At 47.0% G+C, this 144,179-nt stretch overlaps 1 protein-coding gene, 1 long non-coding RNA gene and 2 other non-coding genes across 12 annotated transcripts in view; 2 read left to right on the forward strand and 2 right to left on the reverse strand.

Annotated features, from left to right (window-relative positions):
* Positions 1-500: 500 nt before the first annotated feature.
* Positions 501-79,880, reverse strand: LOC128880950 (ras-related protein Rab-37-like). Of its 9 annotated transcripts, XM_054131546.1 has the most exons (8): positions 77,784-79,879; positions 69,706-69,821; positions 63,745-64,008; positions 52,989-53,099; positions 4,397-4,505; positions 2,426-2,536; positions 1,764-1,905; positions 501-1,268 (listed from the first exon to the last, which is right to left on the reverse strand). In XM_054131546.1, exons 2-8 carry the CDS (start codon positions 69,766-69,768, stop codon positions 1,151-1,153), a joined length of 918 nt encoding a protein of 305 aa, XP_053987521.1. In that variant the 5' UTR covers positions 69,769-69,821; positions 77,784-79,879; the 3' UTR covers positions 501-1,150. The 9 variants fall into 9 exon arrangements, with proteins under 9 accessions (XP_053987521.1, XP_053987530.1, XP_053987523.1 ...); XM_054131555.1 differs by lacking the exon at positions 69,706-69,821 and having other exon boundaries at positions 77,784-79,880; XM_054131548.1 differs by lacking the exons at positions 63,745-64,008; positions 69,706-69,821; positions 77,784-79,879 and adding exons at positions 4,675-4,785; positions 5,841-6,554.
* A 15,858-nt stretch (positions 79,881-95,738) lies between these two features.
* On the forward strand, positions 95,739-95,811 carry Trnav-aac (transfer RNA valine (anticodon AAC)). Its single transcript has one exon. It is a non-coding gene; the product is annotated as a tRNA-Val (tRNA).
* Positions 95,812-96,083: 272 nt separating this feature from the next.
* Trnav-aac (transfer RNA valine (anticodon AAC)) lies at positions 96,084-96,156 on the forward strand. The gene has a single exon. It is a non-coding gene; the product is annotated as a tRNA-Val (tRNA).
* A 17,289-nt stretch (positions 96,157-113,445) lies between these two features.
* Positions 113,446-144,179, reverse strand: part of LOC128881419 (uncharacterized) — a 55,345-nt gene continuing 24,611 nt past the window's right edge. Inside the window, exon 3 of the long non-coding RNA XR_008458066.1 lies at positions 113,446-113,530. This is a non-coding gene — a long non-coding RNA (uncharacterized LOC128881419). The remainder of the gene's footprint in view (positions 113,531-144,179) is intronic.

Below are 144,179 nucleotides of genomic sequence, written 5' to 3' on the forward strand. Positions count from 1 at the left end.
CATTTTCGACGTGTTGTAAGTACGGCAGCTATGGAATATTCTCGGAAAGCTCTTCTACGCGGGGATTTCTCTAAAACCACCGTTCTACTTGGTACACGATGAGCTTTCGCACCTCGTTAAATTCTCGGTGTCTAATCAAATACACATGTCTTTTTTTTTTTTTTGCTTAACACTGTAGGGATCGTATACAGTGCGAGTTAGAACCATCGAGACATTTCCTACGACTATCTGGGGACTCTCTGTCCCGTCAAGCTATTCACATTAATGTACAGTATAGGATTAACCATCTATATATATTTATATACTTATACAGGATGAGGCATATAAAACAGATCACCCAAATAACTTGCCTATATTTGGAAAAAATGAAGAATGCACCAAGCTATTCTTGACTGGTCTTAAGTGGGACGTAATGTAATGTCGTTAGTTTTGTGTAGGTTAGAGCTAGATCAATTCGTTTTTGTTCTTACTTTCTAATAGAAAGACTTTCTAATATTTTAATGAGACAAATTATTCAGAAGGCCTGTTTGAAGTGCCTCATCCTGCGCATTTCTATACATGTATCGTCAACAAACATTGCGTGCCAGTCGCTTTAAAAAATATCGACATTCTTCCCGCGCTTTTTTTTTCATCTTGTGCTTCAACGATCTGTAACAGTAATGGACCAAACCAACGTCCTTTTGCATCAAGGTTTATTACGTACTCGAAAATGTAGCGTTAATCTCTCTATTTCATTAGCGTTATCTCTATTTCGACTATCTTATCAATGGACTACAATATTGTGTTAGCTCTACAAATAAATTCTCAGCCCCTGTAGAAAATCACTTATAGCATTCCTTCGTCTAAGCGATACCGTTGAACTGGTAGTGGAACGTTATATCGTGAAGCATCGTTGATTACTTTGACTCTAATGGGAATTACTTCGATAATTAAATTTGAATTTGACCGATAAATTGTGCAAATTTATATTTTCGTCGAAGCTTCTGCAACGATATAGACAATCGACGATTCCTGCGCTCGATCCCGATTACGAACAATCGAATAGCTACGACCACTTGGCGCCATTCTCGCGGCCAACGAGTTCCGGTTCGCTTTTCATCGTTCGCTTTATCTATCGTACGGAAACGTGTGCGCAGGGCTGTTGCGCAATTCAAGTCGTCAGGCAATTGGAACTGAAACAGGAACTCCGCTGAGACTGTTGACGAACGTAGTCTTGGACGTTGAATTTGGTGTCGTCAGGGTCGTTGCTCTTCCGGGCCATCAACTCCCTGAAAAATACACAAAACGACGTAGGTCAATCTTTTTTTCAAGAAAAAAAAAAAGGGAACGCATTCAAATCGTGCCTGTCTCTGCGTGGATATCCTAACGTCGTCTACCTCAACGATAGTCTGAAGAGTAATCTCTAAATATAGGACGATCCGCTAACTCGCCCACCCGCATTGTCTTTGCTTTTATAGTCACGAATGGTAGAGATATAATCTCATAGTTTTTCTTAGACTTTCGAAAGATGTTGGTTACGAAATTAAGATCAACGGTTTCTAAAGCGAAATTTATAACGATCAATTCACGTTGTGCAAACTGCGATTACGAGAACCTCTTTGCAATGCTTAAGAGGCTTATTGGATCGAGTTGGCCATGATTTAAACGTAAGACTCATTGAAGCAGATCAAACGCAACGTGTAACGCTGCAGTTTCATCGGGTTAACGTCTTGCTCCTTTTTTCATCGAGCCGCTCGGCAATTAAATCAACGTTTTTCAGATACCTAGCAACGGCCAAGAAGGCCAATTCGACGTTCAGGCCGGTTTTAGCAGAGGTTTCCATAAAGGGGACTTTGTACTCTTGCGCCAACCGCTCGCCGTCTTCTTTCTTCACGATTCGTTCCTGTCCGCAGTCCGATTTGTTACCTGAAATTATTTTATTTCAACTCGTTACCCAGTTAAATCAACACTTGGCAATATAGAACGGGGATTCCTCGACAGTGATTCTAAGTTTATCGTAAACGATCGCGAAAGGTCATCTAAATTTCATCTAACACTTCGTGTCCTCCTATTCCACCTACTCAAACTGTTTCCTCGTTCGCCTGTGAACCGAGCGCTATTTCACTCTTCCTAGACCGTTCTCTTGGACTTTCTACGAAAGCAAGAAACTAATCGAAACCGCAAGAACCAGTTGCCCCGTCCATCGACTTATCGATCATTGGCAACTTTCTCGGAAACTGGACGATAAAGAAAGCTAACTTCTCTCCTTTCCGTTCCTTCTTTAAAATTCACGAGCGAAATGGTCTGCGCGTGCTGATGGAAGATTAGGAGCATTTTCAGCGTCCCTAAATGGTAAACAACCTCTAAACTCGCCCAGCAACATTTGCTCTTTCAAGATTGGGAGCGTTTTTCAACGTCTCCAGGTGTAAATAATCTCTAAACTCACCCAGCAGCATGATGACGACGTCCTCGTTCGCGTGCTCGCGGATCTCGCTCAGCCAGGCCCTGATGTTGTCGTAACTCGTCTTGTTCGTCACGTCGTAAAGCAATAAAAGAGCTGAAACCAATAATGAACGTTATGCGTTGCGCAACCTGCCGTGATCCTGGTAATTGGTTGCCCCGGAAACAAAAGCTTTTACGCGGCGTTGTCCGCGTTATTGCGCGTCCAGTCACTCGTCCTCTTTTTGCGCCGCCAGGAAAATTGCTCTAGCGCTCGTTTCGTCATGCAATTCTCTGACCAACGACGGGACAGAACAATGTTTCGCGCACGCAAATTAACTGTTCAGAAATAGATTTCAACGAGGCCAGGAGAACGGAGGACATCCTCGACTGCGAAGAACTTGGATCGCTTCTTGATACGAGCCGTTCACTGCACGAATCGATCCCCACTTTTTGAAAAATCTTCAATTCACGTGTCAAAACACTTGGTACAGTCATCATTTTTTATATTTATAATAATTTCCTCGAATAATAATATTTAATATCCTCCGTTATCGCAGTTTCTCCAGTGTTTCGTTAGTCTGAGTTCCCAGTTTAAAAGGATTCGTTTGAGTTGGGAAACGAAGAAGTTAAGTTTGAGGCGAAGATTCATCTTCGTTTAATGCTTCTTGAAGTTTCGAGTAACCAAGTTCTCAATAGTTCCTAAAACCGGCATTCTCTGTTTTCATCATTCGAAGAGATAAATACGCCGCGCTTTAGAACTTTTCCACTCCGATCCCCGTCGGTGGGTTCTTCCCGCTGGGAAGCTTGTTTTTCCAGAACGCTCCGCGGGTTAAAGCCCAGGCCAAAAGCACCATCGCCCGTGTAATAGAAATGGAGACACCCATTGTCGAAGTGTCTCCGTCGCGTAATTGTTACCAAGCCTTTGAAACGTCTAACTATTGTCGCGACAACGTCTCCGTTCAAAGAGGGTTTCTTCGCGCAAACAATGGCGGTACCCCCTACGGCGGATGCAGCGTTTCCTTCGCCGCCCCTCTCGCTTCGAATTCAGTTAAGTAGTTCTCCAAAATTAACGCCATCGTTGAATTTAGGATCATTCCGCGACCTGGTTCGACGGGGCCAGGTCGCTTGCTGGAGATGGGTTAGGAGAATGTTTTCCTTAGGAGAACCTGGACTGAAATTCATTTTCTTTGATCGATGCAGAAGTAGCTTCCGAGGACGTTTTTCCTATGTGGCAAAATAAAAGAGAAAAATTCTCGACGTTTTTACGAAACGTCTCGTATGAAATTCCAATGATTCCTTCGACCTCCTGCATTCCAAGATACGTCCACTCTTGCAGATTAGCATTGGGCAGTCTATGCGTGCGAAAGAGGTGAATTTTCAACGCGCAGCTTACCTAGGAAGAAACCATCTCTGAACACTCGGGATCTAGAGCATGGTATTGCATTGGGTAGCAGCGATTTACATAATGCTAGGCTGTGCAAAGTTCTCCACTTTTTTATCTCGTGCATACCAGTTTTAGGTGAAAAAGTTCATAAGCAATTCGATCGTCGGGCAAACAGACTTTTTCATGCTCATTCCGCTTACTCGTTCATAATTATCACCAAATTACTAGAAGCCGGATGATACACGGATCAGGAAACTTGTTTGATTGAAATCAGTAACGTTCATTGCAATCGTAGCTAGCCATTTCATTTAATAACCTAGATTAATATCGCCAAAATGGCGGGACTCCTTCCGAACGCAAAGTGTTTCGTAATATCTTTTAAGTGCCGCGTTTAAATTACCGTATGCCTCGACCGATTACCTCGACACTCGAGTGTCTCTCTCTCTCTCTCTCTCTTATCTCTCTGTTTCTTTGCACGAGAACAAACATTTTAAAAGTTATTGGAAAAGTTAATTACGTTTCTTTATCAAACGAAATCCATACCCTCCAATCGAGATTCTCGGCACAAAGGTAAAATAAATATACAATTACCGTGAGCGTCTCTGTAGTACGCGTGCGTGACGCTTCGAAATCTTTCCTGGCCAGCCGTGTCCCATATTTGAAGCTTCACAGACGTGTCGTCGACGACGACCACCTTGTTCTGAAAAATAGAAGAAAACCACTCATGCTTTCCATTCGGACCGGTTCCCTCGCGCGCGTCTACTTTGACAATATCACGGTTCTCTACCAATGCGAGCAATGCATTTCGTCGCGGGTCAATTCTCTGAAAGCCGCGTCATGGATACCCTGGAATGGAATTAGAGTCTCACCCTAAAATCAATGCCCACGGTGGTTATGTAGTTCCCAGACAGGAATCGGCCGTCCCTGAATCGCGTTAGAAGGCAGGTCTTCCCGACACCGCTGTCGCCCAATAGCATCACCTGCGTTACGTGAAAATTCACCTGTGAAAATAGTCGCGAAACCGCAGAGGAAGCTCCGATTTCGCGAAACCAGATACTCTCGAACGCACGTGATCGCGATTCTCATTTTTTTTTTCGAGGTGGTTCGATCCTTCATGAATGGGATTCTCCCTCGGGAAGTTAATTTTATTGTCGCTTGGGAGCTAATGCGACTATCCGATAAAAAGTTTCTTAAGAGGACGAGTACGTATCCACGACTACTAATTTACATAATACTGGACCTGTTCCCGACCTCGTTCAACTCGTTTAAACGCTCTGTCCTCGCGGTTATCTTAAATAATTTGAAACGGTATTCTTTATTCGTTGCTCGATTAATTCCGTTCTTGACAAACTCAATGGCGCTACCCTCGGTTAGTAAGTTATTTAGTTACCACCGATCGACCTCGTCGATCCTAACAAGAGGAGACAGCCCCAGCGATATTAATCTCTACTCGTTTGTAGTCCGCATTGTATCACCGATACGGCGTGTACTAATTTATAATTGCTTTACCGTCGAACATCAAGAACAAACACGAGTAAAGGAAATAAAGAAGGAGGGTTTACATTAAAGAATGATTGTATCTATGAATAAATTAATATAGTCACTTATTTGAGATAACCGAGAGGACAGAACCCTTGAACGAGTTTAACGAGCTCGAGAACAAGTTCACGTTATCGCGTGAATTATTAGCTGCGATACGCATTCGTTGTCAGTCTCACCGTTTGAAAGGTTAATTTTCAAAAGGCGGCTTATAAATAGAGGTGCGCAGCGAAGGAATTCGCGGGATTGAAATTAATCGATTGGACAAGAATAGAAGACACGATCTATCAACAAAGTAATCAATTACATTCAACTAAATCGAGGTGTTATCCCATGTACGCGAAATCAACTTTCACGCGATTCTTTTACTCTGTCCTTGTAAAGGTAACGCGAAAAGGTTACGTCAAAAGTTACACATCACGCGATAAGATCCGGATTGATTAGTTGCTATTAATCGATACGGCGGAAGCTAGTGTATCAGGAGAGAGGGCAGGACCTTGAAAAGGAGCTCGCCGTGATCGGGTGGGGCCTGTTGGCCCGTCGAGTCCACGCTGTCCCGCGAGGACTGCCGCCTGGTAGGGCCCATCGACTCCTGGGACCTGTTGAAAGCGGAGGTGCTGGCCTGGGGACTGGAGGAGGCAGGCTGGGTTGGGCCCCTAGCCCCACCAGATGATCCTGGGCCGCTCGACCAATCGCCGCCTGGTGACCCGCTTTTACGTGAGCCGTGTCTGCTACGCTTCGTCACGCTACGCAGCTTCGCCTCCACGGTGCTCATGGGCCCCTGCTGCCGGGAGCACCAATTCTTCTTCTTCTCGGCCACTCCTCGTCGCGCACGTCTTTGTCGTCGTCGTCGTCGTCGTCTTCGTCGTCGTCGATTGTCGTTTCGCTTCTTCTGCTTCTCCCGAGCACGAGCACCCGACGATCAGGCTGTACCTTCTGTCTCGCTCGAGGTCAATCAACTTTGGACCAAAGAAAGAGAGGGACGGAGCAGTCTTTCACTTTGCGCCTCTTCTGGCTTCTCCTTCGCCCGTTTCTTCGCCCGAGTCGCGGCCGATCAACGAGCACCGGAGTGAAAGTCTGCGGGCTCGGTACTATACGCGCCGCAGCATGAGGACTCTTCGATCCGGCGTCTTCGCCTCGATGCTTCACTCTTTATCACGGCTACGTGCCAGGACTTCCAACCTCTATCGCGCGTAGGCTCGGGTAACACCTACAGGAGGGGAACCTGTTGATTAGCAGCCTGGAACCGGCGTCCCTTTCGCAGGATAATTCGCGAAGGGCGATAGATATACGTTGAGAAAAGGAACCGGGTAAAACGACTTCGGGAAATACGGATACAAATAGAAGACTTTGCCCATCTCTAATCGACTCTGAATTGCTGACGCGAGAACGTTCTTCGTCGGCAACGCGATCCTCGACTTCGAAGCTTCACGATCGTTCCGCTTGTTGCGCATCGGATTGCGTAACGGGGTAACACCTATGTTGATTCGGCGCATACACCGTGCCCGCTTGCATAAACGGTAAGCATGTTTTAATTAATCCGCGAAATGCAGCCTATTCCCATTGATTTCCGCGCGATACAACCGCGATGTACGGTTTAACGTTCGTCGCAACTGTTTGCACGGGTAAATTCCATACCGTGCACGCGATCCGCCATTGCATTGGGAATACCGTTTTATCCTAGTCAACAGTCAATAATTGGTAACGTCGATAATTGCCGCGAATGTTGACGCAGCCGAACAATGTTGGCCGATCAATCCTGTATCTGAATAGGCTTTGACGCAAGTTAACTTCCGTCGTCCTGTGCCGTTTGCGTTATCATCGCTCGAATTGTCATACGTTTCGCGAAGAACTTTGTTCAGGTTTATAACTATTTCGATCGACCAAATTCACATTTAACAAGTCGACCGCTCGTTAAGTGAATCAACGTTGTTCGGAACCGCGACGGCCGCAGAAGGCGCGCGTTCGTTGTGGCGATCGCAAAAATCGACATTTCCGTCCGAGCAAATTAAACCCGAGCAATTACTATCTTGTCATGACGCAACGACCGCGTCAAGGCTGGCTGTGCATGGTAACGAGTTGTCTTGCACAGCGTTCGACGTTGATTTTGTTTACGAATATTTCGCGAAATACACCGCGGATTAAGACCTTCGCGCAAACGATCTCAGCGCGATATTAAATTCCCCCACGGATCGAACCAAAGTTTGATCTAATTTGAATTAATTTGATCATTGAACAAATGATTTCATTTTATTTCGTTGATTCCCGTTTTTGTAGAAAATTTAATAGGGACCACCCTGCACGGAAACAGAATGGCGTTTTCGGTTTTGAAGGGAAATAACGAAGGATCTCCGGTACTCGTTTATCTGTCCGTTCTTTCCGCTTTTGAAGCCGATTCCTTCCCCCGAGGCCGTGGATAAAATCTTTTGCGAAAATTCGCGCTCACGTGTAGCATTTTACCGCGTTTACCGGCGATTCCAGCTCGCCGGACGATGGGCGGAATTGGCTTCGAATAATACATGAAAAATGCAATCACCGTATACCGATTTATTCCCAACGTTTATTTTATCGAGCAGTTATCGTGATATATTCCCATTCAACGTGAAACGTTATTTCATTTTATTATACTCGATAATTCATATCGAACGAACGTCGAATCGGATCGTATCTATTTGTATAAATAAAACTACAAGTGATGTCCGCGAGTGGAAAACGTGTAGCGACTCGCATTTTCGCGGGAAATCGCGCATTCCGACCATTTAATAGGCTGGTACCTCGTTTCCCCCCTCTTCTTTCGCGAACGTCGTTTATTGGAGCGATGCGCCGTTAAAACTCGTTCGCACGCTTCGATTGCTTCCCGTTTCATCGAGTGCAGAATGTCGAAGAGCGATTGCATCCGGAGTTTGAGATCCCGGATGAAATTGGGCGAATTCGATAATCGGCTAACGATTATCCCTTCGTTAGATATGTAGGTTAAGAACTCGAAAAGAAGAAAGAACTTGGAGTAGCTTTTTGCTCGATCGTCGTTGTACAAACGGAAACGAAGTTTTCATGGTGAAGGAAGCAGATTAGCTGACATTAACGACTACTTGATCATCGTTCGTTTATATTAATACTCGAGGGTCTTGTTTACAGTTTCATCTCATCAGATTTACTATAAACGAAGGAGGAATGTTCGATTCTAACGATCGCGTTAACGAGTATCTACACGGCTGAGACGTATGCAGGTGCTTACTTACTTTTGCGAGAAAGTGCCACCTGCGGTTGTCAACCGTATACGTACACATAGATAAGATAATACAGAGAATCTTTTGTGGCAAAAGTAAGTAACCACCTGCGCACGCCAGTCGTTCGTGTGCACAAGGTAATTCCAGAAAATGGAACGAGCCGTAGCTCGTTTTTAGTACCGAACGGCAATACGAACAATTGATGACGTGAATAGTCCCCATTGTTGCGCACTCGTGATACATGGTCTTAGAAACGAAGAAGCGTCAGATTAATAGGTTGGATCTGGGTAGAAGTGGCTAGATCCGAACGATTCGTAGTCGAGAATTTAGTTCTAATTAATCCACAGAAATTCGTGTCGTGTCACTCATTGCTTCCCTCTTTTGCAGACGTGCTGGACAAAGATGCAACACGACGTCGAGGGAACTCGGATTAATGAATCGGATCCGATTAAAAGCAGATGGATCCAAACAATTTCCTCGCGACATATTACACATAATTAATTCCCTTCTACGGTGTGTAGATGGAAGACGAATTTGCAACGCGTATGCCGAGTTAAAGAGGAGTGCACGAATGGGAATTCAAAATAAAGGCGAAAGGAGTTACATTAATTAGTTTAATTTGGACAGATGCGACTGAACGACATGCTTCTCATTAATTTCACCGAGTAGTTGAAAGACGGATTCAAAGCGGATTCTCAGTGTCAAAGGGAGGTACGAGGATGGAGGAGATTTCTGACGCGGATTTGGCGGCAAAAACCGAACCGTGATGCAGATACGACGCTGGTTAGTCCAACCTACCGCTTTGGGCCCACCCACGCCGTACCTGGCGTCAAAAAAGCCCTCGGGGTTCCAACAAAACAGGCCCTCTGGTCGTCAGACTCGACCCGACTGGTGGCGCCCTTCGCGATGCCATACTTGGAGTAGTCGAGCAAACCACAGTATACAGCGGCCTGGGAGATTCTCTACAGTATGTTTCTCTCGAGATGAATCATCGTTGGAAAGGTACGTATTCCTAGTTTAGTGACTCATAAGAAAAGACAAAATTTCATTTAACAAAGAATACGTGACGTAAAAGTAGCCTTAGAGACCTCTGGAGGACAATACCTCGTTTAGAAATTCACAATTAAGCGTCGCATGTTAAGCGTCAAATGGACATTTCAGAAATAATTGCTGTCTTCTTACACGACACGAAATTGCATAACAAATTGTCGCTAACAGCTGTTGCCATAATTGTCAACGGCGTATCCGTGGATTCCGCCGCGAATTCGACAAATTGATTACTTAATTGCCGACCAATTAGCAGCGACGATGGATCGGTAAGATTCATCACCCTCGAGTCGAACACCGATCGGTGGCTTTTGAACATCGAATGCGCGATGCTTGCTGGATGCACAAGCCGCAAACGTACAGTGCATCTGCGTTGCGTCGCTTAATAACTCGTACTCGGATTAATGATTGATCGAGCGTGAGCGACGATCAATAATTAATCACGCGTACAGGTGAGCGTGCTGGCATTCGGTCTTTCGACTCTGCACACGTGTGCTGTAATCATCGCGTAGCCAACGCGGAATGAAAATCGCCGTGCTTCTTTCGTTTGGATTAATGGATATCATTTGGATTACTATGCGGCAGGTGCTTGAATATTCCATTGTCGTCGAGTTTAAATCGAAGGTGGAGACGCGTTTATTCTCGCTTTGGTTACTGCAATTGTTAGGTAGTTAAATCGTAAGCTCGACCTTCGCGACGATAGAGATTGTAGGCTACGGCTACTCCGAAAAAGGACGATGATCTTTTAGTTGGGCCTTTTTGGAGCGAGCTGTCTCGACGAGCAACGCGATTAAAGAAACCTGATCATCGCGTTTCGGAGTCCTGGTCGAACACTGACAGTTCTCTATCCGTCGCACGTAGGAAAGGAAGCGCACGCGCAGCCGGATGTCTTTATGTAATCGGGACAAAAACCTCAGGCGCAGGTGAGAGAAGGACATTCAACCCGGCCGATTTTGGTCGCGTCGCGCAATTCAGGGACCCTCGTGGCCCACGTGATTTGCACGGTCCTTTCGACGTGTGCGCGTCCGCCTTAACGAGGACGCGGCGCTGAGAACCGTGAAAAAGGATTACGTCCGCGGTGTTGTTTCGTACAACGACCCAGGACGAGCCGTGGATTCTGCCAGACGATTTAGGGTCTTGCAGGCGACGGCCATTTTCGGGAAAAGATCGAAGGAAAACTGCACAAAAGTTTAAGTCAACTTGGGAATCTCATCGATCGATCTTGAAATCCTACACCTAAATTATCATCTTTTATTTGTCGTGCTTTGTCGTCACCTTGTCGTTGACATCTGATAATTAAAGAACGAAGAGGTGGACGAAATTGCTATCTGGGTGAAAATGTCAAATAACAAATAAAAGACACACTTGCTCCACTGAGACAATTGTGGAACGCCGAAAGATGTTCGAGGACGAAGATTGCAGAGTGGAGGAACAAGGTGAAGTGGCAGCCTCGTTATCACAAAGAAACTCTGCCCTTGTTATTCCCTTTGATTCCGCGTCGCATGCTTCCCAGCAACGAAATATCAATCGACTATCATACCGCCGGTACTAACGAGGCTAATAAAACCTGGCACACTTCTGTCTTTCAAGCGGGTCACGGTTGTTAGGGGAAAGACTTTCAGGAGGGTCGAAAGACACCCCTGAGAGCTGCTATGGCGGAAAATAATAGCGTTTTCGCGTGCTCGCGCGAGAGAACGACTGTCAGTCACCTAGTCGTTCGAACAATGCCTCTAATAATACTCGACTACAACAAACATTGAACTCACCGAACGATAAATCTACGAAGAAAGAACGAAAATTATTACGTATGAACTTAAAAAAAAAGAAAGCATTTGTTCACACTCAGAGTAACTATGACTGCAAGTTAATTCATCGCCCCGACGAGATCCCCACAAGGAGGTTCGATCGACCGAAACTCTGTAAACTTTTTGAATATCATCACCGCATGAACAAATGTTGCTTCCATCTTTAAATTACTTTTGGCGAAAATTGTGTACTGTTAAAATTTTTGCCAAAGCAGAAAACAATTTTAAACACGATAAAACTATTCGTGGAAGCACTGGGATTCGAACCTACGACTGTCCGCGGGCTCGGCATCCATAGTCTGCTGCGTTAGCGACTTCGCCAAAGCAGCTACTAAACGAAGGATGTTTTTTTTCGTATACCAGATACAAATTTAACTTGAAGTATAATATATCGCGTATGTTTGTGTTTATTGGAATGTGTCCTATGTCCTGCTTTTAATATATTCGTAACATACTTCTTAATAACTTATATACAGCTGGGCGTAGTATGTTTAGTCGCTTTCTGCACCACAAGATGGCAGCGCTAAGCGTTTACGAGGCGAAAGACTTTGAGGTTAGCGACGATGCTGTTATTACGGCATTTTAGTTACGGTATATAAAAACTTCCTTTCGATTAAATAATGAAAATATAATTAACTGCCACAGGAAATACAATAGACTCGATCAAAGGAACTTCCGACGCAATTTCTCTTTCCGAAGGAATTAAAACAATTTCCTTCGGGTCCAGGAATGAAAATATAACAAACTGCAATAACGAGATTAATTAACCTTCGATAAAATGAATTTCAAGCGAAATATCGTAAGTCCTAAACGAACGTTTCAGTCCTTCGGAAACGTTATCTCCGATTCGGAATTTTTTGAAACAATTTCCTTGCAACAATTGCCATTTTTATTTGGCCCGCGCGGAGGGGAAATGTACAATAGTTCGTCAAAGTAGAAGCGTATACGTAATGTACATTTCACGGTTGGTTTTCATTTCCGGAATTCGATTATAGCGAGGCTGTATGACAGCAATTCCGTCGTTTCCATCCAAGCCCTGCAACTTCCTGGAATTGAAATCCCGCGAAATTGATCAAAGGCGCTTCCGTCGCAACTCCTCCGCGGGCAGCTTCATTTTTCTGTAACGCTTTTTGCGCGTCGGTATCGGGAACCAGAGCTTGATTAAATTTCAACTGCGAACACTCGTATATTGTCTGTTTCAGCCACGCTTCGGGCTACCATCTAATTTGCCCTCGCCGTGGCACTCCTCTGTCCTTCGTAATTAAGTAAAGTGTGCCCTCGAGGTGGAAGAACGCGCGACGAGAAAACGCGGCGAATAAATTTCGTTGTCGTGAAAAACGTATCGTCTCTATCGTTATCGTTCGCAGTGTTGATCTTCAAACTTCGTCGGAGTTATCTTACTTTCAGATTTCGGAGAAAAATCGAGGCATTTGTCCTAGATGAAAGTTCCGCCATCACGGGTCGTAAATTTGACGCGGCGAGTTTGAAAATTTCACGCTTGATTCACGGTTTTATTATCAAATTTGGAGCGCAGAATTTTTTTCGACAACATTGATATTTAATACTGGTCCTGGCACGACGAGTAAGGGGAGAAAAATGTTGGAGTTATGTCTGGTAATTGAAACGAATTGAAATCAGAGCGAGAAAGTATCCAGGCCGCGGAGGAAATGGAAAAAACACGAGTCGCGTCGTGAATATTAATTGAGACGCTGGAACAAATATGGTTGGGGTGCGTTAACGCTGACACCGTTTTTGTTTTTCCTCATAAAATACGCGATTCGTCCGACAAATACGCGATTGGCTCATCTGTACGTGACGCGAATATTTTCCCGTTGTTGAGTCGGGATCGTGATTTCGTCGAGTACCAAATTATTGTTTCCTGAAAATTAATGATGACGTATTCCTCGTTAACGCTGCAACATTACTCTCTGCGAGCTGAGCTTCCATAAAGCTTTTCCCGTACTTTCTGCACAGAAAGCTATACATATACGATTCCTTTGTAATTCCTCGAATCATTAATCGTTCATGGATATTACAACGAGCGCTAATTATTTTTAAAGAAGCGACTGTTAGCGGTTACACTACTTTTCATCGCTTTACTGTGTAAAAGTCGGACTGCCCTCACATAATTGATGTTATCTTATTTCGCGACATATTCACCTGGTACAAAACCAGTCGTGAATTTTCCAGAAAAATCACTAGAAAATTTAAAATTATTTCACGCTCGGTTTAACATTTGAATTGAATTTCTCGATAAAGTGTCGTGTTAAAGTACTTCATTATTTTATTAATGTTGTCGTGTATTGTGCAATAAAGTCAACGTCAATCGATGGAAACACGTTGGAAATATTCACTTTCAAAGTGATTGACGTTCTCGAATGTTTACGTTACGCTCTGTTTCATAGTTTAATCGAATACCTTCAACATAATATTTTCACGGCAATTCGTTTCAAATAAATAATAAATTTTAATGAAATTCTTTCGCAAAAATGTTCCGTGTATGGAAAGAATATTAGCGAAATTAAAATTTGTTCGTACGAATTTCAATCAAATCCTTTTGAAAGGAATAGTTGAATTGGGATTTTATCGAGATTCTCGATTTTTGTAAAAGAACCCGTGATATATGGTTTTCATGGTATCCTCGAACGAATTTTGCTCGTATCGAAACTGGCAAACAGTAGTCATTGTCCTCGCGCCAGCGTTTTTATTGACATTTCTCTGAAATAACTTCATTCTTTGCCTTAATTTACAATACATCGTGAATTTTGAAATTTTTGCAACGCGTCAATCCATAGACCTCATTCATATTCGCTTTCAAAGGAATCGACATGTCCGAATATTCGTTCCACGCTCGATTTGATATCGTAATTGAGCTCCTTCCATATAATATTCTATTGAATAACATCATTGCTTCGTTAATGCGTCATCCATCGCGAAATTTGCAATTTGTTCGTCGTCCATTTGCGTAAATGAGTTACTAATATTAATTTCAAAAGGAATCCGGACATGTCCGAGTGTTCGTTTTACGCTCGATTTGGTATTTCAAACGGCTTCCTTCGACGTAATATTTCATTTCATCGAATAACATAGCTGCTTCGCTAACGTGGCGTCCATTCTGCGACATAGGTAGCCGATGCGAAACGGTGGAAACTCATTAATATTCGCTTTCAAAGTGATCGAGGTATTCGAATGTTTAATGCCCGCTCGAAAAATAATTTTCCATTCGCGGTATCACTATTCTCAGCGAGTGCGTAATTACTCCGACATTTCTCTTTCCTTCGTCGTTGATAATGAGCCAGTGATACGTCAGCCGTGCATCGCGGTTAATTGGTAAATATACGGTTTGGAATGTTGAAGGGAATTTCTAGATAAATGTACCGTTCTCGAGCCTCGGTTTCGGCCTTTGAAAATTATTTCACGTTTCGAGCGTCGTCTCCTGTTCCGTCCCCTTAATTTTCCACTCGCCATTTAGAGAGTTTCGGTTCGATCAAAGGTTTCCATTCGAGCTCTTTTTTTTTTGCATCCGATCGCGCATTTTTCTCGGCGTTTTCGTTATTTATCTTCCAAGTGTTTTTATTATACCGAATGGAAATGGTGTACGGATCTGGGAGCTCGTGTTCATGGAAAAGAGAACCCGAGAGCTCGCGCCGCTGGCTCAAATGAAATATCGCTGGCACAGATATCGCATCGAGTGGCGAATAAACAGCCGGATTTTCCGGTGAAATCGTCGGTTCGTTTTCACGCGGAAAAAATAAAATTTTAATCCAGAAACGGTCCATCGCCCCAGCGGCAGTCGATGCGTATAATCTCCGTAAAATATAGCGATCGAAATATCAAGATTACGTTGAGCTGCCTTAAAAGCGCTCCCGTCTAAGTCGCCGCCGACGAGGATCGTCGAGTGGCCAGTTCGCGGGCTATTCGATCGGCCCCCATACGGCATAATTATCGCGGTAAATCATTGTTAATACGACTGGGTACTCGCAAACTCGGGAGGACTGGTTCTGGAAGACTTTTTGCGATCCTTCGTCTCTCGTTCTTTCTCTAGATCTCATCCTCGTCGCGCTTTCCATCGTCTTACGATCGGGCTCTCGTTGCGCTTTTTGCAACGCTATAGAAATTATCTCTCGCCGCTGAACAGTAGCCGCTCGCTCGTGCATATTTTCAACGATAACGCGACAGTTAGGCCGGTCGATATCGCATAATTAAATTCCTGACGGTTTCGCCTGGCGATTTCGCGCGCAAACAAACGCGAATCGTGAATTATTTGAGGACACCCGGACTTGTCTTATCGGAGATACTATTGCTTATCGCGTTCATTTGCAGTTTTGCCACTCGCGCGCTGGTCGGTGCATGGTTTCACGCCCGCTGGAAATTAAATCGAGTTGAAAGAAAAGTCCACCACTCTGATGCGCGTCGTTTGTTTTTTATGTTTATTTTTATTCTAATTCGATATTCGTAATCCTAATGCGCGCGACCAAAACACCCGTCATGTACGTAACCGTGTAATGGGATAATGCGATAACCTGTGGCGGCGCGAGACTCCGCAGGAGTAGGTGTCCGCATTAGCAGATTGCCACTACGTTTCGTCGCCTTTCCAAGGATTTGTCGCATAATTTGCGAGAAATTGAAGCCTGACGTCCTGAAGATTACGCAAACGATGCTAAGTTTCTCCAATAACAGGTTTTATTCAATTTACAGACTGGAACGTCTACGAGTAACATTCTGAAAACAGACAAAAATAGCGTATCTGCTTTTTGCTCTTTGCTTGGTTCGCAGTAGTCGACGTTCGCTTTAATAAAAAATTTAATTACAGAAATGGAAAACACATTTTTCCAGAGGGGGACATTCGAGCGACAAAAATTTGCAATTTACATTCTTCGAAATGCCTAAAAAAATGACTTCCGAAAGAAGCTGTAGCGATTCAACGACTCTCAAAACGTCCAAGGAACGTAAATGGTCTTTTAAGGAGGGAAAAGAAGAACAAAATTGTATCACTCGAAACACGAGCTTCGAGTTTGGAGCACTCTATCGAGCAATCTGTGTCTCGCGCGTCGCGAAATCCTCCAGGCGGTTACTGCCCGATGAATATTCAGGGGATTCCGTTACATTATGCTAATTCCCCGAGAAACGAGCAGTCGGAGATCCATAAGTAGCTTGTCGAACCGTTGTTCTACTGACGGAGGTACACGAAAACATGTGGAGCGGGTAGAAGCAATTTCTAATCGCAACTTTGTCCCCTCCCTAATTTATGGCATACATTACACGCACGACCGGTGAACGTTATTTCTACGAATTATGCTGTCTACCTGTGTTACGAACTCGGTGCTCGATACTGGTGGAATGTGTGATAAACAGTTTCGTAGCAGTTTCAATCGCCCTGGTACTCGTAACTTCAAGGTTATAAATTGAGATCTCTCGTGTAACGATTCAATTACATCGCCCACAGTCCTATCGCGAATATAATTTTATTTTGAATGTTATTTAGCGTGTACGCTCGAGCAGAAATCTCGACGATTACAGTTTTGATCGGCCATAAAATCACGAGCTCGTTACGATAACGATATTCGGTCGCTTCGCGGATATCGAGATCGATAAAATCGTCGGGTTTGCGATGCGAACGCACACATGAGCCACGAGAGTGCGAAAGTTCAAGGAACGCGCCTGCTTAGACACCTGCGCGTCGTTTCGACGTAATCGTAAATATCGATAGTGTGTCACGCAACGTCGACAGGCACCTCGTTGCAATTTCTAAGGGGCGACTATCACCCTCAAACTTGCCGACGAAGTACTTATTTAAATAAAGTTGAAATTTGCATGTTTCTGCAAAGGCACGACAAGTTTATGCTTTCATTGTCGTACTCCAACTTCTTAAACAATGTTTCGCTATCGAAAGTCAACGTTTTACCGGACGCAATGATCCCCGCAGTAATTTAATAGCATTTTACCACAAATTTATCTACTCCAACTTATCCAACCTCCAAATAACCCGATAAACGTATTTCTTCGAGGGTTAACGTTTTATCTCTCCCCCACGAGCTCCGATCGCGCCCATTGTGAGCCCTAATGTACACCTAGGGTGGTACACAGACCCGTGCTACACGATCTTGCGATTTAACCATAATCGTAAACCGGCAGGATGCCCGTAATGCGGCCTGCACACTTCGCGGATAGAGGAGGGACAGCCAACGCGCACTGTATGCCTCGCACAAACGCGCACCGACGCCGATACAAACGAGGAATAAAGAGGAACGAACGCTTGCCATGGGCACAGATCGAGAGACGCGTATTCGGAGAGCAGAGAAATATTCCGGACGAGTGAAAATAAGTGAAAAAAGTATTGCGAACGAGCGTTGGTCCACTGCGTCGGTCCAGAGAATGGTGGAGTCAAAGGTACTCTACGCGCCAGCGAGCGAAACACGATCTTTGTTATCCAATGTCTCGTAAACAATTGGCTGTACAAACGGCTGAATATGGCTGAAACATTTGTCGGTCCTCCGTACAGCTCCACTGGAAACGGCGAGCTATTTTTCGCATGGTACCAACATCGGCGATCGGAATAATTGCCAATTATTGGGCGCAATTATCGGAGTTTAATTAACGTTGGATCGATCGGGTTAAAGCGTTGCCGCGTAAACTTTCAATTACGGATTCGACATGTAACACGGCACCAGGTTTGGGATGAGAAAGTGTCGCGAACAACACAGTTCATAGGTACCCGAGTTTCTCTTGATTTCGCCGGCGACGGATTCGAGTGAGCTGAGAGCGCTCCCGCGGTGCCATTTCGCTGGTCGAGCGGCGGCGAACCGTGAGAAAGGAAGCAAAGTCGTTCCCCGCGAGCGGGCAGAATGGGAAAAACTCGTTAAGACCGACGAGAGCCCCGATGTTAAAAGGCTCCGATCGGCGGACTGTCAATTAAACGAGACCCCCGTCTGCGGCTTCCGCCGTCGCGCGGATCGGCCACGTTCGAACGGAGAAACGCGCCGCGTGGACCGCGAGATGTTCGCCTGGAGTCGCGATACGCACGCGAAAACCGCCCTGAAAGTATCTCCTACCTGGATCGATACTTGACAACAAATTCGAAAGATTGTCGAATCATTGAAACGTAAGAAAATATTTGTAAGCGATAGAAACACGAACGTCGCGGCCAGTAATTGGCTACCTGTTACGTGGCTCGTTATTAAAAGTTGCGATGGAAAGCGGCTCCGCGTGCCTGGGCACTCGCATTATGGTCGAACGAGGTTGTCTTCCTTCTTTTGAAGCGAGTGGTCAGCTTTGCGAAACGTGAAAGTACTAAATACACAAGGAATAATACTCTTTTTTTTGTATAGATACAACGTCGCGTCAACATCTTAAATGAGAAGTGATTAAATCTTGTTACCTAGCGATGAGTATTTAACGAAAGAGAGGACTTGGGATGTTTGTTCGGTACTGTGTTCTTGTAGATAATAGTAATTCGTTAAACTGTCGTTCTCGAATGCGAATTTACTATGCGGCAAGGTTCACCGGTTACGCGGTGTCACTGTTCGAAGTAAAGTTTTTTTCTCAGCAGTTCTTCATGACGCATTAAAAATTGCTGAAGGCAAGTGTTTCGCCAACGTAAAATTATGCAAGCAATATATTTCCCTGGATCCGACATAGTTGAACGTCGCCGTGGAAAATGATGCCAGGTCTGCCAATTTCGCGAATAATTTAGAAGCTATTCGCTGTCAATAGACATGACACGATGAAGAATGTGTCCCGGGGAACCGATAAGATTGATGGACGGTTAGACGCGAGGAGCTACTCCGGCGCTGAAATGCCTTATACGACGCCGTAATTGGCCATAAAAGCAAAGGGCAACTTTGTTCGAGGAATAATATTTTCTCGTGCGAGCGCGAGCCTCGTTTGGAACGCCTTGCTCCAACGGTTTCGTTGAAAATTACATGGAAAGAATTATTGTTCGACATCCTACTCCATTCTTTGGTATTTAACCGTAAAACGTTTCGCGAATTTTCCTCATTCTTCCTCTATTCTACGTGACGAAACATGGTGGTGCACCGCGTGCTCGAACCGACGCGAAACAATTATTTATTTAACGAAGTGGTTGGAGATATGGTGGAGACCACGGCGGATAAACAAATTGTTGTTGTAATTGGGTTGCGCGATACCACGTAGCCACGTGCTTTTGTTATTCTTACACGCGCGGTGAGTTTGAACAAGTGTTTGCGCTTCGTTGATGCGACCATTTGTTTCCCGTACACTAGGAACGCGGTAGAATAAAAATCTAGAATTTCGTCAACGCGTGAAATATTCGCATTTTCGACGGATCGTGGCTTCAGAGGAACGGAGAAGTTGATGTTCCGTTAAAGGGGATGAAAAGGGAACGGTTGTAAGTTGATGGATTGGAGCGTAACTGTCCGGGACGTTAATCGCATTAGCAAGATCCTGGACCGCTAGTGGCGATAGAACAGCAATGACTTCGCCAAGTCCGAGCGTAGTCGCGTCCATTTGTATTTACCTTCTGCTTAATTCCAAACAATAGTCTCCGCCATAATTGGCAAGCTGTGGCAGAGAGGAAAATCTACTAATGGTGCAACTCTTGGAAATGATCGATGCTCGTGTTTGTTAGTTGTTAGGTATTCTTAAGTTTTCAGTACAATCAAGAATTTTAACGTTTTCAAATGATCAATAACAACGTTCGGTTATATAACTATTATCATTGTTTCTATGCCAGGACAAAAGTTTCCTTTGGAAATATATAATTGTTACAACTGCGCGACAATCTAAATTTGAAGTACTATGTTTATCGCGTTTATGTCTCTCTAACAGGTTAACCTAACTTACTGTATAGGTTGTATACGAAGCTTCGACTCCGAAGAATTCCTAATCCGTGCTAAAAGTCCCGTCAGGATTTCCCAAACTTTAGCCGAAACGAATGTTCAATTTGCGACCTGGAAACTTGCAGCATTATTCACGAGAACCCTGGCTCCTCTTGGCAATCGTTCCGCGTGATTAGTATTCCGAACCCTATCCCTTTTTCTCTTCTCTAGATAAACACGAAGTTTATCTGTGCGCGCCGAGCCCCGATAAATTCAAGTCGAGTTGCTCTTTATCGTAGGCCGATTATCGCGAACTCGGGCAGGCACTTCCTCCTCCATATCGCGTGGCGTGTACGTGTGCGGTAAAGTTATGGCGGGAATTAACGGTGCAACACCCTTCGATGCGAAAACGCGGAGCAGATATTTGGTTTTGGGGTCTGTTAGATTCTTTATGCGGGATATTAATTTAGTTTATAATATACTTTCTAACGGAGGTCAGAACACGAACGAGAGATGCAGGACCTCGTAATCGTCGAATTACGGTACACTTAATAGTACTTGAAAGTAAATGTCGCGATTAGTGGTTTCTACAAGGCCACTGACCTTTTCAAATAGTTTGTCAAAGTTTGACATTCGGCAAATCTTGTTACGTAATAGTTGGAAGGACCTCGATTAATTATAAATCGTACAGTGTATCGAAGAACGCCTCTGCGCGGTCGGGGCATGACGTTAATGACGCAAAACACCCTTCGACGCAGCCGCTCAGGGGTGGGAACCGTTTTGATTCCATTTACGGTACATTAGTGCACGCTTCGTCTCAGTCACCGGAGGGTCATCGGATAGAAAAGACAGACAGCCTGCTTTTATTACTGGGAGCCTCGTAAAGAGGGTTTCCTCGAGGCGACCTAATCGCGTTCGGTTGTACAAGTAAAATAACAATACCTGGTCGTGTGGATGACTTCGAACTCCTTTCCAAAGTCAACGCAGAAACCCATTAGTGCATCTCATCTTGGACACAATTATCTCAAACCACGTTGACCGATTTCACTTCAATCTAACTCGTGGAATCGAGAACTCGCGCGACATTTAACGAACAACTAACCTTTCGACGAACTCCACTTTAAGGTCTTCGGTGAATTTCCACGAAACTTCTAAAGACGTGCGCCCGATTTCTTTCGTTTTTCTAGCGGATTCGTTTCGTCAAACCTCGTTCGAATGTTACGATCCGCCGAGTGACACTTGCAAGTGTCTCCAGAACTGTCGTCGAAGAGGAAACGCGCACACGGCTATCGACACGCTGGCAATCTTAGCATTTTCCCTCGCCACGCGTTACCTGTATTAACGAATCGCCGCTCGTCCACTATTTACAGCCGTGACAACGAAACGAGGACGACACCCGATGCAGTTTGCGCACGAGTGCACATCGCGCGGCGGTAAATCATCGGAAAAGAGGGGCAGGGGAGAAAGACGGCACGTTAAACCGTCGAACTTGGAATTTCAGATCAGGATTTCTTGTCAAAGCCATCCGGGACAGCCGAGGGGGCGGTAAATCATCGAATATCGTTTATTAAGCGTGCTGGAGCGTTCGCGACGCTGATCGAGTAAGCGTAAGATTGGTCCTTCGAGGGGATTCCTGCCATACGTCTTCCTCGTAATGTGTACATATCGACGGGATCGAGGACTGTGATTTATGTCCCTGAATGATCAATCATCGGGCAATTAAAGTCGAGAGTGACGTGGAATGTTGAATCGTGGAATACTGTATTTTTTCGAAAACGTTTCACACAGAATGCCTGAAGTCATAGCAGCCACGAATTGTTTTGCGGTGGATAGGAGCAACGTAAAATCGTTGGTAGGAGCGAAAGAGCTAATCGGCGCTCGATCAGAGCTCCAGCGTGGTTCCTGCGATTCGTCACTGTTGCAAATGAAGCCTTACTCGGAAACACGATGCTATCGTTGCGTTTCTAACACTCTAGGAATTCGTAGAGGTATTTGCCACGGTGAAAAAGTTCCATTCATTGTAGTGTCGCGTCAAATAACTCACTGCCGCGACGTGCATTCCAAACGCGACTGTATGTAAAAAAAATTTGTTCTTTTATTTCAAACGATCTAAACGTTAGCGTCACGATTAGGTCAAATTTTTACGACGTTCGAGTGGACTGTTTTGGCCTTTGCCAGCAACGTTAGACTCTATAGAAACCCACCGCAAAGCATCGGTAATTAAATTTAGTAATGAGTTTCGCTCAACTCCTAACTGCGTTATCACTCACTGTCACTGAACGTGTGCGGTAAATGTACCCAACAAAGCGCATGAAACCACATTGTTTCGCACAGAGTGCTACGAAATATTGCGATACAATGAGGCGACATTTGTTTCCTAAAGTGTCTTTCGTTCCTTTAAAATATCGAAGAGGACCTGGACCAGTGATCTAAACGCGTATTAATCGAAACAGCCTACTATATCGAAGCGTACTCACCGGGTCTCGTTGAATTTTTCATTTATCCCGAGTCTAGCAACAACTTTCTCCGTTAAAAGTTATAGAAAAATAGATTCCACGCACCCAGTGTTGATCAGTGCCGATCGTTAATTACGCGAACGTAAGACGAGCAACAGTCGGTCGGTGGATTACGAAGTTGTTCCTCGATTCGATAATTTTTCACTGAATTTCTATTAGACGGAAGCACGTGTCGCGATAACAGGCGGACGAAAGAAGCGCGGTTTGATAATCGCGCGGACACGGAGCACGGGGAATCGTTTTGTGGCGACTATTTCCAGAGGCAGCGAGGAGGTAGGACGCCGTGGGAGAAAGGGAAACCGACGGGATAGTGGAGAGAAGAGGGGTGGCGCATAGGGTAGCGTGCGCGTTTCAAAAAGGGTGAGGGAAAACGTATCGGCTTGGAAAATATGCTGGTCGCAGAACAACGCGTACCTTCGTCGCATTATTTACCCAGCCGCTATAATAAAAAGTGGGTGTTGCTACAGGTGCAAATTCCACCCTCTCTCCGCCCCCTACGTTTCGAGCTGGTCTGAGATCAAAGACTCAGAAATCCTAATAATGAAAACGTAAACAATATTCATTAAGTATGCCTCTCCGTACATTCTTCTGTGCTTTTAAGGTTATCGTAATTTGTGACAATCTTTCAACCCTTCTACCTCTCTCTCGTCTTCCCCGCCTCTTTCATCCCCCTATTTTTTACGAATGACGCCCGAAGCAAATCGCCAATTCCGCGAACACCCTTCGATTAAGATTCATACGGGGACTCCAGAGAGAAAGGGTGCCCAGCCCCTCGACGAGACTCTTTGGAAAAGTAATAGAGGGATGAAAGTGGCCGATGCACGGCTCTTGGAGGAGGTTGTTGGCTCTTCGGGCGTCAACGAACGTAATTGAGGCACTTGATTCGCTGAATGAAAAGATAATTTCATGGTGCAAACCAAGGGAAAAGTTACCCAGCAGTTTCAAATAACTACGCTACCTAACCCCCAATCTGGTCTTTCGACGTTTCTTCTTTTGCTTTTGTGTTAACCCTTTGCACTCGAGGCCATTTTGTTGCAGAATGTGCTAAGAGGAATCATGTTGTATTAAATAATGTAGCATAAAAAGACGTGCAATCTATCGTAATGCTGCTTTGATTTATTTGTTCGTGCTACTTGAATGGAAACCTCCACGGGAGTGTACGCCTTTGAAAATGTTGTACTCCAAGGAATTTATCTTATCTGATCTCTACCAAAGTTCTCTGGACTTCCAACGTCCCCTCAGAGGGGACATTCGAGTGCAAAGGATTAATAGTAATTCGTGGGTGAGTTAAAAATCTCCCTTCAAGTTTAACAAATTTTCGTGTTTTTCGTTGCCAGCACTTTTGATGTATATTCAAGAAGAGCCGCCGAGATCTAGAAAGTTAATTTGAATCACATATTTCAGACTACGCGCAGAGGATGCAACCTACGAGCACCGAGCTACGTATATAAGATTTATTCGTTGAAAAAGCTTCCGTTCTCGAGCATTTATCAAAAGATTCGCTGCATATGTATCACCCATAGCGGGGCTTGTTAAACGGCGTGTCGTGTGCCCTCTGGAGATCTCGTTACAATTCTTTGCGTAAAATATATTTTTCATTATTTCCAACCATCGATAGTGACGGAATTATCAGGAAAAAATGCTCTTTTGGTGCGTTGCTTTACAATTCAATTTCTCATCTTTTCCTTGCCGCATTCCTCTTGAACAGTCGTTGGAACGAAAACACATCCAGTTCATTCTCTCCTCGCGTTGAATGATACAATCCGTCTGTTTCGATTAACTCGAATTAAATGTTCGCGTTTCCCTTTCTGAGCTCTTTTGAAGCACATTTCAAAAAGGAACAAGAGCCACGAAAGTTAATTTAAATTACATGTGCATTTCGAATTCTGCGCAACTACGAGTACCGAGCATCACGTACCGTATTTATCCTCTGCAAAAGTTTGTCTTCCACCAGTATTTCGAACGATAGACATGTAATAAAACCAACGTACAAGGATTCGTGTAAAAAATGTTGCCAATCGTTAATTTGTCTCGCAAAAAATTGCAGCGTTAGCGATACCAAGAGAATATTCGCTAAACGAAGAAATTCTCCATGAAATATTTCTTGCTACGTTTCTTTCGAACAATCGTCGGAGTCGTTGGAACGGAAACCCATCGAGTTTGCTCTTTCCCCCTTTTTTTTCTCTTTGCGCGCCTTGACTGGTTGGAGTAATCCGCGTAATCGCGACGGGAAACGGAGCGAATAACGCTGAACATTAAACGTGTTTATACGTCGACGTGAAAACGATGCAGGCTGGATATAAGCGTTCGCGCGGAGCACACACGTACGCATCGCCGCGTTTCCCTTGTATTTACATCTGCTTTCATCGACACCCGTAGTATCGAATCGCCTGGCTCCTATTCACTTTGTAGCGAGGCACTTGACGCACATTTCACATTTCCTCGTTTCTACGAGCGCTCTGAACGGTATTTCAGCCACGCTAAAAATAAAATCGCGAAATCGTTTCACACTCGTACAGAGTAATTCCAAATTTATTTTGTATAGGACAATGCAGATCGATACGAGGAATTATTTATACGGAATATTAGGTTATCGGTGTTATTTTTGGAGAGCAAAGGACGATGTCGCAGTACCATTCGGCGATCGTTCGAGTATCAGTTATGTAAAAGGTTGCAGCACTTTACCCGCCCGAATTTCACAACTTTCTCGTCGCGCTTTACGCAATACTCGTCGGAACGTTACGCATTCGACGGCACATATATGGTGGTGGCTAGAAACGAAACGTGGATTTTCATTCATGTTCGCGCGAAATATTGATAAAAGAGCTCGTGACTGGCATCAGGGATAATCCGTGTTCGGTTTCGCTCATCGACGTTATTCTCTATCAATATCGGAGGTAACTATTTACCTGATGCCAGAAATCCCTGGAATTACTTTCACCGACCAAAATATGGAAAAAGCCCGGATTAAATCAGAGAAAAATCAAGGAAATTGTCGCCAAATATATTATCGTTGATTCGTAATAAACGATACTCCACGGTGCTCGATGTTCATTTGCGGAGAGTTCGCTCGACTTCGAAACAACCGTGTTCGAGTATGAAACTTCAAAAAGCTCGTGACCGAGAAAATGAAGGAGAAGAACGCGCAAAGCCAATATGATACTCGGCTCGTATGCAATTGACGATGGGAAGGGCAGTGGCACATGACGACTTTATGGCACATTTCCGCGCTAAAATAGCAGCCAAGCGACTATTTCTGGCACGGAAAGTCAATATAAAGCACGTGCACGATACAACGTGATACTGGCCGACAGGCGGTGCAGGTGACAGTGAGAAATATTAATTATATCGAACGTCGTTTTAGTTCCACGCTCCTACATGCTGACTCCCGGTTCCAGCCTAGTGCGAAAAGGACTTCTCTTAATAATATCCACGCCAAGAAATCTCGATTTTACTTAGTTTTTAGACCGACCAACTCCAACTAGAATTTCAGTTATTTTATACTGGACAACAATAATGAAATGTTTGAAAATCACTGATCTATAATTTCATCGAGGCTGGTTGCTTTCGCGCAGCCCGGTACGTGGCGTCGACGAATTAAAATCACCGAGGCGTAGCTATCGCGTCGGGATTCGCGAGGATACGCGATACGCCGAGTCGCTTTACGCTCGTTTCACTTTCTCCTTGCGTCCCAGGTTCCCTTCTGCGGCTGCACGCTGAATTTTAAACAACCACGTCGAGAGGAATTCGCGATAATCCAAGGAGAACTCCTCGAGATGAATGGACTGATCCGTGGAAATTGTTTTATTCGTCCCCGTGCAATTTTCATAGAATTTTTCTAAGCGTATAGAAACACTCGTCAAGTATTCGAAGTAACGCACAGACACGAGTACCAGCAAACGGTACATCGACGCGGTTAACGCACGGCGACGCTTTCCGCGCGGACGATATGCGGGTTTATTTATTAGCCAATCGATTCACGATCCCAGGATTCCCACTTTGAAGTAAACGAAACACGATTACAATAAAAGGAGTGTGCACGAATATTTTTTGAAGCTGGTTTCTGTTTGTAAAGGGAAGCGAAAAATGAATTCGATCCTCGTATTTAATTTATTATTTTGACGAAGGGTATTTAAATTGTTATGCCACGTTGTAACGTGTAAAATGTAATTGCGCTACCGCGTGGTGTACTAGGGGAAGCAATCGCCAAAGCATTCGGAAGACTAAATTAAATTTGCAACGACCACGCGCACGCTGATAAACCCAAAATGGCCGAGGCAGAAGCCACAAAGAACGCACGGTTCCGACAATGCCACGCAACGGGCATTAACGTCAGCAGGTCGGCTACGATCCTTTTTTAAATAGAGACTTTTTAAACTTAATCCGTCTGTCCGGTGCAGCGGAGCTCAACGTATGAAAAGGTTAATTAGCCGGGGCGGGTTTTCACGCAAAAATGGAAGCCCGCGTACAAAGCAGATAAAAATGAATTAACATCCGCCTTCGGCGGTAAATTTCGATCGGGAGAAAAATTCGCTCGGGCATGGTAATTTCACGTGAAAATTCATGGCCAACGTGGACCAGAAATGGCAGCTCGAATCGTAACCCTTTAGGTTCATTACGCGGCTAAGAATTTGTCGTCGAAAATTGAATTAAATTTCCTGGAGGATTCGAGGTGTTCGCCCCGTTCGTTCTTTTTTTTTTTTGCTTTGTTTATCATCCTGATACAAATTGAATTCGTTATTTCCAAATGTTCCTTCTGGCTGCTTGAATTATTTACTAATTGCAAGCAATTTGTTTCAGGTACGAAGCGTCTCGTTTTCAACTTTGGAATCCAAGTAATGAACCCTCCAGAGCATGAAATTCCATCACTGCGCTATCCTACCTCCCTGCAGATCTCGGTAAGCTCGATCCTTTTCAGCTTTTCCACCCACGCGCCGAACTAATTCGATTCGGTGTACTTTGCAACATTCTATAGATGTTTCCACGTTTCTCAGAATTTCATTAGGAATATTGTAATTCGTACTCCCAAAGATTGTTCTACGTCCCGGACAAAGCTTCCGCGGGAAGATTGGAGGGAAACTTGACAGGGAGCTTTTAAAAGGACACGAATATCGGAGACGTCTTAATAGGTCCTTCGAAATGAAAAGCCTCGGTAAACCCAATCCAGTTACTTAAGGGGGTGGTTTCGGGTAAAAGGCATTTATTCAGAGCGCGCAATCTTGCCGACGGGGTATAGTCATTGTTGTTTCACTCCCAGCGGAGCGTCCGAATTCACCGCGGGAATTTAGGTCGTGTCTCGGTTTCCATATCATTGAAATCTGATAAGACGGGAATACGAGGCCGTCGCGTCGAGGGAGTTCCTTTCACGCGGTTAATTCAAGCCGATTGGAACGAGCTCCGAACATTTTCGAACCACTCCCCGACGGTGAAATTTCCGAACCGTGACTCATCGGACGCTGGACAATTAAATCGCGAAGAGTTATTTAGGAACTCCGTTTCCACCTTAGTTTTCGCCTTCCCTTAGAAAACTTAAAACGCAATTCCCAGAATCTGATCGATCTATTTTCCCCGCGAAAGAACGCGCACGATGTCGTTTGTTCAACCCAAAGTCGACGACCCCGTTTTCGTGGCGCCTGGACTCCCAAATTCTATAGTCGATATCATCCCGACCGAGCTCAAGACTAGAACGCGACAAAAGTGGTCGCCAACGTGTCTAGCGATTCGCGTGGCTAACCTAACTCGAGCAATAAATTTGAGTTTGGCAGTGGGTCGATTCAGCTCCACGTTCGCCATTCCAATTTGTTTTTAAGCTCCGTTAGGAGAATAAACCTTCCCTAAAGGATCGCATCGCGATTCTAAGGCGGTTTTCAACGAGGATGCTAGTCGAGAAATGGACGCCCGTAGACGCAGAAATATCCCCGTTGCAGAGCTCTGACACGCGATGGACGCAGTCAACAAGGTCGACAACCCTGCACCCCTTGCTCACCCTTAGACTAACGCGCGGAAGCGAGATCGGAGCTCTTTCATCTTGGGGATGAAAAAGGACCGTACGGAAGTCGCCGCCCTCCGACCACTCGCGATCACTCCGACGCTGATCGCGTTCGATACGCGGAACGGGGATAAATCGATGATCGAATCGCTTGCGGGTATGCGATTTTTTTTCTCGGCAGGCTTGGCGCTCGAAGGGTGGCATAAATCGTCGTCGCGTAGAATGGGGGCTGATAAGTTTTTGTTCCGAGCATCGAGGTTTTTGTAATGGACGGTTAGGTGACGCATCCTTCCTCGAGGAAGGGAAACCAGGTGCTTTTTGAAAAGAAGTTTGTCAAAAATGAACGAAGTTGACGGAATTGAACAAGGACGAAGCCGATAAGTGAATGCAAAGCTTCTTTTAAAGCTTCAAACCGATTATAGTCCATAAGGAATTTTATGTCCATGCATTAAGTGGGGAACAATTTCCGCAAACGAATAGAATTAACGAAACGCTGGAATGATTTAAAGTTTGTCAACTGTCGAGTCTGCGAGTAAAAGCACTAGAGATGGGTGAATCCGCGTTTACGTTCCGAGTTTATCCCACATTTCTGCGTAAACTCTCCATACAACGTGTTTGCGACTGTTACATTAACTTTGGCGAGCGTAACGAGATTGCTTTTTGGGGAAACTGCGTCAAAAGTAATCGCTTAACTCTGGAATTGATTAAATATTGTACGCGCGCTGATAACAAACGGGGCACAGTATCCACTTATGCTTCGAGCAAATCGAGCAAAGCGTCGAGTAATTTTCTCCAAATTTTTTGCAAATCCAAAATCGGTCAACTACGACAACGTTTGGTACGGTTACTTTAAATTCGTTCCAAATCGCCAACGTTTTTCCAGCGTTTTTTTCGCGCGAGGTATATTCAAACGATATTGTATCGTATTTTCCGATACCTTTCGCCTCGTTTCAGCTACCACTGGATATTCGTGCTCCCCTCGCGTTCAAATACGGTTTTACGCCGGACGACCGTATAAAATTAAATGTGCATATTTAATGTATCGCATAAATACATACGTGAAAACAATCGCGCGCTGGGCTGCACGCGTCGCGAAACGAATTTCCGCCGTTTCAAACCAGAGCTCTGTTTGAGCCGCGCAAACAGGAGAACGTATGCGTCGATAAATGAAGCGTGCGTGTCCCTAACAAAATACTAAAATTTGTTGAGTGTTGCGACGCGATTAGAGGGGATAGAAACCGCGTTGGACGTTTAGCAAAGCGTTATCGTTTCAAACGTTTACAGAACGTCCAACCGAAGGGAAATTTATACGGCGAATTTTAGTAGCGTTTGTTTGGGATTCGCGTGGAAATCTTAAATCACTCGTCGTGTTCGAGACGAGCATTTTAATTTTCCTTTCTGGTCGATGCAGATCGCTTTCGAAGCCTTTAATGAAAGTTGTTTTATCGTCAAAGCAACCCACGCGCGTAAACGTCAGCAGCTGTGGTGCTCGGAGTTATTTCCTTCGGTTCAGGAGGAACTAGCCCAACCCTGCGAACTTCCTCAAATTTTGCCAGAAGTTTCCGCGGCGTACAAGTGGTCACAGCCAAACTAACTTCTCATAGTTCGACGATATTCCGAGGATATAACAAAACGCGATATTACTTTGGTTTCGTCGAGGAAAAAAATTCTTACTCGTTATTCATCCTCTTCCGGTAAAGTGCAGCTTCCCATAAAGAAGTAACGACAAGGACTTAAATCGTGGTTAAGCGTCACCTTAATCTCCAGCCGAGGACGGTTTTCCTGGGAAAAAGCTCGTGCTTCGCGGCAAAGTTTTCCGTCAGTTTGTCACCAGCTCCACACTAGCACTGTGAAAACGTGTCCGACAAGCGATTCTCGCGTGATACGGGACATTTTCTCTCATTCAGCTCAGCGAAATACAAAAGGAGGATGCAGATATATCCGCTGACGTTCGACTGTGACCTAGAGCTAGTCTTGATAGTATGGGTGCATAAAGCTTCGTACACAATAGGATATACCGCTCAGAACTTATCAAAATTGAAAGATTATAACTTTGCAGACAAGTTTCTGTTCGCACATGTTTCGTCTCTACTTTTAGCCATCTCAATGAGCAAAGCAATTCTTCTATTCCTAATCTTCTATTCAAAATTCATGTCTACTCTAGAATTTAGCGCATCTCCGCCGAGACATCTTCCTTTCGTTCTGCGTATGTAAGACTCTCCAAAGGCTCCTCTAAATACGAACTCCCGTTTCGTGTCTGTCCTTCTTTGTCATTCCTTTGAAACTACTTTGGCAACAAAATTGTCAGAGTTCGTCGCAAAATTTTCGCAAAAGAGAACAGTTTTCAGTTCACGGCTCGTCGTTCATTCGGCGTGAACGATGCTTTACGCGACAGCGAACCGAGCAGCAGGAAGTCCTTGCGATAAGAGGTCCCGAGGCGACTCCTTTTCCGTGTTCCGCTCCGATTTCGTGGCCCGGATACGCCGAGCTAAAAATGCAGGTTGCCGCGTAAAAGAGGATACCCGCTATCGGCCCTGTTAATTAAAGGCCGATTAAGGGCGGCGCCTTGACACCGCAGTTCAGAAACCGCCTCGACGCGTAAGGGCGTGATTAACTTTGCATAAATTAATTCCCGGCTGTGGGTGCCTTAATTAGACGCGTTGCGCAGTGTCGCGATCCAACCTTTCCAATGAGAAAACATGTATCTCTCTTCGAAGGTGTAGACATCATCCAGAACAATCAGGAGCAATTTCGCTCTGATAAACTATTTCCAAACCGAATTATATTGGAACGATAAACGAATCGATCGTAGGGTGGAATAATTTATAAATCTGGCCGAAGATAAACTCTTTTATAATAGAAGTTTCAATTATCCTTTAAGTGATTTCAAATCGTTTTAACGCTTGTCTTTTTTAAGAAAAGAAAAAAAGAAGTGTAATTTTTATTTAGTTAACAACCTGACGGATAAACGGTCCCAGCGGAGTTACAATGATTAAAGAAAAACCGTAAACAAAATGACTTTCGACGCGCAGAAGCAGCAGCCAGAAGCGCGACGATAATTATTTCAGCTAATTACTGGGAAATTAAGCTCGTTACAGGCGCCCGTGTTACGCGGAGCACATCGTTAAACGTGCACATCGAAATCGGTGAAAACACGCGAACTCTGTAACTCGATGATTTCCGTGAAAGTGTCCAACCGTATACCAGTCGATGCGCGCATCGAGTATATTCGCGGCAGTGACACGATTCGCTTTATTAATCGTCTTAGCGAGCAATATTTAATTGCCCGCCCAGCGACGAGTAGCGACGTTCCAGTAGTCTGAAAGCCACTTTCTAATCCAGGATTTATGTCGCTGCCCCGAAGAGCGATGTTAATTAACCGTCCCGCTTCGAATTAATTTGCCTGTATTAGGAATCGAGCGTAATCTCGGTAACGTTTCTATTTAGGTGACACTTACGTCGCTCCTCTGGTAGCATCGAAATCGAGATCGACGCGGGTCGGATATAAAAGAAAATATTACAACCGAAGAAATTGTTGGGAAATGTCGAGTTTGGGAAACCTTTACCTTGGAGAAGATTTCGAGCAGCCCCAGGCCTGATCGATACCAAGGGCTAATCACAAACGTGGTGCGCGTAAATCCACAGCGAAGCTCGAAGAAACGATAGAACTGGACATTCCGGTAGCGAGTATCTCCCCGACCGACACGATCTCAATTACATCCGAAGCGGTAATCCTGGCTCTCTCGAGCGGCTCTCAATAAGCAACCTTCCTCGTTTGAAGCCTCGCAACGGTCTATCCGGTCACGCGGGCCAGATCTATTCCGCCTAACTAATTAAGTCGCTAATGAAATGGTAATTGCTCGAAAGTGCAGTCGGTCTGCCGGCCACGGCCATTCTCGACGGCTCGCTGTCCCCGCCTCGTTTTGTCAATCGTCCGAGTTAATTAATTACAGACCGATTCGCTGATTGGCACCCGCGACACAATGGAGCACCGATTACAGAAGCGTCGTTTTATCAAACATCGACTCGACTTGTCGAACGTTACGAGGTTTCGCGTTGCGGATCGCGAGTCGTGCGAATTTTCGTATAACGTTACACGTATTTAAACGCTGCTCGATGTTTTCTTGTTGCCTCGCTGAGGTTGCTTCGCGAATCTATACACGCAGAATAGAGTGTTAACAAACTGACGCGGCACTTTGAACCCTTATCAACGCTCTTTGCACAAAGCGATGCTGTTAGAAGTAGGTACACCGAAAGCACACTTCGGAGAACTGATAGCTCGCTCGAAACTCTCCCTGAAGTTGATCCGACTTCGTCCTAATATCGGAGATCGATCAAACTATTAAACGCGTCACGTCTAACGCAGAATCTCGTTGAATATGTCTCGCCGAATAATTTAACCAAGAAGTTTTGAATTCGACTGTAAAGTCCAACATTTGTTGAAAGCTCCAAAGATCACTCGAAGGAATGAAATATCGAATAGCGTTTGCAGAGACCGACAAATGTCAGTCGCAATCACGTCTCGCGTCTTTTCAACGTCGACTCGCCGATGTCTGTTTGTATAATTATCATCGATCGTTCGAAGATCGACAGAGGTCGCGTGTCCAAGTGTCTGGCTAATTAGTAATTTACGAGCGAACCGATTCGTCGACTAACCTGACCCCGATGGAGCGATTGGATAATCGATACGACCTGTCTGTGAACTGGAAAGAATTGGGTCCGGGTTGCACTCGTGACTGAGGACAGCCGTGTGCACACGAGTGCATCAAGGGGTTGCTCGGCGTCAACCCTTTTGGCGGTACCTGTGCCGAGGCAAATTCGCGGCCAATTTCACGCTGAACGCCGCGCCGATTCTGGGAAAGTTTCGAGGAAAGTTCCAACGCCGATGCGGTATCGCTATCGTTCCCGGGGGTAACGATACCGAGCTGTGACACGAAACGTTTGGCAAAAAATAGCTTGGAAAACTTGGAAAACTTGGCGATATTTCTCGAAAGTTTGCACACCGCGACGCCAAGTTTGTTGGATGTATTACGTGCACCGCATAAGCATTTCAAAGCGGCGAGTGTTGAGCGTTGGTTTAGGTTCAGCTTATGTGCTTACACCACATGTATAACAGGCCATTAATCTCTTTAGGGACATCAGTGCGTACGGACGCGTTTAGTTTTCGAGTTATTTTAATCATTGCAACACGGGAGCTATACCTACATCTCAACGCGTGTAAAAGTACCGATGCTGTAAAATCTCTCCCAACGAGAGTGAGTCGTAATTGGTATATAAATCATAGCAGTCGGGACGTTCCTTAAGCGGTGCTCGAGAAGGCGTCGTCTTTCAATTAAGATAAAGGTACGCTGCGCGCATCGTATAAACATCTCGCGGGACAAAATGTTCAGCTGTGTTTTTCTTCCACGCCGCTTTATTTCCAGCGCTTGGCAATTCGGTCGCGTGAATTATTCGTCAGGTGAAAAAGTTGAGGCAGAATAACGCCGGTGTTTTGTGGAGTCGCGTAGATTAATTATTTTCTTTCCGTTGTCTCCGTTACGACCGATCCCTGTGTTTTCCCGTCGAATAAAAAATATTCGTATCTCTTTGCTTGCTTTCTTTCTCGGATCCATATAAAGGTGTTTGCTTCGACTATCTCTTAAGGCTCCGAGGCTCATAACTATCCAATCGTTACTTTTGCTAACTCGTTTCTCTGTGAAAGCGCGAGTAGCGATCGCATGCTCTGCATCTTGCGATCTCTTCGGTTGGCGATCCAGGAAACTCGAGCGATCCTCGCGGTACCGCGGACCATCAGCAATAAATCGCGAGACGCGATTTATCGACGATGAATTACAATCGCTGAACGTTGAAGCAGCAGTTTACATGATGCACGAAGAGCTTAGGGAACCGATGGCGATCGAGATAAAGATTAATCACCTCGAGGAAGTCGCTCGTTGAACGTTATCGTGAACGCCTGAGCCATCGGAAACAGGCCACCGATCGGGGTAATAATTAATCGCCGATGCTGCCTGGTCTTGCGATCCTCGATCCTCGACCGCTATCCCACCCAAGTTAACCGGAGTCACTCACGATCCCATTTCTCCGCGAAACGAGAAGATCGAACGCTGATAAGCTACCGAACAGATTTCCAAGATTAGGAGCTCGACGTTCGGCCGCGCGAAAACATCTTCGAGTCGTTGAAGCGACTTTAATCGACGGAAAAGAACGATTCGTAGTCGTCAGCGATATTATACTCGAGTATCCGTCGCGTAAAGTTTCCACATGGTGGGAAACATTCGAGGAAAATGTTTCCACCGAGACGAAAACACGGATGTTTTTCTGATCGAGCCGATAAAGAAGGGGAAAATGTTGCGAAGGGACAACGGATAAGCGTTTTATGGCAAGCCGAAACTCGGTCCACGTAGAAGACCTAACTTCATGGTTTCGATAGGAAAAATTCACCGTGGTCGAGGAAAACCTCGTCCTGCGACGTGGTGTGCGAAAAATGAAACTTACGGTAGAATATTTCTAGGCGTTCGGTTCGAACGATAACTGTGTAGGTTGTTCCGAGAGATCCGGAAATTCATATTAATTTGTTTTGATAGATTCTCGAACGCTATTTCGAAGGATTTGCGAGTTTCCTTATCCATTTTCCCTTGGTTGTACCGGTAACGAGCGTCGGATGTTCGAGAAGGAACCCTCGACGGATAGGAAGCCCGATTGGCTCCTGTCCGTCGGTGTTTTTGCCGTGAAATTATTAAAGAACGCGCACTGGAGTCTGAGGGCGACGTTTTCATCGTAATTTCCCGTAATATAACGCTCTCCGGTATGAAATTGTAGGAGATCTGATGTCGAGCGCAGGCTGCGTAATGAGACGCCCAGATATTTCCCTTGATCGCGAGGTTGATACATGTTGTCGAATAACCATCGTTAAAGTTTCGCGCATCGATTATGAGACCATTCCCCGGAAGCTGCGTCGATTCACCGTGGAAATGGAGAAATGGATTTTTCCAGTCGAGTACGAGCGTTCGTGATTCGATTAATCGAGTCGTCCACTGACTTTGATCGCATTGGCGTTTGATTCGATGATCGAACTTTCGAAAGAGTCGACGACTAATGTGATTAAGAATAATTCTGTTTCCTCTTTTTACTTTATTGAATGATCCAACTTTCCAAACATTTATGAAACCACCATTTTCTAGAGAATTTTACGAACTTGGCGTATCATTTGTTAAATATGAAGTTTCGATCAAATTTGTAGGACAACAAAAATATGTTTCTACGAACTTTTCGTGCTCCCTGTATGCCTCCTATTTGCAAATTTCGCAAAGCTACCATCATGCGATTCGAATCTCCACAATGCCTTTCCAGCGAGCCACATCAAAAGCGAAACAACATCGAAAGCGAATGTTTATAAAATAAACTGGAAACCGCTGCTTTGGAAAACTTTCGAAACTAAATCAGATTGCGTCGCGCCGCGCAAACATACAAAAGCGATTCAGTGAAAAACCGTTTGTTATCTGAATCCTCTTTTTCGTAACTGTAACTTTCCTGAGAATGATATGGATAATACGCTCGTTCGATAAGAATTTTCTTTGAAGTCTAGAGAAAAACCTGATGCTTTAAATTTTTCACAAGATGTCCCAAAATAGAATATCGAAGAGAATTTTAATAATCTTCTCCTCGAATCGAGGTCGACGATGCGATATTAGCGAGAACGACGCGAAATATGGGAAAGCTAAAAGCACAATTAGCCAGTACGAGGAATATTATTTAGAATAATACACAAGTTAAAGCGAGCCTGGTCGAGTCCAAAATTTGTCAGGTTATTCTAAAGTACAATTACTTTCTGACAGATACGGTAGAAAAGTAGTGAAATTAAAAAACCTTTCTTCTAAAACCAGATCACGTTTTCATCGCACTTCGAAACATACATGCATCATACAAAATGTAATTAATACACCGACAAAAATATTCTCGATGATAAGAGTACCAAGAACCAAGGCTCGATACGTTTGCTATTCTAAAACAAAATCTCGTACCAGCATTTTAATTTTTCTCCGAGCTCACTCCCTCGGAAAATGAAGGAAAAATAAGGAAAAACCATCGCGATTGTACACAGAGAACGTAATCACACAGAAAAACATCGATCCATCGTGAGACTCACGGGGGAACGAGGAGAAAATCGGTGGAGTCCGCGCGGCGTACGAGCGGAGCGCGCGAGATCGGTCCGACTTGGACAGTTCGGAGAAACTGTCTGCACTGTGACGCGCTACGAGGGGTTTTCTACCCCCTAGTGCCGCCACCTGAAGCCGCAGGGGGTCCTTCGGGGAGCGTTTCCGTGTGTGGGTAGCGCACACGCTCGCAGGAGCGCGGTTCTCCCGTCTCCGGAGGCCAGGAGCCTTCAGCGTTTCCATGGCGATTGGTGCGCGCGTGCCGTTCGTCCACGCTGGTGCATGCGCACCCTCCCTTTCGCTGTGGCAACAGGTTTTGCTTCGCAGGCCCCGGAACGCAGCTCCACACCGCTGGGATTCCCAGATCCGACCGATCGATCTCGATCACGCTTTTGGCCAGGGACGCGGAGTCGGGGCTGCCCGAAATGTTATTCAAATCGCCGCTGAAAAGCCACCACGAGTACATCTTCGAGCAAGTTGCCTCGAGTTGCGAGCTGTTTAGACCCCACGCGAGGCTTGTACGAGTATATTTTGCAACCGAGAGGAAAATTTCTCGTAGGATATGTTCATTACCCTCGTGTACATTTGCTTTCTCGACCCCTGAAAATATTTCTTTATCGCGCCGATGAAAAGAGCAAACGAGGAATCCACAATGTTCCCAGACGAAAAATCGTTTTTGCAGCTCGTTGAGGACTGTGGAACGAGGTTTGTGTCTTCGGCGGGATTTAGAGGATGAGAAACGCTTTGTCGGTGGATACCAGGGAACAAGCGACGCGTTTTCGAGTGGTTTTAGTCGATCGACACTGTGTTTGTCGGCGGGTGGAGAGTGTCTGGTCGTGTTTTTGGAGCGACTTAGGCGAGGAGACTCGTGTCGTTACGGATTTGGGGGAGATGCGATATGTCGCGTCAAGAATTTTGCGCAGCGAGTGTTTTTCGAGGACGGGAGAGGTTCTTCTACAATTATCCAGTTATTTACACTGTTTCGCAAAGAGATTCGTGGTTTCACGGGGATTTATTCGCGGATTACGACGTCACTTATTCGGAAATTGGTGAGATGCGTCAGGAAACGGTGGACTATCGTGTCATCGAAGAGACGTGACTTTATCCGTGGATCTTAGGAAGCACACGGTCTAGTTCAGATGGTTCTGTCGATTGGGATTAGTGCCATAGCTGGTCGGCAGGAAAGACTTTGTTAAGTCTTCCGGGAGATTTCGTTAAGGAGCTTTACGTTGCAACAGATTTCTCGATATGTGTAACTTGCGTCGACAAGGCGTGATTTTTTGGTCCTGTCTCTAACGAAAATACCGGTTGAGAAGACTCGCTTATCAGTTTTTTAGAAATCGTCGTCGTAAATTTCCTTTGAGGAGTGTTCGAGAAGATTTGACGGAGCTATAGTTGACCGTGGATTTTAGGGATTTCAAAGGATTTGTTAGATACGTCTGTGAATTGCTCTGTAGCTGGTCAGCCGACATGGAACCATTTCGAGTCCATCCTTCGGGAAGATTCGGAAGGAGACGTTCCATGACGTACATCCATGGATTTTGAGAATGTGTGAAATTTCTCAAGTGACTTTACTCGATATGAAATTGTGCAGCGAACCGCCGATCGTGTTTTTCTTAATAGTTGTTGTTCTCCATTAATCTATAATATTGTAGTAAAGCGATGGATCCTCCGTGCCCTTATTTTTCATTTAGACTTCAACAACATTCGTTACTTGCCAATAATTTTTCAAACATTGTACCTGCACGCGCGAAAAAAGTATGCTGTCCATCTTGACACGCGTCCATAAATGTTACTTGTTGAGCTACATCCGAGGAGGCGTCTCGACGATTGTGTCTCCAGGTAATAACGGGGTCAAGAAGTTCTCGGGATCAGCCTTCGCGCTCGAAGAACGTGCCCGTGCTTTTCGATAGTCGAGAGAAGTCGAAGGAGGCGATTCCTGGCCTCGTGACTTATCGCGGCGCGGATCGGTGCGACTTCGACCTCGTTATCACGGCGGCCGAGTTCATCTTCGTGCACGCGCCTCGATCCGCCCGATCGTTAAGAATAGACGTTACGTAAGAACGTTGCAGTCGACCGCGATGCAGAACGTCCTAAAAGACGTAGCCAGAATTGCAACCAGATGTTCGACAACAGTACATTTTAACGATTCAAACAAGATCCCTGGAGCCTGGGCTTGTATAAACGTCGCTCTTTGTCAGGCATGGGCCAACGGAGGCCACAGACATAACAATTTATCGTAGTCATTTGTGCGTACGGTCATTCGTACAACCACTCGTTGGTTAATTTTTATTGCCGGATAGGAGTACTACCTTCCTGAACTAGATAGCCGTATCGTCTGGTCTCATCTTCGCGATTCACTCCTCCACTCTCGAGCAACAACCTCGGAGGTCTTATTAAGCTTGCTGAGCTACATTTATTAGAGCGATATCGACGGTTTCGCGGTACAGAAGTTTAGGTATGTCTGTGAAATAACGCATCGGAAGTTTCGTATGGAACAGAGCTTGGAACGCTCGATTGTTTCTCAACTTTGGGCCGCATAGACTAAGCTGCTTAATAAAGATCAGAGTATTTCGCAAATTGTTGTTATTAATCCTCCAGAACCAGATAGTTCCCAACACAATGAAATGCTTCGCCAAAAACGGAATACCTAATTGCCTAATTAATTAATCCACATATATTTTTACTTTATAATGGCACGAGTTAGTTATTCGAACCGAGAAGCGTAACGCTCGCAGCCACGATTCATTAATGAAAACTAACCAAAGTAAATACGTCACGTTGAATTAAATATTCATACGCGCGAGATGAAGAGCTTAAGAGTTTACGTTCTCGCGATTTATGAAATTGTTACTGTAATCTGAAACAGTATCGCAATTAAATTCGTGCGTTTCGTACCACGGTAAATCGCGCAGCATTTCATAACAGTATTTCCCCGAGAGCCTTTAATAAACCTGTGACTTTAACTTCCCGTTGCATTATTTTGTACTAGTCGCGCAAAGCTGCATTTGGTTCTTATAAAAATTGTAAATACGTTCGATCGGAGCTTAAAGGCGAGCTTGCAAACAAGTGAATCGATAACGGGGCTATAAGAACGCCGTGACAAACGACAACCCGATAGAAGAGGAATCTGCTTCTGTTCGACATCCGTTCCGCAAATTGACAAATGGCCCGCGGCTGCTATGGAAATCCCGAGGATCTGGCACTATTTTATATCTTCTCGAATACTTCCCAGAAGTCTCCGTAGAAATCTGTTGCGGTTTATTAATCGCACGCGGACGCAAGAATTCCAGCGGAAGTTTCGCAGCAGCCGCTGGAAAAATGGTCGTCTCGTAACAATTTCTGGAATTCACGAGCCGCGACTTTCCGAAATTTTCCAGAAACACGCGGTACCCACGGTGAAATAATTCACTCGCGCGTTTTGCATACCTCGGGCTTCTCGTTGGCGTTTTATGCATGCGCCGTGCACGCGACTCGAAGCTCCGTCTGCAATTAATACGTAGCTGTTGGCCGCTATTCAGAAACCGGCGCGCATAAATTAGCGAGCATTCGTCGACAGTTTTTGTCATCTTCCTCGACTGTTGCTCGAAAGCTGGCCGTCCGAACGCGAGTACATTTGCGAGCTCGTAACGCCAGAGAGATTTTGCGTACTCTTAATTGGGTCGCACGTTCTGAGAATTAACGGGATATTCTAGTCGTTTACGGTATCCGAGGGAAACAAAGATTTCTCGTCCAGTCTCTGGAAAGGAAATCGTTCGAAAACAATCGAAAATGGTCCCTGGGAATCCTAATATTTGCGAAGCCCGGGAGGAGTATTGTTTTGCGTCGTCCAGGCGTTGAAATCTCTTATTGTGGTCAAATTTCGCGGTGCACGGTATCGCTCAAAAGTCTCGGGGATCTCTAGATAGTAAGCAAACTTTGACGAGTTTCTCGTTCGCCATCGCTCACCAAAATTGATGTTACACGGATGAGAATATTGTGCCACGCAGAGGTTCATTTAATCAAAAAGTTTGAGGCGAAGATGAGGCTACGTTGCGAGACCAAGGATTCGCTTCCTTGGAACTTTTATTATTAAAACTTCTTTTCCTATCCAGCGACTTTTGCGAGATACGTAAATGAATACTTAATGGGGAAACGATGCTGAGACCGGAGACTTCGATTAAACAGCGATGAACAATTAATCGGAAGAGGTCTTCGGAGAAGGTTCACGGATGCACGCGCATGAAACCGTGCATCTGGGTCTTCTGCTTATGGATAATATTTAAATTATTAGACGATCATGACATTTTGCAACTTATGAATATTCCACGACGTTGTCGATGTCCCGATTTGATTCGAGGGCTTCCTGTATCCATTATTCAGACGCATCCGCAAGATACCGAGATCGAATAATTCAAGGCGCGCGGGAAACTGACCGCAGAGCGATTTGGGATCGTTCGAACCACGAATGACGAGGGCTCGTTAACACTTGAATGGCGTTCCGAGGCTTTTCCGCTAAAACGTGCACTTGAGTGATTATTGCAGGTTTCGTATTTAAGAATCGCGCGGTGATTTTTAAACACTCGAGCGCTACTCGGTTAAATATCGATCGTCGATCAAGTCTGTTCCTTTCGTCCGGTGATACCGAGTAACCAGTTTCAATCTCCGAATGCAAATTGTTCCGAAAGCCAGGTTTTCGCGGAGATTGAACGCAACGTTTCTCGTCGCGCGACAGTTTAATTTCCACGACGGAGCGCGAGAACCGCATTTCGTAAATCGTTATAGGGACAAGTTATTCATCGAAGTAATTTGCCCCGTTCGAATATTCGCAGGGACGACGAACAGACGTCGAAGCAATTTCACGTAGCGGTGCAACGCCAAAGAAAAGAGACAACAAACGAATTTCAAATTCCATAGCTGCTGGCAATCTGCATCGCGCTGAAATTGTTGTCCCTTTGACACCGCGAGCGTCGAATAACGGCAAAAGGTAAACGCTCCAAGTCGAATAATGGAGAACAAAGGGAAAGCGTAATTCGGATACGCGGTGTGGCATCTCTACGCGTATCGGTACGCATGATTCAAATTTAACATATGTCAACGGATAACCTCCCCGAGCTGTTCTCCCGATTTGTTATTGTCGTCGAGTTCAGTTCCTCGAAAACCTTCAAGCAATGAAGGCGATACCGAGCGATCGAGCGTTAAATTGAAAGTCATCATAATATTATTTAATTTGTAATTTGCATTTACCGAGCGCCGAGTTCATTATTATTAGTATAATATACGTTTTTTGTTTTGTTTTTTATATCTAAACGAAGTGCTAGCGGCAACTGAAAATAAATTAGAATAATTAATTTCGAATTAATTTCAAATTTCATTATTTCCGTCCCGACGTCCGGACGTTATTGCGACGAACCAAAGCATTCAAGTGAGGGCAACGAGTTAGTTCAACTCTTAAATCAAACTGCGTTAAAAATATTTGTTTCCTGCGATCGGAACAATTCCTACGCGACGTCTGTATTGCAGGAACTTCTCGGTAATTTGGATAAGAAACGAGCTAAGAGCGGACTCTTTATTACGGTTGTCGTCGTTGTAAAAGTGAGTTCCACGTATGGCTACGTCGCAGGATACACCGTTTCCCGTTCTAAGTTCCCGCAGCGAATTCGACGACCATGCGCGTATGTACTCATTTTCCGGTTATCATATCTCGCTTATCGTTCCGTTTCGTCGGTACCCGCAGACTCTCGTCTTTCTTCTTCGTTTCCACCTACTTTGCGAGCGGTCTCTATCTTTGATCATCTCTCTCTGCCTCCCGGAACGTCTCCGCTTCCTCTTCGTTGCTCCAACGCGGTTCTTGTCTGGCTTTCGCGTTCGGTGTACGAATTATATCCGCACACAGAGAAGACAGAGTGGCCGAAGCCTGCTATCGGGCGTCCCACTGCGAGCGAGCCCCGGGGGCCGGAGTTTATTAGCTCAACCCCCGGTTAGCGATGGCTGCGACACTGCAAAGTGTCCCGGGAAAAGAACAAAACTTTTCTTTTCGAGGATACTCGTGCGACAAGGACGATAACGGCCCCGGAAAAGGAGCGAAACATTTCTTTCGAAATAGTTCTGAGCGATAAGGACAATCAAGTTGCCAAATCTCCTATGTTCCTATGTAAGCTGAACATAGAACCGAACTGAACGCTTCGAACGGAAATTTGTGAATGTTCCTCTACCGAGTGCGCCGATGCTCTCCGGGAAAGTAATGAATTACGTATAAAAGCTGCAGCTATATTTATACAGTTTCCGGAAAGGAACGAGAAGTTAATTGGTTCCCATCTAAATTGATAGTGGCTTCCGGTAGCCATGAAAAGGTGGATCTTTTAGGAACGGACTTTGAACGTTCGGTAGACACTCGGTGTGTACTGGTTTGCTTTCGGATGACATAATTAATTACAAAATGAAAGGTTGAAGTAGATGAATCGAGGCACCTGTATGCAAAGAGGAGAACTTTAAAACGAAGTACAGTCTTTGGAAGCCAAATATTTGATGGCATCAAAGAGCCCAACGTTTCTTCTCCGCCATTTATTCTCATTTTCAGGCAAAATATTCAGTTTTAAATAGAGATAAGAATCGACTTCTCTTTAAAAGAAGCAGTATACGCGAATCCCCTCGAAAGGAAAATATCATAGAAAGATCCTGCTGGACGAAATTAGCTTTATCTTTCTGAAAGGAGCCATTCTAATTCGAAAGCATCTTTCTAAAGGGTAATATAAAATTTTAACTCCTCCATACCGGAGAGGAATATCAAATACTAAATCCTCGCACCGACGAAAGTATCGCCAATTTTCCAGGAATATTCAAAATTAAATCCTGCCTTCTATACGAAAGTATTAAAATTTAAATCTTACTACCTAGATGGAAATATCTATTAAATTTTCCACGATAGAAGGAAGTGCCGGAAAGTACGGGATGTCTAGAAATAACGAAACGAAACTCTGTTAAAAACGGAGCAGAACTAGCAACGAGGAACTTGAAACGAAAATGGGACATTTATCGACGATGTATTCGGTGGTTTTCGGAGTGATATACTTTGAGAAAACGAGTACAATGAGTACTTTTTACAGAACGGACCTTATCAGTTGTTCGTTTCGCGGTCGTTTCGAGTCTCTCGCTATCGGCGGTTCGATCCTCCACCCTGAGGCGCCTCCACTCCCCCCGGAACACAAAACGCATGATACAGAAAACACGTAGGGACGCCTTCGGCCACAAGCCAGCGTCGTAGCGCACAAACGTGCTCCTCTCTGCCATTACGAGGGAGGTTCAGGGTGAGGAGAAAAAGGACAACGAGGATGAAAGAGGAAGAGCTTATTTGCACTCCGCGAGCGGTCAGATGACTCGACTCGAGACACCCTCGACCTGGTCGACAGATGTTGGACGTTCCCCTGACACAGGTCCGTCCACGGGCCTCCCATTTCGTTCTGCCGTGCTCTCTTCAAAATGGCAGAGGTTATTCCCAACTTCTTTTCGAAATCGAAGGCGTCGACGATGACAGTCCCGCGAAATGCTCACTCGACGCTTTATTCGATAATCTCGACGAAACCGTCGTGCACGGTGGCTTCGTGGGAGAATTAGCGTGTCGCGGTTGGTACACTTCCGCGCGTAGACACTTCCTCGAATTGCCACCGTAAATCCCATGCGAAAGGATTTACGTAAATCCTGCGGGGGCTGTTACATAAGCGCTTCTAGTTTCGTCGGAGCGTCGGTTATGGGAAAAATGATGTAACGTCAGAATTCGCGGGTCGTTATCCCGTATTATCCGCTGGAAAGACGGAAACGGGTCTCCTGCTCGTCGTAAAATTTCTCTGAACGACCGAGGATGCCTTTCTCCGCGACTTTCGACACGGCTAGGGGTCACCAACCCGAATCCTTCCAGAACACCCGTACTCTAGATCATAACAAAAGAATGCGCGGTGAGAATTAATCGCAGAAAGGAACGAGGTACGGGGCAGTTCAAATAACAGGTCAACGGTACACACGGTGCCTACTGTGGAAGATAGGAACAATTTTAGTTTTATTTCCTTCATTTAACACTGAAACTACCACAACCGGTCGAATGACCGTTTAAAAATTTTTTTATGTACTTATATGCTATATATCAATTATACATAAACAAATGTTTCATACATCGTTCAATTTAAATCGACGTAAAATATTTGTGTATTTAATCGAAAAAGGTTTCTCTAAGACCAGTCATTTGTCCTACGACGACAGAAATAATTACAAATGAACGTCGGTAAGTTTAGTGTTAAAGTACACATGTATTTCTTTACCCTGTTATTTTAAAACGAGTGCGTTTAGCTTCGACGAGTGGAACGTAAGTGCATTACTTGGAAACGTTACCGTGTCGAATGGGGAACGCTCGTTAATTCTGGCCTCGATAAATTCGGATTACGTTTTACTGGGAGCTGGCAGGCCGACGGCGAATTAAGGGCAACGAATGAAACGTTAAACGAACTGTCCCCGACACTGGCACGCTGTGTCATAATTACTTCAAGTTACTGTCCCGTCCGTAACCGTGTACCGTTTCGAAAAATCTAATTTCGCCGATTCGAGTTGCACGATTACGTACTGCCCACTGTCGCAAATAAATTAACGAACGATCGAATTCGCCGGGACGGATCGCACCGACGACCGTGGATCATGTCCGCGACGATAAATTGGCGCGTTCGATCGAAGGAAAAGCTGATCGCACCCGATGGTAAAGCGCTACTCGAACGGAAATGTTTACGAAAAAGGAAGATGACTTTATCGATAATTTATTTGTTTCGCGCAATCGTAGTTGTTAACGAGCTGGCAGAAGCTCGTTTAGAATTTCTCGAGTGCGAGCGAATGCCTTCTTCGTCAATGCGAGCTTAAACTCGTTATCGTCTGTCTCATATCGGATCTCCCTTTCTGGGATTACCTTCTCTTGCAGGGAGAACACCGACGACGAGAGACTCTCAAAGGACTGAACGAATAATCGCGAAACGATCTTGCTTCTTCGGTTACTTCACCGAGTAATTATATTCATGTCGGAAAATATGATATTCGAGTAGACAAAGAATAGTCGAGACGAACTCCGTCGTTGAAAGGTGGTTAGAATCGTCGTACTCGGTTAGCTTGTATAACCATTTGACTGTGAATCTATTACAAACTTGTCGCTATAAAGAGGAATGTTTTCCAACGATGCGAACACGAATGCACAGCTCTGCGTCGTTGTCGACATTTTGTAACGGAGTTGATGTTGACTATGAAACACCGTGTTGTCCCCGTAACTTTTCAGCTTGTCGCATCAAATTGGGAATTGACGTTGCAGCTGACTTTGTCAGAGAATGAAATACCGATTGAACGAAAAGTCAATTTTGCGCTCGAAAATGTCCCGTTACAATGCCAGGAGCAGGGTCTACGACAACATCGCGTATCGCGTTTTCGCGATGCGAACAATAACGATCCGCGGAAATGGTGGATATCAGTTCAAAAGACCTGCGACGAACAGACTTTTTTAATCTCGATGTTTTACGTTCGGTGCCAGGGAGATTAGCTTCGGGCTAAAAACGGTAACCGAAATGGTATCGAAGACTCGAGTCGATAAATGAATATCGTCCCGCGCAAGAAACGGCGAGTATTCCGCGCCGAAAATGAAATGATAAATCGTTGCGCGACGGAATCGAGCGGAGGAATCCGTGGGTTCGTTAAAAATCGCGGCAAATTAAACGGGCTAACGCGATAAGATCGAATGTTGGGCGCAGGAGAAGAGGGTTGGCAATTTTTTGTCGCCGTTCCGGGTGGGAGACGGTGGACCGATGAAAGCAAATCGACATAAATATTGATAACCGGTGGCCAGGACGAGAAGGAAGCGGGACACCAGCGTGGAAGGAAGAGGAGAGAGAAAGGGAGTCCGAGTTCGTGACCAGAATAAAACAGCCAGGCCTCGTGCTTGTGCCGCGTGCAGGAGCAAAAAGGTCCGAAAGCGATTCGAGCAACACTCTGGTGCCGTCTCGAATCGGCCGCAGCCTTGCCGCAGAAACCGCACGTCGGCCACGATCATCGAACATCGCTGAAGAACTGCCAAGACTGCTCGGCTGGGCTAGGTACCCCCTGGAATTCGACGGAATACCCAAACGTAGTTCGCGAAATTCATGAACCGCCCGTGCCCGAGTTCGTCATCGTATCTTCCATTGCCTCGGAAAAAAATTTGGAGTACGCAAAGCATCCAAGTGGAAACACTATAACGCGAACGTTTATTACAACCAATAACGCTCTTCGCGTAATTACAGATTCATTACAACAGACCGCGGGGGCTCAACACGTTGTTTCATTTATTCATCGATCATAATTCGACCTTTGAATTATATAATATTCCACCCTCGTCCACCCGACACAAGCCAAACGCTTCTCTCGTCGAACAAAGGATCGCATTCGCAAATGCAGTTTAACGTCTTCTTGGTTCAAGGGAACCGCAAATGCACCTCGTGGTTAGGACCGATACAAACACGCCAAGAAACAGACGGGAGAAGCGCAGAAGGCGCACAGGAGTCGCCGATCCGATTTACCCTTTGTGCATTTTCTACAGGGTAAATGTTTGTCGAAGATGCGAGCGCCGCATCGCAACCCTCGTGCGCGCGTTCTCGAACCGAGAGTGCACGAATCGATGCAGACTCGCAGCAAGAAATATGTACCCTCCTTACCTTCGCGGCAGGTAATCCAATCTCGTGATTCGAGAACTGCAGGTGCGCTATCAGTCATCCGTGTAACCTCGGTTTAAACGCGCGTCGTTTTATGCGAAAGGAAAATATCTTGAGTTTTCGTTGCATAATGCGAGGTTTGTTTGATGGATGAAGACACCGCCGAGAGCAACTCGGAACGTGTACTCGGAATGAACCTTCGGCGTATCTGTGAACCTCGTACGTACGCATATTGCCGCTAAAATAATAGTTTTTTTCAGCGTGCCTGTAATGGAAGTTGTTCGTTCTTCCTGAAAACGTCAACATACCCTAACGCAATTTTTCAAAAATCTGCAATTCGAATCTCAGTGTCGGAGAAAGCGAAGGCAAGGAAATTGTCCTACATAAATGGCTTCCGTCATCGCCAACAAAGAACGACGAACGTCTCGGACGGAAATATCGATGATTAATGCGCCCGATTCGTAGATTAGAATCGATACTTTCTACCCAGGTAATTCGACGTCACGTTTGCTCGAATCTGTGTCAGCGATCTATCGTCCGAAACAACTTCATCGTCCGCCGTTTTTCTACCTGCCTTAAAATCGAACGAGATCCATCGCCGACGTGAATCGGAACAACTTCTCTCGCAATTCTTCGCACGCTGATGAAAACGCCCTAACGAATTTGCCTTCATTTATCAGGGATATTATCCCTTTCGAGATTTAATTTTCACGCCACGGAAGGCCAATGAATATTAAATTCTCCGCAGCACGGAGGGTTTAAAATTCCGCGTGAAATCGTGAGAATGTCGCGACGGGCGTTAATAACCGTTCCCAGATCCGATATAATTTCGCGCAAACAAGTGAGCTCGGTTAAAATGCAGAGGAAGCGGTCGAAAGTCGTACGCATCCACTAGGAGGGACCACGGACTCTGACTTTAACGAAGGTGCATTAAACCTAATTGACTGGCCGGATTGGCGACGTTCCAATTACCGTTGCCGCGATTCCTTGGATCCCATCTTCTTAAATCGGTCCAAGACAATCTGCTAGACGAACTTCGGCGTCCTTTTGACCAACTTGGCTCTCGGACCACCTGGACTGCTCCGGAATTGCGCTCGGAAAAATTTACTTGGAACTCCTTTCGTTAGGTGTTTGCGATTCTCTTTGAAATTTCTTAGTTCGAAAAAGGGAGTTTAAATCATCCCGAGGCAATTCACTAGACAAGCTGCTACGATCCTTCGAATCCCCTCAATCTTCTAAGGGGCTTCCCCAACGTCCTGAAAAAGTTAGCTCCCGACTCTTCCTGAATTTGAATGATCGTAGCTTCCCGCGAAAGAGGTCGTTATGCAATCGTATGAATCGAATTTTCGCGATTCACCTTGGAATTTCGACACGTGGAAGAGGAAAGAAAGCAGAAGGGAGGTTAGCAGAGCGAAAGAAGAAGGAGAAGCTTTGAATCCGCCTCGTCACGCGGCTCAGCCCCACTTGGCACTGTCAGCCTGGCTGATTTATTGCTCTCTGCCCCTTTCTCCATCAACCCCTCGATGGACTGGTTGCTGGATCCCGCTCTCTCTGTCTCTAATGCTCGAAGATTGTTACCAGCCACTTTATCGCGAGCGTTCCGAACCATTTTTTTTTTTTTCATTCTTGCGTTCGACGTCGAAGGATTTGAAAGAACAAGGTATTACGCGAATTTTATTTTATCTTTCGAAATGGAAATAATTTCTTAACCACTTGCACTTCCATTCATTAAAACTTCGATTAAAGAAGCAAGTTTATAGAGCTGGTAGATCAAGCCAAGTTATCCTCCATTCTTTCGTCGGAATTCCTTATCTTTGAGTTCTTGCGCCGATCAATCACAAGATGGACCGCGTCCGACCCAATCGAAACTCTTAGACAATGTTGCTCCTTACGTCAAGTTCAATCGTCCCTCTTTCTTCGTTCATTTCGCTCACCAGGGAGATCATTACCCTTTTTTACCGTATTCACTTCACCCTTTTGCCACTAGCGATTGATCGAGGGTTTCGTTAATGGCTGAACACAGGTGCTACCCGAAATTACCGGATAATGGCCACTCTGCCAATCAACTTTTGCAATTTTGTAATTTGCGGCTCGTTCGAGCATGGCTCTTGGAACACGGATATCGAGGCCAGACGTTAATGCCACGGGCTCTTCATAAAGTACGTAGCTCATTGCAACTGCTGTCTCATGCTTGTCATTGGCGCAAAGGAAATACGCAACTCTGGCAAATATTTACAGAGTGAAATGTAGACCGGGGAGCATTCTTACGAATTTCTCATCTGTGTTTAAAAGCAAACGAAGAATCGACGTTTCGAAGGTTTTAACAAATAAGAAAAATCTTCTCATAATGAAACGAGAGGCCAATTAATTATTTTTACAAATCACTGATAGTCTCGTTCGAGGAACAGAGACGGCTTGTTTGCAGTTCGTTCGAGCGACAATCAACACTCGCTCTTGATTGAGCTTCGTTCTATTTAGAGTGTCGCATTTACACTCGGATACTCTTCGCTGGACGTCGAATCAGCGAGGACAGTAATACGCGTAATAGCCGCTCTACTATTTTTATACCAGGGCGATCGACCGATGTTCTTGCTCGAGCCAAGCAAACAAGAGAAGAGTTATGAAGTCGGTGTATTTGTATAAATAAAGCGCGGTTTCGTTGCAGAATCGCGCGATCGAAGCGTTCGAAAACGAATAAAGCGCTTGGGACCGTCGCGCGTCGCCATCGAGCAACAATATTTCATCGAGCGAGTATTTGAATTGTATATAGACGAAGAGGTCGATGTTGCCGCTCGTTCGAGATCGTAGTCACTTTATCGATTCTCGCGGTGTCCGTAAGCGCATTAGTCGAAGTGCACCTAAAGCACCGCAGCGCAAAGTTTGAATTGTAACTGTTACTCCGGGGGAGACGAGTGCATTTTGGAAATTGGAAATATTCCCTGGAAAGTTGAATGGAGCCGGGGAATAGAAGCGGTTGGAGCGAAAGTTTCTCCATTTCTGGAAAAATTTGCGTTTGAATTGGGAGAGTTGTCCGAGCGACCTTTCAGCAACTCGTACGTAAAAAGTATGTTATCGTAATTCGACGTTCGAGTGTTTATTCCAGAATCCATCGACCGCTCCTTAATTAACGAACTACGTTTACTCGATGATATTTATTCGTCGAGATGAAATGTAAATATTCACATTTGAAACTTCCAAAATGATTTTCAAAACGTGCGATATTAATATCGATATAAGCTACGACACCGTTGATAATTTCCTATCGTGAAACGTGCTTATAATCAGCTCGTGTGTACCTTTGGATCAAATCATCCGAGGTAAACAGATTTCAATAGGTCCGCTAACATCGTAAATGATCAAGGTGATCGAGTTACACGGTTCACTCCGTACGCCAAAGCCTGGCTCAAAACCTAACAGAGGCGTACTGAATTGAATAGTTGCGGAACGGCTTTCACCGAATTCGCGATTCACGAGTACGGCAGGTGCGATTCCATCCATTGTCCTCCGGGTTCGCGCCTCGTCTGGATTCGCGAAGGATCCGCTTCCTCGATCCGCTTCCTCGATTCCCAGGTTCCCGTTATTGTACCTCTTCGCATATTTTTACTCTAAAATCTGTTTTAAATTAATTCCATTTTCACGTCTCCGAACGCGCGATTTGGACACGGCAAAAGAATTGATAAGCGCATTGCGTTTTCTCGGACAAAATAATGGTTTTACGTTTCCTCGCGGGAGATTTCCGATAACGGGACGAAAGTTTCGCGGGAAAGCCGCGGCGGGACACGGCCATCACGAGATAGACACGTGTTACAGGAGAAATCTGCGACCGAGCGGTCGCTTGATAGAGCAATTTCAACTTTCTCGACGATACGGTACACTGTTGCCTGGATAGCTGTCTATCTCCCGCGACTGGAAAGTGCGGTATCGTAACGCTGCTCAGGGATCAACGGAATACTAATCTCTGCGCGGAGTTTACATTAATTTAAAGTTAAACGTAAAAAGGAATCTATTCGTTGCTCGTCCATAGCGTTATATCGTTCGCCAGCGAGCAAATTTTGCCTTCATTGCAATTACAGCATAGCGATACAAACGACGTACCAAGCAGGATATTACAAAACAATAGCAAATTGTACCTGTACCGCTTCATTCGACGATCCCGATGCTTTGGCAGATAGCAAACAGTTTATTGCAATCACGGTACCGAGTAATATTCAATAGAATGTATGTAACGAGGGCAGGTATCATCGCAAATTGCAATCGAATGCTGCTTGCGGTAAATGTATCGTGGCTTCGTTCCGCGCGTACATAGTTATGAATAAACAATAGGTGCTCTCGCGATGGAAAATTATAGCCGAAGCGCATCGTTACGAATCTCGTTAATTTCGAATATTTTCGAACCGTCCAACGATATATTTGAAAACGAAAATAGAGTATTTCTTCTTTCTATATTGATTACCAATGGGAAGTTTCAATAGAACTGTTCGCGCGTTATTTTCAGAGGTCGGAACGGACGAAAAGCCACGACCAGGATAATCGCCTCGCGTTTCGTTTATTTTACAACGGGACACTCGTGAAATCCGAAATTTATCTTCGACGCGAAATCGCGCGCAACAAAGTGAAGCTGACGTCGAACGACTTTGACGGAAAAGCGACGAACGGACGACCATAAATTTCGCGACGCGTGTAAATACCCGTGGAGGCCGGGTGTAAAAGCATCGCGCGGCTGTTGGCCTCATGCATAAATGCATTGCTCACATTGGCAGACGCTGATACAAGCAGTCGTCGCTCTTCTAGCTCGCCAACGACCTGTTGTTGTCATCGCTGCTGAGAGGACCAATTACGATCACTTAACTCTTTGGGGCACAGCTGACTCGATAACCTGTTCGTTGGAACCTTTTTCCCCGCGTGATGGGTTAATCGGTATCCCATTTCAAACTTTCGAGTTGGAGCGCGTCAATATACTTCATCGAAGTCTAATTACATGTGAAACGTACTTGTAATCTCGTCAAAGATGAAGCTATTTACGCATCAAAGTCGGTTATTACAACGTCAGGAGTTCCCTTCTTCCTTTTTCGCGACGGTTCAATTTTCATATCGTTAGCGTGACTTACTCTATTCGCGAGCCGAGTCGAACAACGTGGTTTATACCAACGAATAGCTCGGTTCCGTGCCCCAAAGATCGAAATCCAGTTCTGCGAGAGCATTTTAGGAAACCACGGGACAAAGTACACGAAATATAGGAAATCGCTCTCACTCTGTGTTTTGCTATGCATTTCGCTTTGGGACATTCATCCAACCGAAAATAACATAAGCGGACGGTTTGCTGAGATCTTTATTGCAGTCAGTAGTATCGCGTCGAACGTTCCTGTAGTTTCCAGCTTTCGTCCAAACAAATAAATAAATATTGAACTTTGGTCTTGTACGTACCGTGAATCCGATGCCAACGGTGGCTGCGAAGTTTCCGGGTTGAAAGCTCCCTGTATCGAACTGAACCAACAGAGAGGTCTTGCCAACTCCGCTGTCGCCGAGTAGGATTGTCTGCAAATAAAAGGCACTGTTAGTTCTCGATACGGGACGAGCCCATCGAGCTCTTATTGAACCAAAGCCAATCGCGGTCGACTACCGCCTCGTTGAAACCGTTTGCTCAAACGCGGTGATGAAATCTCTTAAATAGGAATCTTTGGTGACCGATGCATCCCAATTCGCTGGGATAAAGGTCAGAAACATACGATCAAGATCGAGATCGTAGAAATCTCGTCTCGTCTCGTCTCGTGCGCATCACTAGATATTACATAACGTGCTTCGCGGCTTCCGACGCGTCAGGTGTCTCCCAACGGTTCGTAGGGAAAAATAGCGAAAGTTATTATCGCCGCGGTTATAATTCATCTTCTTGAGGAACCAGGCGATAATGGCGCCCATTCGCCGAGTTCCTTTCACGTCGCGACGCCTACAATCGGCTGCGCAACAGCCCTGTAACTGTGTATAGGCGTATACCTGTAGCGAAGCAGGTGCCACGGTGGCTCGTAATGCAATAATCTTCCGCGTGGCCAGGTCAAACGATTATTACCGGCTACAGGTGTTAGTATCGGCAAAGGAGAGCCCCGGCAACAAAGTTGACTGCCGACCGCAGCCTTTATGGGACCACACAGCGCGATACTTAACGGACGAAATCGAAGTGCGCAGTTTTGGAAGCGGCCAAAGGAACAACGGAAGATGGCGAATCAACCGGAAGCAGGATTCTTCGGAATGCAGCTGACTAGTGGGTTAAATTTTAATTTCATACTTGGCAAGTTGGGAATAGCTAGTTGCATCCCAGCTTAATCGATCAAAGACTCGGTCGACTTGATGGATCGAGGAGCCCGGACATTCACCACGCGTTGAAGAACTCTTATATTTCATTATTGATGACTCTCTTTGCTCGAGAGCGTCGCGTAATTAAAGTCGACAAGTAAGAAGAGGTTCGACGAAGCCTTCTCGCATCGCGGCAACGTCCAAAGAGTGGAAGTTAAATATTTTCAAAGATCAAGCGTGGAGAAACACCGTGAAAGTGTTATCCCACTGTTTGGGTAAAGAATGGAGACGTCGATATCGCGGCAGAGTCTGGCAAGTGTAGATTGGCTATTTTCAAAATGGAAGGAAGAGAACAGTTCTGGTCCGCGGAAATGTTATCTTTCTAGTCGGGTAGAAGGTGAAGCCTCTCTTTCGACGAAGTTTAACGAGTGCAAATTGCTCCTTTCAACCCTGGACCTGAGAAAACGACACTGATAGGCAAAACCAGTCAAGTTGGCAAGTACTACCTCCGCTACCAGCTTGATCCATCAAAGACCCAATCGACTAGATGGATCGAGGACCTGTTTCCTGCCGTGGAGGATCGAAAGGTGACCAAATTACACGTTGGAGAACAAGTCCCAGCTGCCTGTTTGTATCGCGCGTCGCGTATCCCGCGGCTGATGCAGGTGAAGGCAGTAATGTAACAATTTGGCCCGTGCCGCGGGTCAAACGACGAGTTCCGTTCCAGGCGTCGAGGCGATTGCGCGATGCGTTTCGAAAGAGAAAGGCCAGGGAATTTCGAGCCTGTCCACCGATGGATGGAAATCTGTGAAACGCGGCGGTAAAAGTCATCGGCTGATTCTCTTACCTTTACGAGCCGCTTGTTTATGGGCGAAATTGGGCATAAGTAATAATTTCGCGTCTGGTCGCTTCCGTTGTGCCTTTTTGCCCCGTCACTTTTTCTTTGTGCGCAGAGAACGGAGAACGCGAGGGGACCGAATTGGATTAGGGTCGTTTTCGATTCGTGGGGTCCGCGTTCGGATAGTTGCGGTCAGGTTTATTGGCGACCATTTTAGTAGGGGTTATTCTCCACTTTGAAAGAGTCCTTTTTTTGATGTTAGCGAAAGAAGCGATTATTGTTTCGATTGTGTTCCCTTAGCTCGTCAGATGTCAGAAGTTCAGCGAGGACATTCAATTCGTATAGTCTTTTAACCCTTTCAGCCTGATGTCCACAACCGAGGACACAACATTTTTTTATTGTGAATGTCCTTATTTGTGCACACGAAACAAGATCAGTTTTCCTCGAAAGCTACACTATTAGAATTTTTTTTAAACTTTTTCCACACTAATTTTAGTTGAAGTGTGAAAAACAATAATTAAGGTCTAAAAGGGTCGATACAGAGTATTATTTTCTTTTACATTGCGAGAATAAAAATGAGATGGATTCAACGTAGAAAGAAGTATCCGCGAATCCACATGGATCCTAGTCGATCGAACGTAGCAGCTCTTTTCCATCGTAGCGGCATCTCGAAAACGATTGTCCTTCGTTCGACGAACAAATGACGCTCGTTCCTCCTCGACGGAGAAAAAGCTCGCGATTAGAAGGGACAGGAGGAACCATAAAGCGAAACGGTGGCTTTGTGACCCTCGCAAAAGGCGCGATCGCTCTTTCGCGCGAATCAGGCCATCGAAACTTGGTCGAGTTCTTTTTTCGTTCACGGAGTATTGGTTTCCCCGCATGAACGACTATGATCGACATCGATCAAATGATTCTCTCCGGAAATTTCGGCCTGGCTGATCGTCTGAAGCTGGCAATCGAAGAAAGGGCTCGATCCTTGCCGTTAGCTCTGTTCTCGACTCGAAGAACTCGAAACTTGCGTTCGGTCGATTAACGAGTTAAATGGCGTAGGGAATCCAGTCGAAAGGATCAAAGTATAAATAGGTTAATTAAATCCCCTCAAGATTCTCGTCAGGCGGATCGAAGATTATCGAGTAATCTAGATCCTTCGACTTCCGATTGAACTGTCTTTCAATCGAGTACCGTTTGACTAGCGTGTGCTCGCCAATCTCCGATTAATCTCACGAGTGCTCGCGGTTGTCACTTTTCCACGGCTTATGAATCACTTCAACGACGCAGACAGGGATGTTAGCCACGGTGCCCGTGACGCCAGATTACAAGCGACGATCGACGTTTCGAGGCTCAAATTAAAGGCCGATCGAATCCGTGATGTCCAATTATGCTAAGCGCTGAACCTTCGACTAATGGCCTCGCCTTCCCGTCGATCGGCACGAGAAACAATTAGCGTCGATTAACCCTTTTCGCTCCGGCGACGTTTAGTCGAAAAATCGCTGCATACGTACCGTTAATATTCAAAGGTAACAGCAGAACCAGATACACATGACACCGATGGCATTAAATCTTCCAAAAAATCCACGGTGCGATTTTCGTCGATCCTGATGACGTTACAAAAATAAATACCACGATAAATTAAACATTATTCGGACTATTGGAGGCTACATAATCGAACAATCTTGGTAGAAATTTTCAAGAATGTTTGTCCGGCAGTCATCGTGTTAAATTTTTATCCGGATAAGGATCTCGGCCACCTCTGTAAGGGACGCTCGGCATCGCGAGGGTGAACAAAGGTGCTGCCGGAAAGAGGGAACCGCAGCGTTAGAGAGGGAGGGCGAGCGAAACTGCGAGGGACAGAGTCTGAGGGTGAAGGAGAGGAAGAGAAGGGAGGGCAGTGAATTAAGTTTCTCCGCCCCTGAGGCCGACGCATTCGCCGATACCCGTCACGACCACCCCCTGGGGGTCCTGCGAATCTTTCAATGGAAATTCTGCGTGAAGGGGATGCCGCCTCGAGGCCCACCGATAGAAATTCCGCGTTAGAGATTGCTGATTCTCGAACAGGGTTGATTCGGTTCGTGAGGTGCATCCCTCGCGATGCCCGCGGTTGTCTCTCGCCCCTCTTCGTGATTTTAATTAGTGGAGCCGCGTAGGATCGCAGAATAAAAAAAAAGACGGGTGAGAAGAGAGGAGGATAATCGTTCGTTTCCTGGTCTTATTGTCGCGGTGAAAAAATCGATCTAGTTCTACATAACTTGGACACTATAACGCGTACACGCGTAACGAATGTTTGTCACCGTCGTTTCACGGTGTCGAGTAGACGACTGCAACGGATGTAGGAGCCAAACACGATCGTCTACGCTATAATACCGCGATCATAAAGTCGTTGTACCGTGAAGACGAGCCGTAAAGATCGAGGAACGAGATTCGCAAAAACCGTGAACAGTTTCGAGTGGAAAAGACAGTCGTAAAGGGTTCGCGTAAGACTTACTTCGGAAGGAGAAGCAAAAATACAGGAAGCACAGTTTGAAAAATGATGAGACGCTCTTGTACGGGCGAAAGTTAGTCATCGCGCGATAACGCGACATCCCAGCGTAAAGAAATCGAGGAAACCGGATGTAGTAAGTAGCGATGCAGAAGTGATAGTTAATAAACAAGGAACGCGGCGCAGGCGTGCAAGAGTTCGGCTCGAAAGTTGGCGCGTTAGGACGCGGAGTCGAAAGTCGTCGTAAAATTTACGGCTGTTCGAGGCCATGCAAAGGAACGCGCAGGACGTTTCGACGTGACAATGCCGGACGTGCACTTATACGGGCTGCATTATAATTTGCATTGTGCGCCGGCCGACGCGACTGCGCCATGTGCGTGCACGCGCGTTCGAAAACGCACGAAATATCGCGTTACACGCGCCTCTGCGAGGGCACACGGCTTACCTGGGTATGCGTCGAATTCGGAACATGTGCAACAAGAAGAGAGCAGCGTCTGAGAGAGGGGGTTGTCGCGCGCTGTTCAGTGACTCTCAATGCACGGGGTGCACGACACGCGATACCCTGACAAAGAAGAGTCGCGCACGAAATTGACACCATCGTAATTGCAGCCCGAGAGACAGGAAACCACGTGTCCTAGTATTGTATCGAGTTCAGGACTGCAATGCAGTGAAAATGGAAATGACGCCTACGACGTTCGGTGGAATTTAGTTACATCTGTGATTAATTAAATAACAGAGGGGTAAAGTTCTCCTTTTCCCGTAAATCCTCTACACGATAACAGTGCTGCCGAGTGGAACAATTTTCAAAAAGTTTCGGTCGCGAACCCTTTAGACCCGGGCGTCGCGTCGCTAGAAAAAGGGTGCTAACGACGTGTCTTCGAATCCCGTCACCGTGGAAAACGACGCCGAACTCGTTCGTTCGCGTCGACGAGACTCGCTGGATGCATTTCCATGTGCAACGACGCTTAGATGCGCCGATGCACGCGCGTGCAATACGGCTTTTCTTGCTGGCGGCGTCCAATAGCGCGGCAAGGTCGTGCGCATTCGTATGCTAATCGCTTCGGAACGAGAGAAGCAGAGGGAGAGGGCCACTTGGAACGATACCGGAGACCACCGACCGATAAACGCGAACGAGGATAACAAGATTCTGGAAAAACGCTCGCGTTTGCGCTAAATATAGCCGCTTAATTGGCTTTAATTACGAACGTTCGCCGCGCCAGGACGCGTGACTCGAGCACGGAATTTTTTTAATTTGAAAGTAGAAAGCGATTCGATTCCGGCCATCCAGGGGGTGAGAGACACCTGGGGGTCCTCCGACGGCGATAACGAGGAACAAAGTCGCGGGAAGGTGACGATAAGAAACAAAGACGTACCGATTAACTTTTATGACCCTGAGGCTATGCATTTTTCGATTACAAAAGGATCGATGCAGTCCGAATATGGAATTCGGTCGAAATGGGAGAACGGGACTTCGGTAACTCGGTAACAAAGTTTGAACTCGAGGATGGCAAGAAATGAGAACAGTACAAAATTGTACTCTGTCCAGTAATTCGCTTGCCGCGATCGTATCGAAAATCTAGGTAGAAAGTGCGCGAAAAGGGAGACCCTGGCTGATCGAACGTTCGCGGAATACATTACTCAAAAACTCAATTACGAGCCAACAATAAGAAGGAACCCCTCGACCGCCCTTTTTCCCCCCCTGCGATAGTCGAATGAAATTATTAACCGACCGTCGCGTTTCTTCGGCCATTACCAGGGCAAACTAACTTTGGTGGAGTCCGTTCGTTCGGAATTGCAAATTCCCTGCCGTTCGTTATGTATTATGGATCCGATGGCTCTGGTTGGGCAGTTTGATTCGCGAATGAAATTTAATTAATTCACTCCTGGCTGGCAAAAATCGACCCGAACGGCTCGGAACAATAGACGCGAGTAGAGGCAATCTCAGCCACGTGATTCGCGTGGCTTGCTTCGAACGAATGCGTTAAGCCGGAATTATAGATTATTTTTGTCGGAGAGAAAATATCGCGTGCATCTTATGACGGATAGGCTCGAAGCAGCGGTTCCATTCTTCTTCTTCTCCTTCTTCATCTTGTTCTTTATCGTCAAACCCAGCCGAGCGTTTATCAATTTACAATTCCCAGTTCGGGGAGTCGTTGCCTGGAATAGCAATCGGTCACGCACGCGAAAAACGCGGCTTGAATCCTCCATTCGTGCTCGACCAGTCGCCCGTACGGATTCACGATAAAAGGAGAGTCAACCTTTCGATCGAGCAACGCCAGGTGAAACGCGGTTGCAAAAAGGCCTCCGTAGATAGGGACGGTTGCCATTTTTAGGGACATCGTCGGCATTCGGGCTCGAATGCTACTTTGCCACTCAACCTCGTGCGAAAGGTTCTTCGGCGACAAGGTTACAATCTTTTTATACCTCGTGGCACTCGTTTAAACCACCACGAGGAGCGTCGTTTACTCGGTACATCTTCGAAAAACTGGTGTCTCACGTTCATCGTTTAATTGCGCTTCGGTCGCGTTTCTCGCCTTCCTCCATTACCACGAGGCCGCTAACTCAATTTGTATGCGACTGCGCGAGCCCGCCAAATGCACGGCCGACTTGAGGTCAGCGCAGTTTCTAGCCGAGTTCCACGCTTCGAGCTCCCAGGAAAAAATCCTCTCGATCCGATTCCTCCGGTCTCTTCGCGTGATTGGAGAATAAGCCCGGTAGTTGCCTATAATTTAATAATTATGCGGCGATTACACCCGACGTAGGTGATTTCAACGTTCAATTACAGCGAGAACGAGACCACTTTTTATGGCGATAAAGAAAACGGAGTACTAGATAATGATAGAGAAAGAGAGACGTTCTCGTTGCTTGACGTCCGAATAAAAAGTATTGATAAATGTTTCAGGCTCGTAACGAGGAGTGACTCGTATCTTAACACGTTGAAATCTTAACACGTCACACTGCTTCACATGGAAATGTTTACGGAACTAAAATTTCGTCTCGAGACAATTAGAAACTATACGATCTAACATTTGTGGTGTTATTTATTTTTGAATCTTCGTCAAAATTTACGAATTCTATCCAGATTTTCTTTTATTGATACTTCGTTCTTCGAATTATTTATTGAAGTTTCTCGGTGAAGAGCTCCGTCACCTATATGTGGGTGACGTGGCGTTCAACGCGTTAAAGAAATGTAGACTGCAGAAGGGAAGGGTGTTTTAAGAACCGCTGCTCTGAATGCGCTCCTAGACGGAGGCTCGTTATAGGTGAATAGCGAGTATTTTTAACCTCTGTCTCGCAATGTTTCGTACGAGATCGTTCCGTTGGACGTCAGGACGCGTCGTGCATGGAGGAACAGCTTAATCATATCCCGATGCCGGCACCATCCGGCTTACGCATTGTGGCACAGCCAATTGTGCCCTTAATCCGCCTACGTAGCCTCGCTTCCACGGCTACAACAGCGGATTCCGTGGCGCCGCTCGAGGCCTGTCAAGCAGCTCATTGATCGGACCTAGTGTACCGCGAGCACTTGGAATAATATATTCGCTCGTAACACGATCGGCGAGGATGATCTATCGGGATCGAGGCGGAGAGCAGCTGGCGTATATGGTAATTGCACTGGACCAGAGTCTGGAGTGGCTCGCTAGTGGACAGGTTTCGGAGGAAACGTAAAATTACCATCATTAGAGCCAGTACGAACAGAATGTAGTCCGCGAGGACAGATCCTATCGGTTTCAAGCGCTATCGGCAGAGAAAGGTGACGGGCAGAAACGGCAGGTTAATTGTTTTATGTATTTATCCCGATAGCCTACGAAAAGTGCTTTAACCCTTTGCACTCGAAGACTTCTTTCTGGTATCAGGAACAATCGTTTGTTCTCGATTTTTTGGTAATCACTCCGCTGTTTCCCAGCATCCTAGAATCCGTCAGATATCCGATTACTCCGATATCGCGACTCCTAGTAATTTAATCCAGGCCAAGCAGAGGATGGTCGAGGTTTTACGATCCGCCGGAAACGATTTTCCGATTTGCCTTCGAACCGCAGGGCGTCTGCTGTTTTATGATTGAAGCCAAAGCGGTCACTGCCTCCTTCAAGGATCTCGTCTTAACGCGATATCGTCCCGCGGTCGGATTGTTCCTCGAGGATCGTTAGTCAGGGTTCATTCGACGCTGATTCTTGCACGCTTTCGCGTCGAACTGGTTTCGCGTTTCGAACGAAACCTGCGTTTATCGGCTCGATCGCCAGGCGTTCTCGATCCCCGTGTCGATAAAGGTTCGATCTAGGGCTACGACCAACGGGTTTCCTCGTCGATTGAATTTTTGAATTCTTACGAATTTCTTATTGCTCCTCTCGTAATCGCGTTGGTCGATGCACTTCGAAAGCGCGGCCTGCGTCTCGTCGATGATCACGATGGACGATCGAGCATTCGTCGAGGTACCGTTTCGTTGTATACATTGTAATTGAGCCTTTCGCAGCACAAACAAAAAAGTTGAGAAATGCGATCAAAATAAACTCTAAAATAAATTATTTATTATTCGATAGGCAAACAAATTTCGCTGTTCAATGGTGTTAATCTTTATCATTCGGAAGAGTTATAAATATAAAAAGTTGACTACACCAAGCGATTTGTAAAGTGAACGACTCAATTATTAAAACCCGTATGTATTTTAATTCGCGCATACGTTGCAGCTATTATTAAAATTCACGTGTACGTTTTAATTACTGCAATTCCCCTTGCGTACGGTGATTTTTTAATCGAATCACATTCATCGGACCGTAAATAGCCCGAGGCACGCGAGGAAACTGTTTTTCGATCGAAAAAGAAAAGAATTCTCATGGAGCGAGGAGGTAAAGCGCGGAGTTGTTCGCCTCCACGCGCCTCCCTTCTTGCCGAAAGATTTGCAACAGTGGGGCCGGTTGCAGCACCGAGGTCTTCAATTATCCCTTATAGGAGTGAGTACTCGCTTGAAGAAAATGCGAGGCAAGAACCGGCTCGGGACCGTAGACCCCCTACCGGTTTTACTTCGCCCTCCCGATCAGTAGAGCGGTCCAGTCCTTCCCTCGAATCAGCTTAAGGATCCCCTCGTTAATTGCCGTGACATACGAAGAATGCTTTCGCAGATCATACGGGCCCGACAGCGATCCGTATCGACGCGATTCGCTTAGCTATCCGACCCGATTGTCCTGTTATTCGTCTCCCATTATCTAATCTCGATTTGCATAAATAACGCTCTCTCCGACCGAGTAATTCTTGGTGCGGAGATCCTAGGTATAACAGGCGGAATAATTTTCCAATAATAGCAACGCGTGTTTAAACAGCAGGAGCTACGAAGCTTGGTCCGATTCGAAAGCTCGCAAATTGGAGTAAAGTATAGGTCTGTCCCTCGCTCCTATTTACGAGGTTTCCGAGGATTTCGAATGTACAGGCGGAATAGTTCTTTAATAATAGCGACGCGTATTTAAACAGCGAGAGTCGGGAACTTTGGTGCGCGCACCCATTCTCTGCTCCGATTTTTTAGCCTTCGGGGGAATTTTAGACGCAGAGAGGGAGAGAGCTGAAGAGTCGAAGGAAGACTTCTCCTCGCGGCGACAGAAATAATAGAAAAGAAGGCCCGTGACAAGGACACGGGGGTAATAAGGGAAAAGGTTATAAGAGAAAAGCCATAAAGGGAAGGAAGCGGGGAGAAAATAAACCTGCGGCAAGAGGGAAGGGTGTAAGAGTAAAAGGAAGAAACAGTCGGTGGATGGAACGAGGAGTCGAAGAAGAGAGGATCGGTAAGAAGACGCTGAAGAAAAAGGAAGAACGGGGGCCCCGTTCGACGGAGAGGAACGAGATGAATCGACGGTGGAAGAGGGAGAAGGCGACCAAGGGGGACCCCAGAAGAAAAGGAAGAAGGCGAAGGAAGGACGTAGGAATCGTCTTGGGGGCCGTACCACGGGTATAGTATGGACCTCGACATTCTCGATCATTATTCCGCTGGCTTGCCACGGGGAGGACAGCCTGACCTTGGCGGGGAAGGCATGACCGACCTTGTTGGTCCTACATCCACGGAACACTGTGTCCCATTCGTCATGCAAATGAGCTGGTAATGAATATCAAACGACGTTCTTGCGGGGAATATTTTCCGCGGGCAGATACATGCCGGGAATACTCGGAATATCTCGCGATACCTTCCCAAGGATGCCTTTCAGAGCCGACGTGGATCCATTGGAGGACGAAGTGACTCGCGAACGTCAGGTAGTCGTGATTGCGCGAAGTAACCTCAAATGAAGATTGTTTAGCTGAAGTTATTTCACAGGAATGCGTGGCCGTGTCTAGCTACCAACCAGAGATCTATCCGTTTAGGATACGTGTCCCAGAGACGTCAGTTTCGATTCAAGGATCCCCTACCCAACCAATGCGATTTACTAGCATTAGGATTCCACACAGCGTCGCCAAGGCTGCAAACACCACCGCGGAAATCCCATTTTTGTAAATTTATTTTCTCGACGGCGGCGTACAACGTCTCCTTCGACGGAACCGAATTCTATGCAAAGAATTATTTGCATTCTTCGACGTCGCGTTCGCCGAGGAAGACTCACCTTGCGCGCGGAGCCATAATCCAGCTCCTTGGTCCTATTCGAGTCGCTGGCGACGTTGTAAACCCTCGACGTGGTCGAGGAGTAGCCGTAATTTTCGGCGAACACTTCCGCTGGTGGTTTGTAGTCCCGATATCCTGTTGGAGACGGAGTTGTGGTCAGTGGCTGGTCCGTGGTTCCGGGCGTCAGGCCACCGGACATCGCGTTGGAGGCGTCGTCGTCCACTTCGAACACGTCGTCGCTCATGTTGTCGTCGCCGGTCATTACCTAAGAATGAAACATCTATTTAATCGTAGCGAATACTGTACAAAGTACGGCAAGGTTGGTCCAGATGGAAGGACACAGAAAGACAAACTTAACAAATTTTACTCGACACTTTCCGTGCTAGACATTATCGTGAAAGTAATTGCGGAGTTAAAATTTTGTTCTTATACGATTGGAAACTACATAATCCAACATTTGCGTTAGTATTTCATTTTACGACCCGATCAAAATCGTAGACTCGCTTTCTGTAACACCAGAACTTTAGAATGAATATTAATTCCTTCCAGCCACGAATCGATCAACTTCGCTTTTCGAAAAATCTGAAATTTAAGTGTCAAAGTACTTGGTATAGTCACAACTTTTTACATTTATAATAACTTTCCTGAATAATAAAGATTAACGTCATTAAACGATAAACGTTATTACATCGCATTATTATTATTCGTACATTATTTCATTGCATTTCCCAACTTTTTCTTTTACAGAGTTAGTCGATTTGGCGCAATGTTAGTTCTCATTTCGTTTTAAATTCCGTGGTTTTTCTAATGTTTCAAGGATATCTTTCACCTAAATTTCGCCAGGAGCGAAAAAATTGCTCTTGTATCGTAAGAGTCCCCATCGGCGGGTCTCGCGTCCGGTTAATATTTTATTATAATCCGAAGGCCTCCGGCGGCGGGGGGAATCGCGGACGGTGAAGAAATGCACGAGGTGTATACCAGGCCGCGATAATTCTCTGCAAAACGAGGTCCCGCTGTCGCATTATCAAAGCTACCGAGAAAACCAGTTCGCAGAAGCACGCTCGTCCGGTCGCAAACAAACGCTGAAATAACTGTCCTTCGATAGGCCGACATCTCCATCGGTACGGCCCGTCGTAACGCCACGGCCTTGTAGCACTTAAAGCCAATTAGCAAGACCTTCTGTCCGCAACGATTTTGATTTCAACTTCGACTTCGACGCGTCACTCATCTATCCTGGACTCTTTAATCGAGTAGACGATAGGATTCGTCGGAGGGCGAACCTGGGTGCATTGGTTCCAACTGATTCGAGTAGGCAAGCAAGCATATCCACCGAACGAAGTCAAGAGTAACTGTATGTGAACCGCGATGTTGTAATCATCACGCGGTAAGATGTAATTAAGTAATAGCTGCAGATTGAACTATCACACAGGAAGCTTTACCTAGCCGTGTAAAATCTTCTCGCCGCTCCGAGTATTCATTCGATAATCATTAAGGTATAGGTACCGAGGTGCAATTAAATGATTAATGGGAGCACTCATCCTAACTATTCCGTCGTATGCTTCGCAGATGTTGAATCCTCCCATAACTCAAAGTGGCAACATCTATCCATCACTCGTTAGTCATTATGCCGTAGTGAGATTCAATTAAGTAATTGATGCCAAGACTCAGTCTAATTGTTGCGTGGCATGCTTCGTTGAGGTTGAATCTTCTTACGATTCAAAGTGCCCAACCCCTTATTCACCGGTGGTTATTAGAGTGCACCAAGATACAATTAAGTGCTTACAGCAAATACTCAACCTAACTATTACATAATATGGTTCGCTTAGGTAAAGTCCTCTTAGGACTGAGAATGTTAACTACTACTCATCAGTCTATGCTTATTACTGTACACCGAGATGCAATTAAGCGATCGTTGCAAAGACTCGGTTCGACTAATTGCACGGTATAACTGCACCCGAGTGAAATCCTCCTCCGACTCGAACCGCACCCGTCAGGGTGGGAAAAAAATGAAATTAGATAATCGATGTTTGCGCGACGTTTACCGAGTAGCATTCATGGGACTGCCGGAGCCATTGTAATTTTCCATCTTTCGTGGTTCGTAATTCTCAGAATCTCCCTCGCTGCTCGGTTTTCTATTTGCAGCTGAATAGATGTAGATCTAAACTGTTTGTCTCCGAAGAAGACGTAGGAAGGAAGCAGACATCGTTCTGAAACATTCATACGCGACTCGGAAAGATCCAAGACTCGGCGTGAAAGAGAGATTACATCGGATTTCTTCGGCACCACTCCGAGCCAACAATGCTGTCATAAATCATGCATGACTCTCGTCTTCTCCCAAGCAAACCTATCGATTCCGAGGGGACATTTGGAGCTCCTCCATAAATGGTAGCACGGTGTAAATTGTGAATTTCAAAAAGGATACATTCGATATTGTTGGTCAAAAGTTGGTCCTTTTGTCGCAATTTTTCACGTCCGTATTTTTTCACAGTTTGCTCGTTAAAACATACTTTAAAGTATCATCCGCTAATCGAAATGTAATTTTTGTACATAAATAATACAAGTAATTTCCGATATCATCATCCGCCAACGGTTTCCACCGAACCTATATTCGCAAAAACAATCTACAACGCGTATTTGGATCTCCGCTCCCTCCTACCATCGGCGATAACAGATCACCTTTCCCATCTGTTTCTATGTCGTGGGAACTGTATTGAGACCAAGATATGAAAACGGTATGGCAGGTATTTGTTGTGCTTCGAAGCGACCGTGACCTGCGAACCGAAACGAACGACAAGTTAGTTGCGCACGGTCTCTCGTTCCAATAGCATCGTTCGGTAAAAAATGATCGGGTCGTGTTGTCGACGACAGTCGGGTAACGGTTCGATAATTATCACCGAGTGCTCCCACGATTACGCGTTCTTATTAACTGAAACAGCACGCGAGTAATGCAGTTTCGAGTGCTATCCGCGACAGTGCTGATCCGGTATCAAACTCTCGTCGTTAAATTTTAGTATTATCTTATCGCGAGACGTTATCCTCCGCATGAAATTCCGTTATAGCCAGTTTTATAGACTCAGATTTAATCGTCTTCCTTTCGTTCGTTTCTGTCATTACGTGTTTCTGAGACCTTCGCGATGACGCGAAACTTCATCGCTGGTCCGTGACAGAACAGATCGTTGAATTTTCTCGTCTTACCAGTAAGTGGATTTATTTAATGCATAAATCTTTCTTTAATAAAATAAGAATTAAACGAGGATAAATTTTATTACCGTCTACGAGTGACTGCGCCGACCCTCATTTTCTCGTCGTTACAAAACGATTTTCTTTTATCCTGGTTACGGTGGCTCGCGCACAAATAACAAGAGAAGGACGTTTAATTAATATCGCCGCTAACTAGAAGAGGAAAATATTGTAGACGTTCCCTCGGTTCGGATTATATCCTCCATTAAACACCCCGCGATCCGTGAGACAAAGATTGCGAATAGAATTAATTACTGGCTTCGATTCAGCAAGCAGCAACACGAGGAACGGCATATCGTTACTAACGGCTTCATTACTCGTAAATGACACGTTGCTCCTTTAAGATCGGTACACTGCTCGCGATCGTATACCATGCGACTTTTTTTAGTCGGATGATGATACAGTCGCGCAATTAATATCTGCAATCTCATTACGTTTGCGACGAAACAGTATCCACGCGTCGTAGCGAGAAATTAAAACGAAAGCGAAACACTTACCAAAGATAATGAATTCCCCGATGCAACGGAAGAGCGTCGTCTGAACGCGATCAATCACGCCGGAACCTCGCGTCCGCCGCAATAATTTAATTAAAACGACGTTTCCGTCCTCCCCGCGCGCTTCACGCGCTATGATCCTGACCCGTTTTCCCTCGAGAATGCTAATTCGTCGCTTTACAAGGCGCACCTAATTGGTACTTCGCCTCTATAGGGATCAGTCTGATAAATTCATGGGGCACGAGTGTCGTTTGTAGTGGCTAGGGGTGGGACTATCCCTGATTCCGATGCCAGCTGACACGGGGCGGTCTGCACGATGCAGAGAAATGGAGGGCAAACCAATGCGAGTTCACGCACTTTGAAACTTCTCTCCCTTGGCTCTTTTGTATACTCGTTCCAATGAATTTTGCAATTTTTTCTAAGAGTTTCGCCATCTTTCCAGTAACAAATTATTTCCATTGGAACTTCCTTCCGTTTGTTCTTTAACACTTTGAATGGCAAGGAACGATATATCGCTGCTCGAAGCTCCGAGTGCTATAACTCGTTAAAAAAATCAATTTTGCTTTACAAAAATTACGTCAATATCTAATGCACGTAGATTTATTCGTGCAAATCTATTTATGTTTAACCTATAAAATTGACCGAAATAGACCTTTTATTGTACAAGCATCTTCGATTAAAATTATCTGCCACTTCTCGGATAAGTGTAGAAATTTCCTCTGACACTCAAAGAGTTAACGAGAAACGAACGGCACGGAGTGCGCCCAATTTAAATCATGATTTTTCAAGGAATAAACCTGAAGGACGATCCCGTTCAAGCGTCCACCGTGACAGACGTGCATCAAAAAACAAAATCCTGAAGCTCTTACAAGAGAACGTTTTGCAATAAAAAAAGTGAGCTACTCCAGAGATGTTAATCAACGTGCAGGCAGTGACATTTCCTGGCAAAGTAATTTCAACGGGAAAGGGAGAGGGGAGGGAAGTATTCAAAGCTCGCCTGTGCGTAGTTGGAAAGGACGTCGCGCGGAGTTTGAGCACAGAGAAGGAAGAGGAGCGTTCGCCAGATCTCCATCGAGCCGTGATAAATTCCCCAAGAGCCGTGGCGCGCGTAGCGGGAGAGATCCTCGATCGGGATCGATTCGAGACGATCGATGGTAAGGTCCCCACGACCTGCGTGCGTACTGTCGACTCGCGGAATACTTGCAGCACCGGTTTTCGAAGCGCGTTGCTCAACGACGGCCAGGTTCCGCGCGGCGATAAACTTGCCTCTGGTAATTGGCTTGCGAAATCATCCCTCCCCTTCGAAACGCCGCGACACTTTGAAAAATACCCGCGGGATCGTGATCGTCGGTGATCTCGCCGCCGACTGGCACAACGGATCGTTCCTGCTCTTGTGGCAGACGTGTCGTCAAAGTTTAATCATCCGGAATCCATAGTTTGACGAGCTATGGATATGACCAGGAGTTTCTTTTCAATTTTTATCGAGTAGGTGAGAAATCCTCGAAGGATTTTCGAGCGTAATACCGTAAAGCATCGCGGCCCAGACTCTGTGATTATCGCGGAAATTGCACTTATTTCTGGACGGTTCTACCAGAGTTTAAAATCTTGAAACTGATCAAAACGATGACACTCGGGGAACAATTGAATTAAGCATTTTGTTTGCCTTGAGTAATTTTGTCGCGACAAGAAATGGCACGTCTAGAATTTGCGACGAGCAGTAAACTACAAATTCTATCGTCTGCATCAAACACTTTGACGATGCTCCTATAAATAACCGCGGAATACTCCTGCAAGGCCGTGATTAATGTTCTGATCTAATATCCCGAGATTAAATAGGTCGTAATAAACTGCTCGTTGCCTCCTCCGAGTCGAACCGCATAAAAATACGAAGTAGATTTGGAAGAAGCCTCTTAAACTCCTGACGAATTGCGAATTAAAATCCACCAGCGAGCGTCATTTTTCAAACATTTTTTCCTCGCGTTTCGTTTCAATTTTTCGAGCAGTTGTAGCCCAGGTTATCAGTTACCTAATTTACGAAGCACAATTTTGAGATACCGAGCAGAACGAGAGCAAAACAAGAATTTTCTCGTAGCTTTTCAAAAACTGTTTTCATCTTCGTTCGCTGGGAGTTTTTAATTAAAAACGAATTTCACCCATCCGTGGGGTAAAATCGCGTGGTTTTCTAAGGGTCGAGGGTGAAAATACGAGCCCTTGGAGAGAGTACTTACGTTGAGAGACGCGGAGGCGGGAACAGTGACCATGACTGGGACATCACCACTGCCACCCCTCATTTTGTCCCTTTATACAGCCCACCACCCTTGTTCAGCGACGTCACATCAGATCTCTGTTAACACAGAAAGCACCGTTGCTCCGTAAACGAGAGTAAGCTTGTAAGCTTGTAATTTGATTCGGGGGAATTTGCGCGCGGTTCGACCAACGGTGTCGCACGTTGTACGCCTACAGCGTTTACCAGTGTTTAAGCGAATAATAATTCAGAACATATTCCTGTCATTTACTACCTCCCAAACTATTCTTTGTCTCCATCCGCATGCTCGAACAAGCTTCTCGTAATTGAAAAATCATATTCCCGATTATTCGCAAACTTTCATCGATGTCTGATCGTGTTACGTTACCGAAACATCGACAGGTTTTATCATTATTTCCCGTGCGACAATTTTCGCAGGCGATGAAATTTTTAACGATGTTTGCTCAACTGGTTTCCACGTCCGAGCCGAGCTTTTCCGCGAGCTAACGAACTTTTTTTTCCCTCGGAAATTCGCGACGACCGTCAGGGACGTTAGCATTGCATTAAATTTATGCGAAAGTTTAGCAGTGCCGAAGATTGTTCAACGTCCTCTGGATAAATCTGATCCGTTTACGCGAGCGTGGCTCGGGGGTGGGTGAAAACTCTTCGCGCCGGAAGCTCCGCCTAATTGCTGGATGAAACATCCCGTTCAATTTACAGCCAACGCGACTTTTAGCAATGTGCAAGCTCGCGGAAAAAATCGCGCAACTGGAAAAAATGTAAATTTCATAGCAGAAACCGTATAGGAATTTAAACATGGAGGTAGAGTATTATACGATATGTGTCGTCTAGGAAAAATCCTTTCAACCTTTCGCGTCAGCCTTTGCTCCTTTAATACTTATTAAAATCCTCTCGCGACTTAAAGAATCAACCTCTGCATCCATAATTTATCATTCCAATTCTAATATATTTCGTTATATTTCATTCCTAAAGTCTCAAAGTTTTGCTCAAGTATGGTTCGCGAATTACAGGCTGTCACTGTTCCTGTTACCATCCCCGCGTAATCGTTGAATGTGTCGTAACTTGTCGACAGCTTTGATACCGGCTGATAAATGCACTCCACCGATAGATACACGCGGCTGGGTTTGCATACAAACACCGGATACAACGTGATCTATGTGTAATACGCTTGGTAATGGTAGTTGAAAGATTTGAGACTTGTCAGCGGCTGTTGAATACGCGGCGAGTTGTTAAGAACTGTCGAGTAGGCGACGACTCGTTGACGCCAGCGTCTAGATTTGCGCGTAAGCGATTGCTTGACTTGTACGCAATGATCGGTTGCAAATTGCCGTCGAAGGCTTTGTATTCCATTGACAACCGTTTGATGTCTATCGACGTACCGGTATATAATGAACGTACGCCTAATCGATGAATATCCACCCAACCGTAAGTGGCAGACAATCGATGCATCTAAATTTCCGCGTAACCGATGGATATACCATAACTTACGCAATGAACTAGCGTGAAAGAGCTTCGCAATGAGTGGTCGAAGGGTTTGAGACTCGTTGATATCCAGTGTAGACCAACAAGTTAGATTAATTAAGATAGAAAGCACAACATATTATCAGTTAAGAAGTGTCAGATACATGACAACTTGTTAGTTACCGCGGTGGGGTTGCTTATGACTAATGGGTACCCCTTGATTTGTGTACAATGGTCACCTGCGAAAGTTGTCAAACGCTCTACGACCTGTCAGGTGGCTCGTGGCCCAGCTGTGCGGAGAATACACCTGAAAACGTGTACGTACACTCGTTCAGCTCGGTTACGAGTACTTTTACCCGATTGCACTCAGTATCATGATGTGCTTGTTGCTCCAGCGATGGGCCAACGTGTATTCACCTTTTGTCCCCGTGATTTGGAATCTCGCGCCGTGTTTCTCTTCCGCGATTGTACCTGAATCTTCGTTCCAGATGGGATCGATGGTTGTGTGGACCGTTGCCAGGCTGCTATCGCGATTTCTGTTTCTGTTTCCTTGCGGCGGAGTTGTTCCGAACGACATCGTCGCTTTTAAGCTTCGTTTTCGTGTACACGGTAATACCTCTTTACTCGTATTTGCCCCGTAAGCATGTCGCGACCGTTCCTCGGAGTACGTAGACCAGAATTCGAGGAATTCTCAGATTGAACCTCTTATAGTATCGAATTACGAGAAACCAATGGCAGCAAATGGAATCGCATAAAGTTGATGTTATTTTGGAATTTAATTTCCATCGGTAGCTCCGGGTAAATAACACACAAGGAATAAATTCTCTCGCTGGAGAATCATCCCCATCAGCGATGACAAGTTTATCCCGACTGAACGTCTCTCAAACGTACACCAAAACACGCCATGTTCATTGAATAATCCCATATACAACAGAGCGTAATACCATTTGTCCAGCACACACTGGCGGCCCATCATAAATTCTCTTTAAGGACTAATTTTGCCATATTCCTCTGTTGTCCAATTCTGCCGACTCGCAATCGCAAGTAGCCAACGCTTGCTCTGTCTCGTATCTCTGCATCCTCCTCCTCGTCGTATTCCAGCGGGCCAATATGAACCAACGACGAGGAACCCTTCGTCTCCTTTCCTCGGGCTCGCAAACGAAAGTACATACATACTCGATCCTTTATGCACTTCGAGCGAGTTCGCTCCATCCTGCTCCTCGTCGTTAACGCGGCATCTCCGTCCTTATCGCGTGAACGCTCTTCAACGAGTCTCGGTGTTCCACGCGTTCCAAGTACCCGTCTCTGTCGAGCAACCCGGTTCCATCGCGCACTCCGTCTTCGTCGAATCCGTAATAGTTCGTTTACCGTCTTCCAAGTCAACCTCTCTTCGTCGTACTCGCAGCGAATACTATCGTCTTCTCCCTTCCCTAGCAGCTTTGGTCTCTCATTCAAGCTCTAGCTGGCTCTTCCTCTCTTCAACCCAGCGGTATGTGACTATACCGCGTCGTTCCTCTTCGTCGCACGGGTAGACCGCTCCTCCTCCGACAGACTTGCGTGCACAGTTCTTTTTTCTACACCGACTGTTCCTGGGAGTATCGTATATCGCTCCTTCTTTCTAGCCTCGTCCTCGTCCACCTCTTCCCTCGCATAATTCTGTCTTGTTCGGTTTCCCGCATCGTTCGTTCTCTCTATCCTCGTTCTCGTCCACTTCTTCCCTAACATCCGTCCACTTTGGGTTCTCGTATCGTTCCTTCTTTCTATCCTCGTCCTCGTCCTCTCCCCAGGCATCGCTCCGTCTTCTTTGGGTTCCGTGGAACGACTCTGTTCCCCCCTGTATCGCCCCTCGTCGGCCCTGTTCCAAACTCGCGTCATGCACGTATTTTTTTGGTATAATAGCGCTCTCTCGCTTGGCTTAACTCCCGTTCGCGTCGGTTCTCTGATAGCGCCGCGTCTCCTCGTCCTTGTCCGGCCCGTTGGAGGGAACACCTCCTCTCCCTTTTCCTGCTCCGTCGATCCTCGTCGCTCCAGGGTGTCGTTTCGCGGCTCTGTCTTCGTTTCTCGGGCTCATCTCGCAGCTTGTTGGTTACCAGACGTCTGTCTCCGTCGCTCGTCGGGTTTCTCGCGTCGGCACGGAACGAGGAACGGGTTCCGTTGGCGGTCTCTGTTGCACGCTCCCTGCGTGGCCCACCCACCGCAATAAGTTCCACCCGCCCACGTTACCTCTCACGCACTTCTGCCGCGCGATCATCCGTTGCGAATTGGAAAGCAGGCGCGTCGGTTATCTCTTCTGTCGATCTCTCTCCGCGCGGCGATCTTTCTCCGACGCTTGTTCGCGCGCTGGACCCCTTCCCTTCCTCGCGGATGCTGTAAGAAAACGGGAGGAAGTGGACGAACTTTCCGCTGCTTGAACGAAAATCGACGTCGCTGATAAGGTCGACGCACGGTATCGACGAATGGTCTAACTCTGTCGGAAGAGGAGGAATCGATCCGCACCCCATCGATTTTGACCTGCTTCCGCGGGCCGATAGAGTAGATGTCTCTCGTGCAGAGTGGAGAGATGGAAATGTTAAACAGTCCGATAAATAGAAAAGAAGTAAGAGTAGGAGTGTTTTAATTGCTCCAAAGTATAGAAGCTCGACAGCATAGACGTTCGTGGGTCTTCAGAGGTCGTCGTTGAGATGGTCGAAGACTTTCAGCGGTAATCGTGCGCGCTTTTCTGCGAGAGGGAAGGTCGATTTGCAAGAGAGATTCCTTTGTTGTCCTTGAACTCGCCGGCCGTGTACTTCCTCGGTCGTTGTTTCCTCGACTAGCACGGTCAGTCAAGCGAATCGTACTCATGCTCGGGAGCTTTATTGTGATCCGTACGCGAACAAAGCCTCCTCTCATCGCCTGCCCGTGAACCTTGACGGACCATGACGCTGACGTTCGTCTAGCCGCGTTCCAATTAAATTAAGACCAGCTCCTGTTTCGCGTCCCGGAAGCTCCTAGACGTACGGAGCAAAGATTTCTGCTCTTCCTCGTCCTAGAAACGATCCTCGTTATTTCTTTCTTTCTCGTCGTCGACCTGCTTCGGAAACACTCCTGCCTTTCTAAAAACGCATCGACGTCGATGTTTCCAGGTCGATTAACAACCCTTATCAGCGAGAGGGAGCGAAGCTTCCCATCTTCCGTTGGCGAAATCATGGCGATGCGGTCGATAATGGTGTGCGGCCCTAATGAGAGGCTCGGCTCGATCGGGTAAAAGGCCATCGGGGTCCGTGGATCGTACGGGGTCCCGTGGCACGACCGCACGCCATAAAAGCGCTCTCTATATTTAGCCACGCTTGCCCATGTGTTCCCCACCTACGTCGACCAGCGCCAACCTCGCACGTGTTTTACGACGCCGCGTGATCTCGGCGTGTTCGCGCGCACACCCGACGATTCGTGTTCCTCGGGTCGTTCCAACCCTCTCGCGACCCTGTTCGCTCGCGGTAACCCTCGGACGTCCATGGTTCAACGCAAATGGCGATCGGAAATCAAAGATTTGCGAGATTATGAAGTAGGAGAAAATTAACTTCGCTTCCTAGAAATTTCCAGCCTCTAAACCGCTATATTCTATTATATCCAGCGAAACGATTACGCCACATCCAAGTTTTCCCATCTGTTAATTATACGATGCAACGAGCACGATCAACGGTAAACAACGACGTTAATGGCCGATCGATAATCGATGTCACTCGTTGATTCAACACTCCTGGTAATTTATAATTCCACGTGTCAGATCGCCGCGGCAGATAAAGCGACTAATAAAGATCGATCGTATCCGAAGTCGCGGTAATGCAATTTGTGTCAACGACTGAGGATCGGAGCGCATCGCTGCTACACCGCTCTGTTTACTTTCGCGGTGGAGAGCTCTTTATTATCGCCATCTGAATTACGCCGATCGACGATCGAGATCTGCTGCGCCGATCGATACGTACAACCAATCATTTGCTCGATTACGAACGGTAGCGATCGAACGATCCACGAACGCCGAAGATCACGACTCCGGTTGTCGACGCTCGAACAGTCGAACACGCATCGGTTCGGTAGCGTATTATTTTAATGCGACCCTATACGTTCCCCTACTCGAACAACATTGGGCGAATAGTCAAATGCATGGTTCCACGAGGTGCTTGTCACTCGTGCGCGTAGCCTGTTCGCGTATTCAACTGTGTTTCAATTATATTTGAGTAAGCGAGTACGTGGAGAACCCTTGAATGCATAGCTTAGCAGCATGCGTATACAACAGCAAATCATCGTCGATATGTGACGTCCAGCTTTCCAAGTATACATGGTGTTCGACGTTTCTTTCATCCCCAATACATCTATCTCGTCTTCGCCACTAGCATAGAGCTTGGAAAATCTGGCAGAGTTGCTTTTGGGACACCCTGTACAGCCGCGGGTCGTCACGATGGGACTCGGAGTTATCGCGATGGAGACGATAAAATTAACGACACCGAGGACTTACGTGCAACAACGTCCTCGCCGCGGGGTCGGATCGACTTTCGCTATTGTTGCCGAACCACCGTCACGTACACGACCCGCTGCGGTATGCGATCCCAGCTTTCTAATCCACCGATTTCGCGTCTCGATCCGATTTCCATCGACTCTCGAAGTAGGACCGATTTCCATCTCCTGTCAAAGATTCCATCGATCCTTGGTTTCGGATTTGGTTCGCGGAAACGTTTCGGACCGATCGATACCGATACAGACATTTCTGCACTCGAAGCGTAAAGATGTCGCCGCGACACAACTTTCGCTCGTATTTTTTCCAATTAGGTTCAATTCAAAGCAGGAACGAGTACGAAGAATCCGCCGGATGAATTCGACGAAGTTGCTAAATTGAAGTCACGGTAGTTTAATTAAAAAGTGGAATCACGTTGTCGAGTACCGCGCGGAAAACCGTGAACGATAGAAGCCAGAAATGCGACGAGGTTTTTTTGCGCGCGTACATCGAAAGATAAAACTGGCGCATGTCGCGTACTTGACGTTATTATTAGAACCGGCATCCGGATACGTCGTTTTACGGAGTAATGGCAAAAATGATAATATCGTTAACGATAATGGCGCGCGAACACGCGAGAGGGAAGTAATAGCGTCAATCTAGCACCGGTCTCGTCGTTTATGGCAGACAAAAAATTTAATCGCTAACGAAATCACAACGTAGTATACGAAAACAAGACCTCGAGTGGTGGGAAACTTGTTAAAAGTTTCGATTATTTTCGATTTATTTTCGAACGCTGGATCGGTTCCTCGGGACACCCTGTATATAATCGCGGCAAACGCAGCATTTAATTAATTAAAATTTCATGAAAGAGTAGTGCCAATTCTGATATCGGGACTCAGCCTTTTGCGAAACGTTAAGCGATACCTTGGCGTCGGCTGTAATTGAAAATAAGCTTAATGAAATTGTCGGTGTAGTTATGGTAAATTTCTCATCGGCGTAATTAGTCGCAGAAACCGGTATTCGTTACGATGCTGTTTCCCTCGCGCGATTATTGGCGCTTATTATAGCGTTTCTCGATATGTGCGAGGAAACTAGGTTAAAAATGCGATACGCGGACTTATGTAAACGCAAAATTGCTTCTTTGCGCGACGAACGCTGGTCAACAATTTGCTATCGTTACGACTACTCGAATACCTTAATTGTTAGGTGGACGAACGAGTCGGGTGAGTCACAGGCATCGTTGCGCGATATCGCGTAATATAAGAAGCAAAAGTGGACAAACTTTCCGCCGAATATTTCGCGAAATACGCGCCTACTCTGTCCTGCAAATGAAATTCTACATATTATTAAACGAGCAAGCGGTAAACTCGTTCATCTTTTAATCTTTCTGCGTGTGCATCGTTACGCTCGACGAGAATGCACGAGCCACGACTTTGAAACCACGGTTCGATATCGATTAAATGAAAGTGGCAAAGGTAAGCTCGACCTCCATCTTGAAATTCCGTCTTGTGCCTTATCGTTAATGTCAAGGTCAACCGAACGATAATTTATTCAAAAAGTTCGGTGTCGCGAACCCGCGCGATCAATCTTTCTATCGTCAACTTCGAAAACTGGTCGCATATCCAACCTACGAAACAAACTTAGAAATAAATCGCTATACAGAGGCGTTCGCTGTCAACTATTCGAATAATATTCCGCTTCACCGAAAGCTTCCGAGAACCCAGCATCCCTCGTCACCTCCGAAAGGGTGAGAGCTGCGTCACGAACGCCAACGACCACTGACCCACATACCGAGCCCCCCGGCATCCAGAAAAACATCAACATTCCACCATCCCCGGGCATCCATTCCCATAGGACACCGTCGACAATTTCGACCACTCGAAAACGCGCTCTCACCCCCCACTGCTATCCTGGAAAACACGTTGCAACCCTCCGGCACGCTTACGTGTGTCCACGTACCGCGGTAGAACCAACGCGCATCCCCGAATCGCTAGCTGGAAGCACGAAACCCCCATGCGCGAGGACTCGATCCTCCTCGTTCAAGTGAAAAGGTGCACGGGGTATTCCACGCACAGCTATCGTCGCGTGTCCTACGAAGAGACGCTCACCTTTGAACGCTCGCGTCGGCTCGACCCAGTTGTAGCCGAGAACGGCTGGTCCGCTTATCGATCACACGCTCCACCCACGAAAATCACGAGTGCACTGTACCAACTCTATGAGAAGCGTTTAACCATTGGGATCTGGCACTGTCCGCCTCTGCTAGCCACCGATAGTTTTGGGTCACGTGTTAGGGTCGAGGACCACCGTGTCACGATATCGTTCAGGACTCGGTTTCACCGCAGAGCCGTTGGTTCGCTTATCGATCGCGCGTTCCACCCACGAAAACCGCCCCAGTGTCTCGTGCAAACTCCATCGAAAGGATCTCTCTGAATCTGGCACTGTTCCGATGTCCCTGTTGCCCACCGGTAGAGTTCCGCGATGGGTCACGTGCCAGAGTCAACGAACACGGTGTTGATTGTCGTTGGAGGTCCGGTTGCACCCGGGAACCGTCAATCCGTCTATCGATCACGCGCTCCACCCGCGAAAACACCCCCTGTGCACCATAGAAGCTCAATCGAAAGCGTCTCTTCGAATCTTGCACCGTTTCGTCGCCTGTGCTGGCCACCAGTGGAGTTTTGCGATAGGTCGCGGGCCGGCGTCACGTGACGATGTCGAGGAACGTGTCGTCGTCAAGGGACGCAGTGTCGTCGCGGAACACGGTGTCGTCGGGCCGCGAACAGGGTGGAACGAGTCTTGGCAAGCGTCGTTGCACGGTGTCGAGCTGGGAAACTCTGTCGTTGGTCGTGGTGTGTTGCGGTTAAAGCCGTAGGCGAGGGCCGCAACCGAGAGAACGTGTGCGGAACGGAAGGAAAGGAGGACGCACGCAAGCGCAACCAGCCGTCGTCCTAACCTCCACTCGATAACATCGTCCTCGTCTCGACGTCGAATCTCTCGCTGGTGGTCGTGTTACGTCAGCAGTGTACGTGTTGCATCACTTGTGACGCGTGCGCGCACGTGGCCTTCGAGGTTTGACAAGGTGCATCGTCGTGTAGCTGCGTGCCGGTGCGTCCGACCAACGGTTGTGCGGGACGGCCAGATTGATGGGACGTTGTTGAAGCGAAAGGGAAAGGGGAGTCCTAGCGTCGAGATTGTGCACCCTATGGGGTTACTTTGTTGGGGTGTTTTGGGGTAGGTTCGGATTCTCGTGCGCGAAGCTTCGGAGTGACGAGTTATCCTCGGTGTCCCGGTGATAGCGACGGAAGCCGGATAAAACGAGGGTTGTTCGAATCGTGCGTTGTTTGATGTGATTGCGTGAGAAAATGGATGGTTGCGAGAATTCTTTAAATCGAGCGTTGCGTCGCGAAACTTGTAGCGAATGAACGAAAGAGGAAAATGTTCGGTTTGTTTTCTACGTCGAGATTTTTGCTAGGACGAGATTTGACGATACACGGGAAACGTTTGGTGAAAGGGAAACAACCTAAATATGCATCGGGGACAATCCACCCCCGGTTGAAGGAGAGTCCGCTGTATGTCGGTTGCACTTGCGCAGAATGCTTGGAGTATTTTATGAATGAAAGCGTGCGCTAACGATCGGTCAGATTGAGGATTCTGCTTCGGTGACCCGCTGTAGAATAGCAGTTCGTCGATTAACAACTGCGCAAACAGAAAGTTATACAACTTATCGATTCGCGAGGTGATGGACCTTTCGGTTCGCGTAACCGATTGCGTGAATATACTCACGATCATCCCGGATTATCGCGTAACATAAGTGACAACGAATAACGCTACATTCGACTTTAGGACATTCGGGACGTTTAGCTTGAAGAGGAGTCCGTCCGATCGTGCAGAAGAAACCGAAGTGGCGATCATAGTTGCGCGTCCAACGACCTCGAGATTCCGCTATGCGAAAACGGGTGAAAGACCACGAGAAGAATACTGGGTGACTGAAATGTCGCGCAGTCTGTATTGAAGTTACCACTGATCGGGATACGGATTGCGTGACTTTTCGATCACCCTGTGTGAACCGCATCCCTGAAGATACAAGGGTGTTATCTCTTCCGGAAATTTGTGATCTATCGCTGCGTCTACTCTAGGGTGCAAGTGTTATTACTCTAAGACAGTCGTGTCTCGGAATTTAATAAAGAAGCTTTCATTGTGAGTGTACTTTCAATTCCATTCTTCGACCTTCGATAACCACGAACAATTTCATTTCGTTTCGTTTACTTTTCCCAATAAAAAATCCACCCTTCGAAACCTGCAAACGAGATCAACGTTTCCAAACGTCGCGTCGCATGGCCAGAGCCCTCGCAATTTCTCGCGTGATTTTCCGCAAGCCCGTGGTCCGGGTGTTCGCGGCCGATAAAATCGCAACCCCTAGCGCGGACTTACCAACCCCTCGTCGCGGGATCGAAGAGGAAAAGCAACCCCTGACGTAGCGAGAAGTACGCGGAGAGAACCCGTCGTTCCAGGGGTTGGTGAATCGGAGTTGGGCATGCGCAGATCGAGGACAGCTTCCCGGAGAAGTTCGAAAGCTCGCCACGGGATGGCGACGCTTCTCGAGGAAGCGACGTTCGACCCCTGCGAGAGCCAAGGGCGAATCGGCCAATCGGGGAAGGAGAACGGCTCTGTAGTTTCTGCAATTCGGCGAGTAGACCGCCATTTTCGGCCGGCCCTCTTCGATCGCCGACTATGCCGCCGACCGATGATTAACGACAGCGGCTCCCTTCGATCCTCCAAAATCGCGCGACGATTTTCGAAGAAGGGTTGATCGAGAATCCGAGGCAGGAAGTACACGACCAAGCTATCTTTCGCCAACCAAGTATCGCTTAGCGACCATTTGCTTCCTTCTTCTAGATCATATTGAAATTGGTTAAGACTAAAGACTACCATCGTCTCACGCGTCAACGTCTGACGTTCATACCTACGCGGAAGCATGTTCGCGTTTACTACATCAAACGCTACCAGCATTAGAATGCGAAAAGACGCTATAGCGATACTTACGTCATCCGGTGTTGAAATGCTAATCGCAAGCACATGCTCGCGACGTGTACGATGGCCGTCAAAGATTGTCTCGGTAGAGCCACTGGAATCCACGATTTCGATATACGCTCCAGTGCTGACACTTGGCTCTATGCGCGAACGAATAAACAAAGTTCGACGGTTTTCGTGCCAGTCTCCCTAAATAATCGGCTATTTTAGTCTCTCAACGAGGTGTGCAGTAACTTCCGAACTGGCATGTTTCTACTATTTGAAACAGTTTGGACTGCGACAAGAATGTAGTTGAGAGCTTTCACGACCCTCCGATCGATAAATAATTTCAGTTTTAAAATAACCGATCATTCGTGATTCATTTGCCGAGAGACTTCGTGGACTCGATGTCGTTTTTTAAAGTTTTCAAATCGCGCCGGGTCTCCCGGAGCGACGTCGGTCGCGCCTTCCATCGGAAAATCAAATTACGTCAGAATTACAGGCATTATAGCACCGCGAGCGTTAAAAGCTTAACAGCTTCGTCGTAAAACCGTCTGGAACATGCAAATCTTTCATCGATTTTACATAGTCGAGTCAGCCCATGGAACCCCAACCGCGTTCGACTTAATTATACCTTGAAAGTATGATACACTCGAAGCTGGTCCGCAACACGTTAATCATCGTGTCGCGTTTGTCGCAAATTGCAAGTTGCGGCGTAAGCGCGCGCCCGAGCTGCCGCTCAGAACTTCTTCGATGTCTTTCGTCGACATTCGTCTTCGGGTACACTTCGACGAGATGAGCAAGATCGTCGAAGACAAGCGTAATCGCTGGACTTTCCGAGCCAATTAAACTCTGTATCCGTCGAGTTATATTCGCGATTTACAAGACATATGTCGTACGTCAATTTTCATTACATTCACGTTTTTATACGCCGTTGATGGTTGCGTAAACACATCTTGTTTAGTGTATGGATATTGTGTAACCCTCACGGGCTGCAGCTATGTTTGATTGTAGCTACGGTACGCGTTTGGCGAACCCGAGGTACCCTAGCTCCTTGTAGGTCCATTGGGCGAGAGTGATAATATATAAAAGAAAAACAGGTGTATGAATACGTTTCGTAAAGAAGATCAACAAAGTCTAGCCGTAGACTCTGTTAAGCCAAAATAAAAAAATCCAATGGAATCGTGTTCATTTTCTGGAAATTTCGTTAGCAATCGGAAGGAGTTATCGATAAACGTTCGAAGCGTTTTCTGAAGCGTCGTAGATTGACGCACGCTGAGAAAGACGCACCAATTACGTTGTTCCGGCGTTCGCCCGTACCAATTATGCAAATCGTTCCTCGCGGTCGACGGAGTTGCAACGCGAGACGGTCGTTTGCATACCGCGATATTCATACGCACTTGAGAAATGTAAATGCCGCGCCGAAACGGCGACCCCGGAGCAAGGAACAAAGAGGACTTTAACGGAGTCTGAATGGGAAAAAAGAGAGCAAACCGCTCGCGGAGGACGTTGGAGAAAAACGACGGGAAATTCGCAAGCGCTATGAAAGCCTGAAGAATTGCCAATTAAAGCGGAGCCTATCGATGAACTTCCGTCAGGAAAAACGGGAACGAAATTCGAGCTTCGGTTTACTGGTTGGAAGATTCATGTATCGCAAGGTCTAACCGATCTGTATCTGTTTAGTTTTCGCAGCGATTCCTGCAGAAAATCAGAGAAGACATCATCCTCGTCAAAGAACGAGGACGCGCACACTGGGTTGCAATTTTCCGTCCGAACGTTGCAATCATCGTAACTTGTGTTTGTGAAATATAGTGCGTCAACAGGAGCTTCGTTACGTTCCTTATTTTTATCTTTGCCGAAGGTCCTCCTCGCGTCCTTCCGCACCGAACAGCTCGCGATATCGCTGCGGGAAATTTCAATTTACTCCAACAGAAACGACTCGCGGCTCTGCAACTTTGATCATACTTCGCTCTCGGTTCGTCGCGTATACTTGGCAAGTGTACAGAGCCGTTGAGTCGGCGGTTAACGGAATCCCTGATAACGCGCAAATCGTCTAAAAATATCCATCGGATATACACAGCGGCGTATTTTGAATGCCGACCGCTGATGATAATGACGACGCAGCGCTGATATCGTGATTGTTTTGTCGCGGCTACGTGATCTCACGTGATTACGTGGTCGGATTAAAGCAACCGCGAAAGCTGATTCGCTAGCAGCGCTGTGGAATGCTAGGCCACGTCGCGCGCAAATTTAGACTCCGTTTGGATCGCGATAAGCGTCCCACTCGTGGAGACGAACCAGTGTTTTATCTTGTATCGTTCCGAAGACTTTCGTACCTTCGCGAGCCTGAAACCAATGCCTCTTGGATCCAATTCGGAGCAATCGGTTCTCCTCGCGCAATAGTCGCGAGACTACGACTTTGTCTTCCGTCTGACGAATCGCGTAACCTCGGAAGTTAGCCTCTTTGGCAAGATTAGCGCGAGCCGCGAATTTCCTCGAGTCGCGAATTTTTGCACGCATGCGTTCCACCATGCGTGGCACATGCGATCCTGTTTGCACGGCGGCTACCAGCGACGACGGCGTCTGCGTCGCGACAGCTGGGCGTGAACTCTTGCACGTCTGCGTCTGGCTGCCCATGGTACCAGGCCAACATGCCAGGGCAGAGGGTCTGCCAATTGCGTGCGACGAGGCGAGGAAACGGAACGGGCAACGAACGGGAACAGGAACGACATAGGAGGGCGAACGGTGGTCCGTCGTGCGAGGAAGAGAACGAGGAACGTGAGACGAGGAAGGAGGTAGGTCGCGAAAGCCAGGGGTGCCAACTGGGACGATTTAGACGATGCGGATCTCGATATATAGCGAGCACGAGCGACTCCTGCTAGTCGGAGCGAAGGGGTAGTGGCAGCCAGTCGAGGGGAAGGGACCGTTTACCAGGAGTTCGTGACACCAAACCGGTGCTGCCGCAGCGAGGAGAGAGTTACGTCGGCGTTCGTCGATGAAACGAGGAGAGGGTCGCGGTTCGAGCAAGGCGACAGAAACCCCAGGAAGTGGCAGCCAGCAACCTCGTCCCGGACGGAACGAGTCGCTTTCAGGAGGTCGTTCTGGGTCGCCGTGGGAGAGTCGGAGTTCCTAACTCAGGGGGAAGAGGTGGCCTTCCGGGTCGTGGATCGAACCGACGATATCGAGTTGCGGTCGCGTTCTTGCACTTTGTTCGATCACAGAATCGGAATCTCCGTTTCGTTCCAAGGAGAGGAGGTCTTGACTTCTTGGTAATTGTTCCGACTTTGTGGATTCCAGCAGGGGGTCGTCGGTGAGGTCTCTTCGAAGCCCGAAGATCCTTCTGCGCGAGAGTTCAACTCAAAGAGCAAATCGAAAGTACTATTCGGGAGGGAATACTTTCACAGAAAAGAGCCTCGATTCTTCCTTAACTTAGCTTTCTTCGTTGAAACGCGATTAACAAAGTATCGACAATTTGATCATCCTTCTTTAGCATTCCTCCGAAGACGGTTGTTCGCCATTTCGCCAAGGTCGATGTCTTCGCAGTCTCTTGCCTTTGTTCGGTACCTTGATTAGGCCTAGCCTCTCAATGGACGCTTCTTCGAGTGTCCTCTTTTGTTCGAGACCGCGTGAGACGGTTTTTTAGGGCACCCCTGAGGAAAGAGCGATAGAAGTTGGGTCGATGTTACGTTACGAGGGCTATACAGCGATGTTTGCTGTTTCAGGAAGGGGTTTTATGAAATTGCTCTGGCCCACTTTCCGTTGCCTTCCTTGTACGCGATGTCTCGAGGATTGGTCCTAGTTTAACACGGATAGTTAAACCTAGAGTAGTAGTAGTATCCTATTGTGGCGATTAGGAATTGAGGATTCTACCGAAACAATTCATTCCTGGATGCATTCCGAATGAATCTTGCGAAACCAAAGACGTACCTTCCAAGTCCTTCATGGATCCTCCTAAGGTCCGGAGTCTCGTGATCTCGTTGAGAAAATTGGGATCGAGAGAGGTATCCCAAGGAATCCGAAGACATTGCCCTTCCAAGTCCTCCGCAGTTCTCTCAGGATTTCAAGCACGACCAATCGATACTGGTAGCTTCTCCGATTTCGGTTAAAATTCTTCGTGTCGAGACTTCGTTTCCAAACGTCCTTACTCAATGTCACTCAAGTGGATCATCATTTCTTTCTATCCCTCTACTCGTTATGATGGGGTTTTTGCAAATTTTCTCATCCACCCTCATTTCCATCGAACAATCGTGTCCCCCAATTATATCGATACGCAGGCCCTGAAAAAAAAATTGATTTCGAGACGTTCTTCGTCAAATGTTCATCGATCCCATTCGAAATCGACCGCCAGCTCCCGCTAGCTCCTGCGCGGAGCATCCCGCTCGAAGATCCCTGTGACAAATAGAGACACCAGTTCGCCAAAAGCCTTCGATCGATTTTTCCAGCGATCGGCGGTCTCAGGAATCTCAGGTGCTACCACGCCGGTAAAAAATCCCAGCTAGACGAGGCTGAACGCGAAGCTGGCTTCATCGGACAGCGACGCGGGGTGTCAGTGACCCTGCGGTCGAGGCTGCTGCTGCTGCAGCAGGAAAACGTGGAACCGCTGCGCGAGTAGATATCGATTTGTCTGTGTTCGCTAGGAAAAAAAGTTGGCCGGCCTTCTGACGTTCGCCTCCGATATTGCCCGCAGTCCACGCTGACGTGCCATTTACTCACTTCGACGACCTGTTCCTTGCTCGTTCGTTCTACCTCCCGCCGATCCACCTCCTCGCGAGGCACCTGGACTTGTTCGCTGCTTCGTTCTTAGGTTTCTTCCCTCCAAGTTCCGTTTTGATCGATGCTTTGGGACCTTGGATCCCTGGAACGGTGAACCAACGCGACAACCAAAGTCGGCGTTCATCTGTCTCTCGGAACGTTCATTCTAGCTGACTTAACTTCTAAGTGCGGATGTCGTTAGGTGCATCGTTGTGCTCGAGGTTGACTTAATTGACTCAAGGTTAATTTCAAACAGCGACGATGAGCTATAGAGCCTTCGCTTCGTCGTTACCGTCTAGCACCATAGACCGTCTCCACTCGCCGTAACTCCGTTTGATCCCTTGTCCCATTGAGCTAAAAATAAGTTACCGCGTTTAATTGCAACGGAATGACAGCGTTATTTTAGGTTAGCGACAGCCGACAGCCGTACAGTAGGCGCTAAAATACCATCCCACAACTACCGATCCGCGAAACGCGTCGGCGAGGAAGGCGGTACTTCCCAGGATTGTGATACGCGGGGTAGGTGCGCGCTCGCACGCTTCCTGTTCCTGTAATGGTAACAGGATATATTTTCGCTTGGTGTACAATCCCCGAAGTACGCATTTATAGCTTTCTATCGAATTGTCAGAGGCATCGAACGAAGGGAAGATTTGTCTACTTTTGAAACCATGGATAGAACAGCCAGCGATTCGATAAACTTGTCTCCGATTAAAATATTAAAACTATCCGCAACATGTACTGACGATCCACCGAGGATATTCTACGTTTGGAAATGTTGATACCACCAAGTAGAAGTAGACCGGTCGAACCGTAGATGTGGCAGTTTATGTCTCTATTAATAACTAACACATCCGCTACTCTTGACATCGAGACTAAACACGTGTCACGATAACGAATGAACATAGACTCGTAACGTATATGTCTACCCTTTTGATCCAGAGTAACTAATTATGCCGGACAAGCACGCTGCTGATTAATTGCTCGCGCCGACACGTTTGACATCGATACCAGGCAACGTTTATCTCGATAACGGATGGAAGTGGACCCGTAGTGTTCGCAGTTCCATTGGCTGCGAACGGTTTACAAATCGGTGTTAGACGAGTTTATTGGATCTCTCGATGGATGAAAAGATCGAGCAAAGTGTGGTGGTTATCCCAGGTCGTAAGCTTAAACGTAGACCCTTTTGCGCGAATATTAACCCTTTGCACTCGAGGCCATTAAATATTCTGCTATTTACCAGCAACTGGAAATGCTTTCTTAGCGTTCTATTGCCACGAATGCTGAGACTAGATTGACCTTTACATCACCGACAATTATCTTATTCATGAAACTTCGAGTTCCTATAAAATTAAACCTAAAGAAACATTATTGCTGGTTAAGTTACCGCGTTAACTCTGGTGGTGACCAAGTGTCTCTTTCGTGCAAAGGGTCAATATCTCCAAAAAGATTGATAAAACTTAACGACTTCCATTGGCCATTTTGGCGGCAACCGTAGCGACCAAGGTAAGACGTTAAACGCAAAACAGTCCAAGTCCAACGACTGATGCTCCACCGAAGGTTGAATGACTAAGAACGTCTTTGACGCTTATTCTCACTTGCAAGAGTAAAGTGTATCTCCTCGTTGGTCGGTCGAGTATCCGGTGCAGGACAAATAAGCGCGACCATAAGCGTCCCGCACGGGGTACACGCGGTCAGGCCGGAGGGTCCCAGCGTGGAAAGGGTTAAAACGAATGAGAGGCGGATGGGAGCAGGCGGCACGATGGAAAAGGACGTGGAAAAAAGAGGAGTCCTCGGTGGCAGCCGGTCCAGCGAGTTTTTGACCGTCTGGCGCTAACTGTTGGCCCCCGTACCACCTTCGCAGGTACCACGGTGCCGTCCCACACGCGGTCCCACTCCAACCGCAGGTCCTTCCGACAGAGAACCCTTCCTCCATCCCGAGAACACTGGACGCCCACAACTCGCAACCTCGGCCCTCGTAATTTATGGGATACGCGCGTTTGATCGCGAGGCGAAAACAAGCGGAGCGACCCGTTTTCTGCCGACAGAGTAGCAGACCGCTATTCCCGTTTACCTATCTACGGAAGGTGGACGAGAAACGTGGACAACCGAGGAATAGTATCGTTCCGTTACACGGGTTTGTCGATGGAATTATCACTCGATAGGTGGAGAAGGAGAAGTTCTTCGAAGAGGCTCTTAAAAATGAGCACTGTCTCCCACGCCCAATTTGTCTTCAAACTCGACGAAGAGAATCGAGAAGGCTTTTCGCGCAAGCAAATGCAATGTGTAGCGAGAGTTCAAGTTGTTCGTCGACCGTGTGTGCTCGTCCTCTTCCCGAGCGAAAAAAGAGGCGATAGAAGGAGGTCGGGAAGGGTGGCGAGAAGGCGAAGCGACAGGAAGAGTCGGGGGCCGCCTTTCCTCCCATGATTCCCTCGAATTTGCATGCGAGCCGCCTTGGACCGGTCGAGATATCGATTCGCAGGTGGCTACCCGAGGGGATTGCTTACAATACGATTTATTACGGGGGACCACCTGCTCGCAGAAATCTCAATCGTGCCGACTCGATGCCGCCATAGACGGGAATGATGGAAGTGCTTCCTCCGCGCTTCCCACGGATCTTCATTAGGATCTTCTCTCCAGCGGCTGCTCGACCAGAAAACTCGTCCCGTTCGCGTAGCTTCCCGTCGACTCCTGGTGTTTCGAGTCTGACAGGCGAGCGAGAGAACGGCCAGGGGATGCTCGAGCGATCGCATATCCTCGGTCCGCGATTTAGCATCGGGGAATCGTGGTTTAGGTGAAATGGTCCCTAGAGTCTTCGATAAGCAGAAACTTTATTCCGTTCGCGGATCTTCCTTTGAGAAAGGACGATTTAACCCTTCGCACTCGAAGCATTTTTTCTGGTATCTACCAGCAACTCGAGACACTTTCTTAGCATTCTATCGCCACGAATGCTAAGCTTGGATTGACTTCGAAGATGCAGGCCGATTTGTGATCGCAAACTAATTTTAAATTTGAGAATCAAATCACCTTTACCTAACCGACAATCATTTTATTGACACTTCCTGTTCCAAAGAAACGAAATCTAACCAATGTTATATATGTGACTGAGAGTCATCTCTCGAGCGCAAATACTCCAGCGGAAGCTTTCGCGAGATCTGGGCTGTAGACCGGTGCGATATATTTGTAGGCGAGATAGAAAGAGGTTCGCGCGAAAGTAGATTCGATAGACGTCGATGGATGGACTGGAATTAAAAGTACGTTGAGTAATAGCCCGCTCTCTCGGCCCTCTCCTTCGGGTCGATTCCGCCTGGAATCGTTCCACTTGTTGATATTAGGCTCCGTGCACAGTTGAGCGCAACTTCTGCAGGCCGAAAATTAACCTACTCCTACCAGTGCCCAAAACTTCCTTTAAAGGTAACTTCGAAACGGCAATTGACCGTGTCTACTCGATCGTCAACGATCCTGGATCCTGGTAATTAATGTATTTGGAAATGAATTGCCAGTCCATGGAATAGAAATAGGATTCATTCGTGAATCCTACGTGACTGTATCTACCTACATGGTTAATAAACTTCCTTACGCGTGGCTTATTGTACTCGGATCCCGAGAACACATCTAAATATTACAATGAGGAAACTTATGGCTACCGTTCGACCGCGACAACTCTTCGGAGAGCCTTGAACCACCCAAACGGACACCTAAACGTTCGCCTCGCGCTTAAGCGCGGATTGGCTCCGCGGGACGACATTAAAAGTCGCGCGGAATGGTGAATTATTGTTACGCACGCGCGGAGACATTACTAGTCGGGCTATTAGCGGAGCACCAGCGAAAGAATGCTCGAGTAAAAATATCCTGTGACCTGTTGTGCGTGGAGCTATTTCCATCTCCCTCGTGGTCTTCGCCACTGTCATCGGATTCGTGGGAGGCGCTATCAATGAAACAGCGAGAACTAAATGTGTACTTGGAGAGTGGGCGTTTTAGAGAAGCGAAACGCGCGTCCAGATCGTCGGCAACTTCTCAGCAGGTGTTATTTAGAGCGAGAGACGGGAAATTGTGGGTGTTGCTTTTGGTTACTTACATTATCAAAGACGAAACTCGTGTTTTGCTCCCTCGGGGCGTCGCGCGATTCGTCGTACAGGGTTTTCAATGGAACGACCCCGAGTCGATGAATCGATTTTCGTTACGGAGGCATCGAACGTGGCCACGACACGGCATGCGACGCGACTCAATAATTCATTGTTCAAAGACGAGACGAACTTTCGCAAATGATACTATTATTTTTTATTTCTTTCGTTTGGCTTCTTTGCCAGCCGTTTACATAATAAAATTAACTATTTTAATTTGCGACAAGCGGTAATAGAATGTCCCTTTGGAATGGCAATAACATTCGAGATTCGTAAAAACGGTCATTTCCAGTCTCTCGCGCGACAACACAATGCGCATTCAGCGGTGGATAGTCGCGGCGCTATTACGATCGTTTCCTTGCGGAATTATGGGATTCAACTGGTCGATAAATCAGTCCCATATGCGGTACGCACGTGGGCAATGCGAAACGCACCGACGTCTATTCTTGCTGGAACGAGCGTGCGCCGACTTGTGGCTTTTCCCGTTCGATTTCCAGTGGTATCCATGCTTTTTCGAGTATGCTCTCCTGAAAATTGAAAAGAATCATAGCACCAGGAAGTCGTGCGTGTAAAATTGTCGATCGTGCTTACATTGAGTGACTAAAAATTAATTTATACTCATGTGAGCCACCTTCGCGTTTATCGCGTACTCGTATCAGTCCAACAACGACGATAATTAAACAAGTAAGCAATGCGAATAGCGACAGCTGATCGAGAGTGGCTAGTTTGCGCACAGTTTCCAAAGCGAGCGTCGGCTTATGAGAAGCACACGGACAAGGTCTTTCGCAACGAAAGGATTAGGTTCCGAGAGTTTAGCAACGTATAAATCCGTTCTGCTAGCATAACAGAAACCAGGTGAGGTTTCAATCCTCTACTCTTGAATGTTCCCTTACGGCGGTGACTGTGGCCGCCTGTCGCCCTCCATTCTAGATTAATCCTAGACTAGCCTTGTCTTTGACCAGTAAGTATCAACGTAGACCAAAGAGAACTCGTTCTCAGAGAATTCAAGTAAGAATTATAAATGATAGTTTGTAAGTTGTACAGTAAAAATAAACTAATCAAAATCTTTGTTTGCAGAGAAACAATTTTCGTTATTTAAACAAGCTTTACTCCTAATCCAAAGATGAAACATTACATATAAATATAATTTATTGGAGTTTATTTAGATTGTTTTAATTTCACATTCAATCACTTCTGTGTAAAATTGCCGGTCAACAATGTGTCGAAATAACGTTTAGTTTCTTGAGAAGAAAATCGGAAGTGTGCCTTACTTTCGACCGGAAGGATGCTCCCTCGATGGGAAATTTAGCGCGGGAAAATTTGTTCGACAGCGCGTAATCGCGTCAACGGGATGATTCCGAGTATATTTTCATCGCACGCTAATCAATGTAGCTCGCCAGCTCGTTAGATCTCGGCGAGTGTGTTCACGCTAACGCGCGAACGCTGTTAAGTCCTCGGGTGGCGCGCGCGAGCGCCGCTTAACAGGATTTAGCGGACCCTCGCGAAATAAATCTCGGTTATTTCGGTCCTGCATCGACGTTGCCCTCCTGCCTCGTCGCTCCTCTGCTTAGGGAAACTCGCATAAATTCCCTCGTTAGCGGCGGCGTGCCGTTCTCCGCTGGTTATCGGTGTCGGTGGCTTTCGGGTTAGCGCGATTTCGAATTACGATCGTTTGTATTGGAGGAGCGCCGCGGAATTTACTTTCATGGCGGTGTAACGACTGGAAAATGCTAAGCAACCGAGTAGATTTACGAATCTCGTGAACACTATTACCAGAGGGGGAGAAATTCCAACCGCAAGCTGGTTGCGTTTGGGATCAGAAACTGGTTTCGGTGTATCGGTGACTTTATCGCGGAATGAAATGGTAAATGAATTTATCTTTCGCTTTCTCTCGCTCTTCGATGCGTATAATCGATTGGAAAAAAAACGCGTGTACGCGTATCTCGCTACTTTACTCTTTCTAATTCGTCGCTGATACGTTAATAGGACTTTCTGGCATAGCGGTCTCCGAGAATTACGAACAGTTTTGTTCGATCTTCTTAGCACGGTACCATTCCAAAGCATGGCCCGTCAGCGGGAACAATACCGCGTGTACTACTAACGACGAGCGAAACGTTGCTTAACGTTTTGAGGCTGGAAGTGCATCTCATTCGGGATTCAAAGCATGCTCGCCAGTAAACCGAGCAATTTGGCGTGTCGTACGGCAGCATACGTGCAGAATTGCCTTACCTTCTTCCACCTGAATCGTTCGTTCCGGCCGTGTAAAGTGCGCTTCGTCGTTTCCACTTTACCGTCGTACCGGTCGCCTGTGTTTCTCCCCTTCCGCTTCGTTCCCTAATCTCCCCGTGCCAGTCTCGCGCACACGAAGCGACTAGAAATTATTAATCAAGCCAGCCTACGGTAACACGCAGGTACCGAGTCCTGGGAAGCGCCACGGGACACTGGCAATTTTCTTTTATATCATAGGAGTGCGTTCTTCAAGTAGAGCTTCTGTATTTCACGAGTCTTCGATAGGTAAAAAGTTGGATATCGAGATTTGCGAAAATCGTCGTGTCTCTTACGTTTCAAACGATCCTCGTTACCGTCGCTCTTGCACCCTCGGTCTCCATTGTCATCGCATCCCGTACCAATATTTGTCACCAATCCCTATTACACAAGCGTTGCGCCAGCCGTACGACAGAGGGGACGGAAATATTGCGCAGCAGACGTCGAATAAAAGGGGACATCATTTCTCATCACAAATTAAATTACGCCATTCCATCTAATAATCCCCTACGCTGATCCACCGAATGCCAAAACAAACCAAACATGAACTGCGGCAATGAAAACAAATCCAAAACCGAAGTTTCGTCGCAAGGAAGAGGTCGTCGGTATCGAAGATTCCAAGAATTATCGTCGTTTCGTCCTCTATCGCGATAATTAAGGACTTTGGCCGAGGAGCAGCGCTTAACGAGCTGCTAACGAGCAACCAACGCACTCGCCATCGTCCCAAACGACGCGGATTGCTTAAAAATTATCGCTGCGAATCGATTTCTCCCCTATCCTGCTCGCAGATCGGGTTCCAATGGGTAATCGTCGGAAACGTTGGAAGAGAACCTCGAACTTGGCAATTCGAGCAATTAATTTTTTTCGAATTTAGTTTCGTTATCGCCTCATTTTCGAAATGAATTTTTTTAGTGCCACAATGAAAAGTCCCGTCACCCATTTTTGCGTGACGCGACGACCAACGCGTTGATTCGCGAAATTTCCCCAAAGCGTGCGAAGCGTGTGTGATACAGCGATATCAGAAACTTGGAGCGCAAATAGGCGAGTGGCTCGAGGTAACCTATTCACTCGGCGACGTTACGCTTCTTGGCACGCGCTACGACGCTGTCGTCTCTGGTAGTCGCTCCGCTTCTCTTTCTCCGTGATCCGCCAACGCCCCCGCCGCGGCCTCCTTCGAGCTTTCAATATTTACGTGCCCGCTCGCCGGGATCTCCGTGTCCCGTGAAAAGGCTACGTCGCGCAAGAACAAAGTGGCTTCGTTAGATGCAAATCACTTCTGGAAGCGATCCAAGGAGCGGCATAAAGGACGGGACGCGGGAACAAAAGGCGCCGTGCGCTGGTATTTCTGCTTGACAAATTCGGCCGACTCGCGAACGGAACCGCTGGACGCCGAGGGATCGCCGGATCCTCCCGTTTCGGAGGATCCTGGCTGACTCTATTCGGAAATTAACCCTTTGCACTCGGTTGTCTCTCCTGAGAGGACATCGTCCAGGAAATCTTTATTAGTGATTATACAGGATAAACTTATTGACAGCGTAAAATTTGTAAAAGTGTATGATTCTTTGAAAATTTCTAATTGACTATCACGAAAAATTAAATAAAAATATGGTACATGTATAAGTGAGCGTACGAAGTAAACTATTTTTGAAAAGAAAAGAACGTCGAGGAAGAGAAGCTTTCGAACTTGAAAATTCGCGTTTAAATAAAGCTTTGCGAGAATGTAGAGCACATCGAAGCATGCAAAGAATAATTTCTGTTTCTCGTGATCTTTATTATAACGTAACATTTATTCTTATATCTAAAGGAGTGTTCGTCGCGAGACAAAGGGTTAATTCTCGATATTTGGACGCGTCTCTTATTAGCGCCGTGGGTCCGTGGCTAAGTGGAACTTACTTATTAGCGCTGGCGTTGGTTTGTTTTCTTTGCCGAGGATGTTTGAAGAGAGCCGAGGTTCATTTTACTTTCTCGTGATTCTTCTTCGGACCTGGCGTTGATACGACCACGCGGACTATGGTAGAGCCCAACCAAACAGCGCTTCGAGTGCTTAGAACCCGAGCGAATTACAAGTAACTCATTGGTGTCGACTTTCAGGAAATTAATTATCAACACGTGGAGACTTCGAAACCTCGACGAAGGACGTCGCGGAGTTAAGCTTGTCGTGAAGTTAAGCTCGTCGTGATTGGTTACATGGTCTCCTTTTCCGTGAATCTCTCGCCACCTCCACGTCTGGTCTGGCATATCACCCCTGCGTTTTATATCATTGGGCTTTACGGGTGTTTCACGGTGGCTGAGAGGGTGGTCCTGCGATCCACCAGGGTGTTTATCGACTGAGTCGTTTGGCGCCGGCGCTTATTCCGCCCCCGTTTGCGCATTTTACTTTCCCGCGCCTCTTTTTTTTTCGCCAGCCCTAGCGTTCCCTTTCGCTCGAGCCTCGAACCTTCGCCCACGGGCCAGCAATCGCAACGCTTATGATCGATCGACCACCGTCCTTACCTCCTTTCTTCCTTCGAAGGACCAAAGAACCTCCAACCGTCTCCAACGAAAAATCGAACCCCCTGCGAAAGCAAATCACCGGTATCAATAATTTTCCGCGTCGTCGAGCAGTATCGATCCCGCAGGCGGCTCGTATCCTTCCGCAGGATCATTCTTCTCCCTTCTGCCCTAAGGAGCGCGTCGTGTCCTCGACCTTTCACAGGGAGCTCGCTCGAGCACGAGCCAATATTTACCAGGAGACCACGAGCAGGAAATTTTCCGTCCCGAAAGGACCCTCGCTCGCAAGGATCTCTGGATGGAGGTGAAGCGAGGAAGTGGGAGGTGGGAGCGCCAGGACACGCCGGTTTTCGGGACGGGCGCGTGGGAGTCGAGGAGCGCCAAGGACAATAGAAGGCTCGTGAAAGGATCAGAGGAGCAGGACGGGGCTGCTGGTCCATTGGCGTGTGCCTGTGATTTCGTTCGGGACGCTGATTGGTCGAGCGGCGGGTGGATCTTCGATTTACGATGCTGCTGTGCGTCGAATGACACGCGACTTCCTCGCGTCGGAGCCGATTTAATTAATCGACGCCTCGACTGGCCTTTTTATCCTCGAACATGGGTGCTGCTGGCGGTTTCTAGCCTCGAGGTCTCTTGATCCTGTTTCCTGTCAGAGATTGACAGTCCACGGGAGAAGGATGGGGGGGGGGAGGCACTCGATGGTTGCTTTCTCTTTTACGCTCGCGTAGGTACCGTCCTGCTCGGAAAGTTTAAAGACGAATCGTACGTTGCGAGAATCGTTCGTTTATTCGGCATAGGAATCTCTTTGGTCACTTTCAAAATAATAATCACCATTACTTCGTTTTCAATGGTGACAAAGATGATTAATTACTTTTCGTTGGACGCTTGGATAGTTGCTACCCTCCACTCGACAAGTTTCGGAGCAGATCAAACAACATCGTGACTCAACGTGTCACGCGCATTTTCGATACGGTCTGAATCATTCCGAGATTATCTATCGTTTACTAACGCGATAACATGTCACGAGCTGTTAACACTAAACCTATCGACGTTCATTTGTAACTATTTCTACTGCGATGGGACAAATAACTGGTTTTAAAGGAACTTCATAAATTGAACGATGGACGAAACAATTGCGTATAATGCATATGTTGCATACAAAAACTGAATACAAACGTTCGAAAACGGTCATTTGACCGGTCGTGGTAGGTTTAGTGTTAATTCACTCGAAAACTGTGTACAAACGAACCTGATTACCCAACCAACCTTTGGCAAATCGAATCCCGATATCAATCTCGCCGTCGCTATTATTGTATTAATTCTACCATTCGACATATAATTGCCAAATATTTTATTATAAATAGATTGTAACCCTTGATTTGCACAGACGCGGTTTGCGAATCGCTCTCGGCGAAAACCAGACACAAGGTTTCCGTGGTGTAGTGGTTATCACATCCGCCTAACACGCGGAAGGTCCCCGGTTCGATCCCGGGCGGAAACATTTTTTTTCACCCTTGGCAATCATCGCATCTCGATCGAATTAATTTTATAAATGTATTTCTTATATCTTTTGCAAATCTCTCAAAGTTGAGTAGTCGATGCGTCGATTAAACCGCTAGTTTAAGAGTGCCTGATACTCCTTCTGATTTTTATACTCACAAGCCTCCGCATCGATATCACGTATCTTCTTTCGATATTTTACGTTAAATTATATCACGCGCACAGAAGCATTGCTAACTTAGTGATTCGATTGAGAAGAAAGTCAGACACGATGTTTCCGTGGTGTAGTGGTTATCACATCCGCCTAACACGCGGAAGGTCCCCGGTTCGATCCCGGGCGGAAACATTTATTTTTTATTTTTGGTTTGTCCATTAAAAATGTATTTAGCTTGTCCAACGCGGTCGGTCGATGTTATTTTAATTAAAAATCGAAACTAGAGAGTATGGGTGAATATGGGTAAATATTCTTACCCTTGGTAGCGGATTGGAGTGGACTGCATTTACACCTATTAACTTTGTAATAATAAAGCACGCGAGTGACGTATGCGTTCTTGCAGAATGCGCGTCGTAGACGAGACTGACTCGTCGATGACTTTTCCATTTCCCTCTGGGGATCCTTCGAGTGGTTTTTAAGGAGAGGTACGGAGTACAGGTGAAAAACAGTTCTCGGCCAGTACCCGCGTTGTCATATGCCAACACTTTCAAGTCAAAGAGAAAACATTTCCAATGCTCAAGGTTTCGCGATCCTCTGCAAATTTAACAGGGATATTATTTAACATGGTAATTCGTCGATGAATTCTAATCACTTAATCGCAACGATAACGATTGGTTACACTATAGAAAATAAATCGAAAGGTAAACGTGCACGCATTATAGTGCCGCTGCACGAGCGAGATCTCGAGATGCACGCGATACGCCCTAGTAAACTCGCGGCTCGACGCTGTCTAGAGTAGACAGTCCCGTTTGCGAAGCAGCGTTTTCGGGACGGGCGAACGTGCAATCGCAACGAACAACAGAGGGTGGTTTTTCGAGGGTGCAGCGGAAAGATATCGGAAGGAAAATCGGGCCGTGAGCCAACCAGCGAATCAGAGTCCACGGTGGGTTGGCATATCGAGGTCATCGCACGAAGATCTCTTTCGCGTTGGTGCTGACGATCCAGACCGCGCAATGATTAACCGTGACCAAAAAGCCAAGGAAACCAATCGTTCGAGCGAGCTAAAACCAGCGGTATTAGGCTATAATTATTTATTATAATTTGTTGCGTTAACACGTCATCCACATGCGAATAACAGGGCTCTTTACTACGTGACATAACAATTTTTAAGGTGAGATATTAAAGAAATTGTATCTAGTTAACATGAATTTCGATCAAACGACAAACGTTAGATTCTGTGAGTATCAATTGTCCCCAATCAACGTGTTAAACGCAACAAATCAGAGTCCCTTTTTTTTAGCAGCTGTTGCATTTCGAAACTAAAACTTTTATTTCCTAATTCTGCCCTGACAATCTTTCTTTATTTTGTCGATGGATCCAAAAGACATAAAAAAGACTCGAGAACGGAATATTCCGGGTTTGTCAGGATCGGTTAAAATTGAAAGTGCGTAGCACAGGTAAAGTCACCGCCGGCACCGGTCGCTTATCGATCTTTTTTCGAAACGTTCCCACCTTATCAAAGAGTTACGCGTTCTTCGGCGAGGCTCGATTACGCCTCCGATCGTAAACATCGTCGCGGGATCTTAATAAACCAACCGAATGTTCCTGTTTTTATCGATTCAACGACGGCCAGCCTCGATTTGTGGAAGTCGATAGAACGAAATACGCCAGGTCGCGACGATTCGTCGTCGTTGTTTCGCGGCGATAAAACCGACGAAGTTACGGGGGAGTCGCGTTGCGGGACGAAGAGCTATGCGGTTGGTATTGTGCTTCGAGAAAAATCGATCGGGCCTCGTTGGAATTGGAAGAATGGAACCGAGGACCGTCTGCGAATCTCTTATCAATTTCGATACGTCCATTGAAATCTCGAGCGACGTTTTGTCGAGTCGCAAAGGGTTTACCAAACGGAACTTTGGGCATATCGCTTTTCTTCCCGTTTGAACGAAATGGAAATGAAGCAGGTGAAAGGGACGGTTTCCCTGGAGGATGGATCGAAACGTCGTCGAAGAAGGCGAGAAACGGTGCAAGGGTCGCGATCGATATCCCGACATCCTGGCCCACGCGCGAAATCAATGACTGTTGGCGCCGTTGAGAGCCGGTCACCATATTGCGGCTGGTCGACGAGCCGCGAAGGTCTGGGTAATAAAAAAGGCTGGTAGGCGCGGCTGTTCGAACCGGTAGTCACTCGTACGGGATAAGATTAGTCTCCCCGTCGAACAGCTCATTCGTCGGGTCCGCGATTTCCGGTCGTCGAAACGAGGACACCCTCTGGTCTGGATGCTGCTACCTTTTCAACGTAGGTTGCCAAAAGAACTAAATCAACCGCTTTCTTTTATAGGCGAAGCTGGTCTCGACGATGACAGTCCGCGACACGGAGAAAGAAGATCTAGAAGACCCTGTCGATGTCGCTAACTTTTACGAGTGTACGTAGGCGTTTGGTAGTAGACGCGTCGAGCATTGCTTCAACCTACTCGCTCTGCCATTTTATGCGTAGGGTGGTTGTTCGCGAAACGAATCATCGGGTTCCAAAGTGCTCAGTGTTTCTTAGGAAGCTACAACGCCAACGTCTCCGCGCGTGAAATAGTTTAAACGGTTAATGCAACGTTGAAATTCCGGTAATCGGAAAGTTTCGGAGGGCCTAGTTTCGAGAGGATAGCCGAACACCTGCCAAGAATCTCCGGTTACGAGGCGAAAATGAACGGGACAGAAATTGCACTTAGGATCTCGCGATACCACCGGATATAGTCGCACAGTCGCATGCGGCAGCCGGCCGTAGACCGATTTCCTTGGACGGCCGCCAGAGGATAATGTATTCCTTCTTTTGATGTCGGCGGAGTCCTTTCCGTTACCCATATATATCGGGGGAACGAGGAAAAACTCGCGAACGTAAACTAGCGAACGTAAACATACGACGACCAGGTAATTCTTGTCTCGGTTACGAAGAACACCGTTCTCTATATTATTCGTGACACGGAGTTTATTAGTTTAGCTTCTGAAAACCTCGTGCATGTCCCTCGCGATCTACGTAATGACTCTCCAGACGTTTAACGCAAAACGAATTCTGCCCTTGCAAAGTTCGAGCGATGAATCTGCCTATCGCGGTGACGTGCTTCGAGAGCAATTCCGTTCGTAGAGGAAGAAAATCATCACGATTCCTCGACAGTGAACGAAGATTCTGACAGAATAGTTGAGAGAAATCGAACGACGTAGCTGCGGCCGCGTTCCACGGTCGCCATGTTGGCGGAATGCGGCCGAGATTCCTGCATAAATTTCCAAACATCCTTCGAAGGCGATGGACTATTCGTCGCGTTGACAGAGTTAGTCACCGTGGACGGTTACTTCCCATTTCGTTTTATTCGTCGCTCGAGCATTTCGGAAAAGGGAGAATTAGCCAAATCTCGTGCGTTGAAACGCGCTGTTTAAAATGAAAAATCCTTTTCGTGTCACCGCTAAATTGCTCCTATTATCGCCGCTTTTTATCCAGTAAACTGGAACGAAATCAAGCGACGAAGAAGTTGAAGCGAGCACGGTACCCCGTTCTGTTACGTTCGGACAGAAACAAAATGCGGAAGAATGAGTAGAAGCATCCGAGCGCAGGAACGACGGGGCGCATATCTGAAATCGGCGATATTTTTCACAGAGCTGCTTCGACTTTCGAGCGCCGCCGAAACCGGTTTCTTTTATCCGAACGGAGGCGCGTTATGCGCTCGGAGGCACGAGGCGACGACGACGCTGGAAATTCTCAAAGTAATGGCGAGCGCGAGTCGCGTGACGTCCCGACAAGATCATACGCCCGCGCGTCTCGAGCAAGGACACGCGTAATCGTGATTACGTCAACCAGCGTCAACCTATGGGTTGGGCCTCTCCGTTCCATCTCATCCCCTTCTTTTGAAAATTAATCGACCATCAGCGATGCTTCTGCTACAAGCTTTTTACTGCGTCGACTAACAGTCGAACGGATTCTTCGTTGATAAACAAGTCGGTGGATTTTGTATGCTCGTTTCGGCTCAGAAATTGCTCGCTTATTAATTTTGCTGGTAAAAGCGTACAGGCGTTCGATTAATGCTATTCTTAGAAGCAAACGTGTACGTTCGCAGTTTATATTCGGTGTAAGTGGCGTCTCGGCTCATTTAATTTTTTCTTGTTTGGTCGGAATGTCGCTGAGTGACGAGGCACGCGAGCTTATGTATGCATTCGCTACTGTGTGTACATTAAGGAAGATTGCGCTTTAAGCGTAAGATGCACGTTTCCTAGTAAATTTGTACAGTCTGTCACGCGAGTCTACGTACACACGCTCGTGTAATACAGCACGAAGAACTAAAGCAAGCTAAGTAAAAACGTGCGATGTTGTAAGACTGCGCAAAAGAATTCTATTCACAGAAGAGCCAAGAAAATGGTAATAGAAAGGATAGAATTTTTTTGAAATGCTCGTGGACTTTCGCGTCCGACTGTACGCGTACCAGAGGTTTCATCAATAAAAGTGTCCACTAAAATAACGAATATTCCCTATGTAGTAAATGTACTCGCTGGCACACTTTATCGTCCCATCAATGAATATGCTATTTCATGCATATCTGTCTTCTCTTTTATCGTTCATTTGAAATTTATACGAAACCCAAGGGAAAAGTTTTTCAGGTTGTCATCGAATCGTGTCAAGCGATGTACAGGGAGTTTATCGTTACGGTATCCACGTTTCTTGAAGTGTAATTTCTCGATATGCGTCAAAGCGAGGCCAATGCTGACGGCTAACGCCATCCTTAGCGCTCAGGAGAGGAAGAACATGGAAACCGTAACGAGTCGATCGAGTACTCGACGCATACATGTTACGTGACACAAGATACCATTACGGCAAACTACGCCTCGCATTCCCGGTTAACGAACATCATAGCGAACGGAAAAGCTTCGAAAAGCGTATACTCATCCTCCGCAGCTTCTGTTACACCGTCATCCTCGCCGAGCGTTCTCCAAACAGAAGTCCACCGATAAAATCGCGTGAACTCGAACGGCTTCGTTCGAACGAAGATACGGGCAATTATCGCGCGCGTAAGAAGTATAACCGCGACCATAATCGTCGTAAGACGTCGTCGAAGCGACGATTCGACCAGTAGTCGTTGAATTGCAGCGCAATTGGGGACAGCTGAATAAATTCCGCGACGATGCAGCCGGTCGCACGCCCACTCGAGTCGATGCGCCGAGTGGTCGATTATCTTTTAGTAGCCGATAACAGCGTGTATCGACATGAGAACGAGAATGTAACGGGTGACCCACGGCAGCCGTGTGACGCCAACACCGAGCGCAATAATGGCTCACGTGGCTCTCGCGATGTCCCTCAAGGTCTCGCGACTGCCGCGACTTTCGACCATTCGAAGTTTACGCTTATCGACTCGATTTCATTCGGTTAAATTTAGTGGAGAATTGGGAGGGAATTCCCCGGAAGCGGGAGCGCATGGTGTGCGCTCTATCTCTCTCGTTAGATCAAAAAAAGAAGGTTAGATTAAAAAAGAATTGTAAGAAGATGTAAATGGAAGAGGTGGCCATGCAACCCCTTGGGAACCATTACAATAAATACGGTATTTTTCTTTTCTCGAAATTAACACGTATCATTGACGCTTGAAACGACCCATTATCATCCCTTCATCGCGTGCACCACGCCCTCGTCGAGTGATTTAAATACTTTCAGAATTGGAACTCCGAGAGAATGCCATTTCCGCGACCGGAAGCTCGAGTTCTTAATAAGAACGACTTCCGGTTTCGTTAGATAAATCGGCTACCTAGAGACCCTTCACTCGTTTCCCTGTTTCGCGCGTGTTTATTTGTCGCCATCGAGGGTTTCGCGAGGGCTGCCGCGATTTATGACGCCACTCTGAAAGACATACTCGTTCGACCCCCGTAATGGCCTCCTGGTTGTAATATTTCTTTGGCGAAACTAGGGGTAGCGTTACAAAAGGTTGCTCGGAGCAAGGTGCTTTGTACTTCCACCTAATCACGAACGTTTCCTTATTATTCGATTAACCCTTTCGCCCATAGTTTCAGACTGATTTTGGGCATACTTGATAATTAGTGTAGGAGTCTAAGACTCGGATCCACAGTCGACCGCTTTACCTACGCGACAATCGCGTACCCTACGTTTCGTGTTCTCGTTTGACTCGTTATTGGTGGCTATGGGAAGCACGGGTACTACACTAGTTTCTATTATACGTATATACGATAACAGTCGATCGTTCTTCGTTACGCAATCGCCCTAGAGCAGAGAGCGTTGCGCGAAACCACGCACGATAAATTTTCATTCGCTCGACCAACCATGCGCGAATAAATTTTCATTCGGTCGGTAAATGAGCGGGCGATAAATGTTCCTTAATTACCGCTCTAATAAATTTCCCGTAAACAAAAGTACTCTTTGATCCGGTGCAACATTTTTCAAACTCTTCGAAAGACCACTCGAACCGTAGCCGTAAAAATTGTCCGCCGACTCGCAACTTTAACGAAGCGTAGCACAGAAAATTGGAGCGAGCACCCGAGATTCCTCCTCGTGAGAAAAGTTGTCCCTTCCTCCGTTTTGTCTTTAAACCCGTTGCAGGATGATTAGCAGCCGTGAGTGACATGTGTCACGAGGTGCGTCGAACCCTTATTTGGAGACGCGTCAAAAGTTAGCCCACTCCGAATCACGCTCGCACACGTAGGAACGGAGTGGTGGAATAGTGGCCCCTATCCATTGTAGTCTTTTAATACGAAGCGTGCACGGACTGAATTCTTTCTCTTCTTCGACGTACGAAAGCGGGAACGGAGAGGATTCCAGGACACAATGCGACGTAATTGGAAGTCACCGAATGCTGAGAATTGGCCGTTTCCCATGATTCGTGAATTTATAGGGTAAACGTTATCGAGCGACGGCCCAGTTGCGACTCTTGTCAGCGAGGAACCTTCTTTCGTCGTTGAAATTGCTGACTAGTTTGTCCACCAGCTAGGTTGTCTTTTCTTAGGGTGACGCGACAGTTCTTTAGATCATCAACCCCTAATTGGTATCGCTTCGATAAGAACGGATAGAGTTTGTCCGACTCGATCAAATTCCAACTAGAATTGCGTGCGTTCTAAAGCGTTGAATCGACATGCTCGATAGTCGTAGCGTTAACGAACCTATCGAGAAGAACGCAAACGATGCCGGCCGTTTCGCGCGCCCTTCGTGTGCGGCGAGCGCGCGTCCGCCTGGTCAAGCCTCCTCTTCTTGGCTCGTTTCTTCTTCGTTCGCGTTCTTTTCTTTCTTCCCCCCGTTTCGTTCCCGTTCTTCCGTCCCTCTTCGTCTTCGCCAGGGACCTCGAGGAGATTTATTAACACGCGTCGCGCCTCGCGGGGATACACGCGTTGCGAATTACGGGCGCATCCCGCGCGAGAACCCATCACCCAGCGCCTGTTTTGCACACAATGCGACTTATGAAAAATATCTGTATTAAATAACCGCGTTTTCGACGTGGCCGTCTCATTGTTCGCCGCGGTCGGCGTTAAATCACCCGACGACGACGAGTTTTCGCGACCCTGGCCAAAGAGAACCATCCGTGTCTCCGAATTCGTACAAAAAAAGAGCAGCAACGCTGAACAATTAAACACTTCGGTAAACGCGACACCGAAGTACTTTTGTAATTTCTTGGATAACTGATTCTCCTTGCGGAGGGAAGTTCTGCGATGCCTGGTTCAGCTCGATACCTCGATATCGGAAACAGGAAATAGGGAAACAGTACTTCATCATAAATTTCGATGTATCGTTACAAATTGATCCGCGCGTGGTAAAACTGACAACTGATTTGGAGGATGGAAAACTAGCGCCTTTTATGGATTTCGGAAACTGGACTTTGGGCTATGACTGTATAAGAAAGAAAGGAGAGTTTGGAAGCTAAAGGGTCATTAATGAGTAATAGTGAAAGTTGGTGATTTAGTTAAAACAAATATCTGGAATGATCCAGGAATGAACGAGGGAGAATATTTACTATGAGTGTATAACAGTTGGATTCCTCGTTCCATGCGTCGACGGCGTTTCCTAAATAGACAATCAACCTCCCTGCCCCCCAAAGAGAGGTCCCCCTCGCTGCGGCAGGGATATTGTCGCGCAATTACAAATTCCCACAGTGAACCGCGCAGGGTTCTCCCCTCTGGCGGCTCCCTCGATCCTCTTCCGATGTTCGACGAACGGGTGTTCTCTCTGTCCCCGAGGTGGTTGATTCTTTTCAAGGCGGACGACGCCGCGACGCGCGACGGACCGATGAAGAGGGTCGATCGCTGCGAGTTCGCGAAGACTGTAAACAGCGTTAAGCGTACCGCGACCCCGTCATACATTCGCGATGATCCATGGACCTTGTTTCTGGAAGTTCGCGAATAAACTACAAGATTCTTCCATCTTCGTGGCGTGTAGCTACAAAACGACGATCGCAAAGATACGAACGAATCTTTGTAAGCGGAGGATATCGTAGGTTCGAACCATGTGACAACTTAAACGCGACGAGCGACGTGGGAAACGCGTCGGTTGTGTATTTAGCGCGGTGAAACCTCCGACTGCGGACACCGTTAACGATAAACTTTGTTATGTTGGCGAACGCCAGCGGTTCCGTTAGCTTCTTTCGTGACAGGTTTGTTTCTTTTTTTTTCCGTCTTATCGGTAAATAATGGACAGGGAGACCGTTCGACGCGAGAGACGCGTCTTTTGTACGACGAAATTGCACCGGTCGAAAATAATTAGACGATCGCTCACTCCGAGACGACTTTATCGGCGACGCGCATCGCGATTTAAAGTCTGCGATCCACAGGGTGTTCTGCTTCGATCCGTTCGCGGAAATATTGTTTTATTTTCAACGGGACAGAAAGTCTGTCGCAATGTTCACGATGTTTACATTTGGTTGCAACTGGAACCGCGGAGACATCCTTAGGATGAACGACGGGGGAACAATGGCAACGACTTCCTCGACGTCAATAAAACTCCTTCGGTTCAGCGGCCGAACCGCTTTAATTAAGCGCATTCGTTTTAATTCGACTTGAAAGCGGCTGTTTAATTTGATTTTTCTGCGTCACGGCATTGTTCTATCGGGCTGCGCGCAATCGTCCCTCGTAATTCGCTTGACCTTCGTTTATTCGATTAATTCAGCGGAGTCGATTATCATCCCCGCGACAAAAAGAGTAGGAACGAGTCGGAGGTTCGGGTGCTCGCAGATATTAGCAAGCGTAACGGTAGGTTCGCAGGCGAATGCTCGTAAATTCCAGAATTAATGCGTGAAAGTGGAACACCGCGAAAAAGTAGAATGAAGTAGAACCGTTTAGAAAAAAAATTCGCGGTAAGTGTAAATTCTCGTTGAAACAGGATGTTGCAACCCGGAGGAAAGGTATGCGCGTGGTAATCGTGAAAAAATTCACAGAATCCGTGGAATCTGCGTGGATTTCATCGACGTCGAATTGGGCCTGGTCCGAAGAAGCTGAACGATAACGAACGATAAAAGGAAGAGAGACGAAGAGGTGGGCGAGAAGAAAAAGGTGAAAGGAACGTCGCTGGAAGGACGGGGAAAAGGCGAGAGAAATAGAAAGAGGAAATTAGGAGGAAAGGGAGGAAGGGTGAGCGTGTAAAAGGAAGAAAAACGGCGGGAGAAGCTAGACACGGAGAAATCACGCTCTCTCCCATTTTAACGCGTGGTTCTTATGAATCGAGGGGAGGGCGTAACCCAGATTACTGCTCACCGAACTATAATATTGCGCGAACAGATCGGCCTGGCTATGTAACGGGTGATCCCCGCGAATCGTCTCGATCTTCGTCGTTCATCCAAGGGTTGTTTCAACCCCTTGAGCTACGATTTTACCTCAAACATCCTGGGACCGGAATGTCACGTTTACATATTTCCCGAGCAATTCGCTGCAGGCCAGGATCATGATAATCACTTTTGACCCGAATATCCGACCACGAGTCTCGCACGTGGTACGAATGAAACAAGTTCACGCGAACGAACTGCGTAACCTTCTCTAAAAAAAGAATAGATTAAGAACAGAATCCACGGTAGCCCGCGATCGACATCTTAGCCAATGATCGCGAGACGAGCGTCAGTGTCGCGCTGACGAGGAACGAGTTCAGGGGAATCCGGGGACACGAATTCCTCCAGGGTCACCCGGTAGATATTCCCGAAGGAATGAAACGAGACGGAGTGACCCCTCTCATTTGCTCCCCCTCAGCCTCCCACCTCCCTCTGTTGCACGGTCCGTCTTCGTCTGGCGTGCACGGGTTCCGTGGCTGCCACTCCGACGTTCAGGTAGTGTCAGAATTCTGGTGCGATACGAAGGGGTGGGAACCCTTGGCGGTCCGAATTCCCAACCCCGACGCGACCTTGCGCTCTCACATGCCTGCACACAGCGTGGATATATATCCCGCTTCTGTCTCTTACGTCCTGGTTTGCGCGCGTGCGCATCCGTGTGTCGCGGGGCACGTATGCACCGCTAAGTATGCACCGCCGCTACGTCGAGCATTCCACCGTGCACTTATGCGCACGTTCGTGCTGGATGGTATAGCAGACTCTGCCCCGTCTGTTCGTCGACTGAAACTCACGAATTCGCGGCGAGACGCGGAGTTTATTACGGGACGGGCTGTTAGATTCCGAGGGAAAGGAATTGACTGACGACACTGTTTTTTAGAGAAACTCTCGAAGGTTTTTCTTTGTACAAATACGTTTGTACAAATACGCACTGCTTCGGCGAATACTGAATTCTGTTTGGTTCTCGGGTATTCTCCGGGCTTTTATATCCGTTTCGTTATTTATGAAAGCGTGTAACCATACACAATAGTTATCACACTAAAAGTTCTTCTTAAATAATATTTCCACTCTTTTTATCGTTACTTTGTACACGACTCCTGCATTGTTTTAATACTGTTTGCAGTACCTCGTAACTCTCATGTCTGTGGGGAGCTACTAGCCACCCTATAGCTCGAGTATCTCGGGATCGCTAAACCCGTACTGTAGCTGCGTACACGCATGCTACAGCCCCCGAGGGCGGCTTTTACTCGTTTGGAGAGTATGACTAAGAAAAGGTACGAAGTACCGGATGAGCGAGGAACTAGGAACCGTCGATTAGGATGTTTGGTTAAGGATAAATTCATATTTGTAATTAGTCGCGTTGGTCACTCAGCAGGCCAACCGGAGGCTCGCGAAGGAAACCAGCGTTGACCTCTGCCGACCACTAGCTCTGCGAGTTTACTCTCGATCGTCTCATCTCGAACGCGGCCGTACGAATAGCCGGGAAACGATTTCTATTCTGAGAGATAAAGTAAAATTCGAAGGAACTCGAGGTCTAGGAAACAGAAAGCCGAGCGAGCAGCGTCCAAAGATAAACGTTACGAGCGCGGTGGCGTCGAAAGCCGCGAGATTCTCGTGAAAACGGTCCTTCGGTGCATCGATTTACGATCGTTCGCACACCTGACCGGCACAGAGCGGCTCTGGTCGAAACGCGGGCATGCACGCGTGTTCCTGTGCGATATAGGTGAGCGTGAGCGAGAACGTACACACCGGTGCAAGTTGGGTCGCGCGGCTGACCCAGATACAACGGAGCGTCGTCATACGGAGCGAAACGCGATTGAAAGAGCCGCTCTAGATTTCACTGGCGTTTATCGTTCCCTCGTGTCATCGACGGACTTCGTATCGGGCGAAAAATCGTCACGCGATGCCTCGATCACACACCGCCAGGATCGATTCTTCCTCATCCTGACGGTGGACGCGCGAGGATGCTTAACCTTTCTTTAGAAAATTGTGATACTCCGTGGACGAAGGTGTCTTATAATAATTTCAGCTTATGGTTCGCGAATTGGAGGCTAGTCCCATAAATATTCGTAGCCTCTATATCTATCGAAGAAAAATTGATTTGGTAATATCAGAACTATTACTTAATTTAGTCAAACTTCTTCGATAGACATAGAGGCTACGAGTATTGATACAACTGACTGTAGCCTCTAATTCGCGAACCTAATTGAAGGGCTCGGTGTACACGATGCAATAGTTCCTATAAAGCTGCTGAATGTAACTATTTACGCTAGCAGCACGTGAGATTTACATCAGAGAAACATTGGTACCGATCCATCGCGATACGTGGATCGGGAACCGATGATGTAAATGTCGCGTACACGATATTTATTAACGCAGTCATTTCGCGCCATTGAATGTAAATTTCTAATCATCGATTACTATTGCATCGCTATTTTTGGCCCGAGTCGAGGACACTCTCGAGACCTTCTGTGCAGACTTGCGACAGAAAATCGTCGTTACGTAAACTCTCGGACGGCCATTTTGCTCTGTTATTTTTGGTTCAAGCTCCTTTTTCGCGGGATGAAACCTCGGCTGTTGGACTCTGTCGAAACAATGGAACTTTTCTCGAAGATATCGCGAATTCCAATGTCCACGATTCTCGTCTAACGAAACAGGGTTAGTACACCTCAAGGGTTAATCGGTGCGTTCTCCGCGGCCGATGAAACGGATTCACCTCTAAATCCCATCCAGCGTTTCGACGGACAGCTTTCCACGTTTCCCGTAAAAATTGTCCCTGTCACCAGACGCGGGGACACGTCGGACAGCTATGGTCGATTAGAAAAACAGCGTATCCGCGAATGGTAGAGAAAGAGGGATAGGTGGAGCCGCGGAACGAGGTCGAAGTCGAGCGAAAGACAAGATTGATTACCAACAGGAACGTATGGAGGGTCGGGGACGACGCAGAGACAAAACAGATCGAAACACCATCCACGGTTGGGGCGGGTTTCTATTCGAGCACCCTCTGCCACGCTCGAGTGCCTTACTAATTCGATTAAACGTCCGTCCCGACCTTCCATACCTCCGACACGTGACGGTCTAATTAGCGTGCGATTATTTCTGCGACACAGACGCATTCCCCGCTGCCAGGTTCCAAATAATGTTTGTCGGTGCATCGATGGGATTCTCTCGCTCTTCCGCAGCGCGTAGGAATGGTGCGGAGTGTCGCGGTTAAATATTTGTCTTTGGCTGTTTGGTCTGGCCGTGGGGTCTTTTGGTGGATCCGGAGGCAACGAGTGACGGGGAATTTGTTGAACGAGTAGCTAACTCCGTGGATGAAATTAAACGAGCGCCATAGGACGCGTACGTTGGATCGCGATACGAAACGCTGGAAAGTTTTCGCGCTGATGTCTCGGACGCGTCGTATGCAGCGCGCCAAGGCCGATGCATGACACATTGGAGCATTATAGCCACTTTACCAGTTAACCCTCCGTAACCTGGTGTAAAATTCAGGTAACGTTTCGGTAGATAATCGAAGTTGACAACATCGCTTCATCTATTAACCATCTCTCAGGATTCAATTTGTATTTCAACCTACGATTCTTATCAATCCCCGTCATCCTCATCTCACATTCTAAGGATACACTACCCGTAGCTTGTCTAACGGATAATCAAAGTTCGCCTAGCCATTGCTATTACGTTTCCGTTCTTTTTTCAATCGCAATTCGATTGGAACCCCTCCAATTTTCCAGTATGTTCCCCATCGAAGAGTCTCGAGCGACTGGTCACGCGATCTCCGGTCTCGACGCGTTTAATGGACCCTCCGTCGACCATTTTTTCCATTTCATCCCTCCGACAGGTTGTTTCCGTCGGTCTCCCGTCACGCTCGGTCGCGTTCGCGTCCCATAATTTCTTAATAATCGGCCGTGTATCGCGCGTAATTAGCCGGACGTGTAAACACACCGTATGCAAATGGGGATAAATGCGAGGCACGGTAATCATCGACGCGTGTTCCAAGAGCGATGGATCACGCTGACGCGTTGTCGGCCAAGCTGTTGCGCAACCATCACGCGTGCTGGGAACAGACCTTCCTCTGTTCCTTCGGACGCTTTTTTCTCGCCGTTGATTCGCGTATCGACGCAAATTCTATCGAGTTTCGTCGCGATGCTCGTTGCTCGGCGTTGCGGCGTTCGTCTGTCGTGGTTTTTCATCCACGCCGACTGAGAGGAGAGCAGCCATGGATAAACATGTTTTTGCAAGGATGCGTTCATTTCTAATTTTACAGGGTGTAGTTTGGCGGATACGAGTTGCTATGACTCCGACTGTTCAACGCCAGACGATTTCGTTTTAGGATTCCTAAACTTAACCCTTTGTACTCGAGGCCTTTTTTTCTGGTGGCTACCAGCAACTAGAGATGCTTTCTTAGCGCTCTATCGCCACGAATCAGTCGGTGTCGGAATCCACTGATTCATTTCGAATTCTATATCACGAGTCTCACGCGTTATTATAGGCTAAAAGGTTAAGTACCTTTTCTAGAAGCATCCGTCGCGTTTACGAGTTCGCCACGTACAAATGGCCGCTGAAGTGGCTCGCTCGCGAACACGCCATTTTGTTCTATATTGGTGTACTTATCACGCGAACGCGAGATGATAACTTTTGCGTTAAAATGAAATGGCGACCTTTGAAAACGAGAACAGACGCCTCGAAAGGGTTCGCCTCAGCGGTAAAAGTGGATTTCCCGTTACCATCCATAATTGACGCGTCTCGCGACTTAATTGGCCATCGCGGCGTAATGACATCGTTCGAGGATCGATTGTTCGATGCATGGCGAGAACGCTCTTTCCCTTTCTCCTACTCTGCCGCAACCTGTCTCGACGGGCCACCGATAAATCAACGGGCGCGTCCCCCGCGCCTTTCGCGAGAGGGAACGATTAAGAAATATTCGCAAAAAGCGATCTCGAATGGTCACGGTTAATCGCCGCCGAGTCTCGCGAAAACGAAGTCAATTATCGATCGATGCGTTAGATTCTATTAGATACTTTCTTATATTTTACACGGAAGAAATAAATACGGGGGCCACTGAAAAAGGGCAACAACGATAAATGAGAGTCCCTGAGCGCCGCGAAGTCGATAAACGCTCGTCGCAGGAATCGCGATTTTAAGTGGAAAATGAAATTTCAACTCAGCCAGGGGTTCGGCGAAAATGAAATAAAAATGAACGCGGTAAATGAAAGGTTCGCGCGGCGGTAGCCTCCTCGCCGGAATTGTTAATTACAGTGGTCCGTGTAATTACGATTATTTATTGTGCGATCGTAATCTCCGTAATTACTGTCGTTAAGGCTGTCATTAAAATCGAGGTACATGCCATTAACTTCATTTTACGTCGACCGTTCCTTCGATCGCGATCGAGATTCCCTCGGTGGGATAAACCCAAGACTGAGAAATGAAACGGGGGATGTCTGTACGTAACGTGACCAATTTTTTTTCAATCTTCAACGTACGTACAAACATTACGCGAAAGGACAGGTCGGAACTTGCCTTCGTTCCCTTGGTATTAATTCCCAAAGAAGACTTTGCTTTGGAGCAATTCGACTTGGAGCAATTCGAAGCCGGGATCGCGCCACAAAGAGGATAAATGCGACTGATGGGCAAGGAAGTTCGGGGTACGGTCGACGAGCAAGGCAAAGAGAAGAAAAAAAAAGAGGAAGAGAGCGTATTCAGAGGCGCGATGGTAAATAGGTTAAACAGCGGGTCGAGAGGGTAGCCAACTTAAATCACCGCCAATTCCATGTAGCCCGATTCGGTACGGGCTACGCTTTGAATCCTTGATGGCTGGTGCTTCCTCTACTGTTTCACCGGTTCTTACCAATATTTCGCCAGTTTGGTCGACGCTCGTTAAACGCCCTTTCTTCCCTTAACAAGGAAACGTCAATTTTGATGAAACTACCAGAACTGTGATTCGTTGCTTCTACGTTTCGATTTTCGCGAATAATAGGTTCAATCGCGCCACCAATAAACGCACAATCGAATGCAAAATATGTTTCCAGGGATTTTCGCGACCCGAGACACCCGTCTTCGACACATGGACGCTTTCACTTGCGCATCGTTCTCCGCTCACTGATTTATACTTGGCTATTCGGGTTTATGGACCCATCGGTTCTGAAAGGCACAGGCTCGAACAGGTTTACAACCCTTCCGCCATTTCCGTGCAGCGTCCTGGTTAACGCCCCCAGAAAACGCGAAGCGAAAGGTCACCCAATCAGTCATAACTCAAGTAAGTCTACCGAAATCGCTCCACCCACGCAAAATACGAGCCGCGAAGTCAGACGGTCGATGTCTCGGTCAAGTACAGCTTCGCTAAGTTACGTCCCGACGACGGTCAATCGAACGGTCAAGCGGTCGCCGATTACCGAATCTTGTTCGCGAGAAGCTGCGAACGGACGAGTCCGACGTCGTCGAAAATTGCCAAAACTCCGTCGAAGGAAAACGCCAGGTCACGTGGCTCATCTCAATATCGACTCGCGGAAGAATAGGCGACGAAATAATGGGGAAATCGGGGGCTGGAAGGGAAGAGCGGGGACGGTGAATACCGACGACGAGGAAGAGGATGAAGAGGCTGAGCCCTGCGAGATCTCTCGCTGGCACCGAGCCAGCCACGGTCCGCATCGTCATCGTGTACTTTCGTCGTCCACGCGTAATAAAGATTGCCTCGGTACTTTAAATCGCTGCCACGGCCCTCTTTCGACCGAGTCGTTGATGTACTTCGTACCACCGGGGATCCGCGCTAACGCGAATCGCAATTCGGAGGACTTAACTCTGAATCGCGATTGAGCATTTTCTAACGAATTTACTGCGACGAGGACTCGATTTGAAACCCATTCTATTACGTTGACCCAAAAATTTCATTCGCGACTTCCTGTCTCGCATGGCAGTGTTTGTATAAATAGACAAAATAGTGATCGAGCAAAATGGATGGTGTACAACATAGTAATGTAACATGAAACATGAAATATAAAATATTGTGCACGTGTTACTTAGTAATAAAACGAAGGAACTTTTAGGACAACCTAATACGACGCGAGGTAAAAGGTAAATCCTTGCAAGCATCCATACAGAGGAAGGATACTTGAGCATACCGCGTAGTCATACCGAAAGGGCTAAGAAGCGCAGTGGTGTCGTGACGTTGGGTCATCAGTTGTCGGTGATTCGGTCCACGGTTAGGGCCAGATAAGCCTGGGGGAATGTCGTTTATCTCGAGTTTCCAGTTTAGTCTCGGGCTAAATAGCGAACCGGCTGTTGTACGTACAGCGGATATACGTGTGCATTAAATGGGTCGTCCGCGACGCTCGTGTGCGCTCTCGTTCGGTGCTGCGTCGCATGCGCAGATTCGCGTGCGGTGGCCAACAATCTGTTTCACGGACATCCGCATAACCGACTCTCGTTATCGCGAGAAAAGTACTGGTAATGCCGGTGTACACCAGTGGATACGTCGCTCTCGCGTGCTGCGACCCGATGCAACGTTTAGAACCGAGTGCCACCTCGTATTCTCCTCGAGACGCGTTCGAGAGCCTCTTCAGAGGAGAAGATGAAGGAATATTCATCTTTGGTTAGCCTGTTGGCCCTTTGCTCTCGACGACGTTTTCAATTCAGCTGGGACGAAATGGCAACTATTGGAAGAACTTCTTAGGAATTACTCTCTAAGAATAAAATGATTTCACGAGCAAAGCAACGTGCCAAGATATTTTATTTTAATATTTCATGTAACGAAAAAGCCATCTGGTTGCGTTGACGTGATCCCCATTGGTCGCGGTTATCTGAAACACAAAGAGAAAACGAATTATCGATAAAAGTCGCGGATATAACGATAAATTTACACGCATCGAGGTCTCGAGATCCGAAAAGCTCGGGAAAGAGGCGAAGAAAGTAAAATAGAAAGCTCGTGTGTCCGCGTAAAGGCAGGAGAATAAGGCGTGAAAGACGAAGAAGGGAGCGCGATACGCAAACGCATTTCCCCAGAGAGTTTTCCTCTGTTTTCGTGTGCACGTCACGCCAGTTCGGGATTATAGTGTACAGAGAGTCGCGTAAGGCTGGCCAGACGAAGGATAGAGGAAGAGAGCGATCCGAGAGAGAATTATACTTGCATGAGCCTGGCCTCCCTCTGGCCCTCCGGCTTGAATGGTAATTAAAGCGTGCGAGACTTTCTTACGACGCTCTTAATTCCCAGGAGTGGCGGGAAACGGACTGGATTCGTCGTCGAATTTGCGACACGGATGAAAACAAATAGATTTCCAACCCGGATTTACGCTCTTCCCGATAGTTACGTTTTACACTAACGCAAACGAGTTTCGTTTATTTAATCTGACTCGAATTCGAGTCGCTTTTTGTTAACTCAACGGTTGGGCTCATTTTTGACACAAAACTCTTCAAACTTCGGCTCTCTCCTATCGCTGAATCTCTTGGACGAACCTCTGCCGTATCTGCAGCCCCAGCGACGATCGTAACAGACCGACATTTGCATAATAAAGGTCCAATTAGTACGGCGAATCGTATGTCAGAAGGAAGGAGGAATAGCGCGACCCTGGACGGTAGGTAGGACCGGTCCTACGGCCGGAAACGTCGAATTTGTTTTTGTTTCCGGCGTGCTGCAAACTCGTACGCGATCAACAGGTGACCAGTTGAATATCGGGTGGAAACGACGTTTCGACGAACCGGAAGGGTACAATAACGCGAAAATACAGCGCCGACATCTAGACGACGCTGACGCGAAGATGGCCATCTATCAACGGAAAAATATACGCCAAAGTCCAAAGATCTCGGTAAAGTCCCGAGTTTAGTAGAACTCGCAGGTGATCCAAGATAATCTGAGTCTTCCAAATCCACCAAGTTCCTATCCAATACGCAATATGTATTTTCAAAGTCAGCAGAGAGTTCGCTCCCAAAGTCTACTCCATTCGAAGGGTAAAGAGCTCGACCAGTACTCGAGCTCTCCTCCCGGAAAGGAACCCGCCTCTGATTCCACGGGTTCGCGAACCCCCTCGATAAGAAAAGAAAGAAACAAACGCGACAAGTCGGCTCGAGGTATCCCGTTATTTCCGCGTCGAAGGGAGAAGCTGGCGCGGGTGTAGCTGCCAATAAATCAACAAGTACGCAGCGCGTAGGTCTTCACAGTCTGTTGCTCTCGCATTGGCGGATCGCGGATACCTCTATCGGCTTCGTCCACGCTCGCACATGCACGATGGCTCGGCGAGCGTGCACGCGCGGACACGTGGACAGAAACGGGCCGAAAGAGAGCTAAAAAGGGAGGCAGGCTCTCTCGCGGCGGTCATGATTTATCTCGTCGACGGCTCGAAGGCTTCGGGGGCCCCTTGGAATTTCTGGTGGCGGGACGATCCACCAGCGGTGAACGGACGTGGTCGGAGATCGAGCTCTCGACGAAGGGAACTCGATCGACCGGAATACGTCGACGGAACGAAACGATTCTTGTTGGTCCTCGTCGGGCCATTTATCGCCCTGACAGATGTTTTCGTAGCGTGGTGAAAACCGTGAGCAATTCGTGGCCCGCCCCTTCGAACACTCGCTGTCGCCTTGCGCGCGACGATCGTTCTCCTCCGGGACGCGACTACTTTGGTTCCTCGATCGTTCTACCGTGACTCCTGGTCGGGAGACATAATGCCCAGGTGATGACATTTACCTGGGGTTCGTCCCCTGGTGTTGTTGGGGGCGTACACTTCGCCAGGAATATAGAACCTGAGAGCAAAATTCCTTACAATTGCTCGAGACTGGAGGTTAAAGAGGTCTCCAAGTACTTGCCTCGATTAAATGTAAAAATGGAGAGAAGAAAGACAAGTCTTTTCATTCTCTTGTCGCTTGTCTTTCTTGGTCGGTTTATGGTAAGTTCGTTAGAATAAGAACCCTCACCAGTGGTACTGGTAGAAATAATTAATGTTACCTGGCGCCCGTTCGTCGTTTTACGAACCCATCACCTTCGGGTGAGGTCCGATGCGGCCCTCGGGCATAGGTACTGGCCCTTGGAACATATAAGTAGAATACCGATGACATTTATATAGTTGGATCTAAAACAGTCGAAAAAGATAGCGATACCTCGGCAACGATTCAATAGAAAACGACCTCGTCCTACCATCCGCTACAACTCCCTTCCACTTAGCCAATCCAGTCCAGTTGCGTTCGCAGCCAACGCGTTCGCAGACCTAGTCTAGTCACACGATTACGTAACCTGGTCACAGATCGAACACATTCCAAGCGGCGCAGTCTCTAATTGATTGAAATTCATCGTGGCTCTAATTAGATGCGTCGGACAGAAACAAGTGGCAGGGGAGGGGATCTCTGGAAGCTCGAACCGTGCGAGAAAACAGCCGTGCCGCACGAATGCACGCGAGAACCCAAAGCGTTCGAGTTTTGCGTCCGCGGCGGTTCCCCAGGTTGCGGTTGCCGTACGTGCGAGGCTGGCGATCCTAGGATTCGATAACGATCCCTCTGGCCTCCTCTGGCAGGCCCCTCCCGAGCCGAGCGATCCCTCACGCGTTCGTCGTGCCTCCTCCACGTCCTCGCAGCACACCTATAAAACGCGGACGCCTCTTCGTGTCCTCGTCTCTCCAGCGATCGACTCTCCTCGTCCCTCCGTGTCCGCCACCTTCGCCTCACGGTTGCTGCGAGAGCTAACTACCTACTCGGAGCCACTTCGCGAGGTAAATTTCGACATCTATCAACCGGGAGAAACCACGCTTTCATCCAGGAATCTCGATAAAGTACTGGATCCGTTACCATAGATTTCTCTAGATTGCGGAGATGGGGTTAGCCATTGATCGACTTTGCGAGATGAAGAGGTACCCAGGTGCGAGCCATTCCTGCAACGCAACGAGAAGACGAAGAGATGCTCGAAGTGTGCGCAATTTGGACAGTGGGCTGGAACTACCTTGTTCCATTCTAACGATGTTCCATTCTATTCTTCGCTAATGACGCCGTTCGATAGAAAAACAAACGGTTCGGTTCAACGCCGCTGCCACGCATCGTAAAAATCGCGAGACATCTTGATTTCGAATAAGGACCTGAGCAGGGACCGTTTCACGTTAGAAGAAAGCGACTACTCATCCAATTCACTTATCGCAATTATAATTTGCAAATTACACGGATCAGCGTCGATGCAGAAAAGACGATTGCACAGCATCTGCCTCTGTCTCGCGTTTCCGCTGTCTCCGTCCCCGCGAGCGTCACCTCGACATCCTCGCAGAACCCCTGCTATCAACTATCCTCGTTCCACCGCGTTCCTTACAGGAACGAGGGTCGTGCCTGTGGAGTTCCACTCCCGTCCAGCCGGTTACCTCCATCGAGAACCAGAGGCTCTTTCATCCTCCTCTCGCAGTAGTTCCGCGTGGGGACTCTTCGTCTCCGCGCCTTCTCCGTCGCTCTTTCCTCCTCGTCTGGTTAACTGGGTTTGCTCTTTTTCCCGCGTCGTTTCTCCTACGTTCCTCGCGACTCTATGAACGCGTCCCTGTTTTTTCTTTACCGTTGTACACGCGCGGTTCGTCGATGTTTTTTGCGGCCCTCGTGTGGCGTTTTTTTTCCCTCGTTTCCCTGGATGCTGAGAGGCCGAAGCGAGAGGAACCCGTCATCTTTACGTCGGTGTATTCGTTTGGGTTATCAGAATTGGACTGGCCAAAAATGGTCCATTTCGAACGGTGTCATTTTTCTCAACTCGAAGGACGTCGACGCGCCTCGCGATGTTGGTATGCTTCCGTTGCATTTCAGGCGGAGACTGTGTTGCATTGTCGTTCCCTTACATCGTTCGTGGAACGCGTGCACGCGACGAAATACGCACGCGTGTCTCCACGGGCGACACTTCTGATCCCTGGAGAGACCCCGGGTGCGTGCATGCGTGCGTACCCCGTGTACGTGTCGCGCGTACGTGACGATTCTCGCGTCGGAGCCGTACACCGGGTCAAAAATGTTCTCTCGCAGCCGGGACTCGACGGTTTTATGAATAATAAAAAGCGCGGCGAGTATGTATTTTCGGAGCGCGTGTGTCGAACCTTTCGCCCGTGAAACACACTCCCGAATTGTCGGGATTCTGCGCGTGGTTTCGCCATTTTTCAATAATCGATGCGTTCAACGGACCTCGAACGCGAGATATCGCAGAGTCTAGCGCACGTATACGCTGGCGCTCGTAGATATCGCGCCAATAAAAGTTGCGTTGGTAATTGGTAGCTCTGGCACCATTTAGGGGCGAGGTTCACGCGTTTGGGGTTGCTGCGATTCGAAGCAACTGTCGTACGTTGTTTTTCCTCGCGAGAGAAAGCAAGTCGACCGACGGCGTGGAATTTCGTGGACGAATCCAACGACAGGTTCTAGCCGAGGCACCCTCTTCTTCGACTTTCTTTTTCCTCCACCTGTACGATTCTTCGAGTAGTCGCAAATTATACTTCGTGCCTTAAGGATTGCTTCGAAATAGATTGCACCTGCTGGTAGCTTGACGCGTTGGACAGACGAACCCGCTGAGGGTTCAAACTCTAAATGTACCGTTTCCAAGCGATTAATCATCTCTTTGCAATGCGAGGACTCGTAGCAAATATTCGTGCTACACACCTCTCCGCTTTCCCTTTGCGTCACCCTCTGATTCATCGTACTTTGACCAAAACAACCCTCCATCGAATCTACTCCCCTTCTCGCGAGAGCACTTTATAACCTCGACGAGATTCGCCGTTTTAGTTTTAGACTTGCTTAAAAACTTCGTCTCTTAAGGCCGAGAAAAAAAGTAAGAACCATTAGGGGCGTAGTTCGGCGTCCAAGAGTTCGCTTTGTTTCAAAGAAAGATGGATGGTTCACCTGGACGTCGACGACGCCGAGACGCTCGAACGCGGTATTTCGTTGAGGCGAGTCGATGACACCAGATTCGCGACGCATCGATCGATCGAAGTACCGTTTCTACCACCGATAGTTCGCTCGACACGCTCGAAGATTGTGATTTATGGTTGGCGAACTGTTGCTCGGCGTAATGTTGCCCGACACTTTCATGGCTCTGCAATCGCACGCGCTCATCTCTATAATTAAGTGTCCATTACAATACATTCAACGGTACCCCTTTCGAGAAACCCTTTATACACGACCCAACCGAGCCGATAGCTTCATTAAATTCTACGCAGTGACGTCCAGAAAATCGTGTTCTGGCGCGGTTCGCGCGCGAATTTAACATGGCAGTCGACGTGTTCGAGGTTTTCCTCGTCGTATTTTCAGAAAAGATCCGAGATACAAGCGGCGGCGCAGGCAGGATAAATAGCGCGCCGCGCTTTCGAGCACGCGAATATATCGCGCGCGCTCATGCGAATCAGTGAGATAGTGTCATCTCGGACGATTCCAGGATCGTTGCGCGTGAAACGCGAGTCTAGGCGAAGGTTTCCAAAGGGTTTCGGAAGGGTGATCTAGAAAAATAGGCTGTACGAGCGAGTTTATGGAATCGATCCTTGTTCGAAGTATTCTAAATGGCTTCGAACTTTGCTTTTCAAACTGCAGAGTACATTCCGGTCGTAGCAGAATACAAGAAATGTACGCGTACGTTCCATCGATCTCGGACATTCGTCATGGAAAAAACAATTACTCGTGCCGCGAATCCGCGCGCGGAGAAGGAGACCTCCCTTAATCTCCTTTCATGCGTGACTTTTGGTCGATTGTGCAACAGGTGGTGAACTCGACCTTCGACCCTCGGCTCGTTCTACGCGCCCATTCGAAAGTCGTCGTCTCCTTTTCCGCCTGCTCGAGCCGCGCTGACTCCTCGGAAAGCAAAGTACCCGTTTTCGAAACGAAATATTCCTACGCGAAACCAGAGCTCTTTCGTCTCCCTCGTAGCGCGATGCAAGCATTTAATGGACAACTGGGCTAGACTTAGCGATGCGCACGAGACGAGACGTCTACATTAATAACAATTATGGTTCAGAATCATTCGCAATCATTCACAATCATTCGTCACGAATAATATCGAGAGCTAATGGCTGCGAACTTGTAATAAGGTCTTTAGATATAAAAAGTGTACAGTGTAAAGTGTAAAGTGAGATTAGATTTAGATTAGCAGGAATATAATTAGTTTTCAGAAAAATTCATTTGTATATATTATGTATTAATATTAATATATTTTTATTGTAAAATGGTAGTCAAGTTCCACGACAATTTGTGTATACAAACTACAGATCAAACTACGAAATACGTATTTTCTAAAATTTTGTTTTCTTGCATTACATAAAATTATCCTATTTGTAATGTACTTGCATTCTGTCCGAAATGGAATCCTTAAACCCGTATAATCCAAGAACTGGAAAACTTGTATATCGTTCCTAATAACACAAAGCTGTGTATCGTAAGTGTTGTTAATCAGTTCTTTAGTAATATATTCCGAGAATGTTTGCACATTTTGAACCGTATTGGCAATCTCGTCAAAATCTCAAGATCAAGTCGAGATCTCGTCGAGATCGAGATCATATATGCATGTTTCGAGATTTTTCGAGATCAAGATCGAGATCGTAGACGCTAAAGGTTCTACGCCTTCCTCTAGATTCTAGAGTCTAGAAGATAAAGGACACAGACTTCTCTCCGTCTCTATCGCGAGGGATTCTAACCAATAGTCAGCCAATAATCACCTGCCTGGGTAGACCAGATCGTAGACGCAGTTTTCCAGGAAACTGTTACGATCTACGTATACAGCGGGCACCTTAGCCTAAATTGGCCCTCACCGTGGGTCCAGAGGCGATCGATCCGTATCTGTGGCGCAGCACGCCGCTCTGCGGCCTTGCTCGAGTGTATTACACTCGAATCTTGGGGAGAAACGGATCGAGAGATGGAGCAGGAGAGAGAACGTGGAATCGGGTAACGGAGAGGGAGAGAGCGAATGAGAGAGGGAGGTTGGCACGTGCCTCGTCGACGGGTTTGACTTTCCGCGCGTATACTAATTACGGGATACCGCATGCACGTTCAATTTCGGCCACTAGACAGCTCGGATAACGCGTTCGCGCGATTCGAGCAGGGGTTTCACGCTTGGACGTTCCGAAACAAGGGAGCAAACTCGGGGATTCGTAATTAAAAAATGCCTCGATCGATTAATTATTTATTTTGCGTGTCGACCCACTGTAAAGGAACGTCTACGGATTTTCATTCGTCGATATACAGTCAGTCCCGTAAATATTCGTACCCTCTATATCTATAGAAGAAATTTGTCTAATTTAAATGGATGGTTCGTGTTTCCAAATCAATTTATAATTGTACATATATGCATATTTATAATGGACAATTGATTTGGAAACTTGAAGCCTATCATTTAAATTAGACTTTCTTCGATAGATACACAGGGTATACGAATACTTATGGGACTGACTGTAGTTGACGCTAATCTGCCACGACTTTTACGTGCAATTTTTATATTCGGTGTATAAATTATATGCGATTGCTTCGTGCATTATTCAATTTAGTAGCACGTGGAATATTTATGCATCCAGTTCAAAATACTGTCTTTAAGACCAATCGTTTAATTGATCCCGATAAAAGTAAGCATAAACGAAACGTCGGTGGATTTATCGTTAATAGTTTTTCAGAAGATAGCCCGAAGAGGGGTGGTAACATATTTTGACCACGTTTTTAGAATTTGGAAGCACCGTTCGTCATCAGCGATCGAGAATCGCGACCTCGAGGAACTGTTTACTCCTCGTCGGAGTACGGCGCAATTCAACGAGCTGGGTGAGACACGCAATCGTCACGGTTCTTCTTGATACCGGATTTAAAGGCCTTATGCTCGGTTTTCACGAGTCTCCGGTGTCGCTGAGTAATCCTATCCTCGGGCACATCTAGCCAGCATATAATGTCGCTTGACCGGTAGCCCAAGGAGCGGCCACCGTACCTCGCGATATTTTAATACCGCGCCGCGTTTAAACGCTCGTTAGAGCCTTTATTTAGTCGTGGAAAAATAGCAGAAATAGGTTTCGGAACGGCCAGAGGTAATCACCGGTGTTGCGTTCCCATCGCCGAAGCGCAACGTAAAATATTCCAAGCTCGAATGGACGATTATTTACGAGCAGCCAGCGAATCTCTTCTGGTTTCCTTATTTCCTCGACGACGCGACTCGCGAAGAGAAGGGAGACGGTCTCGAGCGGGCCGAAGATTCATTCGGTCGGTTTTTGCGCAACTCGTCGCTTCGGTAACCCTCTTCTTCTCTTCCTTCGGACCCTCTTCCTGAGACAAGGCTCTCAGCCGGTCATTGATTCGACGTAGATCTCAAGATCGGATCCTCTCGTGCGAAGCGTCCTTTGAGTCTTCATTGAAATGCCATCTCTTCCTCCGCCACTTTTGCCCGTCTCTCTTTCTCTCGTCTACTTTTATTTTTCCTAACCCTCCGCCTCGGTAATTCTCGTTTGGAGAACGCGTCCCGAGCCGCCTTGGGTGAAAAACAGCGATAATTGCGCTCGTTGTATGCGCGCAACGCCGCCGTATCGCGATTTTATCGTCTTTTCTGTCGAGCGGATCCCAGACGAACGACGCTGGCCCATAGCAGGACGAAATCGCTAAAACGTGGCGAAAATGTACAAGTAATCGTTTAGCTGAACGCTTTTTTCGCGGTTATATAGGAGTCGATCTTCTTTACTTTTCAGATCTGCCTCGATCGCGTCGACCCGCAACGAGATGAAATTCCATCGAACTTCCTAGCAGGTTGGATCCCGACGTTTTCGGTGGTCTCGTTTTCGAGCCTTCGTGGGTTGCGTGTCGAGTGATAACCGGTCGACGGATTTACCGTTTCCTATCTCGTCGGCCGATCGTGCCTCCCAGTTGGACGTTGTTTACGACTGGATTGTTACAACTCCGTTTCGTTCGCGAGGATGAGGAAATTATTGAAACGTTACGCGCCGTGTATATCGTGTACACGTGGATAGTCGCGAATCGTTATTTCGATCAATTTCACCTAATTAAGAATAAATCCCGCGAGAAGATTAATAGCGAGATAAACGTGTACGGGTACACGTTTTGGACTCGAGACAGAGGCCGAATGCGCGAGTAGCCTCGTAAAAATGGCCACCGCGTTAAAGCCAATAATAGATGGCTGGGTTAAAAATATCGCCAAGTGAATCGCGTTCCAACGAAAATACCGCGAATCTTTAAAAAGATTAAGAAGACGACGATTTGCGAATCCTCGTTCGCGACCAAGATAATTATAAAATTCCTCGCAGACATCTTTTTCTTCGGTGCTTTTCGCTACTGAATTATTTCTTCGTGCTACGTATGAATCGTATTTAATGTTTGAAAACGTTTAACTGATTCTTACAAGAACGTTGGACTCATTAAAAAACAAAACGCGAAAGACCCTCTTCGAAAATCTTTTATTTGTATTTCCACTCGGCTCGCCCTATGCGGCGTGTCCAAGATTTGACAGAGGTTGAAGCTGGCGAGGCAAGGAAAAGCCCGATTGCGTGAGAAGGATGCCACGCATAAGCTGCGTTGGCGCGTGTCGCAGGAGGCAGCTGTCCCTTCATTGTGAAAGGAAAACGGAGGGAAAACGGTCCCTCGAGGGTGGCAGTGGGGTTGCTCGGATATATCGTGTATAATGGCTCGAAATGGCCAAATTATAGAGAGAATCTCGAGTACGTCGACCCTATTATGCACACTCGCGCGTGCGCATCACAAACACACCGGCTTCGATGCTTCTTGTTGGATCATCGTGTATTAACGCATTGTTGACATTATTTCGTAATCGAATGTGAAATCAAAACAGTCAACAATATTATACGTACATATCTCTTGGATAACTATACAATTTTTGTTCTATGTCGCCCTGGATTGTCACAAATTAAAATAGATAACGCAAGTGCAAACACGAGTTTACTCGTGACCGGTCAACCATATGTTAACTCATCGAACGACGAGAGTATCTGGACCCATAAACAAGAGCAAATAAATATTTGGAGATTTTTTCCAAACAAGGATCTGCGAGCTGTTCGAACAGAAATGGTGAAATCGGTAGCGAAAACATTGAAAGAGAAAGTAAAAGCTGAGAAGCTTAAAAATTTGTAGCAGTTAAAGTTTCTCATTCGATACTCATCGGTTTCCAGTCTGGCCTATTTACGAGCACCATTAGCCGACAGCGTTTCAAGAATTTCTCGATTTCGCTATTGCGTTTTCAAGAACGCCGCGACCAGATGGAAGAGTGTCTGTCGAAGTATTAGCTGTCGGCAAGGAGTTCTTTTTCCCGTTGGCGGATAATCGTGGGCCACGGCGAGCGGTTCGCACCTGTCGTTGCAATCGATTGCGGTATCGCGTTGCGCAACCGGCGCAAACGACCGCCCTGAGAAACGCGATAACGATAATAAGAGGGGATTACGGAAGGTAACGACGATAATGAAAATAAAGCGACATTAGGGACGTCGAACCTGTAATTCGCGTGGATGCTGTCGAATCGTTTGGAGCACCGAAAACGTGTTGTCTGAAGCGTAATTCCACCCATACTATGCATAACAAAATTGTTCGCTTATTTTGCGGTTAGAATTTTCTCGACTGATTTTCATTGCGCGGCCTACTACTTTGTCTCGCACTGTAATTTCGGTTCGGTACAAAAATCTGCAAAAATTTACAATAACGTATTTACAGCAGGTTACTATAATATAAACAAATTTCAGCCAAATAAAAAATGGTCGGAACCAACAGTGGTCGATATGGAATGCCCCGTATGTAACGCGCAGTGCTTATTTTTATAACGTTATCAAAGTTCAGTCAAGAGTTTCAACCAAATTTATTTTCTTTAACATCTTACCTTCAAAATTATTTAGTTATTTAGTTTCACGGTAAAGAGCCCTGTCACCCATATGTGGGTGACGTGACGATGTACGTGTTAAGTTTATCGGGGATCGGCTCAACAGGCATCGTAAATATTTGTACTCCGAATGTGGCGTTCCTCGAAGAGGTGTACCGTGTCACACCTGAACGGAACGCTGACCATCCATGCGCAACGGAATCGAGAAGCTCGATCCCCCTTATCCGCTCATCTGGGTTGGAACCACCCTCGCCTTCCCTCGAGCCGTCAGGTCGACGAACAAAAACAAACTTCAGACTCCGCTGCCTTTTATCGGGATTTCCATTTTTTACATGCTGCTTACTTTGACGTATTTCTGCTGAGTCTGAACTCGAAGCGAGCCGTTCTAGCACCTGCCAAGCCGCTCCTCGGAAATTCCAACGCGGTGTCCGTGTTTTAATTGACCAGACGTGGTTCCAAGGAAAGGCTAGCTTCGAAACGATTACGTTCTCGGTGGTCTTTCCGGATCGGAACTTGTATCGAACGGACATCAATTTGTAGCTATGTAGGTAGAGCAAAGTTCGCTTCGAATTCCTCTACGAGGAAGTGTCGTAGAACAGAGAGTACATAGATTTGTTAGGTTGGGAGAGGTGTAGACAACGAACACTTTCTAATATGTATGTATGTATATAGTCTAACGTTCCCCTAAGGGTTGCATAGCCTCCGCTTCCACTTACAGGCTCCTTAGAAAATATGCTTAATTTATCCTTAATATAAACGAGCACTTTGTAATATTAAGCTTAGGGGAATGAGATGCGACTGTGGCCTAGGTAGCTCGGTCGATTAGAGCAGCCATCTGGCAAACGAAAGGTCCGAATTCGCCTAGCGCCTCGATTAACCTATTTTTTCCCAACGTTTTATCGCCATATATTAAGGACCACCTGTTTGGTACGAATCCAGAGGATAATATCTGCTCCGTTTTAAACGAAACTTTCCGTACAAAGCGTACGCGTTATGGAATTCATCCAAAACACTCTAAATGTTATCGTAAACGCGGGAAGATCTTCGAGAGACTCTGGTGGCGCTTTCGTGGCGCCAAACGCGGAAAGCTGATAACGCGAGGGTATCGCGATCTACGCGACGACGACGCGAAAAACGATTCCAACCGGGTCGAATCTCGATTTCGATCGAGGCAGCTTTTTTCCAGCAGCGAGTCGCGCGTCCCTCTTTTCCCTGCGCTTTCTATCGCGAGCGCCGTTGGCAACCGCTAATTAGACACATGCCCGGCCATTGTGTCTGTGAGAACGACGCGATGATGCAGTGGGATTCAACCGACGCGCGAAAAGAAGAGGGAGAATCGCGATTGTTCGCCGAACGATACCGAAACTTCAAGAGTTTTTCTACGGAAATGATGATTCTAATTAACGACGCCGCGCATCGAAGAAGCACAAAGCCCGACGCATCGCTGGCTTAAAAGCCGACAATACTGCAACGTTTCGGCGCCTACCATCCAAATTCTTTCGTTCTACTTGGAAAACGTTGCAGTTTTAATTTCCACGTCGTAGGGCCGCCCTGTGTGTCGCGAACGAATCGAGAACAAATCGAGTTCTTCACGGTTCGATCCCTCGTTCCCTCGCGGTAACGCGACTCTCCATAAGGAGTAAAAAACCGAGGAAGTCGTAAAGCCGTGGAAATCCATTCTGTGTCGCGACTGAGACTGCTTCACGGGACACTTTGAATAAATTTCGAAGGATGAGACCGTGGACAAGAGAGCGAGGGTGGGGAGGGGAGAGAGGGAAAATCACGAGGACCGTGCAAGAAAACGGGAACGATGGACCGTTATTCCCCATCTGGCGACTGGCTACATGACATAGTTCGTGCTTGTACTGCAGTCAAGACTAGGATTATGACGTCATTCTGTCACGCGCCATCAAGCATCACCGTCGACGAGATTACACTTCCTTCTTCATCGGTGTCCATGCTGTGGACGCGACGAATGATGTACGAGACTGTGACGCGACCTCTTCGCGTGAACACGAAGAGTTTTCCTCCCAAGGCCGCGAAGCTACTGCCCGCTTCTTTATTCTGTTAGTCAGGCTTGTCTTTCGCATTTCGTATCCAAGTCCAAAAATTCTACAGACAGTTTGCGGGGACATGAATGTCTCCCGAGTTGGTCATCCAGTATCAAAGGTCATAGATAACCCCTCTTAACCCAAGAAATTTAGACTATAAGATCTAATAATCTTCGGAAGAGTAGCATTATTTTTTACGATCCTTCTGCGCGACAGTCTGTTATTTTGTTTCCGCGAGTATTTGTTGTATCCGAAACGTTCGAAATATATTTGTAAGCGTACAAATTGGTCTCCACGTATCTCACCGGGATAACAACAAAGCTGACTCCGTAGTCGAAGCGTTAACACGAGAATCGCGTTCATCCACGGCCACGTCTCCATCCAGAGACTTCTTTCTTCTCCATCGGGCGTCGATCTCGACGGAACGCGAATACGTCGGTGGAGATTCAGCAGCTCGAGTAGACGCCGAAGGCTTCGGCTTCTTTCTGAAAGGACGAGGACCAAGGACAAGGAACGGGAGAGCATTTAGCTAAGCATGCGACTAGTTTTTGTCGCGTAACTGCGAAAGGAAAAGGAACAGGGAGGGGAAGACTCGGATACTTCGCCAGCCAGGTGGCAAGTATGCTCTTGAAACCTGCCGTACGTGCTGAAGATCTTCCCGAGATACGGGTTTAACAAGGTCAGGAGGACTACGGATTTATAGCATGAAAGGTCTTTTCGACCGTCTTTATACCCGACCGCTTTGCGCCGACCCCCTGGCTCCGGTTAATCGACATCAATTACCGTGGAAAGTCGATCAAAAATCTTTAACAGCCGACTAGTCGGTCACCTAGGACTGCTCACTCCAAAGATAGCATCGCGACACGTCCATGTCGCGTGACTTCTGAAGACTCCAACTTCGTAGATTGCATACATACAGGATATCTTAAATTCGGAGGAGAAAATAATATTTGCGAGGCTTCTACCTTTCCACGAGTTTTCACCCTTTTCTTCCATATTTAGGACGCAATAAATTTAGGAAGTAAAGACTCGCAACTCTGCATAGGTACTTCTAAATGTAAATCGGAGAATCCCGCGTTTCTGTCGCGATTGGTAAAATCACGACACGAGGTAGTTTTGTTTGCAAAGTGGCAAAGCGAAAACCTGTTGTCTTCGTCGGACAGGTTTCTTTCCGCGTGACAGCGAAGAGTCTCCTCGTCTTGAACGCGATTCGAGCACGTAACCGGCGTCACTTCGACTTCGCAGAAAACGACTTAATTACCTTCCACCAGGGGCTTAATTCATCCTCGCGTTTCTTTCTCGGCCGAGACGAGGCAAGTGCCGCCGTTTTGGTGCGCGATAAACGCTGGTTTCAAGTATCATCAATCACGGGGCTCGTTCGAGGTTCTCCCTTCATCCCCTTGCGTTCTCATACGCGTTGCGTACCAGGATGTTCGAAATTGTTTTGGTCCAACTGCGCCAACTTGTAAAGATTAACCGCGTTCGAGGAAACGGTTGCTCTGTGTAAAAATGCATAGGGATTACTTTCATCGGATCGGGAATGAAGCAAAGCGGATTTCGCTCGTTCCAGTTTACTCAACGAATCGGTCAGGTTTCACGGTTCGATCGACGCGCAATCAAAATTTGTACGCGTACGGGCCGCAATGTGGTACGTTCGATGCGGTGTCGCGTCATCTGTGATTGATCCGTGTTGTTTCGATTCCGCGGAATTGCGTGATGCCCAAACGTTACCAACTCTGTGATCTAATATTCATTCGACGTTGCGAAATTCATCGTTACGAGAGTTCGAACAGGCTACCTTTATGGAATCAGCGATGAGCAGGCAACTTTTTCTGATAACGAGTCGGTGTCCCGTGGTCGGGAGTCGTCGAAGGGCTCGTTTTCCAGAATAACGGTCGGCTGGGAGCGGGCATTACACGGGTCGACCATAAATTCGCGCGGTTTCAGCGTCACAATTTTGCAGGGACGTTAATCGTCGTCGCTGCCGCGACGTTGAAATATCGTTAAGCCGGTTAACGAGGCCTGGGATACGCGTGTGTCGTATCCAAGATCGTCGAGCGTGGATCAGCTTGGATCCAAGACGGAAGACGGGCACGATCCAGCGAGTATCGATCCGCGGTTGCGCAATCATTAGGTTGCCGCGTAGCTTCTGTTTGTGGACTTCTTCGCGAGCGCAAAACGAGAAACGATGAGCTTCCGAGAAACCATTGCCGCATAGTTTCATGCAATGCAAAGAAAACGGAGCCGAAATTACGCCAAGTCAACCATATATGGGTGACAGGGATATTCACTGAGGAATTAAAAAATTAATTCCGACGATCACGTGTTAGAGAGGAGAAATCTGAATAAGATTCGTGAGTTTTGATAGGGTTATAAAACTAAATACTAACAAGAATATTATAAGTATTTTCAGTACTGCTGGCATTGGAAGTGTTAAATCGAATTTCGAGTTTGCAATGAAAATTAAATTTAACCGCTCCGACGCGCAATCGTTAAAAACACAGCGACAATTGTCGTTCGGAGCACGATTATTCAGATTTCCACGTTCTCGACGAGGCGGCAAACGTTTCTCGCACTCTTGTTTTTTTTTTTTTTTGTTGGCAATTAAAAATCACGGGGAAATCGATACCTGGAGAGTTTGCCGGCGCGAAACGATTTTGAGCCGCCACGTTTCTGGTCGAATCCGTTTCAATCGCGATTCTCGATTCGAAGGGGGCCCTGAAATTCGCGATGGAGCCTCGCGATCGCGGCGATCATTATCGCGGAGCGCGGTGAATGTAATTATCGGACCGATCACGCCGCAAGAGTTGTTTGTATTTATCGCGGGCTTTAATCAGAATCATCTCAACCGCATCGTTTGCGATTCGAATCGATAGCAACGAACCGTTGAGCGGAAGTGAATTGCGTGTCGCAAAGTAGCCACAAAATGCCACAAAAGAGAACAAAATTTGAGGCGTTGTTTGCAAAAGCGGTGTACCTGTCGACTTGAGTTCAGCTGCTAAACGGAGTAAAAAAGTGTTCGACGTATTCGAAATACGTTTTTCGATATCGACGTGTGCCATAAATGCACAAAGCTTGCGATCTAATATTGGTGCAATAGTTTCCATCTTCAAATATAGCAGATCGTGGTTTATCAATTATTTCAGCAACGGTAACGGAGTTCCGTACGGAATTCGCTAAATATCAACTATGAAATGTTTATGTTTTTCGCTTCAGTAGTTTTCCTCGATCTTCGCTGCACGGCCCTGAATGCGTTAATAACAACAATTCCTCCTTTTTGGCGCAGGTTCAAATTCAGTTACCAAACTGGGCCAAATCGTGACCGAACCTATTTCAGACACGGTGAATCGCTCGCTCTTCGGTCCTGTATCCCATTTACAAGAAACAATTGTTTAAGAGTATCCATCCAAAATCTCAAAATTCAGAAATTCAAAATGGCGGATCCAGTACGGAAAAGAAAAATGCCAAGTGATTCGATTTGGATGAAATTTGGTATATATGGGTTTTGGGGGTCGGTGATTACCAAATCTGAACTCAAAATTCAGAAATTCAAAATGGCGGATAACGAGAGATAAAAAGTTTCACTTTAAAACCATATAATAGGTAGTCAGAATTTCTTGTCGAGGCACGAGATACAATATGTGGTAGAGAAATCGATACTTTTCGTTCTCTTCGGCGACGTCTCGCCGAAATTTGTCCAAGTTCCCGGACGTGTCGGTTCGGTCCGCGAATCGGGATGGTCGCGTTTCTCGTCGAACAATAGCCTCGATCGGCCACTTGGAATCAAAAAGAAACCTAGGTCGTCCCACCCACGTGGTGTCTCGAAGCAAGAACAGAAACGGAGCGGACGTGGTAGCAGCCGCGTATTAAAAGGACCTCGACTCGTCTCTCCCTCTCTCTTCGGGGGTGCAAACGATTTCAAGGGTCGTTACGTTCCCCTCGAGTCTGCGGTGCAACGAAATGCAGCAAAGTGAAGCAGACCGAAGGACACGGGGCTTCTCCGTCTTTCTCGGCTCGTTATTCCGGTCAGGGACCACCTCCTGGCGTGGCGGCGGTCCTCATTGTAGGACAAGTAGTCGACGACTCTCTTTTGCCTCGGAGGGTCGGGAAAAGCAACACCGACAACGTCGAAGGTCGTTATGAAGCGAAACGAGGCGCCTGCCGATCCTCATCTTCTCGCTCCTCGTCCCCCTCCTCGTTGTCCAGGCCCCTCTCGCCGGGATACCGAGGCACTCTACGTCGTTCTCGTCCATTTCTCCTAATCTTACCCCCGAGCCATCGGGCCTTTGTGACTTTTTGGTTCCTGACCACGTTGTTTCCCTCGCGAGGACTCTTCGTGTTTCTGGACTGTTCCACCGATGTCAACGAGTGATTCTTCTGGTTTGCTTTTCACGAAATCGGTCAGCTTTGTTTCGCGGATCTCTTGGTTTTTGTTACGAGAGAAGCATATTAGCAATTAAACTAAGAATTTTTGAGGACCTCGCAGAGCCTTCGGAGTCCCCAATTATACTCTCCTCCTTCTTAATTACGATAGCAAAGGACCTGACGTGGTGCCTCTTGCGGTGTCTAGCTTTCGCTGTCTGACACCACCCACTCTCGCGCACACAAGGACGTACGAACGCCTGCGGTGGCCACCACCAACAACGACGACCAGAGATTTACGTCCCCCATCGTGTTGACCCTTCCGACGCCCTTTCCACGCTCGACTTTACGAGTCTTTAACCCCTTTGGGTGTTGGGTTCTTCCGTCACGAGGTGAGAGCTGCTTCGGCGGTTTTACGTTGTCCCGAGTAAGTTATCGAGTCATAGTACACCGAAACAGGGTAGAATTGTTCTATATTTGAACATCCACATTTGAGAAGTTTCGTTGATTCCAACGAAACGATTATATGATTCCGTATAAATATCTTATACGGTCCTAAATTGGTGGAAGCATTTAATTAAAGTAAAGGTACAACGTGGTCGTGGAAGGAATAAAATAACAAGGTTATTTCAAGAATCGTCAGGGCTTCTTTCTCCTTTATTCGGAAAAATATTCCTCGATTTCCTATTTAACGCCAGATGAAGATAGACAGAGTTTTTCCGATATATCGATGGATAACCTGTTTGGACCTGAGCGAGGGGATATTTTTAAGAACGCGGTATATATTTTCCCATCGAGATCGTATGAATCGTTTCTGACAGATTTATTGGGCGAATAAATACAGTATCGAGAAAGTGTCGCAAGGCAGACGAGTATGTACAAACGACGAGTTGGTTCAGCTTCTCCGATTAATTGGCAAGAGTGAAAATATAGCGTAAACAAATTAAGAATATCCTCACCGAGGTGCAGCGATCTTCTTCTTTCGATCGGCAAATAAGCTACTTTTAGCGATAAACTAGTCATTAGTGGCGGTCGTGCGTTACCTTTGGACTTCGTTATCGATGACGATACAAGTATTCATCGATTCGACGAATCGCTACGTCCGGTGCCTCTGTAAATAGTGGCATTAACTCATTATGTGTCGTCGCGATAAGCAACAACGACGCTCTATGAATTTCTTAGCAGCTTTCTTTCTCGAACATAAACGTTGCGTTCGATTCCTTCGAATTTAGTCGAGTTCGAAGAATACGTTCCCCTGACCCCAACACAAGGCGGTATCTATATCTTCCTGAACTTTGCGCGAAAAGTGAAAGGGAAGTGACTAAGTCGAATGTGGATCTACGGTGACCCGAGAACGATGGAAGAATGATCATTCAAATGAATATCGACCTATCGGGTTGAAAGCGTTTCATTTCTCGCTCGCGAAGCGAATTTACACAGGGTAAACTTCCTTTCTTCGACCGCGTCCACTAATTACTCTCCGTGGAAGTTGGTCTTGAGAGTCCTTGAAAGGAGCCTTATTTTCGATAGGCACGCAATTGCAGCGTCAGCCTTTAGATGGAACGTGGTAACGATTATCAGACGGCAAGGGTGGAAATTAGGGTGGACGTCGTCTTCCAATTTCGCGGATCGATTTCTTCGTCTAGATGGAAAACGAGGAAATTATAGTCGTCGCTGTTAAACTAACGGCTCTTCTCCTTTTTAACGGCGTGGTTATCGATGGCCGCGCTTCTCGAAGTGATTTTTCACTCGGGAAGAGCGAGAGGGGGATACGCAACGAAGAGGGAAGTCGGGACAGAGCTCGAAAGAAATTAATGCACCGAGCGAAGAGGAAAGAAAACAACAGTTGCAGCCCGGTAAAAAGGACATCTATCAGTTGCAACGCGGAGTTGCAGCTGCAACGACGCACTGCGGCGTATCCTCGGCGCAGGAGTGGTGTTTTGAAAGGATGTCATAAGTTACTGACAATTTTCTTCTACGGTCAACTCCATGGCGACGGTGCGCCGCGTTATCCAACCACGGTGGCTTGGAAGGATGCCATAACTTACAAACAATTTTCTGTTACCCTCTAACCGCCGCGCCTTATCGCGCCTCGGAGCGAGAAAAGCGGCTAGCAGCGGGAACAGGTAGAAAGCGAAAGGAGGAAGGGAAAGAAACGTACAAATTCAACGAAAAAAGGAAAAGAAAAGAGCTTTGAGACAGAGATCGCGAACGATAGGTAACAGGTATCTTGAATAGCGGCAAGGCCATTTCGAGACACCATAGTTGCACGAGACTGTAACCACGCGTTCTTATCTGCGACTAAATAGAAGTACGATGGTGACACGAGTCCCAGATAAGGTGCGTGCCTTTCAAAATGGACGACCCTCGGGTCATGCCCTCGCATAGCAATCCTTCGAACGAGCCTGTCGAACGCTCGAAGGGATAAAAATACTTGAAACCGACTTTACCTTGCGATAATCCTTTCTAGATAATCCGTTCACCGCCACGCCAGTTTTCCGCGTCTATGGATCTCCTCGATAGTTGGCCGAGTACGCGTAGCCTATATACGCGTTTCACGGAAATACACAGACGAATACCGCAGTTCCATTGTCCACTGCGCGCGCATTCAATGATTCCGAAAGCCTTTGTTCTCGTAAGAGAAGAATCGCGCGAAAAGATCTTGCTCCCTCGTTTTTGGCTCACTTTTGAACGAGGAATCCGACCAGCGACGATACGAACCGCGGCGCGGCCTGTGTACTCCCTCGAATTTAAATCAAAGACGTAAATCAACGCGGAAAACGAGACGGGAGCACTTGGTCGCGCAACGTGAAACGGCAGCGCTAAATTGGACCGCGAGGAGAACTCTCTTTTCGAATAATTACGAATTCACCTGGTTAATGAATCGAGCGGTGACCCGCCAACGACGTAATTACACGGCCTGTCGCCGCTCGAATTTCATTAGGCGCGGGAATAAAGGTGGGCAAAAGTGAAACGTAAGGCGTGTATAAGCGAAAAATGCAACGGAGCGATCGTATCTCGAACCAAACGCTCGCTGGCCTTAAAAATTCTGTCCTTCCGTAAATAGAATTTCAGATGCAATCGTAGCAGCTGTCGCGCGAAAATTGATAATGCGCATAAATAACCTGTCCAGAAACTGAATTCTTATCCTTGGTTGCTTTTATTTGCCGACAGGCAGTTACTTTGGACGATGTTACGTTTGAATTATGTTGATTAACGTATCACGCTCCCTGGTATCTTCGATCCCGATGAAAACTCCTTGTCTCCTCGCGAGTTTATGGTTAAGCTGGCCCGCCTGTTTCGCAGGAGTCACGGTATATTATTTATTCCCGTACTCCAAAGAGCGTCTCGTAGCCCATTGACGAGACAGGAGCGCGTTGGGACCCGAGGAAACGGATAGGTAAGAGGGATATCGTGATCCTCGAAAACGATGATCCGTGATCTTCCAGTTTCGATCAGGCACCCTCCTTTGGCTCGCAAGGACGATCAGGCTGCGTGGTTCGTGCGTCTTCGAGAGACGTCGACGGGTCCCGTCGCAGCTGCCGCAAGGATATACAGGACCATCTGGTCGTTCCTTGGTCGCAACATTGCCAAGCTTGCGGGTTGCCAAGGAGGCTGTCGGAGCGACAGAGAAAGGTCGAGAGAGCGTGGAACCGGGGAGAGGAAGGGACCCTCGCGAGGGAGAGAACGCGGCTGTAGAAAGAGAGGAACACGGTGGCCTCTCGAGTGGGCTGTTCTCCAAATAGCTCCACCTGCCCTCGCGATGCCAACGCTATGCTCATCTCCACGACTACCGATTAAGCGGCGAGTTTTTGACCTGTGGTTCACGAGCAATCATCGCGACGTGATCGTAGGCTTGGAACGGCGGGAGGATCCCACACCTGGCCCCGGAAGCGGTGTTCTTCCTGAGAAGCTAGGGCCAGAGGAAGCGAGGGAACGACCGCCAGAGAGAAACTTGGTCTTGTAAACTCTGAGACACGTGAAACGATACGAATACGACGAAGACTTTCAATTTTATTCCTGGGTACAGCAGCGAATTATCAATTTTCAGGTGATATGTGTGCCTATGTTTCAGGCTGTCTAGTTTTCGGATGCAAACTAATGGCACCACAAGGGCAACAAGCGCCACTCTGCGCTTCTGTAGCGCCATTTCCCAAACCTGGCCAATAAGGGTCGATCGAGTCTATTCCACAGCTAGAGTTTTTACGCGAACTCTACAGACGATAAAGAGCTGTCAGTCTCGTAGATTTTAAGAATCATTCTTCCTCGGTCTGGCACGATTTTTATTATTTTTTTCGGGTCGAAGGTGTTGCTCGTCAACCATTAAGATAATTAAGGAAGATTCTGTCGGAGGCGTTTTCGTTAGGACCGTGTCACTGGGTCAGAGTTTCGCGCGACGCAGCAAAAACAGATCGCGTCCGTGTGTACCAGACAGTCTTTTCGTGGAAAATTGGTAGCTCGACCCATTTTTATTCGCCGAGGCTGCTCCTTTGCATAACGAATTTTTATCCAATTTTGCATGCGCTCTTCTTCGATTCTGACATCGAGACCACCGCCAGTCGGGCCTCGGTCTGCAACGAGCGAGCCGTGATTTATTAATTCGTCGCGAAACTCGACGGCGGATTGAACGTGTAACGAGGGAAAAAAAAGGGCGGCGCAACGAGAGACGGGTAATTCCGACTGTCCCAGAAAGCGACAAAAGCGCGATGATGTCGACGGGCACGCGCGACAGACTGTTCCGCTCTACCGTGTAGAGAAAAAAAAAAATTGTTTGTCCTGCCCTCGACGGTAGCTGGGTTGACCTGTAGTTGATCTAGACGAGGCAGTAGAGACACCTATGTTTGTATCTCCCGCGAAGTTGGCGGGTCGCGAACGAAGAAAGAAAATGATCAACCGTATCCCTCGATGCATCCTCGCGCGCATACTCGACGACCCAATTACGTTGCGAAATTTTCGCAACGATGCACGCGATCGCGTTCCAACTTCGCGAACGCTATGCTTGCTGGTAGCCTGTTCGCGGGCTTTCTATGTTCGGCACTTTATCGATCTATTAACTGCGTATTTGACTCGTCGATTCATCGCCAATTCGATGGATCACTTCGTTTCGCTAACGTGGGAAGTCCTTCTTCCAGGGTTCGTTGAAAGATTAGAGAGTTTTACGGGCATCCTCCTGACGCGATATACCTGATCGTTGACGCTTATTCATACTTAAATAGGCTGATAGGTAAAGCGTTAACAGTCACGGTTTTCTCTATGTCGTTGCAACCCTTTGCCGTGGCCACCCTTCCCGCGTTCACCCTCTCGATCCCTTCTATCAACGACCTCTATTAAGCGTTATATTCCGCTATCCAGCCAGCGATGGAGGATAGTTCCAGTGTATTGGCATGCTGAAATACGGGGCGCGTTCGAAGCGCCAGCAGCCGTCAGGGTATTGATTTACAATGCTTACTCCACTCCACCAGCGACTCCCATAACTACAGACCCCTTCCCCTGTCTCTGTCTCTCCCTCGCTGCTCTTCCGCTTCTCGCTCCCTTACCCTTTCCCCGTGATCGTCGCTGATTTTAATAGCGATTATCGATACCGCCGATCGAAATCGCCGCGACCTTGGACGCTGAAATTCCCCCAAAGGTGATAATTATTTATTTATCGATCCGTAACATACGTTTGCAAAGTGTGAAGTATTTCGACAAAAATCTGGCTCGAATCATCTGAGATCATCTCGGTTGTGCATCGCTTAGAGTTGTTCCGTTGATTCCAGCAGAGATTGCTGCGAGCAATGCTTCCACCACTGCTTTTCACGGAGTGAATAGATGAAATTCACGAAATGATTGACGCCTCGTCCGGTGGGTGACCCAGTTGCACCCAGAATACATATCGCATCTGGAATACGCGGCCATAATCTCGACAAGTTATTATCGCAAGCGTGCGGCATCGCTATAGAACGTGCAGCATGAATCCGTGGACTCTATAGCATTCGTGACCGCTTCTCGAGAGGTATGATGGTCGCCATCGAGGGTTAATTGAAAGGATACCATCGAACAGCATCGCGGAATCTAAACGATAAGTTACTGGTTATCCCTTTATTTACCGGCGGGATTTATAAGTCCTGTCAGTTTTTTAATTGTTGGATGGCAGTACAAGTATTTTTTTTTTTTTTCACGGTAGCATCGCGTTTGCGACGTAGCAGACGATGCGCTTTGAAAATGAGAGGGAACTAATGTTCCTCGCGTTTAGATGAAAAAATGGACACGAAAATGTCACGCTCCGGATCAATGACCCAGTTCACCAACCAGAATTTTATTCTCGAATGGACGTTTGGCGAATGCGCACCGTATCGTGCTTTCATCAAGATATCGCTCCAGGAATATTCCACGGATTTGCGTAATCGTTGTTGGGTGGATCGACGACACGAGAGAATGCACGCCGAGAGGGAATGATCGGGAGCAAATACCTGCGGACGGACGAGATATGAATATTTAAGAGGGATTCTGTATCTTTTTTTCAGCAGCCCGTTTGTTTGCGATCCCCGCGACCGGGTGTATCGATGTCCCAGTTTACGCGCTCGTGCACCGTCGTTGGAAGACGAACGCGATGCATCGCTGGCTGAAAAATATTCGCACGAGACGAAGAGGTTCCGATGAAATACTTGTTGCGGAACATCGAAACGTATCATTTACAATCGGTGAGAATAAGCAGCTGGTGGAACTATCTGTCATCTCTTTACTATTTTCGTTTTGAAATACAAAGCACCAAGACTTGGTGGAATATTTTTGTTTCTTGGATGCATTCCGTTCAAAAAATGGCAGACGCATCAGCATCCGCTGTTTCGTCGTCGATTCACCTTGGAATTTACCCCGTCCCGACTCGAGCCAAGGAACTAATAACTCCGCTTTACCAGCTCGATTCGAGAAGTCTATTGTGCGGCTATAGCGCGACGATCCGAATCGCGTTGCGACGAAGAGGGTTTTAGCGAACGAGTTCCCTGCTTCCTTCACAATTGTACCCCGACCTGCGTCATCGGTGCAGGTACCTGGCCGCGGGACGATAATAGGTGCGCAAATAACGCGTCCGCCTCGTCTGGATGACTAACACGAGAAAACGTCGTAAACTTGTTTACCGCCTGTGCATTATCCCCTCGGAACGAACTGCTTCTTGCCAGAACTACTCAAACAATTTGAATTCTACATTCCTCGAGTACAGCTGCAGTTTTTTCTTCGTAAATTGTAAACTCAACCCCTGTTCGTGGTCTGCAATGAAGCGTAATAACGCGAGAGTTTTTGAGCAAGCCGAAAATGACTCGGGTCTTCCAATTGACACGTTGAGTGTCAGTTCAAACACTTGTCCCAGTACTTAATTTTTGTAACCTCACCAAATTCACGAATCTTACACAGATTTATTATCGTTACCGCCTCAGCTTCGAAATTAATTTTTTTAGTTCCCTAATCAACAGTCCTGTCACCCATGTCCAGATGACGTGTTAAAGAGTTAACCCCTCCAGGCGGACTGCTGTTGTCATAGATACTCGCGAACGCAACTTACAAACACTTCGGCCATTTTCCTTCCACGGGAAAACGCCCTCGAATGAAGCGGGAACAAAGCGAGGACGAAACAAGATACGTAAACAATTATAAAATAGCTTTCCGAGGATCCGTGGGGTTAAAGCCTTCGGAAGAAAAGCTCCGTCGTAAATTATTGTCACGCGTCCTTAATCCCCGACGAACCGCGTACCCGTCGAGTAAACATTCCTGGGCGAAAAGGAAGGAAGACGATCCCGACCCGGCAGACCCAAGACGAAAAGGTTTTTCGACGAGAGAGACAGAGACCGTGTCCGTACCTGCCGAAGGGCCACGACGAGCTGGTCGTATAATAACGTCGTCGCCGTAATACCGCAACTCTGGACGACCCACGTGGCCGCCCACGCGGCCCCGGAAGTTTATTACCCGATTATCCGGCCAGTAATTCATTTTACGCGGCGATGCCGTGAAACCTCGGCCACAGCCGAGTACCCAAATCCATTTGAGAGTTTACCGCTGTGCGCGTCGGGGTGCTCGAGTTCGTCCCTTGAAAGGGTGACTTAAAATCTGCGATACTTGGAGAGAAAGGATTTTTCCACGGCGGTTAACGTAAAAAAAAAAAAAATGCATGAGATCCAGTTTTCCTTTAGAGCGTTCAGCTGTTGGTACAAAACACCGCGAGAACCCCCGACACAAGGGTCGATTATCTCGAGCATTTTTACGGGAAGCGAACACGCACAAAACTCGAAGAACATTTTGAGGAACACTGGCTGACTTCCCAACGTTCGAAGTCAGATGGTGCACGGAGGTAACGGCGTCGCGACACGACACCCGGGTGAACTCAACCGAGAGGCCAAGCGACGAAGAGGCGTCGTCCACGAGAAAAGATGATCCTGAAGGGACGTAAATTCACGGTAGCCGCTACCCGCGCCGCTCTGCCAACCGGAAGCGATCGATAAGACGGCTTAAATTACGGGTGGAATTGTCGTTGACTTTAAGGAACAACGAGCAAGTGCTAATAACCCAGATGCAAATTGATAGGGCTCATTATCATAGTAACAACGAGCGTACACACGGGCTGGACGGAGACTCGTAAAACCCGCGGCGCGAAAGGGGCCGCGAGATTTATTTCCCTCGTTTAAATTCTCCCTCCCCTTTTCGCTGCCACGCGACAAACAACCCCGATTGAAAGTGTCGCCGGCTGTTCCCCACGAAAATCGAAGAGTTTCGAGACTGCCTCGATCAAAGAGAAAATTATCGACGCTAATTGCGTATTCGTTTCGCGTTCGTTCCATGCGTTTTACCATCTCGCTCGCCTACGCGAGCGAACCGTTACCGAGAAACCTCGTTCGCCTTTCGAATATCGCTCTATCGTAGCCGATGATTTTCGAAGAAAAATACTCGCAAAAATCTGCAGAAAACGTGGGGACCGGTAGTCTCCAAACGCGAACAACGCGAAGAAGAGCTGCCGCGATCGGTCGCGAGGAGGATCGATGGGAATTACTCCGTGTAAGTGGAAAAACGTGGAAATTCTATAGTATCTGTGCGCGCAGCGGTGCCTCGACTGTCACCTGTTGAATTCCGCCGCTTCGCGAAACACGCTTCGCGCATTTCCCTGGAAATTACATGTTGTCACGATGGAAAGAGGGGAAACCGAGCGCGGTGATGCAACAACAATGATCGCGCGATTCAAAAGCTGAGCTTCTTAATGGCTGAAGTAAATCGAATGGAACGGTTGGAATCGCTCGGGTCACCCTGCGAAATAATAGAGCTTGGTGTTGACGCGAACTGTCGTGTCCATTGGAAGGAAAAATGTACAGAGGTGAAGCACGAATTGTTTTCGTTAACGGGTGGGCATCGCTCAGGGGAAAATGGACCTACGAATCGATTTGGGTGTAGTTATGTATTTGTCGTTGTTGTTAATTGGAATTGTTAGTTTGTGGTTTGTAATGGTTCGTTCGAGGGGAGAACGGGACACGCGTGAAATCTAGTCTGGTAATGGTTACCCTGAGGTCAAAAGTAAACAATTCTGTCTTATCGTAGCTTTCGTACTTAGTATTAAGTAATATACTCTATGTAGACCTTCGAGTAGTAGCGAGCTAATGACTGCGAACTTGTAATAACAGCTTTAGGTGTAGTCGATATAATTCCACACAATTTTAGGAATAACCTTTAAAAACTTGGACTATTATTAGGGATGCTATATAATACGTATAATACGCGAGTGAATCGACTAAATATAGTCACGATCCAATATGATAGTACGTTCATATTCAGAGTCATTTTATTCACATTTTTATCAACGAATTCCATTTCTGTTCCATGGACTGATAATTGATTTCCAAATATATTGATTACTAGCTGCGCCCCGCGGAATACTCTTCTTATTCTATATCATCTCCAGTCAAGTATATCCGCGGAGAATAACGAAATTCATCAGAGCCAGTTCGAACGAGGTTCGTCTGCATGGAAACGTTTCCATCGGCGGAGTACAAGGCTTTCAATTCCATTTGTACGCGATTCCGGTGTGCTAGATACCGAGAATCTGAAAAAGGCATTTTCTATAGCTCCCCGATGAGAAGAAGGTATCCCCCTTTAGAAGATTGTCGCGGAAAAGGTAGTAGTCTTTAGAAGATAAATGTAAAGACGACGAATGTGGCGGAACGTGATACTTGAGGCCGTTCGGCAGTGTATGTGATACTAGAGACGAAGAAACATGGAGATCCTTTTCTGTCAGCGGATGAAGGTGCATCGATCCCGAATGCTGGAACCCAAGACTTCAGTCTCTAGACCACTCGTTATTCGATTAACGAACCCAGACCATGCATCTCGTATAATGTCGTTGCATATATAAAATATCGCGTGCAACTATCGTTGTGCCTTGCGGTAGACGATGGTACGTGTGCACGATGCATCGTATGGGTTTGTGGTATCGTCGCGATGGACCCTGCCAACAGCGAGCACCATGTTCCCAATTTAAGTTACCGTTGAATGAGATTTGTCGCTGCGCCTTGGATTATTCGTATTTTTGTTATTACCGCGCTACTAAGGTCGTCGAAAAGAAATTTAGACATTCGGCAACTTAACTTGGGAGTACAATACAGCGCGGGGGGCAGCTGAATTCTTGTCACGCCAAAGTTCCCAGGACCACCGAATTGTGTTTTTCCACTATGCGATTAGCTAAATCAGGGTGTGATGGCAACCCTCGTTGCAAGAACGTTTACTCTTCCCAATGAAGCCTACTAACGCAACATCGTATGCTCTCAGGACCTAACAAGAGAAGGTACGTCCCGTTCGGTCCATAGTTCCAGATAGAAGGATCCGAGTCGTATCGCTGGCGTTTCCACGTTGCGAGCCGCGCCCGATAACACGGAACAGATAACCAAGCGCATCGTAACGATCAGGGTCGAACGGTGCCCGCGCTCCCGTGGCCCGTGACAGTTACTTAACTCCGTGCACCATCTGTACCGGAGTCGTGCCATTACGGTAATTAGGGTGTAATTGGGCATAAATTGTCCGCCGCTGCCTTCGGGACGGACGGAGCTGAGGAGGCGGAGACAAGAGGGGGGCCAACGCACTGGTAGAAGGGTGGGTGGAGGGAGGGAGGCACGGGCAAGCGAGGGAAAGAGAGAGCCAACGCGAGCCAGCAAGCCAGTGAAGGGGAGGGGTGGTTAGCGATGGGCAGGGGAGGGGAGGAAACGTAGCGTGAACGTAGCGAGAGCGAGGATACGCGGCGTGCGTGCCTCACGGTGCGTATACATGTCGGGACACGCGCGTGCACGCGCACGTACCTTCTCTCACGTGACTCTTGCGATTCACTCGTGCCTCGTTGCAGTGGTTCTTAACGCTAAACCTACCGACGTTCACTGTTTCTACCGCGATGGAATGAATGATCAGTCTCGAAGTCATTTTTTTTTCAATTATATGCAAAAATATTTCACGTCGAATTGTACATAATTCGTATATTGCACATAAGAACTGTATACAAAACTTTGAAAATGGTCGTGGGACGTTTAGTGTTAACCACATGTATCTGTACTATGCTTAGATCGCTAACGAAGCCTCGGTACATGACATAAACTTTGCACGAACAAGTTTGTCTAATCCATTACGCTACGAGCGGATTCAGTTCGAATAGAAGATATCGAGTAAATAAGTAAGCGATTTGACGTGAAACGTCTGTTCATCTGTACAACATTTTCATCCTCACGATGAGTCGAATACACCCCTAAAGTTTGGCCTCCTATTTCCGAAACACTGCACGCAGGGGAGATCGGTTGGGGAAAACAGATGGAGTACCGCGTTGAAAATCGTTTCCACGTTGCACGATAATAATATCAATTATCGTACCATTTCTCGTCGCAATAGATGCTTTAAGTGGCTGGTAGATATCACCAGAGTTCTACGAACGAGATTCGTTATCTCTCGTTACCGGTTCTTTTATTTTTGATAAGCATTGAGACTTTATCGAACAATATTTTTGCTTTAGTTTTATTACCGCTAAGGGGGTCATCGGTCTAATTTAATCGGTTTATTTCGTAACAAACATGCACGCTTTACAAGTTTCGTTTAAATCAGAATTGTCCGGTTCGAGGGCTTCTCTTGTTTGACGTTTTCTTAAAAAGTAGTTCACTTTATACGCGCACTTTGTAAATTTCCCAGCAAACTGAATTTTCTATCGGTCCGCTACAGTTTCCCCTGTTTCTTGATTGTCTCATTAAATATCGACGAGTGTAGAAGGGCGAGCACCTAGGGGTCGGCGGTCCCACTTGCTGTTCCAACCCCTGGTTCGCTTCGACACTGATTTTCGCCGGATTTGATAACGTTTTAACCTTCGGTGATTAAGTTACCCGAGGGTTAAGTTGTACGTCGCGAAGATGGCTGCGAAGAGCTGGTCGAAAACCTTAAAATTCATTGCTAATTTGCGTTTTTCGTCTCTTGGGTATTTAGGAAATAGAACAAGCTGCACTGGTTGAACTCGACTAAAAAGGATGATAAAACAGACGATACCAAACGCGGAAAGATGCTATGCTCCCATTTGCAAACGACGAAGGTTGCTTCGTCGAGGGACGTCCTTCGGCATTCGTTTCGCTCCTGCCTTTTTCGATTTTAATGAGGGACCGGGTTCGAACGCGAAGGTGAAGTCGACTCCGTGACACGTTATTCCCACATGCCAATGCTGACGTCCCATTAGATGTTGTTCCGTCGAGCTGTTCGCGTCGATTAGTCGGTCGTTTCCGTGGAGCGAAGCCATTTGTTACCGCGTTTACGCAGGCGAGACTAGACTTTCCAACGACAAATCCGATAATGGCCACCGTGGCAAATGACATGTGCCTTATCTGCGGGACGCGATAAGCTGAAAAGTTGCTCGACAATTTGCTCGAAGCGAACTAATTTCGAGAGAGTCGATGCCGCGTTTGCTAATACACGTAAATTCAAATATCGCGGTCAAAGGTTTCGCGTCTATGGCCCGAAAACATCTCGCGGTTCCGCGAGTGGTCCCTCGAAGGAAACGCGGAACCGCGAAAACGAGTCCCACGGGGGAGTAGTGGCAGTCGTTATCGAGTCGCGTTATACGCCGAATTAAAGGGGTATGGTGAAATACCATGGGGTCGTAGTCGAAGCCACGCCTCGTTCTCTGCTGCTCCTCACTCCTTCTCTCTCTCCCTCGTCCCAAAGAAAAATCAACGAAACTCTGCCAGTGATTCGTCTTTAGCGCCTGGAAACTTTCGCAACAGGCTTTAC

This window comes from Hylaeus volcanicus, chromosome 8, assembly GCF_026283585.1.
Source record: "Hylaeus volcanicus isolate JK05 chromosome 8, UHH_iyHylVolc1.0_haploid, whole genome shotgun sequence".
Classification (NCBI taxonomy): Eukaryota; Metazoa; Arthropoda; class Insecta; order Hymenoptera; family Colletidae; genus Hylaeus; species Hylaeus volcanicus.

Bases quoted from the DNA above. Each gene is read 5' to 3' on its own strand.
- LOC128880950 (XM_054131546.1), bottom strand. From the start codon at position 69,768: ATGAGGGGTGGCAGTGGTGATGTCCCAGTCATGGTCACTGTTCCCGCC. The intron at 2,537-4,396 runs GTAATTGTATAT...TATTGGTTTCAG, and splicing joins GTACTACAGAGACGCTCACG to CTCTTTTATTGCTTTACGAC. The intron at 1,269-1,763 runs GTATCTGAAAAA...TGTATTTTTCAG, and splicing joins GCCTTCTTGGCCGTTGCTAG to GGAGTTGATGGCCCGGAAGA.